We start from the raw sequence: 140710 nt of genomic DNA, 5'->3' as shown, positions 1-140710 counted from the left end.
CAGAAAGTAACATGTCTCCTGTGGAGCCTCAGTCCACGCTGCTTCCTCTAGAGTCTGGCATCCGTGCTCCAAACTGACATTTCTGGTTTCTCTCCACACTCCGATTTGGAGTCAATTCTCACACAACCCCATAAGCTGCCTGCGTACCTGTCTGTCTATCATCTATCTAATGAGAACTGATGCTGTCCTTGCCTGCTAGTCCTCAAAGCTGATTCTGGGTGACTTGGTTGAGGCTTCAGCAACTTCATCTACTCAGATGTGTGAACCTCTACCCTGGAACACCCAGAGAGCTAACAGGAGCCCCCAGCACTATGTCCAACGTGTGTTCAGCAATGCTCTGTTCTCTTCATTTCCATACAGGCCCCGCCCCCACTTCATGAAGTGCACAGCCGGCCATCAAATGAGAAATGGACTCTCATCATTTGAAAGAAAGAAGTCTCCCCTTGAAAAACAGGGGACCTGAGCTCAGGCTGTGCCCTGCTCTAAGTTCCTCCATTGTGCAAAATGTTAGCATTTTTTAGGTTGTCTCTTGCCCCGTTCTGAAGCAGCTTCTGGTTCCTTTTTTTTTTTTCTTCCAGGCAGGCTTTCATTATGTTACCCTGGCTGGTCTGGAACTTACTTTGTGGACCAGGCTAGCCTTGAACTCACGGAGAACCACTCTCTCTGCTTCCTAAGTGCTGGGGTTAAAGGTGTGAGCCACCACATCTGGCTTTGACTCTATTCTGAGAATGAGGGTGACTCCACAGGTCAGTGGACAGATGGACACCACCATGTGTCTGGCACCTCCCATACAGCACAAGCTGATAAAATCACTCTCCTAGGCTCCTGAAAGTCCGAATGGTGCTAGATTGAGACCGTAGGAGGACACCTATGTATTAAAATCAAGTAGAAATTCCAGACTTGAGAGTTTAGCAGACACACAGATTCCAGAAAGGTTACAACATACTCCTCTAGATCCCACGAAGAGGAGGGCACCTGACACCATAGGGGCCCCATCAACTTGCCAAATGACTACCTGGTATGTGTATCAAGTGACTTTCTGGCATAATCTCCACCATCTCAGGAGCTTCAGTTCAGCTTGGTCCTGCTGTAGACATGGCCGACATGAACAGTCATCTGCCTGTTTGCTCGTTCATCCATCTGAATCTGCTGTCCACCTGTCCATCTGCCAGTTTGTCTGAACCTGGTCTAACCCTTCGCCTCCACTGCCTCTACCACACCTTAGCTCTGTAGCTTACAAGCTGTGGCATCTTGTACACACAGAGCTCTGTCACGCCGCCTGGAAACCCTTCACGTTCTGCTGTGGCCTTTCAGCCATCTGTAGTCACTCTGTAACCTACGTACAAACAGGTGGTAGATAGATAGATAGATAGATAGATAGATAGATAGATAGATAGATAGACAGACAGACAGACAGATAGATAGATGATAGACAGACAGATGGATAGGTGGATGGAAGGATGATGGATGGATGGATGGATAGATGGATGGATGGGTATATTTATTTACTGTGTTATATAATATGTGGTTTGAGAGTTAATACTAATCATTGATATTGGAATGAAAGAACCTGTATTTGTCTTGGCCAGGTTACCAAGGAAAGCTGAACTGCTTGGCAAATGGCTGTCAATGAACAGAGTGTACCTTATGAGTTTATTGTTAATAAATGATCAATAAATCCTGACATGCTTATGACTGGGAGTGCCAACGAAGACTCTCCCCTTTGACCTAACAAAACTGACTCCACCAAATCTTCTACCTGATAAGTCAGTGTACCCCAGATCCCCGCCCTGGAAATATGATCACACTTCGCATCTGCATCTCTCAGAATCTCATCCACCTGGCCTGCCTTCAGCATTCTTATTGATTCGGTAGAGCGAGAATCCCCTTACCCTCCATGTCTCTTCTTAGTCATTTTATTTTTTGTTCAAATTGTGTGTGTGCGTGTGTATTCATGTGACTGTGGGTGCATGAGTGTACATGTTTGTAAATGCATGTGGAGGCCAGAGAACAATCTGGGTGTCATTCCTCAGGAGCCACTGGCCTCACTTTGAGGCAGGGACCCTATGTGGCTGGGAGCTCACTGAGCAGGCTGGACTGGCTGGTCACCGAGCCGCAGAGATCCATGTCTCTGCTTCCCCAGTGCTGGAGTGCAAACCTGCGCCACCACATCTGCCCTGTGGTAGTATTCCGTTTACTAATAGTGTGTGCTGGTAAGGGTGAGTGCCTTGCATGCATGTGGCATTCTAGTCATTCCTCTTCACCTTGGAGTAGAACCCAGGTCTCAGGTTTGTGTGGCTAATACCTTTGGCTGCTGAGCCATCTTGCTGACCCCACTTCCGGTTTTCTTACGTTTCTGGAGATTAAATTCAGGCCCTTGTGGTTGCAGAGCAAACACTGCAATGACTGATGTATCTTCCTAGTCTGCTCTCCTTTTCCCTCTTCCCTTCTTCCCCTCCTCTCTTCCTCTTCACCCTTCCCTATTTTCCTCTCCTCTTCTCTCTTTTTCTCCTCTACTCGTCCCTTCTTGGTTCCTCCCTTCACCTCTCTCTCAAAATTTGAGGCAGAGTCTCATGTATCCCAGGTTGTCTTTGAATTCAATATGTATCTAAAGATGACTCCCGATCTTCCTACCTCTCCCTCCCAAGAACTAGGATTCTAAGCATGAGCCACCAGGCCTGCTTTTTGCAGTGCTAAGGACCAAACCTGGGGCCTCCTGCATGCCAGGCAAGTGCTGTACCCACTGAGCGCTGCTCCTAGCTCCTGTTAGTAATTTTCCATCCTCTCACATCCACTTGACTCCTTTGCTGTAAATCCCCACTTGTTCTTGTTGTATTAAAAGTTCAGTCAAGTTTCTACTACACTACAAAATCCCATTGCAGGGTAACAAGACGATGCAATGGGGAAGGGATGTTGCTTGCACAGTGTTCTTGGGAGAACCATACATCTATGTGCAAAACAATAATGAGCCAAGCAATCTTCTTCCTGAATGTATACACAAAGGAAGTGAGACCACCACATCTTTTTTTTTTTTCGTTTTGTATGTTTTAAAACAGGGTTTCTTTACATAGCCCTGGCTTTCCTGGAACTCACTGTGTAGACTAGGCTGGATCCTACTGACTCAGCCTCCTGAGTGCTAGGATTAAAGAAATGCACCACCACTTCCCGTTTGAAACTACCACCTCTTAAAGATACTTGTACTAAAATATCCATAGCAGAACTGTCAAAATATCTGAGCTATGGAAACAAATCTCAATCAACAATTGAATGGATAAACAAAATATGCCAGTTATATCCAAGAACTATATATATATATATATATATATAACATAGATATAATATATCTAAACATATGACATATACCTATGCATTTCTATCTATGCACATATATATGATACACACACATACACATATACACAGTAGGCACATATGCATAATGGATATTTTTGAGACAGGGTTTCTCTGTATAATAGCCCTGACTGTCCTAGAACTCATTTTTCAGACCAGGCTGGTTTCAAACTCACAGAGATCTACCTGCCTCTGCCTCCAAGTGCTGTGATTACAGGCATGTGCCACCACCGCCCAACACACAATGGACTGTTAAACATGAAAGGGATAATATTGCCTGAGCTTAATTATTTGTGGAATGAATGTATTTTAAAATTTCATAAAGCTCAAATACTGGTGATAGTAAAATGACATAAGGGTCACCATGAGTGGGGCAAGGGGAAGGCAGAGAAGATGAGGAGATGTAGGTTAAAAGTTATATGACATTATATAATAGGGATAGTTAGGATGAGCAAGTTTAGAGATCTAACATACAGTATGAGGAACAAGTTCATGACATTGTAATAGGTATATTTTTGTTGAGTAGATTTAGCTGGTCATGTCACACATCACACAGGATAGAACGCATGTAGGATGGCAGATCAGGAATTTTACCATGTATGCATACCCCCAGAATGTTATGTTTGAGCCCCAAGTACACATAATAAATTTTATTTGTAATATGCTGAGCTGACAGGCACACTGTTCCATCTGGTGCATAGCGGCATAACAGCTATGGGGGTAACCAACTGCCTTCTGGTTGGGCTATGAGCCCTGCTCAACTGGAGGAATTTCATGCCTGGTACTGGTCAAACAGTCTATGATGGGGGAGATCATAGTGGGGAACCTACTATTGCTGTCATGTGAAGTGCTCACGCTTTTAAGCTTGCTTCTAAATCTTTATGTTTATACCATAGATTTGTGTTGTTTTCAACTTTGGTTAGACAATCTTCGTTCTGCAGTGGCTAGTAAATATGCAGAGATGCATGATTGGCCCAAGGGTCCAGGAGAAGTGACTGTGAATGCTAAATTGTGGACAGGTCATCTAGATCAACCTCTTTCCATCCTGGAGTCAGGGAACTTTGAGGAAGAGGAGGTGGAAAGAATCTAAGAGCTGGTGGATGGAGAGTTGTGAAATGTGAACTTCTGGACACGACATGGCTTTTGGAATCATCAACCCACAGCAGTTTTAGGTGCCTGTATAAGACCCGCGCAAGATCAAGCCAGTTGACATCTCAGCATGGCTCCTCGGTGGAGGAACTTTGGGCAGTGATGGTGCTGAGGGAGAGTCACTCTCCTTTAGGGATATGGGTGCAGGCACACTGCCTGTGCCATGGGCACACATCAACACACATATAGACTGCACTAACAGACTCGGGGTTATTAATAGCAATAACAAAAGGTGGACCTGTAGCTGGGTGGGAGCACTAAGAAGACAGAGGCACTGGAAGATGCAATACAGGGCATAGATCTATGAAATTTTGAACGAATAAATGAAAATTTTATATATATATATATATATATATTTATGTGTGTATACACACACACACACACACACTCACACACACATATATATATACTAAAACCATGATAAAATTTTCCTGAATTAGGTCTGCCTTGCAGTCTTTAACAAGGGTCATGAACAGTTCTTTTATTTAATAAGAGCCAGGCTCAGAATTAAGAAAGACAAGAGGCAGAGTATCCCCATTGCTGTTACCAGCATATCGACCACTAGGGGACAGCTCTGTGTGCAAGGGCAGAGAAGCCAGACCCCTGGGAAACCGAGCGACTGGAGGTGGAGAGCAGGCTCAGGCTCTAGCCCCCTTCCACCCAGCAGACCCTCTGCCGTGCCACCATCTTTCAGGAGACACCTCAAAACTGCTAGTCTTGCTAGAACCTCCTCTCCTTATGCAGCTTTGAGAAGGGAAAGGTCAGGTGCAAAGGTGGGGACAGAAGCATCCCTGCAGTCACATGAGGTCACCTGAGTACGCTTCCTGTAGGAGTTGAGGACACAGAGCCCAGGAGCTGGGTCACTGATGGTGGGAGGCAGAACTGAGGACCCATCCCCACCCAGTGGCAGAGTTGCCAGGTCCTGCTGAGCCACTGACGGACACGCCCTCTTGCACCATGCCTCTGCTTGCATCAGGATGAAAGCCTTGCCCTGGATGTCACACAGCGGCTTATACATTTGATCCGATCCCACCCTCTGCCCTGTTCTCCAAGCCTATTGGCAGACCTGGAAACCAGGGAAAAACCAAGGGAGCCCAGCTTTGTCAAGACCAGAGTCATGGGCTCATGATGGAGGAGCACAGAGGGCCATTTCCTGGTCCAGGACTCTGACCTCCACCCAACCTCCTCAACACTGACAACTTGCCCAAGCTCTGGCTCTGTGGACATGGATGCTACCAGCCCCAGGCAGGCTCCCAGGTATGTCCCTCTGCCTTCTTTCCCAGGATGGAAGACCCTGGAAATGTCCTCTCTTCCAGTTTTTCTGTCACTCTAGAAGGATGTTCTTGGCCCCTCTGACTGTGCCAGGTCCCTTTGTGCCCAGGTATAACATCCTAAGACCAGTTTCTTGGTAGCAAGCAGGCAGGATAACAAGACACAGGATAGTGAGGGTCCCTCTGAGGTGCACCCTTACGTCAATAACACAGGATGGACCCGTCTCTCCTTCTGCTATTTCATAGGTGTAAGATGGTCCAGAGTCACTCCAAGGAGGAGGGAGGGAGGAAGGGAGGGAGGAAAAGAGAGAGAGAGAGAGAGAGAGAGAGAGAGAGAGAGAGAGAGGAGAGAGAAAATTGTGTGTGCTTTCTGCAATGTGTTGTGTTATGTATGTGTGCTGTGTGTTATGCATATTGTATGTGGCATGTGTGTATTGCATGTTACATGTGACATGTTTGCCTTTTGTATGTGAGATCTGTGCTAATTGGGGCTGGAACTGAACAAGGAAGGGTGCGAGCTGTGTGTCCCCCCTATTCCAAGCTGTTTTGGAGGGAACTCTCCATTTTCCTGGCTTCCTGTTCTCTCTCCCTTCTCCCTTCTCTGCATACACTTTTCCCCACCCTGCCCCATCCATCATGATGCTTTTGAGCTTTCATTCTGTGCACGCAGTGCAGGGCCAGACTCCTGACCCACGTCACCTGTTGTGCCTTATCTGACTCTGACTCTGTCCAGAGTCAGAGCAGCGAGCAGTTCCCACAGGACTCTGCTCGGTCACAGTCTCCTTCTGTGTGCAGGGCACGGGTGATTCCCACATGGCCTGTGGAGTGGGTGCAGAGGCAGACACAGGAGGTGCAAAAAGAGAAAGGCATGCTGCAAGGGCAGGGGCCAGTGCAGAGCATCTACCCACAATTCCTTGTCCTGCTTTTGTGCTGTCTCCTGTGCTCTTACTGGTTCTACTCACAGTAAACAGACTCAAGCCTTGGGAATACAATGAGGACAGCTATCTCTCTCCTGCCCAGCATGGCAGAGGAATCCCTACCCTGGCTGTCAGACCCCCCAGTCAAAGAAAAACAGAAGTTGCACATGGTGAGACACCCCTGTAATCCTAGCACTGGGCAAGCAGGGACAAGAGGACCACCACAAATGTGAGGCTAGCCTGGTATGCATAGGGAATTCCAGGCCAGGTTACATAGACCAAGTTGTGTACTCTCTCTCTCTCTCTCTCTCTCTCTCTCTCTCTCTCTCTCTCTCTCTCAGAAAGGGGAAGGTTGTGGCTGGAGAGATGCTCAGAACTTACACTTACTGCCCTTTGTCATGACCCAGGTTTGGTTCCCAGTGCCCACGTAAGACAGCTCACAAATGCCTAGCTCCAGGTTGGACACCCTCTTCTGACCTCTGTGGGCACCCATACACACATAGCATACACTTAGACAGAGAGACAGATGGACCCTGAGACAGACCACAGGACAGACCTCAGGATAGACCCCAGGACAGACAACCCAGGATAGACCCTTAGGACAAATCTTGAAGCTAGACATTCAGGACACACCCTCAGGATTAACTCCCCCATCTGCAAGACAATATCTCCTGGGCAGGGATCCATGCCCTTCAGGAATCTTTTTGTTACTGGTGGTCAAAGTCTAGTCTAGGAGTTTCCAGGTTCTTGGCATCTTATTCAGAAAACTCAAATAAAGACACACACACAGGTTAGCAAAAGTGGAGAGGACTTTATTCAAAGCAAAGCGGTAGTGCAGGTCAGAAAGTGTCCTCAGAGAGCAGTGGGTCACGTGAGTGAGGGTACTCCAGGGCTCCGGGTACTGTTTGAGGCTTTCCTTTTAGGAAGTTCAGAAGGAGGAGTTTAGTTGCTAGGTGTCATGTGGGTGGGTCTTTGTTTTGATTGACAGGCTTGGGTTATGTAAGCCTTTGCTCACTATGTATATTCTTTCCCATAATGCATCTGATTTTAATCATATTTATGCCCAATTATGCCTAGGTATAAGATGGCAAATAGCTTACTCAGGAACACAGTCTGTCTTGTTGTGCATGCCACCCAAAACTGGTCTAGGATGACTCAGCCCATCTCTCTTGATTTCAGGATGTGTTCTAGGTTATGTCGGACTAGAAATGGGTCATTATGAAGGGGTGGCAAAGGAGAGGAACTTATTTCCATTACTTCAAGCAGGTATACATGCATCCTGGCACAGGTGGGGTCCTGGCTTGCTAGTTCCTCTTTGTGCCAACCTCATGTTGGCCAAACTCTGCATCCCCAGGGCAGCATACACATGGAGTAGAGGACAGAGGCCCCTAGGAGCCGCGATTTCCTTCATGGTGAAAGTGATAAGCAGACTGACAGCCCTGGCCAGAAGATAATCCCTTGCCTCAAAACACATCCCAGTTCACGCTAGAAGCATCCCAACGTCACCTGACATTCTATTCAATTACTATATTTCATTTTCTACTGTTGTCTCATTGTCTGTGCACACTCATGTACGTGTATGAGTCCATGCATGCTCATGTAATTCACACTTTATTTTTTTTGTTTGTTTATTCAAGTATCCGAAAACACTCTTTCCACTTCCTCCCCTCCTCCCAATACCCTCCAGCTCCCCCCACTCCCTCTCCTCCTCCCTCACCATTCGCAAGAGCAGTCAGGGTTTCCTGTCCTGTGGGGAATCCAAGTTCCTCCCTCACACTTTATTTTTTAAGAGCCAGAGTCTCATTTAGTGCAATCTATTCTTGAACTTGCCCTGTAGCTGAGGCTGGCCTTGAACTTCTGATTCACCTGCTTCCACCTTCTGTCTTAGTCAAGGTTTCTTTTCTTCCTTCCTTTTTTCCTTCCTTCCTTCCTTCCTTCCTTCCTTCCTTCCTTCCTTTCTTTCTTTCTTTTTGGTTTGTTTTTTGAGGTAGGGTTTCTCTGTGTAACAGCCCTAGCTGTCCCGGAACTAGCTCTTGTAGACCAGGTTGGCCTTGAACTCACAGAGATCTGCCTGCCTCTGCCTCCCGAGTGCTGGGATTAAAAGCATGCGCCACCACCACCCAGTTTAGTCAGGTTTCTATTGCTGTGATAAACACTATAACCAAAAGCAACTTGGGGAGGAAAGGGTTTATTTCTGCTTACAACTCTTAGGTCCATCAAAGAGGAAAGTGTTAGGTCCAAAGGAAATTCCAATTCCCCGAACTCTAAAAGGTAGTCCAAATACTTAGAAATGGGCTCAACCTGGACTATAGTAGGGTTTCTGGCAGTTAGATAAAAGTCAGCCTTCCTGGGGAACTTGTGAAACTGGTTCCCATCTACCAAAGGAGTTATTTCCTCTTACTTCTGGCAGAAGGAACATATGGCTACCTATTGTTGCCTTTTAGCACATCCAAGCACACGCTGGCCTCCAGGTGCCCTCTGTATCACATATACCTGTTACACATTCCGACATCCATGTAGGCATCCTAGCTCTTCCCAATTCCTGCTCTATCCTAACCCTCCTCCAGCTCATGGGCCTCCTTCCCCACAACTTCTCATTCTCCATAGACTCCTGCTATTCTTGCCCCGTGCCCCGTCCCGTCTCTGTTTTGCTCCTGCTCCTCTCACTATGAATTCTCTGTCTCCTACTATTTTTCCCTCTTTTGCAGAGAGCCCAGGCCAGGTCCAATCTACTGGCTGTGTTCTGGCTACTTCTTTCTCTTTCTGCTCTGGACTCTTCCAGATGCATCTGGCATCTTATATCTATATATTGTATCTATATATTATATCTATAATAGAAACCTTCTCCTTAACCATACTTTGGAGTGGTCATGTCATCAGTTTATACAGAAAGCCAAGGCAGGAACCTGGAGACAGGAATGAAGCAGAGACTATGGAGGAATACTGCTTACTGGCTTGCACCCAGTGGTTTTGCTCAGTCTGTTTTCTTATGCAACCCAGGACCACCTGCACATGGGTGGCAGCACCCACAGTGGGCTGGGCTCTCTTATAGCAATCATCAATCAAGAAAAGGCTCCCACAGTCCAGGTGGTGGCGGCACATGCCTTTAATCTCAACACTCAGGAGGCAGAGACAGGCAGATCTCTGTGAATTCGAGGCTAGCCTGGTCTACAGTGCGAGTTCCAGGACAGGTTCCAAAGCTACAGAGAAACACTGTCTCAAAAAATAAAAAAAGAAAAAAATTTAAAAAAGAAAAGAAGAAAAAAAGGAAGGAAGAAGGAAAGAAAAAGAATGCTCCACATAATGCTCCCACAGGCTTATCTACAGGCCAATCTGACCGAGACATTTTCTTAATTGAAGTTCCCTCTTCTAAGATGACCTTGGCTTGTATGAAGTTGACGTAAAAACTAGCCAGCACACTTCCCAAGTGCTAGGGTCAGCATCCTGAACCTTTTGAACCTAGGAAAAGCAGTGTGCATGTGTGTGCGCGCGTGTGTGCATGCGCGTGTGCGCACACGCACACATTCAGGTGTGAAGGCTGTTGGATATTCTGATCCCTCAAGCTCTGTTTTATTCCCTTGAGACAGTGTCTCTCACGGAACCTGAAACTAGAACCCAGCCAGCAAAGCCCCAGTGAGTCACCTCCTGTAATGCTGGGGTCACAGGTGCACACAGCCACATCTGGCTTTTCACGTGGGGGCTTTGGATTTGAACTCGGGTCCTTATGCTTACACAGCAAGTGTCACACACTGAGCTGTGGCCTCAGCCCCTGAGAGGAAAAAAAAATCAGCCAAGCGTATACATTTCTAATTGAGCACTTAGGAGGCAGAGGCAGGAGGCTTAGCCGTTGAAGGCCACCCTTTGCTACATAGTGGGCTTGGAGGCAGCCTGAGCTATATGAGACACTGTCTCAAAAATTTTCAGAAATGTGATTTTAAGGTTAGCTTTGGGTTTATTTTTAATGATTTAGAACTGGCTTTTGAGATTTTTATAGAGTATATACTGCCCTGTATACATATCTAACTTGGTGACACACTCATGTGACCACCACTCAGGTGACAGTGTAGAGTATTTCTCATAGGCCCAGGAAGGTCTCCTGTGTCTGATCTCAAGCAACACCTTCCAGAGATCAGCCCCGTGGTCACTTATGCTGTTGTTAGGGACTAGAGTCACCCTTCGTCCAACTGGTGTGGAACTCACCATGTAGCTCATGCTGACCTCAGAGTCATGGACAGCCTCCAGCCTCAGCCTCTGGAGCGCAGGGATGGCAGGTGTGAGCCCCCGACGGTCACTTCATCTCCATTCTCAGGTCTGTCCTTTTAAAACATCGTACAACTGTGGAATCCCTATAGATATCTCATCCGATTTCCTGATTCATGGTGTTCTGGGGGTCCTCTGGGGACACTCAGGTACCCTAGGAAGCAGCCTGCTGCGTCATCCTCTGACCAGCACTATGTCTGTCTCTGATGAACCCCTCCTGTTGTAAATCTGCTTGATTAATGAGCAGGAGAGGTAATTAGAGTACTAAGAGAGGGGATCGGAGGGCCTAAACCCAGAGTCTGGTGATGCTCTTGCTGGGTGGGGTCGAGCTTCAGGAGCCCTCCTGGCTCCAGATGTCAGAGGGCGGGAGCGAGGCTGTGCCGCAGCCAGGCTGCGCCGGAGCCGGGCTGCGCCGGAGCCGGGCTGCGCCGGAGCCGGGCTGCGCCGGAGCCGGGCTGCGCCGGAGCCGGGCTGCGCCGGAGCCGGGCTGTGCCGGGCAGCAGGAGCCTGTGCTTGTACTTGTCCTCTTCACCCTGCTTTCCACCAGGCCCAGGCTCGCTCCTTATGCGGGTGGGTCTACAGGTGCACCAACCTTTACGTGGACTCCACCACACCTCGACGGCTCTCCATCCCACAAGGGAGGGACCAGGAAGGGTGAGGGTTCTCAGAAGGGCTTCAGGAAAAACAGACTCAAATCCTGGAAGGGAGAGGTGTGTCCGAAGAACAGCACACACCAGGGATGCACCAAGCAGGAAACAAACACAACCCTGGAGTTTCTGTCCTCAGTGCCCTGGAGCCCTGCAGGAAGAAGGAAGTGGCTTTTTCCTTCTGAGTAAAACCTAAGAGAAGGGGAAGGATGATGGAGTCTGAGGTCAACTGGGACACAGTGAGCTCCAGGCTAACCTGGGCAACATGGTGAGATCCTGCCTTAAAAAAGGAAAAGAGAAGAAGAGAGGAAAGAGAGAGAGGAATGGATGAAAAAAGAGAGAAAGAGACACATGGCGGGGGAAGGCAGGCAGACTGACAGACATCATACAGCCCCTCGTCTAGGTGGTGGAAGTATTAGGGAACAGAAGTGAGGAAGGAGTAGACGCTGAGGTGAAAGGCCCTAAGCAAGCAGAGACTTGGGAGGGTTCGAATCTCTCTGAGGTTTCTGGCCAAGAACTGGTGGAAGGATTCGCTAACCCCCTAGTTAGTGACAAGGAGAACAGAGCTTAGCTTGTGTGTAGATGGTACCAGACTGGGCATGATCCCCCAGAATCTGGGCTCTCTTCTCCAGGGCTCCCCCATATGCCTCCCGTGGCAGTCGTGATTCTAGGGTCAAGATAGGGGAAGCTCTGAGGTGGGAGAGAGACATGCTCTGACTGTCCACCCTCAGACTGACTCACTGACTCAAGGACTGGAGTCAGCTGGCCACTGGAGACTGAGATGCATGCGGAGCTTCTGTGAGAACCCCAGGAGCCTGCAGGCCAGGGCTCTGGACCACCTTCAGTCTTCCCTTGTAACCCCCACTGGCCAGCTCTAGATCCAAGGTGATTATGGTTTCCAAACCAGTAACAGAAATGAAATTTTGAAAGGACAGAGTTTTAATTAATTTGTTATTTTGGTTTAGTTTTTTTTTTTGAGACAGGGTCTCATGCATCCCCTGCTGGGTTCAAATTGTAGCTGAGGACGTTGAACCCTTGATCCTCCTGCCTCCACCTCCCAAGTGCAGGAATTACAGGTGTTCGCCACCATGGCCAGCTGTATTTTTTCTTTTTAATTACACATAATGATCACATATATTCATGGAGCACAGTGTGATAATTTAGTACATAATACAGCGTGTAATCATAGGGCAGAGGCAGGGTTTTCATCAATTTACACAATTACTGTTGTTCAATATCTTTTCAAATTCCCCTTCTTGTTCTTTACAAAATATGCAAGGAAATCAGGCATGGTGGTAGGCGTCTGTGGTCCTAACACTTGGGAAGCTGGGGCAAGAGGATGGAGAGTTCAAAGCTAGTCCAGGCCACAGAGGAAGACCCTATCTCAAAACTGCACTAAAGCTGGGCGTGGTGGCTCAGGCCTGTAATCCCAGCACTTGGGAGGTAGAGGCAGGAGGATCAGGAACTCAAGGCCAGTTTTAGCCACCTGAGATCCTATATCAGTAAACAAACAGAAATATTAATTAGGTTGTTGGTTAGTTACCTTACTGTAAAACATTAGAACCTTTTCTTTCCCTCTTTCTTTTTTTTGGGGGGGGCAGGTTTTAATGTATATACACACATATACATATATGTATGTATATGAATGTTTTGCTTGCTTGTGTGTCATGTGTGTGCCTGATACCCATGCAGACCGGAAGAGGGCATTGGAGCCTCTGGAACTCTGGAGTTACAGATGGTGGTGAGACCCTTGTGGGTGCTGGGAACAGAACCTAGCCAGTGCTCTAACCGATGGGTCACTTCTCCAACTTCCTTGTCAGTAGATTTTTGCTGTTGTTTTTCTGAGACAGGGTTTCTCTGTGTAGTCCTGGCTGTCTTGGAATTCCCTCTGTAGACCAGGCTAGCCTCAAACTCTAAGATTTGTCTGACTCTGACTCCTGAGTGCTGGGATTAAGGTATTCGGTACCATGCTCTGTCTTTGTACACACACACACACACACACACACACACACACACACACACACACATTTTTTTTTTGAGGCAGGGTCTTATATAGTAACTTCTAGAACTCCCAGTCTGAGCTGCTGTGAGTGAGGCTTATCTCAAAGAAACAAACCGATTCAGGATGTGAGGTTTCTGTGTCCTGTTCCTCACTTGCAGATTTTATCCATTCCTCAACACACATGTCCACAGTATTTTCGTGACCACATAAGGTTTAGGGTTGATGCAGTGTGGCTAGGGCAAATATGGCTTCTGACTCCAGCAGACACCTGGGCTTCTCAGTGGTTACCCCACAACAGACACAGGGCACAGCACTCTTTAAAGCCAAGGGTGAGTGGAGGGACGCTAGGGCTGGTGTTGGCTTCACCTTGTATAGTAAATGCCTGTGGTTGCCTGGGCCACCACAGGTTTCCTGGCTCCGTTCTTTTTTTGTAGTTGGGGACTGTGGGTTGTTTTGATAGCTCCTGAAGCTCGAAGATGCTTTGCTCGCCTCTGCTCTGAAGTCACCCTGTCGGCATGGTTCTCCAGGGCAGGACAACTGACAGGAAGATGAGAGCAGCCCAGTGCAAACTTCCTCCACTCAGGGAAAACTCAAGGGAGTTGTGTTTCCCAGAGGGCCCACCCTTTTTAAAGGGATGGTTGCTGGGAATTTCGAGCACCATTTTCCAACAATACATGCAATTAAGATGATGGGCTCGTGTATCATACTGAATCACGTGCACATATACAGTGAATAAATGTAAATAAGTGTAGCACAAGGGAGCAAAGAGGGAAAACCAAGACTTCCGGTTTCAAAGTCAGAATCCACTTCCTTAGTCCTAGAGATGAGTGAGTCCAAGGGGTGGAAAGAAGCCTGGATGCTGGTCATGGTGACGTGTGAGAGTGTGTGTGTGCGCGCGTGTGTGTGTGTGTGTGTGTGTGTGTGTGAGAGAGAGAGAGAGAGTGTATATGTGAGTGTGCGTATGTGTGTGTGTGCATGTGTGTGAGTGTGTGAGAGTGTGTATATGTGAGTGTGTGTATGTGTGTGTAAGTGTGTGTATCTGTGTGTGAGAGTGTGTGTGAGTATGTGTGCATGTGTGTGAGTGTGTGTGCATGTGTGCATGTGTGTGAGTGTGTGTATGTGTACGCAAGTGTGTGTATGTGTGTGAGTTTGTGTGCGTGTGAGTGTGTGTGTGAGTTTGTGTGTGTGTATGTGTGCGCGCGCGCGTTTCAGTCCTCAGTAATAATTCGAAAGTCAGATGCCCAGTGCCCTGGTTCATAGAGGGAGTCTGGAATCAGGCAGGCCCTGAGGAAAGCAGACAGAAGTAGGTTGTAAAGCTGAGTCGAAGGGTGAGCAGCAACAAGTCCAGACGAAACCCCAGCCCCTGGCCCTGGCCCTGGCCGCATGTCTGGTGTCTGTGATGACTGCAGAGGACAACCGGTCCACGAGTCCTTCCCTCTGTCTACTCATCCACTCCTCTACCCACCACCTTCCCCTCTGTTCATTCCTCCCCGCTCATATCCCTCAGCTGCTCTGAGAACTCCTGGGAGCCAAGCTCTGAGCAGACAGAACTGACTTCTGATTCACGCCGGATAAGCCAGGTTGAGCAATTATCTAACGTACCGAGGATGAACAGGAACTCGGGATCATGGTGATGGGTGGAATGGGGTGAGAGAGCAATCAGTCACACACAGGTGGCAATCCCTCTGCCTCCATTTGCTGTGATGCGACTACGTGTTTCCGTGGTGAACTTTGTTCCTGGAGATCGCTTCTTCGCCAACATGGGGATAGACACAGAGGAGCAACCTGTATCAGTCAGTTCAAACCGTGTTAGAAAATACATAGAACATGGTATGTCTCATAGCGGATGGAGGTCTCAATGAAGGTGTTGAGGGTGGGCCTTGGTCTCTCAGTGTCTTCACGTCCTCATCAGTATTCCCTTTCCATTTGGCATCCCTGATGTTTCTCTTAGTGTTCGCATTCTTCTTCCTTTTTAAAAACACAATATTATTATTACTTTTTTTGAGAATTCCTTACAATGTGGTCACTTCTAACTCTTCCCCCTAAGTTCCCTGGTCCACCTTCTCCCTCCTCCTACTTTTCCTGCTTTTTTTTTTTTTGGGACTATCTCAAAGTAGATGTCCTGGTCCTTTGGCTCTTACCATCTTTCTGCTCCCTCTTTCTTGAGCCATAGCTGTAGGGATTGTGCTGTAGATGTATCTTTTGGGGCTGGGTACCCCACAATCAGTTGCTCTCTTCACTTTGACCAGTTGAGGCTTCCCATACTGGTCTCTGTGTGGGAAAAGAAGTTTCTTTGGTGAGGGACGAGAGCCACTGTTAGCTGTGGTCATAAGAATAAGTATTTAGGATGCAGTTAGAAATTACGCCGGTTTCGGAAGGAGGCAGTAGTAGTTCTCCTGTGGGCTCCACTTCTTAGGAGGACATCGTGGGAGGACCCACCCTCACACTTCATTTTAACTCAGTCATCTTTTCCAAGACCACCACCCCTAAATAGAGCTGTGTTCTGAGATCTTGTGTGCGAAAGCCTCAACATAGCAATTTTGGGGAAACACAATTTGTCCCAAAACACAGACAATAGTTTTGAAACCAAGAACTACCTACCACAAAATACACACCTTTGATGGGCTCCCAGAGGGAAGGCATGGTTTGCCTCACACAGCAGAGCCAGACCTGACAGAAACACATCAGAAGAGAAGCGTGAAAACACAGGCTCATCGTCCGGTAAATTTAACTTCAAGGAGTCAGGCCCATCACTGAGAGGCAACCCTGTTTGGATCCTTTGGGTCTTGGGAACTGGGTGACCTATCTCGCACTTCTTGGGGACTGCTGTTTTATTATACAAGGTTTCAGGCTCCCAATCTTCTGTCTTCCACTGTGGTACTGAGTTAAGGGTCTTCTCATTGCAGCAGAAAGTCTATTTACCTCAAGTGGTGGACAAGGGGAAATTCCATGTGGCGGGCAGGTCTACCTCACTCTGTGCACGGCGGTGCAGACACGTGTATGTGTCACTCTCTGAGTGAGAGACTTTGGTACCTGAAGGGCATTTTGTGGGCTAGCAGGAAGAGTGGCAGGTCCACTTGGGAGGACTCATGACTAAGGCTCTCTTGGGTTGGGGAGTGCCTGGGATGTTGCATCACGGGTCTAGTGATAAATCTTCTTCAGATCAAGGGTTATGGCCAGTCTGCCTTCATCCCTAGTCATTTGCCTAACCGCCACATCCACAGCTATGTTCCCAAGCTGGCTGGCTCTCACCCTCCTGTCTGTGCTGAGCTTGGATACCCAGGCCTTCAACAGCCAGCTCGTCAAGTGCTTTGAGGACCCGCAGTATGAGGAGCTGCTGCAGCTGGCTCGAAATGGACTGGGGCAGACAGCAGAGAGGAAGCAGGTGGTGGTGATTGGGGCAGGCATGGCTGGGCTCACCGCTGCCAAGATCTTGCAGGATGCTGGCCACCAGGTACGTGATGGGGCAGGGGAGAATCTCTTGTGGGAGGACTGGGTTCTAAGCAGGGAGGTAGAAGGTCAAGCTGTGGACATCCCTGGGGAGCTGGGGCCGAAAGGAAGCTCTAGGGCTATAGGGTAGCTGGGGTAGGAGGGCAGATAAGCTCACCCAGTAATCAAGAGTGGCTTCCAGAAAGAGGCAGAATGAAGCTAGGGCTGTAGCTCAGTGGTAGAGAGAGGAACACCCTGTAGTTTCCATCTGCAGCACTGCAAAGGAAAGAAGGAAGGACGGGTAGAAGGGAAGGAGGGAGGGAGGGAGGAAGGATAGAGAGAAGGAGGGAGGGAGGGAAGGAGGATAGGAGGGAAGGAGGGAGGGAGGAAGGATAGAATAGAAGGAGGGAGGGAGGGAGGATAGAAGGTAAGGAGAGAGGAAGAATAGAAGGGAAGGAAGGAGGAAGGGATGGAGGGAGGGAGGGAGGAAAAATAGAAGGGAAGGAGGGAGGGAGGATAGAAGGGAAGGAGAGAGGAAGAATAGAAAGGAAGGAGGGAGGAAGGGATGGAGGGAGGGAGGAAAAATAGAAGGGAAGGAGGGAGGGAGGATAGAAGGAAGGGAGAGAGGAAGAGTAGAAGGGAAGGAAGGAGGGAGGTATAGGAGGCACAGGGTGGGAAGTCTGAATCTGCCACAGGGGAGGAGAATGTTGTATGGAGGTATGTGACAAGGCTCACTGAGTTCATTAAAGAGCTGTCTACCTTTCCAGGTGACTGTCCTGGAGGCCTCAGGGCGCGTAGGTGGCAGAATCGAAACCCACAGAGTTCCTGGAGCACACTGGTACATAGAGCTGGGCGCCATGCGGATCCCAATCAACCACAGGTAAATAGGAGGAGGCCAGGATGAGAGCTGTCACACTGGGAGGACAGTGGATGGAGCTCTTTGCTGGAAGTCCAGGGGTTAGGGTCTGACTCAACTGATTTCCCAGCCCTAGGGAATCCCAGGAGCATCTCCCAGCCTCAAGGTTTAATCCACCTAACTAGGCTTGACTGCCAAGGAGCATGGGTTGAAGATCACAGAAGAAAGGTGGTCCAAGATAAGCCTGCTAGGAAATCAAAAGCAGCCTTCTGAGTTTGTAAATGAAAGGAAGCCTGGTATCCTTCCAGGAGACTCTTTCTGAACGGGTGAGAAGTGTGGAGAGGTTCAAGAGTAGTGAACGTAGCCTCCAGGAAGGCTGGCTCCACAGACACACTCGGCACACCACCCTCATTGGGCCCCCAGGAACTGGGATGTTCAGGAATGTTCACCCCTGAAAGTGTGAAGGCTGTGGGTTCCAACAAAGTGGCCGAGATCTCAGCCATCATAGAGGTCCACGGGCAGGAAGTCCAGCTCCCTCTTGGCCTTACGGCTTCTAGTCTAGTGTAATGCCCAGGGTGCCTGGCATCCCTCTCATGGAGAAAGGCCAGGGGTGGTCTTGGCGAATGCCAGCGAGGCAGGAAGTAGGCCCAGAGAGCAGGAAGGGCTGTTGGCTGGCTGCTCTCAGAGCCTGAAGTCTCTGACCCCCTTCACAGGCTTTCTCATGAGCTCATCAGGAAATTTGGGCTGATGCTAAAGGAATTCTGTCCCTGCAACAATCAGACCTGGGTGCTGGTGAATGGAGTCCGGCAGCGCTCGGGGGCAGTGCAGGCCGACCCTGGGCTGCTAGGTTACTCGCTGACAGCTGATGAGGTGGGGAAGACGGCAGAACAGCTCTTTGATAAGTCGCTGAGGAAGGTAAGGCAGAGTGGAGAGCAGCCCACCTCTTCCCTCGGGGCCACCCGGCACGAACACCCTCCAGGTCCTCTGATTCCCCAGGGAGGAGCTTTAGTGGACCCCAGATCCCTGAGGGCAGGAAGCCTGCACCAGACTGAGCATTATTGGCCTCCACTCTCTCTCATGGCTTTATCCTGTGTCAGGCACCGGCTCTGCAGTCAGTATATTCTCAGACCCCAGACGTCGGTGCCTGTACAGACATGTACAAAGTAGCTGCCGAGAAATCATCCTGCTGGGACCAGGTTCATTACAGAGAGAGCCCTGCAAGGTCTGGGTTTGAATGCACTGTGTGACTCCAGGCAAAATACTTGCCAGCTCCCTTCTTTCTTCTTCATTATTACCAGAGCCTTGTGTTCTTAGGTTGCTATGAGGCTTAGGTGACAGGACGCGTTAAGGTGACAAAATGGTGCTAGGTACAGAACCAGTGTTCGTTTACTGTGCAGTTGTAATGGCTGACAGTTTGTCAAGGACTCTACCTAGACTGTTTGCCCACCTTCTCTACTTGGCCAAGCAGTGACGATGCCATTGTCTTCTCTGATCCATGGCCTGGAAGGACCTCAGGATGACAACTGAGCTCAGTGGGAGGCCCCTGCCCGGGTGTCCCCCAGTGTTGCCCTGCTGTGGTTCACTTGGGGTCAGCATACCTAGCCTCTCTCAGCAGCTCCGTGGGGCCAGCCTCTGGTACCTACATGCTTCACAGTGACCTAGAAGTCCACAGAAGTGTCCCCAACACAGGGCAAGGAGGTAGACTAGAGGCAGAACCTCGAGGCTGATGGGGGAGCTTGGACACCTACCTTTGTATACCTGGTATCCATGTATACCTGGTATTTCATCCATGGGGTGAAATTCCCACCATCCCAGATTTAGGACACAGTTTTGGAAGACAGGATTCATTAAAGTGTGACACACACACACACACACACACACACACACACACACAGAGGCTGTTGAACAAATGTGTGTGGGGAAGGGGGAAGGACAGGGCGGGTTGGACAATCTCTGTGGGTCGACCCTCACTGCATGTCCTCCCTGTCTTCTTCCCTCCTGAGATTGTGGAAGAGCTGAAGAACAGCAGCTGCCGTGAGGTCCTGGAGAAGTATGACTCCTTCTCCACCAAGGTCAGTTCTGAGACCTTATGCCCTGACGCCACCCCAGCGGGACTGCTACCTGGGGCGTATTGCACTACACTGTACTTGTCTAGTTTAACTGTCTGCCCTGACAGAATGCAAGTCCATTAGGGGAGGAAGGGAGGGAGGGAGAGAAAGAGGGAGGGAAGAAAGGAACTAAACAGAGACCCTCCAAGGAGGGCATTCAAGGCTACTTAGTCACAGCTTGCTGTATCAAGGGGGTCATCCATAATACCCACAGAGCCAAGGCAGACAGAGGTAGGGGAAAACCTTATATAGGTGTGTGTTGCTTAACAATGTGCTAATGTCTCAGAATGTATCTTTAGATGATTATATAGTTGTGCAAAAATCACAATGTTTACTTGCATGAACCGAGATGGCTACAGTGTCGCCTGGTTACACATTCGCTGGGGACCACTGTTGTATGGAGGTTACCACTGATGAAAACATTTTTCGTAACACAGAACTATGGTGAAAATCAGGAAAGGCTGGACCTGCGGTGTAGCCCACAGGTGTAAGAGCTGGTCTGTCATGTGTCATGTGTGAGGCCCCGGGTTCAATCCCTGGCACTGCAGATAACAAAAACACAAGAGAGGTTCCAGATGTGGCCTGACTGGAGGCTGCTGGCTCCTGGATGCTGGAGCTAGCTCACCCATGGGCCTGGGGACGGGAGGGAGGGTGGTGGGTATTGTCCTGCTGATTCTGAGAGAGAAGCTGATAGTTACTTCCAGGTCCGGACTATTCTAAGTAGGCTGTGGTTTGCCTCTGTGGGCTGTTTGCTTCAGCTGTTGGGTGGGTCAAAGCCTGTGGCCATGTGTGGTCTGACCATTGCTTACTCAAGAGAGAGATTAGAGAAGAGACAAGTCAGAGATCTCCAGGACCCACACCCCAGTAAACATGCCCTCAGACGTGGGACAGAGATAACCTCTTTGAACCTAACAGATCCAGCGTGTCTTCAGGCACCCTGGTGTTGCTGTTCCTAGAATTTCATGGTCCTCTGGTTTAGCCTCTGGGTTATGCAATTATGTTGAATAGTGGCACTTTTCCCAGTCAGCAGTATCTGGACATCCTAGCAGGTCTCTGGCCCTGTGTGTGCTGGTGAGAGGGAGCAGGGCAGCCCCGGGCAAACCAGATGGTCACCCACTCTAACTGGTGAAGCCATTCCAGCCAGCTTTGTCACGGCCATACACTGGCTTTATCTAAGACACAAAGCCAAGAAAAAAGCATAGGGCACAATCAGGGCAGCAGGTGCAGCATGAGCCAGCTCTGAGGTCACTTGCTGATGGAGTGGCTGGGTCAGCAGGTGATAGGGCAGAGGTGGGAGGTCAGGGTAGGATGAGAACTTTTTGGTACTCAGATTCTTCCTAGCCTGGTCTTCTGTAGAAGCCACATGGGCAGACACAGAGACTGGGACTCAGTTTCTCCATTGGCAAAGCAGGAAGCCTTACCATTATTTGGAGGATATATGAATGAACGGCTGATAGTGTGTAGGCTGAAAACCATACCCAGTGTTAGCTTTTGTCCCTAAACAGGGACCAAGGGGATCGTGTCTGGACACACGTACAAGGCAGCCTTGGGGTCCAGGGGCTACATACTTGTCCTTCTGCCCCGTCCAGCTCCATTCCTTGCTGTCCTTGGATAGGAAGCACGGCTCACATATTAGCTCCTTATCCATTCTCATCTGCCTACCTCATTTCCTCAGGAGTACCTGATTAAGGTGGGGAAACTGAGCCGCGGGGCTGTGCAGATGATCGGTGACCTGCTGAACACAGACTCTGGCTACTACGAGGCCTTCACAGAGACCCTGCGTGGCATCATCTCCTTCTTCCAAGAACCCCGGTGAGGAACGGGGCAGGACGGGGGTCACTAGTTCCTCATGAGGATGGTAGTGAAAGGAGGAACTAAGAAACCAGGAGAAAAATTCCTCCAAAATGGGAAGCTAGGTGTGGTGCTGCGCAGTCCCAGTACTCAGAGGGCAGACGTGGGTGGATTTCTAAGTTTACGGCTAATCTCAAAAAGGAGTGGGGGAGGGACAGGAGGAAGGAGAGAATCCTGACTCTAAGAACTCTCAGAGTCACTGGAGCAGATGGGGGTGTTAAACACCTGGGGTAGAGCCCGGAGGCGAGCCTTCTAATATGCTGCCCACCTTGGGACTCCACTCTGAGAACCTCTTGATACACTAAGGGTCTATCAAGAGAGTGTGAGCCTCATCTGTCTGTGACAGGGACTATGGCCTCAGCTCTGCTTCAAGGGACACTTGTCATCTTTCAGCCCAGGAAGACTTAGCAGGGATGCAAAGCTGAGACTCCAGTCACCGTTGGTCACTGACCACGTGACCTGTAGCTATAAAGATAAAAGGGCGCCAGGCTCCTGTGATGGGTGTGTGGGGCGGGGGGAGGATCTGAAGTTCCAGACTCAACTTGTCTCAAACAGCAACAACAAAAAGATAAACTGGTTTTGTGAAAAACGAAAATAAAAAACAGGGTACAGGACAGCTGAACAGAAGGCCCGGATATTGATTTATTTAGACATTCTGGTCTTCTGGGAAGGACTCTTGCCCTTATCAATTTGAATACAAGCCAAGAACTGCTTTGAAGGAGCTTGGGAGGGGAGGAAGCCCTAGGCGGACTAAGTAAAACAGCTCAGTAGTGTTTAACTACTTTCCTTGAGTCCCCCTGAGGGCATTATGGAAGGGGCTCTAAGAACCTGGGGCCAGGGCTGGGGCTCTGACTCAGTTGCTAGACTGCTTGTCTAACGTGCCTGCGTGAAACCCTGGGTTCCTTCCTAAGCAACACTTAAAACTGGGAGGGGCAGCAAATGCCTATAACTTCAGAACCTGGGAGGTGAAGGCAGGAGGATCAGAAGTTCAATTCTGGGTGTTTGTCAGTTTCTGACCAGGCATCCTGGGTGGTGAGAGGAGGTAAGTGAGCAGAGGAGGGGGTTGTATGAGCTCAGGGTAGATGCATGTTTCCAATTTGGTCACCCCAATGCCTTTCTCTAGGTCCCAGGAGCTAATGGACACTCTGTTTGCCCTTGGTTCTTTGCCAACAGTTTGTCCCCCTAAAACATGGCTGGGACATGCATGTGAAGGGACCGAGTCATTGTCCAGTCCCAACGGCCTGTCCTCTGAAGGCCCTGTCTATCAACCCACTCATCTCCCTCTCTGCTGTTCACTCTCAGGTTCGATGAAATCGTTGGGGGCTTTGACCAGCTCCCCCAGGCCCTACACAATTCGCTCCTCCCGGGGACTGTCTGGTTCAACTCCCCAGCTGAGGAAGTGGAGATGTCTGGCGACTGTGTCCACGTGACCTACAGGACACCTGACCCTCTGCAGCCCAGGGCGCGGGTGACTGCAGATTTTGTGGTGGTAGCCAGCACTGCCAAGGCTGCCCGGCTCCTCCGATTCCAGCCCTCTCTTTCTCTCAGCAAGCAGGATGCTCTGCGCTCCGTCCACTACAACAGCGCCACCAAAGTGATCCTGGCCTGCACACAGCGTTTCTGGGAACACGATGGCATCTTCAGTGGGAAGTCTAGCACTGACCGGCCTTCCCGCTTCATCTACTATCCCAACCACATCTTCCCCAATGGTGCGGGCGTCATCCTAGCATCGTACACCCTGGATGATGACTCCTCATTCTTTTCAGCCCTGGACCACACCCGGGTAGTGGACATTGTTCTGGATGACATAGCTGCTATTCACAATCGCAACAAAGAAGAACTCCGTGCCCTCTGTCCCTACTCCACAGTCAAGAACTGGAGCCAGGACCCCTATTCCATGGGTGGCTTTGCCTTTTTCACCCCTTACCAATATGTGGACTACGCCCAGGAGCTCAGCCAGCCAGAAGGGCTGGTCTTTTTTGCAGGTGAGCACACAGATATGCCCCATGGCTGGATTGACACTGCTATCAAGTCAGGGCTTAGGGTGGCGAAGAACATTCAGGAGGCTGTGGACTTGGCTTTGACAAGGAACCCCAGAAACACAAAAGATCACTTCCCCAAAAGTGAACTCTAAACACCCATGTGGGCCTTGACTCCGATTCCATCGGAAGACGATGCAAAACCCACTCTGACCCATCTTTGCTTTTGCTCAGATTTGATCCAAGGCCCATGACTAGAGTCCCAAGGTAACAGACTGTCCATGACCCCTGGATCTATGACAGTAGATCAGGAAGAACTTGTGGCACAGAGATAAAACCAATAAAGCAATTATTGAATTCTACTCTTACTGTTTTATTTTTATTTAAAAATTTTAAACTTGAATTTTATTTATTTATAATCTCCCCCCTCCGTGTGTGTGTGTGCGTGTGTGTGTGTGTGTGTGTGTGTGTGTGTGTGTGTGTGTAAATGCCATGGTTTGAGGCTTGGAGGTAAGAGCATAACACTAGGGAGCCGGTTCTCTCCTTCTCCTTCTACTGTGTGGCTCCCAGGGATTAAGCTCAGACCGCTGGCTTGGTGGCAGGCATCTATAGCCTCTGAGTCATCTGGCCAACCCGAGTGTTTCCTGACATTCTAGAGTCACCTAAATAATTTTAGAGTTGTGTCCTGAGGACAGATGAGACCCTTGCCTTTCTTGGGCCTTGGCTTTTATCCTTTATGTGGTCCTAACTCTCTGGCTTACTTTTCTATGGCTATGGAGACACCATGACCAAGGCAGTTTACGAAGAAAAGGAGTCTATTGGTGGCTTACCATTTCAGAGGGTGAGTTCGTGGCCACTGTGCTGGGAATCATGGCTGCAGACAGGCAGGTGTGGTGCTGGAGCAGAAGCTAAGAGTTTGCATCCTTACCTGAAAGGAGAAGGGGGAGGGAAAGCTAACTGCAAGTGCTGTGGGCCACTCCAGTAACACACCTGCTCCAACAAGACCACACCCCCCAGTCCTTCCCACACAGTTCCACCAACTGGGACACCAAGTCTTCGAACATGTGAGCCTATGGGGGTTGTTCTCATTCCCACCACTACCCTGCCCTCCTCATCTCAGTTTTCTCCCTTCCATGACTGAATACTTTTAAGACAAGGTTTCTCTGTGTAGCCTTGACTGTCCTGGAATTCACTCTGTAGACCAGGTTGACCTTGAACTCACAGAAATTCACCTGCCTCTGTCTCCTGAGTGCTAGGATTAAAAGAGTGTGCCATCACTGCCCAGCGCCATGACCAAATTTTGAGGGAAGTTGAGATGCGGGTGACTTGAGGCCACTGTGGCCAGCAATACGTTTCATGCTTTCCTGATTTGTTCCAACGGCCTCAGTGGACACACTCTAATAGTGTTGTTTCTGGGATTTTCACAGTCAAGACTTGGGCCCTGGAAGCCCCAATAGATCAGGCTTGTCCACCCATTCTTAACAGACTGTTTAAGGAGACAAACAATGTGGCCAGCAAGATACCTCAGCAGGTAAAGGCACTTACCACAAAGCCTGCTGACTTGAGTTCAGTCACCAGGTTCCAAGTGGTTGAAGAGAACTGATTCACAAGTTGCCCTCTGACCTCTGCACACGACCCTAGAACTTGCCCCCGCCCCCAACACACACCCCCGTAACTCCAGGTTCAGAGCATCCAATCCACTCTTTTGTCCTCCACAAGCACTGCACACATATAGTACATGTACACACACACACACACACACACACACACACACACACACTCACTCACGGGCAAATACTCAAATACATTAAAAATGTCTTTGGATAGGGACATCTTTAACTCCAGCACTCAGAGCAGGCAGGGACAGAGGAAGGCTTCCAAGGCTACATAGTGAGAGCCCGTGGAAGGGGAGGATAAGAATAGCGGAAAGCAGAGAAAGCAGATGTATCCGGTGCAGCCACACGGGGAAGAATAAAGTCAGTCTATCTTCAGGGCTGCTGACCCAGTGTCAATAGAATCCTGTCAAGGTGTGGCCCTGCCCACACTGCCCCATCAATGTCTCAGTTCTTCCGGGGAGACAAGCTCCATCTCTGCCTGGCGCCGGGCTTTGGCTTTTCCCCTCTCGCTGTAGGAGACTTCCGGAGGCATTCCAATTCCTGGGGGTCCATTGTCTCAATAATGGTCAAAGACAGGACCCAAGGGTCTCTCTGCATAACACCTTCATTCTCACTAAAACCGTCTAGCTGTCATTCCAAGTCCTCGGCTCTGTCTTCTTCTCCTCTGTGCTCATATAACTAGTGATTCACACTGGGGACCTGTCAGAATGAGTAGGTTAAGGGTTTGATGAATACAATGTCTTGGAAGGCCCAGGACTGCATTCTGACTTGTGTGCCCTACTCCTCCCTGTCCTGGCAGACCCAAGAGGAGGAGTGGAGAGATGGCAGAGTTGATGCTGGCGATGCCTTCTAATCAGAGAGATAACAAGATGAAGGGTGTAGAGATGGATGGATGTGTTCTAGACGAGCCTGTCATTTGGCAGTGACTTGGTCTGAATTTTGCCCTGAAGGGAACTCTTGGGGTTTTGAGTTAGTCACCCTGAGGGTCACAGGAAGAGACCAGGTGGCTGCATAGTGAGGTGATAGTTCAAAACCAAAGACAACTAGGCACTGTCAAGAGTCTGCTGAGACCCCAGCACTTGGGAGGCAGAGGCAAGTGGATCTCTGAGTTTGAGACCAGCCTAGTCTACAGAGCGAGTTCCATGATATAATTTTCTTTGGGCAGGGTAGGCATTATTTTATCTTCTGGGGTTGTTCACCAAACCACAACCATGACAAACAGCCCTGGCCCAAACCAGCCAAGATCTCACCTCCGCAGCACACCCAGAAGGCATGTGGAGAGACACTCAGGTTACAGGTTGTTTCTCCCAGGATTGACTCAACCGCTTCCTTAGTCTCTCCCTGCAGAGAGCAGCGAGTTGTGTACTCCCGCTTCGGTCAAAAGCAGCTTAGGGAAGAAAGGGGTCCAACATTGCAGGGGAGTCTAGGCATGGACTCAAGCAGCTGGTCACAGTCAAGAGCAGAGACATGGCCTGGACAGATTGGTCAGTGGTGAGGAGCACTTGTTGCTAGCTCATGAGGACCAGAGTTTGCTTGCCAGGAACCATGTAAGGTGGCTCACAAACACCTGTGACTCCAGCTCTGAGGCTCAGTGCTCTTCTAGCTTCTTTGGGCACCTGCACACACATGCGTGCATACGTTCAAGAACATACACCCCCAAACAAAACAATGTGAAGCTGGAGACATGGCCCAGTGGTTGCTCTTGCAGAGGACCCATGTGCTGTTCCAAGCACCCACATAGTGGATCACAACTATCTTGTAACTCCAGCTCCAGAAATGCCTTCTTTTGACCCCGAGGGCACCAGGCGTGCACATGGTGGACATATATCTACCTACCTACCTACATACATATGTCCATACATACACGGAGACAAAACACTCATACAAATAAAATAATTCTAAAAATTTAAAAATAAATAAATAAAAATTTAAAATTCTTTTTAAAAAGAGCAAAAAGAGAATAGATGGATGCATGCTTTGTGCTTAATAACTTTCTTTAGTCTTATAGAGGTCAGGGCACCAAACCAGGGAGTGGGGTTGCTGCTCTTCCAGACTGGGTGTTTCCAGGTGGTCTTTCCAGTTGAAGCAAACAAGACGCTCTCCAACAGACACCACACATGAGCTGCTGTTCGGGGAGGCCTTGGAGCCTCTTACAATCCAGCTTCTCGTTCTTCCTCTTGGGGTGTCCACCAGAACTAGTTGGCAAGACCCTGTTGCTGAAGACATCACATGCTCTCAAGGCGAGTTACAGAGAAACCAAATCTGCCGGCCAGTTGCCAGAGTGCAGGAAGGCGCAATGCAGGCGGCGGGGAGAGAAAAAGCATCAGTAGTCTCACCCCGCCGAGAATCCAGCCAGCTAAACCACCAGCCTTCCGGTAAGAGGTGCCTACTAAGGCCATACTGGCACGACGATTGCGAGGCAAACCAAACGCTCTCTGATAGGTTTTGAGGCCTGCTCCACAAAAGGGAACTCATGCTTGGCACAGCAAACTCGGTTAAAAACCTATGGCCAAGGAGGCTTAATGTCCTAGGAGGAACTTACTACTACTGTTTAGCTAAATCAACATAATGCCAAGCTGCCTTCTTTGTGTTGCCACTCACATTCACCGACAAATGCTACTCTCCGTCTGAGGGAATCTTTACAACGAACGGCGGTGAAGGCAGAGACACGTGGCTGCTCGCGGTGCCGAGAACAGGTGATGGCGGACAGCTCTCTTCTAAAAAGAACATTGATACTGCCCCCTCTCACGGTGCAAAGGAAGCAATGCAGAAGAGGGAGCGAGAAGAATGTGAGGCCAGAAGACAGGGAGAAGGGCTGTGAAATTCCCTCTCCTGAGCATGACCATCGCAAGCATGGTCAAAGCGGCAGGGCCAACTGCGTAAGGCCAGGCCTGGATAAGATGTCAGCCATGGGTAGGGGAGGGGCTACGCAGCTTTACCTCTTCCTGTTGAACTATGGGGCTACCGATGGATTCTGGGGGTGGGGCAGATTTGTCTTCAGTTGTGCACCTACTGGTAAACCCACCAGGCTCCAGTGAACACTCTGAAATTCATGGTCACTCAGGCCTAGTTAAACTCAGGGGTAACAACAAAACAGGCATGAATGGGAAAGAGACTTGAGGGCAGCAATACGGTGGAAAAGAGGGACGAAAGGGCTAGGGAATAGCCAGAATGCACTACGGAATTATCAGAGAACTAAATGAATAGACTCCTTACGGGGGAAATAAAGAATTTACAGTCTCAGGACAGGGAGCTGCCTTCCTAAAGTTCACTCAAATGACCCAAGGAGGCCAGGCGAGGGGACTTCACTCAATTGCTGCTTAAAAACAAAACAAAACAAAACAAAACAACAACAACAACAACAACAACAAAAAACCAGCCCCTCTCAAGGGAGCAACTACTTATTAGAACTTTTATATCAGTTCTCATCTGGTAAATTCTTTTGCCCCAATGCCCTGCGTCACTCCACCTACAACAGTCTCCTTGGATTCAGCAACAGCAGGGCCTCCCAGGCAGATCCCTGTGTGCTGAGGTTTCCCCCGAGCAGCAGAAGTCATCGGCAGGGAACCAGCTTCTTCCCTCAAGCAATAAGGACTTCTCTGAGCTGTCTTGCAGAGCCAGAGCGCAACAAGGACCAACCAGACTACACTTTGACCAAGAGCAGCTATGCAGGCTTCTCCCCTATTTAACCCTAAAGCTCACCCCAGTGCCACAGGGCTGGGTCAGAATGCTCACCTTCCACCTTCTTCAATTGCACTAAAATTTGTATTTTGTTATTTAAAATTATTTTAGATTATTTTTATATGTAGTGTGTGTGTGTGTGTACAGAGAACAGAAATAAATATGGCTGAGCAAGTATCTCTATTGTAGGATGTAGAGTCCTTTAGGAACATATCCAAGAGTGAAGAGGCTGGGACATGTGGAAGTATTTTGGGAAATCTCCACACTAACTCCCATAGTGGTTTAGCCCCCCACTAGCAGTGAGTGATGGCTCATTTCCCCACCCTTGCCATCATCTGCCGTCAGCCATTTTCCTGATAGCCATTCTGACTGGGTGAGGTGGGATCTCAAAGTTGTAATTTGCATTTCCCTGATAGCTAGTGATGTTGAACACTTTTCAAAACATTTATTGGATGTTTGTATTTCTCTTTTTGAGAACTCTCTGTTCAGGTCGTTAGCTCTTTTTGAAAATTGAGTTGTGAGGGCTGGAGAGATGGCTCAGGGGTTAAGAGCATTGCCCGCTCTTCCAAGGGTCCTGGTAACCACATGGTGGCTCACAACTATCTGTAATGAGGTCTGGTGCCCTCTTCTGGCCTGCAGGCATACACGCAGACAGAATATTATATACATAATAAATAAATAAATAAATATTTTTTTAAAAAAATTGAGTTGTTTGTTTTCTTGTTTAGCTTTTTAATCTTTGTATATTCTAGATATTGATCCTTTATCAGATGAATAGCTGGCAAAGGTTCTCTCACATTCTGTAAGCTGATGGACTGACTGTAGAGAAGCTTTTCAATTTCATGAGGCTGGTTCCATTTGTCAGTTGCTGGCCTTATTACCTGAGCAACTGGAGTCCTGTTTAGAAATTCCTTATTTCTATCTAAGTCTTGAGATGTTTACCCTACCTTTTCCTCTTTTATTTTCAGAATTTGAGGTCTTAAATTAAGCTCTTTGGTTCATTTTAAGCTAATTTTTGTGTAGGGCGAGAGGTGAGGGTCTAGTTTCGTTTACAGGTAACACCCACTTTTCCCAGGAGAATTCATTAAAGAGACCGTCTTTCTCCAACACAGACTCTTGGCATCTCTGTAAAAAATCAGGTGTATGGGTTTGTACCTAGGTCTTCTATTCTGTTCTTTATATAAAGATCTGGTTTTTGTTTGTTTCAGAACATGCTGTTTTGTTACTATGGCTCTGTATATTATATTAAATCAAATTTGAAATCAGGGTTAGGAACGCCTCCAGCATTGCTGTTTTTGCTTAGGTTTGCTTTGGCTAGCAAAGATTGTTTGTGTTTTCAGATAAAATTTAGATTCCTCTTCTATTTCTGTGATTTTTATGATTTTGATGGGATTACACTGAATCTGTAGAGGGCCTTTGGAAAAATTGCCAGTTTTGCAATATAGACTCTTTTGATCCATGAGCATGGGAAGCCTTCCCAGCTTCCAGAGTCCTCTTGGACTTCTTCCTTGACTGTCTTTAACATTGTTGTTATAGAAGTCTTTCACTTCGTTGGTTAGGTTTATTCCAAGGTATTTAAAAAAAAAAATTGAGTCAATCTTGAGTAATATCGTTCCCCAGGTTTCTTTCTCAGTATGCGTGTCATTGGTTTGTTGGAAGAGTACTGGTTTTTGCGTTAATGTTACATACTGTCACTTTGTTGAAAGTGTTATCAGCTCTAAGAGTGTCCTGGAGGAGCCTCCTGCTTATAGAATCAGATCACCTTCAAGTAAGATACTTTGTTTCTTTCTTTCCCTTCCGAATCCTTCTTATTTGTTCTCCTCTTTCTGCTTTGGGACCTCCAGCTTTCAACTGAATAGGAGTGGAGAAACTGAACACTGATTCAGTGGAAAAGTTTCATGGGTTTTTCTCCATTTAGTACAAAGGTGGCTGCAGGTTTGTCACGTGTAGCCTTTCCTATGTTGAGATATGCTTGTGCTACTCAGTGTTTTCTTAAAGCTTTATCCTGAGGCCATGTTGGATTTTGTCAAAAGCCTTTTCTACATCTTACTGAGATGATCACATAGTTTCTGTTCTTGTCCATTTATATGATGTTTTATATTTCGTATTTGCTTATGTTGAAAGCATCTCTGCATCTCTGGAATAAAGCCAACTTGGTCAGTGCGAATGACCGTTTTGATGTGGTTTGGAGCTTGATGTGCAAGTACTTTTCTGAGAACTCTTGCATCTATCCCCATCAGAGAGGTTGTGGTCTATAATATTTGTGTGCGTGTTTGTCTGGCTTTAGCATCAGGGCAATAGCGTGTGTGTTTGTCTGGCTTTAGCATCAGGGCAATAGTGGCCTATCCAAAAGAGCTTGGAGGTGGTACTTCCTTTCTGTTTTGTGCAATAGTTTGAGAAGCATTGAGGCTAGTTCTTTGAAGGTCTGATAAGATGCAGCAATGAGCCATTAGGACCTGGACTTTATTTAGTGAGCAATTTTTTTTTTTTTTGAGATGGGGTCTCACTGTGTAACCCTGGCTGGCCTGAAACTCCCTATGTAGACCAGGTTGGTCTTGAACAGAAATCTAGCTGTCTCCACCTCCTGAGCACTGTGTACCATGTTATCCAGCAGATTTTCTGTTTTCAGTCTTGCTCTTTTCTGGGCTAGTCAGGCTGATCTCCTAAAGGCCTCTGTGTCTGAATTGCCACACTCCCTAATTTGGGAAAAATTTCCACCATATTTTTATTTGAATGTTATGAAAAATGCTGTCGGAATGAAATCCTGCTCCTTCTATGGCCACGATTCTCAGATTTGTCTCTTCAGTGTCCATCCATTTAGGAAGCGCTGCTTATCATTCCAGTTCTTCTTCCTCACCTTCCAGGTGCCCTGTCCTTGGTCTGTCCTACTGGTGAGGCTTCTTCAAAGCATCTTATTTGATTTACTGAGTTTCATTTCCAGTATTTCAGTTTGTCTTTTCTTCAGTATTGCTATCTCTTTGATGAATTCCTCTTTTTTCTATATATTGCATTGATTTAATTTTTTTTTACTTAGTTGTTTGTGTTCTCTTGAAATTTGTTCAGGAACTTATTTATGTCTTATTTCATTTCTTCAAACATATTTATAATCTTTTTTTTTTAAATTGGGACTTCATCTACTTCATTCTACCTGCAAATCAGAAGCACAGCTGCCCTGTGCCGTGTGCCACACGAGGCAGGGCTGCTCGCAAGGTACAGGACACAAGACAGAACAGACAAACTCTAGGCCAGTAGGTGAACTCACTATGTAGCCCGGACTGGTCTGGAACTCAAGAGGTGGACCAGGTTGGCCTCAAACTCAGAGAAATCTCCTTGCTTCTGCCTCCCAAATGCTGGGATTAAAGATGTGTGCCGCCACCACACCTGTTCCTGGGAAAGTCAGGTTTAAGACCTGTTAGTAATAGGTTGGGGATGTTGGGTGGTGGTGATGCACACCTTTGATCCCAGCACTCTGGAGGCAGAGGCAGACAGATCTCTGAGTTCAAAATCAGCCTGTCTACAGAGCTAGTTCTAGGACAATCAAAGCTACACAAACCCTCTCTCAACTGCCCTAGTTCCCCCATCCCCCCCCCCAAAAAAAAAAGAAAGAAAAAGATATGGGTTTGGAGGTATCTTGGCAAGGTAAAGGTTTTACTGTTGCAGAAGGGTGCACAGCTATGTCAAAGCAAGCAAGCAAGCTCACTCTGGATCCCCACGGGATTTTTACTACTAACACTAGGGGCAGAGCTGAGCCTCAAAATCTTGTACAACTGGCTAACTTAAAGCAGTGCAGTTGATAAGCACACTGTGACCTTGATCACAGAAAGCTTTTCATTTCAGGACAGCGGTTGACTCAGGAGGGACTAGTGACAAATGGCGTTTTCTTCCCCATTTTAAAAAATGGTGTTTCGGGGCTGGAAAAGATGGTTCAGAAGTTGCTGAGTTAATTTGCTAGCACAACACCCATGCATGCCAGGTGCCTCACAACAGCTCCAGGGTACACACCCATACATGTGCACATGCACACACATAGTTAAAAATATTTTAAAAATGTAATGGCATTTCCCTTGCCATATTTAACCCTGGTAGAAAAAACAGCACAGGTCTTTCATAGTTCACACAGTCCTAGGCATACAGAGCACACAAAATAGATCTGGAGAGCTAGAAAAGGGGCCTAGGGAGAAATGAATGTTTTGATTGACAGCAATAGAAATTATGCTACAGATGCACAATCTTATGGAGATGCTGAAGATGTTAAGAAGGCAACAGGTGAGCCTGGAGACACAGCTCACACAGAAACACATCCCCACTTGGGGACTGAACTCCAGCACTGGGGTGGGGGGTGGCGGTGGGGTGGAAGGGGAAGGAGCCTGATATTTTGAATGTAAATGTCATCTAAATGCTTTCACTTGTTAATACAAATTATTTTCCACAGGCAATGGAAATTTCTAGAATGAAAAGCATGAACACTGTGGCCAGGAGGGGCTTGAATGTGGCCGAGTTTCGACTGAAGTTTTGCATTAAAATCGCGAAGAATATAGGAGGACATGCAAGCGACAATGTTCTTAGGTGTCTGTGTGGAGTAACGGTATGCAACTTTCAAAAGTAGGACGGGAAATGGACACCCGTGGGTATTTATCTATCATCTGTCTATATCTCTATCTATCTATCTATCTATCTATCTATCTCCTACCTACCATTTGTCTATTAATCATCTATCAGTTATTTATCAATAATCTATCATTCTATGATTAACAATTAATCTATAATTTATATAATATAGAATAATAGATTAACAAATAATATTTTTAATTATTTGTTAATAATCTAACATTCTATCTTTTTATTATTGGTCAATCACCTATCATTTAAATATCATTCATTTATCATTTTATTTGTTTGTTTGTTTGAGACAGGGTTTCTTTGTGTAACTTACACTGTAGACCATCCTGGAACTTACACTGTAGACCAGGCTGGCATCGAAATCAGAGATCCACCTCCCTCTGCTTCCCAAGTGCTGGGATTAAAGGCGTGTACCACTACCGCTCGGCTCCTTTTATTTATTTTATTATTCATTTATCATTTAACTATCATTCATTTGCTAATTGATCTGTTCATCTATCTGTCTGTCTGTCTATCTATCTATCTATCTATCTATCTATCTATCTATCTATATCTGTTGTCTATTATCTATCTATGAATAATCTAAATCTAACTGTCTACCTATCATTTATCTGTTTGTCTATCTTCAATAATCTATCTTCAGAGTAGCAAAGAATGTGACAAAATATTGACCAGCGTTGACTCTAGGTAAAGAGAACACTAGTATTTGCAGCACTGTTTGATTATTTCTACATATTTTCTAACTAGAAAGGCAAGCGCTGGCGGAGGAGCAGCACGGTTCTGAGCAGGAGCCAGGCGTGGCTGGCGAGGAGTACAGCTTTGGGTTGTATTTCAGCGTCAATGCCTGACTGACTTGTTTGCTCAGTACGGTTCTCTGTTAAGACAGCAAGTTACCGAACTCGAACTCACTTTTATTTCTTAAGCCAGGTATTTAGTCTGAATTTCACTAAATAAAACTTTTGGAAAATAAAGAAAACAGCCACTTCCCTGACCGGGAATCGAACCCGGGCCGCGGCGGTGAGAGCGCCGAATCCTAACCACTAGACCACCAGGGAGGACATGCTAGCTTTCCTTTCTAGCGGCACTAGACTAGGTGACGACAGGGTTGCCGGGCAACTGCAGTGGCCAGGGAGTGGGTGACTAGGCATCTAGCAACTTGCTGCCCTGGAGCACCTGACAACGCCGGCAGCTGAGAGAAGTCTTGCACGGAAGGATCGGCTCCTGAGCGGAGGAAAATTAAAAAAAAAAAAAAAAGGAGATGTGTCAGAAGTGGGATTCGAACCCACGCCTCCATTCGGAGACCAGAACACCCGTAGGGAAGGCTCTCGCCTTGAGTCTGGCGCCTTAGACCACTCGGCCATCCTGACACCTGAAAACTTGAGCCTTCCTGCTCATCCTGGAGCTTGTGCTATGCGCGCTGCTACACGCGCGGCCGCCCTACACCAGCGTCGTCGCCGCCTGTAAACCCTGAAAAGCGAAGCCGTGAGGGACGCAGGCAGCAACGGAGCCGCAGCTGCGGACCGCACCGTCACCCTTGTTCCCTTGCAAACGCACATAGCGTTCGGGGTATAACCGACTGGGAACCAGACTAGGAGCTCCAGGCTTCCCTCTCTGGGCGACCTGACTAAGGCGAGGGTGGCTCCAGCAGCCGCGACACGACTCTGAGTGCTTTAGCTAGCAAAGGGGAAGGCCCAGGACCTCCCTGCAGAACAGTCCTGGACCGGCTGGTGGATGGATGGCCTAGTGTCTTTCTCCCGGACATTCCTCCCCCCCCCCCCCGCCCCGCCCCCCGCGCCGCCACTTTTTCAAACTTCCCTTTGCCCTGGTGAGCTGCTGAGGGAGATAATAGGTACAGCTATTCAACCCGCGAGAAAAAAACCAAAATCAATCACCACCAACAAAACCACACAAGACTTTGATAGGTAGAGGGGTCAGAACTGCTGGGGGAGGCCTCATTAGAGCAATATCCTTTTGAAAAATATTCCTCAATAACTAATACACACGGGCAGAGCCATTGGTTCAAGGTTATTATCCTCAGCTGCACAGTGAGCTCTGGAAGCGCGAGAGCTTGTCTCAACGGAAGGAAGCAGAAGACTAGCACTCGACCCATCCAATCATGAGTGTTATGTATGTCGGGATTTTATTTAATTAATGAATGATGCTAAGGAAAAGTACCCTGCCCTTGTTCAACGAGAGGAAGTCTATTCTATTGAGACTATGGCAGAAGCAGAGAGAAAGAACGCCCTCTCTCTTCAGGGCCAGCAAAGACAGCTGGCGGCGGGGTGGGGGCGGGGGTATGTAGCCAGGGAAATGGTGGCCAGGGTGGATGGAAAGTTCTTAAGAGCAGATGTCAAGGACAAGAGCATTCCCATTAAACAGGTCCTATGGAATTCTTCCAAAAGCCAAGCCAAGCCAAGCCAAGCCAAAGACTTAGACAGCAAAGGTGAGGGACGGTGATAAAAGGTTGATATAAAAAGGTGAGGACAGTGATAAAAGGCTATCTCTTGGAGCAGGGATAGGGAGCTCTTCGTGGACTATTCCAGCAGGGTAGCTAATGCTGGAGACAAGTGGGGATCAAGGCTCAGGCCTAGTCAAAAGAAGGGTCCGAGGATCGTAACTGAAAGTTGGTTAACGATGATTTGTAGGACGTTGAAACCACAGAGGAGAGTTTGAGATTTAAAAAAACAATCCACTCTTTTGGGGTCCTCACGGACTGGGTTTAACAGTGCCCAAAGTGGTGAATGAATTAATGAATAAGTACACGGAGTAAAGAGATAGCTGATAGACTCTGGTGAGTTTGTGTCCCCACTGCAATCAGTGATGCTTGACTGCTTGATTTTAACAGCTTCTTTGAAGCTGTCTTTTCTTTTTTGGTTTTGGTTTTTAGAGACAGGGTTTCTCTGTATAGTCTTGGCAGTCCTGCAACTTGCTTCTCTAACAAGGCTGGCCAGGAACTCACAGAGATCCTCCTGCCTTTGCCTCCATAGTGCTGGGATTAAAGGCATGCCCCACTACTGCCAGGCAAAACTGTCTTTTTAAATGCCAGAGCAAAGATTCTTTCTTTTAATAAATAAATAAACAAACAAATAAATAAATTAGAGACAGGGTCTCTCTACATAGCCCTGGATGTCCTGGAACTCACTATGTAGATGAGGCTGGCCTCAAACACACAGAGACCCTCTTGCCTCTGCCTCCCAAGTTCTGGGATTAAAGGTGCACATTATCCTGTCTGGTTACCATGTCTAGCTGAAGGGGAAAATATTTTTAATTAAAAAAAAATTATATGGGGATGTGTCAGGGTGTAGGTTTGTGGACAGAAGAGCGGGTGCCCTCAGAGACCAAAAGAGGGTGTTGGGTCTCCTGGAGTTAGAGTTACAAGTTTTAGTGGTCTGTCTTGATGTGAGCACTGGGAACAAACTCTGCATTTTGCAAGAGCAGAAAGCACTTTTAACTACGAAGCTATTCTTCCAGACCCACGAAGACAGTCTTTAAAATTTTTTTTTTGGAGATAGGGTCTCACTCTATAGCTCTGGTTGGCCTAGAATTCAGTGTGTAGATCAGGTTGATTTGCAAAACTCACAGAGATCTGTGTACCTCTGCCTCCTAGGTGCTGGGAATAAGGTGTGCACCGCACCACCACATCTGGTGATCATCTTTAAAAATAAGAATTAGTACGTATGAAACACGTGCGGGCATGTGTGCCATGGTTCATGTTTGTGGAGGCCTGAGGACAACTTTGTGGAGTCCATATTTCTCTTCTTCCACCATTATGTAGGTGCTAGGAATTAAACTAAGGCCGCCAGACTTGCTCAGCAAGTCACGATCATTGCTGAGATACCTCACAGTCTATGGGGAGGGTCTCGGACACTGAAACATAGTTTCCTCAAACATCCGCTCCCGGAATCTGTGAAAACTGCTCTCTGGAGCAAACACGGTGCAGATAATTGTTTGAAGCATTGAGATGGGAGATTGTCTGAATTACCTAAACTGATTCTGTGTTTGAAATAGGCAAAGGAAGGCTTACCCTCAAAGGAGGCCATGTGACCATGGAGTCAAAAGCTGATGTGGCATAGTCAGAAGGCAGGGGATGCTGGGCACCACTGGAAGGCAGAAAAGGCAAGGAGAAAGTTCTCTCCTGGAGCTCTCACTTGACATGTGACCCTGTCAGCACTTTGGCGCTGAACTTCTGACCTCTAAAACTGCCAGGGAATGAATTTCTGCCATCTCCAGCTGTCAGTTTTGTAGTGATTTGCCACAGAAAAGTGACGTATAATAGTGCAGGTGGCTGGGAGTGAGGTTTGAGCTCATTCCTGCAGCTGTTCATTGTTGATACCCTTGGGCCGGGCACTGCCCTAAATTCTTTTTTTTTTAAAGATTTTATTATTATTATTATTATGTGATGTGGGATTTCCCCCTGTATGCTGTGAATACCATTGGTTAATAAAGAAACTGCTTTGAGCCTATAGCAGAGCAGGGCAGAACAGAGCTAGATGGGGAAAACTAAACTGAATGCTGGGAAAAAGAAGGCAGAGTCAGAGAGAAGTCATGTAGCCCCTTGGAGACAGACGCTGGAACTTTACCCAGTAAGCCACAGCCTTCTGGCGACACATAGATTAAAGGAGATGGGTTAATTTAAAATATGAGTTAGCCAGGAGTACACTTAAGCTATTGGTCAAACAGTATTGCAAATAATATGGTTTCTGTGTGATTATTTCGAGGCTGAGCAGCTGCAAACAAACGGCCTTCCTGCAACAATTATGTTATACAGTGTTCTGCCTGCCTGTGTGCCTGCAGGCCAGAAGAGGGCACCAGATCTTACTACAGTTGACTGCGAGCCACCACCATGTGGTTCTTGGGAATTGAACTCAAGACCTCTGGAAGAGCAGTCAGTGCTCTTAACTGCTGAGCCATCTACTCTCTCCAGATCCCTAAATTCTTTATATGCAAGAAGTGTATTAACTCAATTAACTATGAAGGGCCAACTAGGCAGTCAAAGGAGTCTGGAATCCAAAGAGGGAAGTCAGAAACATAAACCTCGTGGGCCATCAATGGGTGACCTATATAGATCACCCCCAAAGAAAGCATCTAAAAGAGTGGCTTGCCAGGGTCTGAACCTGGCGCACTTTATCCTTTGATAATAGTTGATTCTGAGAAGAAAAGCCAGCAAGGAGGGAGGAAACCAGGAGTAGGTGAAGTCAGAGAGTGAAGCTGAGAAGAAAGTGGGAGGAATGCAGTTGCAGAGGAGGAGAGAGCTAAACTCTCCTGCAACACAGAGGTGCAGCCCTGTAATCCCAGTACTTCCGAGGTGGAGGCAGTGCAAAGTCACCTTGGCTTCATAGTGAGTTGGAGATGGGTCTGAACAACAGGAGACCTTGTCTTTGGCAAAACAAAAAACAAAAACGTGACCTCGAAAAGCCTCGTTGCGGTTGCTTGATGGAAATAGTTCCGTCAGAGCCATTTGTAGATAGATAATGCGAAATGAATCTAGGCAACTTCTTGAAGGAATGTTGATAGTAACAGGTTATGGGCTGCAGCTGGAAGGTGGTCTAGCAGTTCAGAAAGAGCTCCAGTTGACTTCAGGATGGGGATGCTGCAGCTAGCGTTTGCTTGGTGGCAACTGAGAGGCAGAGATGCTAGCAGAGAAAAGAGCAGTTGACTACATCAGGCTCCCCCGACAGTCATTCAGGACCAGGGCTAACTACAATTCCCGGTAGGCTTTGCGTGGGGTGCACGGCGCGCAAGCGCAGGCCTTTGGCCTCCCGCTGTAAGTCCGTCTGCAACCTCCGACGCCGAAGGGGACTGTTTCTTCTTAATTTCTTCTTAAAGGAGAAATAGCGGCGGCGCGCGCGGTGGGCCCCGGTCCTCCCGCGGCTCGCGGAGGGAGCACGCGGGACCGGGAGGCGCACGCGCAGTCTAGGCGAAGGCGGGTTGGGGCGCGCAGGTAAGACTCTGGCGTGGGCCGGCCCGGTGCCTAAGCAGTGCGGAGCGGGCCTCTCCTTGCATGGGCAGCTGTGAAGAGGCCGAGGCACGGCTGCACGCAGACCCCACAACCCCGGGACAAGGAGAACAAATTTCCCAGTGGAGGTCTCTTGTCCCTGCCTGCGACCCCTGTACCCCAAGTCCCACCCTGGCTCTAAGAATGGGTGGCTGGATCCGAGAGTCGCGAGTGCTTTGGAAGCAGTGTGCTCGGGTCCCCATTCAGTGCAGAAGGAACTAGGGCTGTGTTTTCCCGGCACTCCCCGACGGCACCACGTCCTCCCGCAGATCCGGGCGCGCATGGCCTCTCCGGTGGCAGATGCATCCCGCCGCCGGCGGGAGAAGCGTAGGCTGCTGGACGCGCGCCGCAGCAAGTGCCGCATCCGTCTGGGCGGCCACATGGAGCAGTGGTGCCTCCTCAAGGAGCGGCTGGGCTTCTCCCTGCACTCACAGCTCGCCAAGTTCCTGCTGGACAGGTTAGGGGCCGTGAGGGACTGGGGTGGGCACAGAGGCAGAGCGCCCAATCTGTTCCTACAGCCTCGGTTTTCTCGCATAGTCAGGGCAGGCTGCTCCTCCCCTCACAGCCCCAGCGAATGGGAGGTCTGTAGGGTTGGCTCCTTAAGTGTCTGAGTGTCTAGGTGCGGGTGATTAGCTTCCTAGGTTCTGAGCTGACCCCAAGCTCTTCTCTGGCAGGTATACTTCTTCAGGCTGTGTCCTCTGTGCAGGTAAGTAAAAGATGGCAACAGGTAGTGGCAGCTCCCAGAATCTTGTGCCCAAAGAGAATTGGATCAGAAGCCCTTAATGAGTTTGGGAAGGGGACGAGCCCGAAATAGCATGGTGCAGCAGCCTTTGGGAAGAGAGCTTTGTCTTAGGACCTTGGGGTGGGTGTGTCTAGGCTTAAAACCACAGAACAGCAAGAGCAAAACAAACAACCACAAGTAAAACTCTCCAGGGACTGGAGAGACGAGGTTAAGAGCGGATGCTGCGCTGGCAGAAGACCCAAGTACATTCCCTAGCACTCATGGCAGGGGCTCCCAACTGCCTGAAGCTGCAGGGGGACCTAACACCTCTGGCCTCCAGGAGCATCTGCATTCATGTGCACATAAAGCTAATTAAAATTAAGATATTTTAAAAAAGAGTACTTTAAAAAACGATAAACCAGATTTGAACTGAGGTTGCTGATGGATTTAGAGGGATTAGGATGCTTTGAGTGGTTTTCTGGATGAGAGAGATTTCCAACCTTGCATGACTGCATCATCTTACCTCCAGGTCCAGAACCTCTGCCCCAAAAGGGTCTGCAGTACCTGGTGCTCCTGTCTCATAGGCACAGCCGGGAGTGCAGCTTAGTGCCTGGGCTTCGGGGGCCTGGAGGTGGAGATGGGGAGCTTGTGTGGGAGTGCTCAGCAGGCCACACATTCTCCTGGGAACCTTCTTTGAGCCCTACACCTTCAGAGGTGCCTAAGCAGCACCCCCTTACACAAACTACTGAGAGAACCTGGTGCTCAGAGGCCAGGAGGAAGCAGGAGCCTGAAGGTAAGGAAAGAAGGGTTGTGGAGAAAGAAAAAATTTTTTCCTATCTTCTCTAGCTGAGAACTGGTTTATAAAAATGATCTTGTTATTTAATTAATATATTGATTGAGACAGGGTCTCATATAGTCAAGGGCTTTGAAGTCCTGGTCTTACCTCCATCTCCTGAGTGCTGGAGTTACTAATAATGATCCTTTTGTGCTAGCAAGGAAATATATCCTCACATGCATTGTTAGGTATAGGAAGCAAAACCATAGTGATGGTATACTGCCTTTGACAGAAACTAGAAATAAGGTTTAAAAGAGAATGCATTTGTAAAAAGTGCCACCTAGCAAACCAGGTTGCCATTGGGCAGAAACCGTCCTCAGTCTTTTGAGCACAGGCCTCCTTCTCTTATGACCTGCTTGTGCCGACAGGTTTGGACCATGAGCAGCATGAAAGGACTCCAGAAACCAGGCTGTCCAGGTGAGGATGGGAGGTGAGGGACAGGCTAGACCTGCACAGGTAGTCGGGGTGAGGTGGCAGTTTCTCAGGATTGCCTTTCTTGAGCTTGCAGGGGACTAGAATCCCCACTGGAGACCTTCCCACCCCCGGGAGAGGAACAGGATGCAGATGCGGATGAGGATGAAGAGCTGCTCAGTGATGCCAGCCCATGGACCTACAGCTCCTCCCCAGATGAGCCAGTTGGGATTGAGGGAGGATGCTGAACAGATTGAGAGAGGAAGGGGGCAGCTGGCTCCTTATAATTCGGAGATGTGTCAGCTGGAGGGATGGACTTGTTGCAGGGTGGGCAGGGCAGATGCTGGGGAAAGTGAACTGTAGGCTTTGAGTTGGGAATGTGGGAAAGGGATGAAGTCTAGGGGAGGCTGAGAGCATGAGAACCCGCTGTGGGAGCTGGGAATTTAGGGGCTAGGACTTGGTTAGGGCTGACTGATTGCCCAGAGGGATAATGTCCTCCTCCTCCTTCTTTCCAGTAGTGAACCAGATGTCCCTAAGCCGCCTCCATCCCCTGTTACCCATACACCTAAGGAGGGAGAGACACCACCAGTACCTGCAACTCTCCCCGCTCCTTGTGCTGTTCTTTCCTCTCTGGGTTCTACAGCTGCTCTGACATCAGATGCTGAGGTACAGCTGGAACTCAGCAGGACCCCTCAGGGCTCTGTAGAGCTGCAGATGACCGAGTCTCTGGACAGGTAACCTGATGGCTGAGACAGGGAGGGCAGGGGTGCCCTGGGATGTGTCACTCTTGAGGTGCTTGGCTGCTTCTTTGCTACCCATAGGCCTGGGAGTTGGGCCCAGTCTGATCCGAACCCGACCTGGGATGAGGACACTGCCCAGATTGGGCTCAGGAGAATTAGGTAGGACTGGGGAGATCGGAATGTGGTATGGGGGAGGTCAGGAGTGAGGCAGAGCAGGCAGGAGTCCTGCTCCCATTCTCCCCACAGAAAAGCTGCTAAAAGAGAGCTGATGCCCTGCGACTTCCCTGGCTGTGGAAGGATCTTCTCCAACCGGCAGTATTTGAATGTGAGGGACACAAGCCGAGGCCTGCGTGACCACTGGGGTTGGGGATGGGGTGGAGAAAAGATACTCCTGGGCTGAGGTCTAGATATAACTTAGTTGTAGTGCAGTTGTCTAGCATGTGCCAGGTAGCACACACAGCTTTTGGTGTAGAGGGAAAGGCCCATGCTCCACAGTTAGTAAGGGCTTCTGGCCCCAAGTATAGGGAGGGCCAGAGAGATGGTGAGGTGTAGGTGGACAGGGTGTACCTGAGAAGGGCACCTGCAGGTCAGACTTGAGCCTCTTATGTGGGGGACTGCAGCAGCTGCTGCCATTAACAATGGGGACAAAGGACTAGAATGTGGAAGGCATCCAGGACTGCATAAGCTAGGATGAGACTAGATCACATAAGGACTTGCTCATTGGGAAGTTCAGTTCAAAGCACCATCTGCCAGGTTGGGATGTAGCTCAGTGGTAGAGCACCAACCTGTCATATGCCAGGTCCTGGATCGGAACCCCAAACTGAAAAAAGAAAGTAGAAAACAAGAACTCCCTCCCCCAAACCCAAAAGAACCCTTTTCCCTCAACAGTGCTCTACTTTGAGAGCCTATGAAGCCTGTGTATTTTCAAAGCAGGTTTAGGAGAAAACCTCACATTGGTATGTATAAATAGCAGTAGCCAGAGACTGCAGCACATATCAATGTGGGTCATCATATTCCCTGACAGACAAGGTAAGACAGATAAACCATGAGTGTCACTCAGAATTTCATTTTGTGCAGGCAACTCTGTGGACATTGCAATAATGATGTGTAAGGAAGTGAGTGGGTGGGCATCCCGAGGGAGCAGGTGAGGGCAGTTAGTGGTCAGGGTGGAAGGATAGTTGCTACTTAGGGCATCGGTAAGGTGGTGGCCCAGACAATGACAGAACTGTGATAGGGAAACAAGGGTGGAAGAGGAGCCTGCCTGCCCACCCAGCTCAAGTCAGTCTCCCTGTGGAGGCAGCCATCCTTTTGCCTCGTCTCGTCACCCATTCTTAGCACCACAAGAAGTACCAGCACATCCACCAGAAGTCGTTCTGTTGCCCCGAGCCAGCTTGTGGCAAGTCCTTCAACTTTAAAAAGCACCTGAAGGAGCATGTGAAGCTGCACAGTGGTGAGTGCTGGACCCCTTCAGCTCCCTGGGGAGGATGGCATTCCTTAGTCCCTGTGTGCCATTGGCCCTTGCCTGCTTGAGACTGTTGTGAAATGTCTACTCTAGTCATGTAGGACCATGAAGACATAAGAAAGAAGGGGAAAATGGAGAGCAGGAAGGGCAAGTTGTTTCTGTGGTCAAAGCTTTGCAGCAAGACCTGAATGAAGTGAGGAAGAGAGGGCAGCACATGTGGGAAGCATCCATGTGTTCCAGGAATGGAGAGGAGGCCTTGTGGCTTCTACTTTGGGATGAGTCCATTGTGAGTTCTCCCAAGGTAGGGAGATAGCTGACTTTCAGAGAAGACTGTAGCAGCTATGTGGAGAATCCAGGATTGTAGATGAGTAGAGATGGGTGCACACTGATGGTGATGGCTTGGGTTTGTCCATTATAGTTGGTGAGCAATTCCTGAGGCTCTCACAGGAGTGCAAAAGGGCTGTGTGAGAAAGATGGGTGAGCCTGGTGGGACTGGCAGGGGAGAGGGTGACTAAGAAGATTCTGGCCTGGGCAGCTGGGTAAAAGGTGATGATGAATCCCTGAAAGCAAACAAGGGACTGGTGGGTAGCAATCTGGGTTAATATATGTTAATTAGATGTCAAGATGTAAGCATGAGATGTGCAGAATGAGCAGAAATCTGTTATGAGTATGTGGGTAGCGTTTGGAGCCATGGGGCTGGAGTGTGCCTGTATAGGGAGGGAGGGAAGTCTGACATGGTACATCTGCCTTCGGAGCGTAGAGGGGGAAGGTGGCAAAGAAAGTGGCAGAGCAGAAACTGCTCAAGGAAGGAGGGAGAACAGGATGACAAAAGCTGCAGGCCAAGGAGGGAGTGGGGCCTAGATAACAAGACAGTGCAACAAGAGCTCTGCTCTGGGGATGACACTAGAAGTGGTGGAGAGAGCAGTTGCCTTTGATGAGTTCTACAATGGACAGAAGCCATTGTAGAACTCATCAATAAAAGGAAAGGCCATGGGGAGGGTTGAGTATTTATGCCCAGTCTTACACAGGACAAGGGTTAGGTTTGGACTGAGTAGGACTTTCACCAAACAAGTACCGCTGAGGGACAGGACAGATTGGTAATGTGAAAGAAGGCTACAAAGACAGCTGTGAAAACAGCAGAGAGGGGCAGGGGCTGTGAGAAGGTAGGAGGGATGATGGTGACCTGGAATCATCAGATTGTCACACTGGACAAGGCGGGAGGACCTGGTTGGCGCTAGGATGCTTGAAATGTTTGAGGTGGCACGGTACTTAAGAGTGACGTCTGAGCAGAGCGGAGGATAGACAAGGGTTCAGTACTGCTGTATGACAGCAGATGAAGGAGAGGATTTGAAGCCAGAGCTTGTGTTGGGAGGCGCAGCGATGGAGGAAAGAGTCTGCAGGTGATGGCCAGGTCTTCAGAGAGCTGTGAGACAGCCATAAGATGCAAGGTGTTTCTGCTGTAGGCATTTAGGTTTAGTGGCAGAGGAGAGGAACTACAGCAGCCTGAGAGGTGTCGGTCAGTAACAATGGTGACACCAAGTGCTGCTGGAATTAGCAAGTTCAGTAAAAGGAAGACTGATCACTTGTAGACATGGCACTGGGGATGGCAGGTACAACATGCCTCTGGAAGATTTCCAGTCCTGGGTATGTGCCTGCTACTTGGCACTTCCTATACACAGGCCTCCAGCTCTCCAGTAATTACTCCTTTGACAAAGATGCAGCCCAAGGCCCCAGATAGGGGAGGTATGCCTGTGCCTAGGAGACAGTTGGAGCTAGGACTTAAAAAAGTGACAGTGCAGTTTTAGATGCTCCATTGTCTGTCTCACTTAGTTTTTAGGACCCGTCAGGTATAGGGTGCCCAGATGCTTATTAGGACCCAAGACTCCTGAGCCCCGGTACTCACCTTCTGTTGGGGATGGTGATTAAGATAGATGACTGAGTGTCTCTTGTGTGCCTGCAGACACCCGGGACTACATCTGTGAATTCTGTGCTCGCTCTTTCCGCACTAGCAGCAACCTTGTCATCCACAGAAGAATCCACACAGGAGAGAAGCCCCTGCAGTGAGTGCCAGGGGCCATGGAGGGAGCTGGTATCTGGCAGCCAGGAAGTGGGCAGCAGAACCTCCAGGGAGGTGAAGGTGGACAAGGCTTCTGTCTCTGGCTGCAGGTGTGAGATATGTGGGTTCACTTGCCGTCAGAAGGCCTCTCTAAACTGGCACCGACGCAAGCATGCAGAAACTGCAGCTGCCCTGCGCTTCCCCTGTGAGTTCTGTGGCAAACGCTTTGAGAAGCCAGACAGTGTGGCAGCTCACTGCAGCAAAAGCCACCCAACCCTGCTCTCTGCACAGGAGTCACCTGGCTCTTTGGAGTCTAGTCCCAGCATCTCTGTGGCTGAACCCCTGCAATCTCCTGAGGGCACTAGCCTCTCTTCCTCTTTGGACTCTAATTCTGCCCTCTCAGCAGCCAGCTCTTCACAACCTGGGCTGCCAGATCTCAGGGATGCAGAGAAAAGTCAGATGGTGGTACCTAGGAGCTAGGTATTAAGAGTTAAGTTGAGAGTAGGGCACGACTGGGCTTCAGATACCTTGCTTTAGCATTCCTCAAGGAACAATAAATGGTATTTTATACAAATGTGGACAGAACAAATGCTTTGGTGTCACAGTTAAGAATCTGAGAATCTTTTGAAAATAGGATGTTAACTGTGCCAGAATGCAGCAGAAACTGATCCGCTCACATGCCCAATTTCTTTTGAGACCTTTCCTGTACAGTGTATCATCATCTGCCCTGGTCTCGGGGCAGGCTGCACCAGAAGGCATTTGCCTCTGGTTGGGCCCTGCAGTCTGACCTGGTATGCAGTACCAAGCCCTACAGAGAAACAGCTGTTCACAGTTAGAGTTAAGTTCATAGCTGAAGGTCTGCTAGTGAGGCCACAGTCCCTGGGGATTACCTGTGAAGGGTAATCTTGTTCCTGTATGCTTGCCCTGAAGTAGGTAGCTTCCCATGCCTTTTGGCTTTGCTTCAGGCTCACAGAATTGGAACCAGTTGACAATGGAATGACACTACTGAAACCACGAGCCAAAATAAATCTTTAAGTTGATTTTCTCAGGCATTTTGTCACAGCAATGAAGAAACCACCACCAAAAGGGATGAGAACTTGGAACTCATTTTGACAGAGGGGTTCTTGGTGTCACAAACCCAAACAAGTAACAATTTCACCACCTATAAGCAGTCATTGACCAATTCCAGGCTTTACATCCTGCCCGTGCCCAGGACTCCAGGAAACTTGTTTCCCCGTGCCTTGAAGCTTCATCTGTAAATATTTTCTTTCACATGGTGTCACTGAGCTTTATGGACCCACACAGTCAGTCCTGGGCTGCATCCCAAGGCAAACAATTCTTACCTGGCTAGAGAAAACTGTCCTAAGAGCCATTTACTGGGAGAGGGGGAAATTACTTCTTTGTGTGTGCACATGTGCCATGGATGGTACATATGTGGGTTCAAGAGATCAAACTCAGCTTGTCAACTGGTGTTGAAACATTTTGTTGGGCCCTAAGAAGCATCTTGTAGAAGGACATATGGCTAGCCAGGCTGATGACTCTGCCTACTTTTACCTCTTCAAGGGAGTAACTTGTCACAAATTTTGGTCCTTAATGAAGGGAGCCATTTCAGTCCTCCATACTGCCTGTGTTTCACCTCTGCAACTACATGTCTCAAGCAAGAGAAAGCAGTAGAGATAACAGATCGATAAGAAGCAAGAAATGTTCCCTGAAGACCCACACCAACAAGAGAGAGAGAATGGCAGCAACAGAGCACAAACACCTAGTCTATCTTGCATAGGGATGTGGTGTTGGTTCCCTGACTCCTAGCACTCAGAGTTGGGGAACAGAAGGATGGATGATGGAAGAGCTGGTGGGGATCTCAGTATAGAGACAAGGCAAGCTAGGTGAATACCTAGCAACAATGCAACAGCAGTAGGTCTGGCTTCCAACCATCTGAGCTGCCCTGTTCCTTGGGGCTCAATGTGTGTCCACCCATACCCGTCATGGGGTCCTCTTAGCAAGTTTCCTGAAATGGAGACACCAAGAGCCCTGGTTTTTCCTGTTGCATTGGCCCTGAGAGGGCAAGGGGAGGACTTACTGTCACCTCAGTGACTACAGTGGTAGTGGCCGTGGCTGCCATTGCAGCTGCTCGAGCACGTCTGTGGGACCGCTGGTGCTGTGACAGTGACCGGCCATGGCTAAAGAATTTGCCACATTCCGTGCACTCTGCTGTCCGCTCACCTAGGTGTGTCTTTCTGTGCAGTGCAAGTTTGGAGGCAACACTGAAGGACTTGCCACACTCTGGGCACTTGTGTGGTTTATGGCCAGCATGATTGCGCAAATGCACATTGAGGTTGGAGATGCAGGTGAATCGCTTGCCACACAGCTCACAGTGGTAAGGTTTTTCCCCCGTGTGTGTGCGCAGGTGTTTGGTGAGGTCTGAGCGGTCTGTGAAGCCCCGGCCGCACTCTGGGCACGGGAAGGGCCTCTCGCCAGTGTGGCTGCGCTGGTGCACCACAAGGTCATAGCGCTGTCCAAAGCCCTTGCCACAAGTGGGGCACACATGTGGCCGTTCACCCTGATGGCTGCGCTGGTGACGCAGTAGTGTGGAGCTCTCGCTAAAGCAGCGTCCACAGTCGTTACACGCATATGGCTTTTCCCCAGTGTGTGTTCGCTGGTGCCGTACCAGCGTGGCACTCTCCAAGAAGCCCTTGCCACACTCGGGGCACTTGAAAGGCTTCTCCCCTGAGTGCCTCTGGAGATGTCGTGTAAGCGTGGAACTCTTGCTGAAGTTCTTTCCACACACACCACACTGGTGGGCCTCAGCGCCAGGGTCGCTGAGACTGAGGACCACGTGGATACGGGAGTGATTCCGTAGCCCAGCACTGCTACGGAAGGCCCGTGGGCACTGTGTACAGTGGTGGAGCGTGCTAGGGGAAGGGGCGGTGGCAGTGGTGGTCTCCGGGGGGTGTGCCCGTGCCAGGTGAAAAGGAAGAGCACTCTGCCGAAAGGAGCGGGCACACAGTGGGCAGCGGTGTGGCTTCTCCGGTGGGTGCTGACGGACCCGATGCAGCAGCAGTGCAGGGACGTGAGGGAAGCGGCGGCTACAGAGGCGGCAACGGCAGGTGTGGCTGCGCCTCCGGTGCGTCCCCAAGTGCAGGTCCAGCAGGCTGTTGTGACTGAAGCTCTGGCCGCACTCACTGCAGACGTAGAGGGTCTGGCCAGCATGGGTCCGCCTGTGCGCACGCAGATCTGAGGCTCGAGCACAACGTTCACCACACTCTAGACAGCGGAAACGCTTGTCACCACCATGGGCACGTTCGTGCCGCAGCAGCACTGCACTGTACCGAAAACTCTTGCCACATTCACTGCAGGAATAAGGTCTTCCCCCAACCGCTGCCATGCCAGGTGCTGTGAACATGATGCCTGCCTTTTCCAGTCAACAATCTGTGGTTTTAATACCTGGAAAGAACCAGAGGAAAAAGGCTGTGACTTTGAAAACTGGTCTGCAGATTCCTCGGTTTCTTCTCTAAAGAGCTGATGTCCCCTCTGTTCCAAAGGTAGGCAGGAACTGGACTCATCATTGTGATCCCTGCAGGGAGGTCACCCTAAGTCCAGCACTGGCAGCAACAACTCTGGCTGGGGACACAGAAAAGGCACCTTGAACTCTTTAGACCTGTAACATATTAGCTGGCCTAGCTCTCAAGAGAAGGAAGTTACTCTGAGTCCTAGAAATTCAGAGGGGTGTCTCTGTAGGGACTAGTAAGGCAAGAGTGGCAAATGACACTTGTCCAGTAAATAAGCATGTGTGGATTCCAAGGAGTATGGTGTGTGTGCTAGAACTAGAAACACACAACATTGCTGGGGAGGCCAAGAGGGAAGTAAGTACTCAACCTATTTTCCAGTGTGACTGAAGCCCCTGGGGATTTCTCATTGCCTGGCATTCCTCCTTGGTCATTTTCTAATGCATCCCAGTGGGGATTCCCTAGCTACCAGAAAATAGGTCTGACACACTTGCTGATCCAGTGGGTGACATGGCTACACTGACCATACATCATACTGGTGTCGGGAATAGTGACAGATCCCAGGCCCCGAGGGAGAAGTCACTAGTAAAGTCAACCAGGTGAGAGACCAGTCAGCCTTTGTTTTTATAGGCACGGGACATCACACAACCTCTAGTAAGGTGTGCTCTTAGATCATTGAGAAAAAGCAAACAAAATGGCCAATAGTTATTCTCTTGTGGGAAATAGAAATATATCCTCAATACGCAGCATTGTTGGCTTGGCTGACTGGGCCTCTACTTCTGTAGGTTAAGTGGAGTCAAGTGGATGAAATGCTTGGCCAACAAGAAGCCAGGGTGAATTCTACATCTGCTGCTCCTCCATGCTGGGTGGAGGATCACCATAGATATGTTCCTCTTGTGCGTTTTTTTTTCCCTGAAGGAAGGACTTTTTTCCTTCTTCAATTTTTGAGGCAGGGTCAATCTATGTAGTTCTGGCTGTCCTGATATGTAGAACAGGCTGGCCTCAGACTTAAGAGATGCACCTGCCTGTTTCCCCAGTGCTGGGATTAAAAGGGCACATCACCACATCCAGCAGGAGGAAGGTATTTCTTAAATAGTTATTTTCAAATATCAAAACTGGGGTTGGAGAGATGGCTCAGAGGTTAAGAGCAGTGACTACTTTTCCAGAGGTTCTGAGTTCAATTCCCAGCAACCACATGGTGGCTCACAACCATCTTCAGGCCTGTAGGGACACATGCAGGAAGAACACTGTATACATAATAAATAAATCTTTTTTTTTTTTTTTTAAAAAAGAACAATTCCCAGCACCCACATGGTGACTCACAACTAACTGTAGTGAGATCTGGTGCCCTCTTCTGGCATGCAGGTAGAGCACTGTATAAATAAATCTTAAAAAACAAAACCAAAACTGAGGAATAGTGCCATAGGTTATCATTTACTACTCATCTTACCTGTGATACACTTCACTTTTTATGTGTGTCTCCCCCGTCCTACCCCAATCTGGACTATTATAAACCCTAGATACCTTATTCAAAGATGACTTTTAAGTTCTGCAAAGCAGGGGCACCTTTGTAGCCACAAAGCAGACTTCAGAGTAGTTAACTCTGAATCCTCCAGGAAAAGCTTTGCTTCTATTTTTAATTTAAATATTTATCTTATTTTTACTTATGTCTATGCGTCTCTGTGTAAGGATATGTGCATGAGAATACAGGTACCCACAGACTACAGGACATCAGATCTTGTGGAAATGGAGTGACAGGTAGTTCTAAGTGGGTGCTAGAAACTGAACTTGGATCCCATGAAAAGAGCAGTATGTACTCTTAACTGCTGAGCCACCTCTCCAGCCCCTAATTTTATTTTTGATCCAGGGTCTCATGATGCCTTGGCTGGCCTTGAACTCACAGAGAACTGCCGGCTTCTACCTCCCAAATGCTGGTCATTTAAAGGAATAGTTGCCTTCATGAAACTAAAATCCAGTGACTGGTTTCAAATGTTCAAGAGCAACACTGACTCTGAGAGGCTGGCATCTCAGCCCATGCTTCTGCGAGCTCATCCTTTCCTGGGCCAGTGCTTCCCAGGGAACATGCCCAAGGAAAGTAACCCAAATGCACAACACATATAAATATATAAAAGGCAAATAAAAAATAGTCCATCTCTTCAGTATAACAGACAGGAATGTAGGGTGAAAGCTGTTGCTTGGCCTCTTTACATCTCTTCCTTACCTCATCCCATTACATGAGCAAAGGTCTGTTCCTGGGGTAGAAATCTGTAAAAAAACATATTATAATGCTTAGAACTTAGAAATCATCCTAAATATCATTCATCTGAGAGTAAGTCTTACTTATTTACTTATTCAAATTTAGCTTCTTTATTGACTCTTTGGGAGTTTCACATTATGTACCCCAATTCTGCTCACCCCTCATATCCTTTCCTCGCCCCTGCCAGGCCCCCACAAAACAAAGCAAGCAAGCAAACAAACAAAAGCAAAACCAAAATTCTCCCCCAAAACCAAATCTCTTTGCTTCTCCTCCTTTTCAACATCTCTTCATTTGTCCCGGTGGCATTGGGGCTTCAGTGTGTCATCTATATACCCCTTTGTCCCATCAGTTTTACTACAAATGTTCACTGCAATGAGTCACTGGTCTGGTTCAAGACCTTTGGCTTCTGGTACACTGTCACCACTGGATCCTCAACAAAACCCCACTGGGATATCCATAGAGAAACAGGGTTGGGGCTGCAACCTGAGGCCTTGGTGGTGTCTGGTGGCCGTGTTGCTGCCCAAACCATTCCCACCTGAGTGGCCATTCCTTCTACCCAGAGCCAGGATGTTGTTCAGGCCCAGGCTACAGCTAGGAACTGTGTTGATGTCTGACCTGTGTCACCTCAGGAGACCTCAGGAACCATGCAAGATGAAATCAAAGGGCCATGCTGAGCCAGGCCCGCCCTCTGCTGGCCTTCCCTCTCACTGGTCACTACAGCAAGAGAGATGGCCCCTACCCCTCACCACAGGAAAAGCTGCCTTTCACATGTTGGATCCTTGGTTCCTTTTCCCCATGGGCTGTGGGCTTCTCCTGGACTCCCTCCTCAGGCTACTGCCACACTAGGTTAGCTGCTCTGGCACCAGCTCTGGCTTCTATTGTGGCAACTGCCACATACTCTCAGCTCACAATTACACACCAGCAGCTACAGCTGCCCTCAGTCAGGCTATGCACCGCTTGTGTTCTCCACCCAGGCATGCTACACACCTTCAGCCATCCTCACACTTCACTGCCATCATCATCAGATCTGATGAGACATCTGGGAATTCTTAAAGGGTGGAATTAAGATTTGAAAAAAAAAAAAAAAGGAAGCCGAGCAGTGGTGGCGCATGCCTCTAATCCTAGCACTTGGGAGGCAGAGGCAAGTGGATCTCTGTGAGTTTGAGGCCAGCCTGGTCTACAAGAGCTAGTTCCAGGACAGGCTCTAAAACTACAGCAAAACCCTGTCTTGAAAAACAAAACAAAACAAAACAAAACAAAAAACAAAAAAAGAAGGGGGGAGAGAAGAGTTTAAAGAGCTTTTTTTCCCTACATGTTAAAAATGGGAAACATGATGCAGGTCTCTGTATAGTTCTATAATGAATGGTTTGAAAATTGAACAATTAAATGGATAAATCAACTTAGTTATAATTGACATAATGCCAATTATCAATTTGGTAATTCTTATTTTACCTCTAAAAAGTTATTTGATATTAGTGATAAATGCAAAAAAATTGACTGATGATAACATTCTTAGACAGACATACTAATAGAACTAAGAAAAATATTACACACAGAGGAGTTTACAGCAGAAGTTACCACACCATGGCATTATGAAACTGAAGGGGAGCAGCACAAGGCTATTAGACAACCAGACTTAATTTATCCAGTTAATTATTCAAGAGCAACCAGTGATAGGCATCCCCAAGGCTATTCACAAGTTAACTGGGAACCTATAGAAATGTTAGATTTGAAGAGAGTTAAGAAACCAATAGTTTCATATGGTATGCATTCACTTTTTGTGAAGCAGATGTTAAACTCATGGTCCATTTGAAACAGAATCATTCCACAAGACTGGAAAGATTTAGTTACAACAGTATTGGAAGCTGGTCCTCAGTTACAGTGAAGAACCTGGTGGAGAGATGAAGCTGGGGCCATTGGAGAGCAAGGTAGAGATAGAAGTTATGAGATTTCCCAAGATCAAAGTTTTGGTGAGGGCTGTTATTCTGATGTGGAAAGACAGGTTATAGTTGATGATCACACCTTGTTCCTATGCTGTACAGCAGCTTTGAATGCTTAGGACAAGATTGAAGAATCAGGAAAGAGAACTGAGCCATTTACTAAAAGAATACAAGGCCCAAAAGAACCTTCACTGATTTTTTTTTTAACAAAGATTTACTTTATCTGTAAACAGAATGATATCAGATATAGAAGTTAGAAGAATATTAATTGAAAATGCTAATTCAGAACATAAAAGGATGATCAGGCCTTTGAAAGCAAGATCAGCACCCACAGAGGAATGGATTTAAAAACAGCTGATTTTGATATTAGATCTCACACTTGTGGTGATACTTGGATAGAAATGACTTCTAAAAATAAAGAAAAATCAAAAGGGTTCGATGTTTTAACTGTGGTAAACCAGGTCATCTGAAAAGAGATTACAGACAAGATGTTCCTAGGAACAATGTTTTGGTTTTTTTAAAAGAGAGAATCCAAACAGAAGGCTCCAGCCTTCTGGAATACACAGAAAGTGCGACAAAGGCTGACACTGGCCTAATGAATGCAGACCAACATGGGACAGGCAAGGTAACCCTTTGCCATTGGGAAACACCAGGAGGGGGGGCTCTCGCAAGTCCCATATTAAATTTAGTTCAGTCATTCCCTGTTAGTATTGGTGAAACTCCTCCACAGAGCAACTAAAAGACTTAATGCCTTTTATGGAAAACCATACTGCTCTGGATGACAGAATAGCTTTAGAAGATAAAACAAAATTTTCAAGGAGAAACCATAAAGCATATATTTTGGCAAACTTCTATAAATGATCAAAGACCAAAGTTAAAAATATGAATAAATGGCAGTGTAGCTGAGCGTTTGATAGACACAGGGGAGATGTAACAATAATTGCACCAAGGTCTTGGCATCAGAATTGGCCTCTTTAGGAAGTAAACGTTCAGCTTTTAGAGATTAGAACTTTATTTTAAGTAAAACAAAGTATAAAATGGGCTGAATGTATAGGGCTGGAAGGACAGAGAGGAAAATAAAAGCCATATGGGGCTTACATGGCAATGAATTTATGTGAACATGACTTATTACAGGAATGAAATGCCCAGATTAACATTCTAATCTTAGGAACAAACCAAAAACTAACGTATGTTTCTGAGAAAAATATTAAAAGGCATTATAAAGAACAGGTTGTACATAAAAAGGGCACAACAGCTGCTGACCTTTCAAAGGGACAAACAACCCTACCTTAAAAATGGTTAACTGACAACCCTGTTTGGGTGGAACAATGGCTTTTAATATCAGAAAAATTACAGGTCTCAGAATAGCTGGTACAGGAACAGCTAAATGCTCAACATACTGAGGAATCAACCAGTCCTTGAAATTCTCCTGTATTGTTATTAAAAAGAAATCTGGAAAATGGTACTAGATCTAAGAGTTATTATAAGGTGTTCAGCTAATGGGGCTAGAATTTCTTTGCCTTCTCTATTACCTAAAGGATTGTCTATTTATACTGATTGATTTAAAAGACTGTGGGTGTGTGTTTTTAACTATACCTTTGGAAGAACAGGATTGCCTTCACAGTGCCTACTTATAGTTCCTAGCATGTTAAAAGATATCAGTGAAAGATTCTTCCACAAGGAATGTTAAATAGCCCTACCTTGTATCAATATTTTGTACAGCAGCCATTGGAAATAATTCATAATCAGTTTCTTCAATCTATAATTTACCATTTTATGGATGATATCTTACTAGTTGATTCAGATGCAGATACCTTAGAGAAAATGTTCGAAGAAGTAAAAAAAAAAAAAACTTGCCTTATTGGGAATTATAAATTATTCTGAAAAACCACAAGGAGATTCTATCAATTCTATCAAGGATATAGTATGGGTTTACAAAAAAGTTCAATCACAGAAAGTACAAATCAGGAGAGCTCAATTATGAACTTTCAATGATTTTCAAAAAATTCTGGGAGATATTAACTGGCTATGTCCCATAATTGGATTGACAACCCAAGAACTACATATTTATTTCTAAACTACAAAGCAATAAGGCCTTAAATAGTACAAGAAAATTATCAGCTGAGGCTGAGAGAACTGGCTTTGGAAGAAAAAAATTTGCAGAATGTACATGTGGATTGCCTGAATCCACTGCTTGATTGTATTCTGTTTATTTTACCTTCTATGCATTCTCCTACTGAGTTTCTAGTGAAGAAGATAATATATAAGAAAGGATATTTTTACCACACAGTAAAAAATTAAAGAACTACATAGAAAAAGTTTCTGAGTTAATTCTGAAAGGAAAATTGAGACTTCATCAATTGGTAGGAATAGACCCAACAGAAATTGTGGGACCTTTTACTAATGCTGGAATTTCCTCATATTGAACAGAAAATGGACACTGGCAAAGAGTTTACAGGAATTTTTTGGGAAAGAGTAGTAATAAATATCCCAAAATCAAGAGACTTCCGTTTATAAAGACAACTCATTGGATCTTTCCTCACACTGTACAGAGAACACCAATTTCTGGAGCCCCTACATTCTGATGCAAACAAATCAGGAAAGTCAGGTTATAAGTCAGGAAATTTAAGTATCTGAAAGCCCTTATAATTCTGTTCAAAAGTCAGAATTATATGATCTTTTCATGGTATTAATTTTCCAGAACCTCTTAATATAATTACTGACTCAATATGTAAAAAGAGTTGTTTCACATACTCTTGTTTAAGATATTTTTGTATATTGATACAAATTTAAAGTTATTTTTGTTAGAAACTATTGTACCTATGTAAAACTCTATAAAGTTTTATACATATACAGCTCATTCAACAATGTAAATTTCTAGTCTTTGAAAATTATTATTACAAGCTATTCACTTATTACAAACTTGCAGTGATGTTAGGTATGTTTTCAAGGTCAAACAGATATATTTTAGGTAGATGGGTGGTCTTCAAACACTTCAGAGATCTACAGAATATGGCATTCAAGATGTTTTAATAACATGGTTCTTTAAATGACAGTAAGACACATCTGCTTCTGGCAACACCAATCTACTTCAGAGAAAATGATGGGGATCGAAAAAAACTCCAGATGGAGTTTATTTTCTTTGTGGCAAAAATTAGTCACTGGGCAAACAACTACCCTTGTTTTAACTGCTAGCAGTATGGTGTTCAAATTGAACAAGCAGGGCACAAAAGAAAGTGACTGCCGAATTTTGCCGAGACAAAGTAGGACAGTCCTTAAAAATTCCCGCATCACAGAAAACTCTGTCAGATGTCCTAGGTCTATAGGCTGAAGATGGATGCCCAAAGCTATAGAGGAACCTTGGGTGACTCTCCAGATATCCAACTGTTTCTGTCATTTCTTAGTTTTGGAAGTTGCTTGCTTGGCACTTTCTGTTTACTTCAGTAGTACTAAACCTCAGGTCTCTGATGGGAGTTGGAGATTAGATAGTTATAGCTATTGTTCTCCTTGTTACCAAGGAAAAGAAAAGAAACTCACAAAAGTGTGTAAAGATGAGAGCCATTAAAAGACAGTTTTTGTAATGCAAGTTAGAATAGAAAGTGAATTAGGTACAACCTTTTGGACTCATCAAAAGAGGACAGATAATGGAGGATTTTCTCTGAATTTGTCAAATGCAAATGGACTGGACATTGTTAATGTAATTTTCACATGTACATATTTGTATATAGTTATTATACGTATTGTATATACTTTTACTATGTTAGTTATAATTTTTCTTCTTTTTTTAGCAAAAAGGGGGAAATGTGTGATATTCTGATCACGTTCTGACAAAGCTTGTTGGGAGTCAGAGGCCTGAGCTAGTCACAGATGACCAAAAACAGAAGTTTTGGAGGACTGTAGAAAGATTGGATAGAAAAGTACTAAGGTGGGATAGAGAGGGATCTCAGCCCTTTTGAAGGAAGGAGTGGAGCAGGTAGGAGAGGACTAGCAGCGTCTCTGCTTCTCTGATCCTTCAGGTTCTTACCCAGTATCTGACTCCTGAATTCTTATTTATAAAGAATAATTAAGATAATGTTTCACCTAAGATTCAGTTACAATAATCTTAAGGCCCTGCCCAGGAAATGAAGCTCAAATGAGGGGACAGGAACTAGGAGAGGGAATGTGGACTGTGGTTCTCTCCAGGGAAAGTGACTCTTCTCTTGGATTCTTCCTACTTCTAGGAAGCTGAGAGACACTGTTGTCCTGCAGTGTCTGTGACCTTGACCTCTGAAATCAATTATCCATTTCTCACTGGATGGTTTATGGCCAGTGTGACATATTCAAGGAGCTGGCAGAAACAGGAGTGACAACTGCTGCCATCTCAAGAACCAAGTCTGATCATGATCCAAATACAAATCAAAAATTTTGCTTTTACAAAGATTGTGAATTCTGAGAAGGTTGGAAATTAGTATGTAAGTAGTTAAAAAACAGACACCAAGAGCTTATCCTCTGTCTCTCTAACAAATGGGCAAAATGAAGGCCAGATATCTCAGAACAGGGAGAACATGGCAGAAGCAATGAGCAGTCTCTTGCATCTTCTCTGGGACAACCAATGAATTGGACACAAATAACACACTCTAGGCTGTAAATAAAAAAAAAAAGATAAAGATGTATAAACATGTGCCAATTAACAATGGGATGAGTCCAAAAAATGTGAGCCTGTCATTATGAATATCATAGAATTTACTTATACAAACTCAATGATGACATTACCAGGCGATCAAATCTTAAGGGATCATCAACATACAGGCTAAAATGCTATTTTGTGTCAAGTGGCTGTATTAGCCTAGTATCCAGCTCTTTCAAATCTGTTCTCTATAGTCCCACCCACCATACATATTATATATACTTTGCCTTAGACTGAGTTAGGATTGCAACCTGTAAAGTTCCCTGGCAAAGCCACACATATGTGGAGTGATTATGAAGACTTGGAATGTTGCAGATGGAGAGCCCAAATCATCTTGTGTTATATTTAGTCCTCTTAATAGTCATTTATCACCCACCTGACCTAAGATCCTTTATAATGCATCAATTTAGGAAACTATTATCTTTTACTAACTTAGAAGCAAAGTATGTCACCAGAGAGGAAGTAAAACCTATACCATGGGGGTGGAAAGATGGTTCAGTGATTTTAAGAATGCCTGCTCTTCTTGTAAAGGACCAAACTTTGGTTTCTTCTGAGCACCCACATAGGGTAGCTCACATGCCTTTAACTGCAGTTCCAGGGGACCCGATGCTTTCTTTTGACCTCCATGGGTGAGTTCATGCACATGCACACACACATACCCAAACATATAAAGTAAATCTTAAACCAAACCAAAATCAGTCTTCCCATACCTTTTGTTTGCAGATTTTTCTCACCGGCTACCTTTACTTTAGGTCATACTTTTTTTTTTTTTTTTAGACAAGGTCTCACGTCAAGCTGTCCTCAAACTTGGTACCTGGATCATGGTGGCTAATAACATGACACAGGAACTCGTTTCTTAAGTTTTTTTTTTTTTTTTTAAAAAAAACCAACTGTTACTCTGAGGCTGACTGGTAGGGGTGATAAATTTATCTTGGCTTCCCGCCCTCCCCACAAGACAGGGTTTCTCTGTGTAGCCCTGGCTGTCCTGAAACTCACTCTGTAGCCCAGACTGGCCTGTGACTCAAGAGATCCAGAGCGCTGGGATTAAAGGCATGTACCACCATCGCCCCGCCATCTTAATAGCCATTTATCTCTCACTTCTGTATCTAATGGCCTTTAAATCATCAGGTAAAGCCTTTGGAAGACATTAACGTATACCATTAGCTTCCACGAACCCGAAAGCTAAGACTATAATCACACAGCATCTAAGCCTTCCCGCAGGTATCTCCCCAACTCTGCTGTAGCCTGCTTACATCTCACATTACCTTTGGGGAGTTTCGTTTTTATGTTGACACACCTGCTCAGAGGGAAGAGAAAGGCAAGCATCCAAATTCTGGCTCTTCCGTGACTGATTGTGCGACCTTGAGCAGAGGACTTAGGCTACCTGTACCCGCAGCCTGGGCTAACTCAATACAGGAAACCGGGATCGTTTTCTATGAAAAGGGCAAGGTCAAAGCAGCCATAAACCTGAGATATGAAGTTGTGCGGCACTCGAGATTTACTCTCCAGAACCGCCCTTACTTAGGCGGACCCTGAATTCGGGGCTTAACTTACTGGCCGACAGCCTGCCAGGTCTTTCTGGCTTTCTCGCTCGGCCGCAAGAATCCTTTCCCACCGCGGAGGCGCATGCGGGCCTGTCTGAGCCACAGGCGGGTGCCGGCGCCCCCGAGAGACGCGAAAGTGCGGGGCGCGCGGCCCCCGCTTTCTCGGGTCCCCTGGGGCCGTCACCACAGGCCGGAGGCTGTCGTCTCCCCGTGACTCGCTCCGTCGGGCGCACGACTTTGCGGACGCGCGGCCGGACAGCACGGCCGTCCCGAAGCGGCCTGCGCAGGCGCACTGTCCCACCACGCCTGCGCCGCTTGTCGCCCTCCGGTCCGGGCCGCTCGATCCCGGGTCGAGAGGAGACGGCAGACGTCGAGGGTCGCGGCCCCGCCCGCCCTGCCTTGAGGCCCTCAGCCCCCTCACCAGTCGCCAGGGGCAGCTCCGAGCCGCGTTCACCTGAACGCGCTGCAGACGGTGCAGGGCTCAGCATGCGGAGGAAGGGGCGGGTGCAGCGCGGGGCGGGGCCGGAAGACAGCGTGCTGATTGGCCTGCTCTGCCTGCAGGGTCACCACAACGCTGATGCTGGTTGCTGAGGCATCGATCCCGCGCAAGCGCACTATTGACCTGATCTGGAGGAGGGCGAAGTTAACATAGGACGCCGACCTGTTGACCGCGCCACCTGCTAACCTGCCTCCCTTTTCGGGTGTCTGCACGTGGGTCCCTTCCTGCCACTCAGAAGAAAGGATGCCGAGCCCAGGGCCACCTGGAGACGGGTCAGGGCCGTAGCAGGTTACCGAGGGTGGCCGGTCGCCCTAATCTGTCACCAAGTTCGTATCTTCCTACACAGCGAGGCCAAACCGGATGTTCACTATCTTGATTAATTTTTTCTATAGATTAATGACTTGCCCAAGAGCACCGCCAGGAACAGCGGCACTCCTGTTTTGCTGGCCAGCTGCCTCAGGCTGAGACCAGTGCGAGTGGAGACGGCTCCCAGCACTGCAGAGCACCAGGGTCCAACTCGCGGATGCATGCAGCCTAGAACGCCTAGCAACGCGGATCAACCTCAGTCGGGAAGCCTGCTGGGAATTAGCTCAGGTGGCAGACTGTTGGATTAGCCAAGGCCCGGCATTTCTTTATCAGTACCACATAAAACGGATTGGTCGTACGCAGGCTTGAAAATTCAAGCATACCAAAAGCAAACGCAGGAGGATTAGAATCCAGTCATCCCTTGCCTCTCCAATTCCTCGCCAGTATAGGCTACCCGAGACGCTGTGATGGTTAGTTTTGTCAATTCGATAGGACATAACGTCACCTGAGAGACAGTCTCAACGAGGTCTTATATGGATTGAGTTGACCCGTGGGCAAACCAGTGAGACATTTTCACGGAGGTTGGGTTCTGCACTGTGCAGGTTTTGAGAGTCGATTAAGAGAAAGCTTGATGCATCCTTTCGCTTTGGTCATGGCTATACGTGTGGGGCAATCAGCTGCCTTAAGTTCCTGCTGCTCTGCCTCCTCCGCAGTAATGGCACTATATATAACCTAGAGTTGTCCGCTAAAATAAAGTCTTGCTCCATTTAGTTGCTCTTTGCCAGGGTGTATTACTACAGCATCAGATGTGAAACGAGGAGAGACTCTGTGTTGAAATAAGTGTAGCTTAAAAGTTGTTTTTGTGTGTGTGACTTCTTTTGTAGCGACTTCAGTTTACTTTTTAGACAACAGATTGAAATGTCGCACAACATAAAAATATGGCTTTGTTTGTATGTACGTGTGGGCTCCGTTTTATGGTGGTTTCCAGGGTGTTATCTTCTAGGTGCAGACAGTAAAACTGGCACCACCAGGTGTTACATATGCTTGTGGTGACTTGAGTGAAAGGCAGCGATTATTGAGGTTTGAACTCTTATTGCAGAACAGGTAGACTTTGGTTTGGGATGGTCTCACTAAGTAACTCTGGCTGATCTGGAACTTGATATGTAGACTAGAGTGACTCCAAACTCACAGAAACCTACCTGCCTCCGCCACAACAAAATAAATAAAAATTAACCAGAACTCCAGAGACAAACTACATATGAAGGATGCCTGTTCAGCAAAAAATGGACAGATGGCTATGTTTTTGTTGAGGCACTCTGCTTAATTTGCAGGGAATTCGTGTAAGTTTTCTAAGACTATGACTTGAAAGGCATTACATACAGACAAACTGCCCAATTAGGTGCTTATCAAGGGTCGTATTGTAAGGAAAAACAGAACTGGAAAACTTCATTTTGGTACACCTTCCTTGTCTCTTTTCAGTTACTACATTACCTACCACTTTTCAAATGGAATGCAGAGTTGCAATCTGACATCCAAGTTAAAGGAAAATCTGACTGTGTCTGATGTTTATAGGTTTATCTTTGTAGACACACCCACCACTCACCTTATTCATGTCAGCAGCTACATATGAGCAACTATTTTCAAGAATGAAGCACAAGTAAGAGTGAAGTTAGAACAAAAATCTGATGAACGCCTATGAACTGAAACTACTTCCTTCCACTGAACCAGATATTTATGTATTAGGTCTTCAAATATCCCACTAAGCTTTAGTTATCAGTGACTGCAAATCGGGGACCTGCCCAGAGATTTTAAGACTCTCTGAATGGAGTGCTGCATAATTAGAATCAGTATGCAAAACATTTTGTTTATATATGCTAGTAGAGATTATCAAAATTGTACATGGACACCCCCATTTTGCTAGTGTTGTGTATTTTCTGGGTGGCCCCAAATGATAGCTCTTGTCTAATGTAGGCCAGAGCAGACAAAATGTTAGATCTCAGCTGTAAAGCTTGCTGAGTGGAGCAGGGCAAGAATTCTAGGAAGTGGAGTGGGTAAAGATTTTGGGAGAGTTAACAAATGATGTGACCCCTCTTTTTCTGTAGGCTGAGATGTGAACCCAGACCCTTAAATATGCTTGTCAAATGCTCTACCACAGAGCTACATGCTCAACTACTCACAAGCTTTTCCTGGTGCCAGGGTGTCTGCACATGGCTGGCTAATGGAATATAAATAGAATATCACATGCCCTATCCATACCCAAGAGTAAGAGTATCCCTCAGTGGGAATGTCAGAACCAGCTGTATCATGTGAGACCTGTGAATGTAGAAGGCTTGCTGTAACTACTGTGTAAAGGTGGCGTTCAGTTGTATCCATCATGTTAGTATATCACTAAATATGTTTTTCATTATGTGTTTCAATTTCGGTTCCACATGCAAAACATGTCTGCTCCTGCTTCAAATTCTTTTCCAAGTAACTTCATAGTGATCAGCTGAGTTTCCAGAGATGGAGAGAACCGAGTACAGCAAAGTGAAATATAGTAATTTAGAACTAGAACAGAAAGACTGCGTTAACTGAGTCCTGAATCACAGAATGAAGGTTTTAATTAATCTCATTATTAATGGGAAAGTACATCAAAATAGATTTCAGGAAATTGAAGAAGATAAGCAAAAACTTACAAATGACATTAACAATACAAGTGTTTCTAATGCCTTGACAATTATCTTTTAAATTAAGCTAGACAGTAATCTTTTTTAAGAAAGGTTTTTATTTTTAACTATGTCTATGTGTGTGGGTATGTGTATGTGCACTGACTCCCCCAGGGCTATAATTGTGAGCTTCCTGACATGGGTTGCTAAGAACTGAATTCATTCTGAAAGAACAGCATGCTACTCTTAATTACTGAGCCATCTCTCTAGCTCTTATTAGTAATAAACTTAAAAAATGATTGGGGTTCCTGCTGCTTATCAAGTTTGGTTAACTTCAAGGTGTCAAACACTTATTCCTACAGAAAAACTAATGTTTCTTTTTACACTTTTGTAAGTAAACTGACTACGAAGAATGATCAATAAATTAGACACAAAAGCACCATGGATTGGTACAGAGCAAGGATGTAACATTGATAAGGTGTTTAAAGATCAGCCCCTTTGAAAACAAAACTCACAAGTTCATGATGTCTTAGTCTTTAAGGATGAAATTAGGCAAATAGTAAACTTAAGGGAAAAATTATGTTCCAAACTAATGCCAGCTTACAGAGCTGAGGCAGAGGGTCATGGCACTTCCAGGCCTGGAATACAATGAAACCATTTGAAAAAAATTCTCCACAACCTGTTGCTACTGCTGCTAGCCCTCTATGGCCCTTTTTCTGCCTCTGGCCTAACAAAAATAACCTCTCTTTCTCTCTTTTTAAGGCTTTCAGAATATATGTTTTTTAAAAATTTAAAAATTTATGTATATATGCGTGTGCACCATGCCCAGAGAACAGAAAAGGATGTTGGATCCCCTAGAATTGGAGTTACAGATAGTTGTGAGCCACCACCATGTGGGTTCTGGGAACTGAAGTTGAGTCCTCCCAAGAAAGACATCAAGTTCTCAGGCGTGCACAGCAATGCCTTTACCTGCTGGGCCTCTCACCAGCCCAGACCTTCATTGCTGTTTTTTTATTTCCCTCACAACATATCCTAAACTCTCTTCATTAAAAACTAGTTTTTCGCCAGTTGTGGTACTTCATGCCTTTAATCCCAGCACTTGGGGAGGGGCAGAGGCAAGTGGATCTCTGTGAGTTCCAGGACCGCCAGAGCTACAAAGTGAGACCCTGTCTCAAAAAACAAATACAATAGTAATAATAACAACAACAATTTTTTCTGAGTTGGGGAAATGGCACAGTGGTTAAGAGCACTGGCTCTTGCAGAGGACCTGGATTCAGCATCCAGCACCCACGTGACGGCTCGCAGCAACCAGAACTCTGGTTCTAGGCGATTCAATGTCCTCTTTTGATCTCTGGGAGCACCAGGCACGCATGTGGAGTTCGCATACATAAAGGCAGGCAAAACATTCATACAGAGGATAAACAAAATCTAAATAGAAAATTTTTGTTTTGTTTTTTGCTTTTTTGAGACAGGGTTTCTCTGTAGTTTTAAAGCCTGTCCTGGAACTAGCTCTTGTAGACCGGGCTGGCCTCTAACTCAGAGATCCACCTGCCTCAGCCTCCAGAGTGCTGGGATTAAAGGCGCGTGCTACCACCGCCCGGCTTAAGAATTTTTAAAACTAAAACTTTCAACTTGTGCAGTGCTAGGGACTGAACTCAGAACCTAGACAAGGGCTGTATTGCTGAGCTGTATTCCCACACTCCAGTTTTACTTTTTTTGGAGACAGTTCTGTCCCTAGGATGACCCAGTCTCTTATGTTCCATTGAAATTCCTGTTTGAGAAAGCTCAATTTTGTCAGGAGAATGTACTGTTTATTTTGGGCAACACCTGGTTGTTAATAATAATGGGTCCCAGACTTACTTTTCTTAGAGCACTTACTAAAAAGGGCCTACAATTTTGAATCCTTCCTTTTTTCCCTTTATGGTAGTGTACATATTTCTTACAGTTTAGAATTATCCTTCACAAAGAGCCAACAGTCATACATATCTTTGCAATGTAGTCATTAGGAAAGACAGGGCCTCTATCTCCTGGTCTTGGAGACACGAAAACGATCCTTTGGTCTAACTTTAGTTGGGTCTCTGACCCCTTCTCTAGGCCCACCTGCACACTATCTTGTCAAACCTGGTTTCAATAAGGAATTTTGTGTAGTAAGTTTACCAAGACCACTCCTCTACCCATCCTGCACGTCAGGATTCTCAGTATAAACACAAACCTTCCAAGACTATCTTCAGCAAGAGTCCAGTTTGGCTTAACCAGTCCCCCTTTACCCTACTTTTTCCTCTTATCAACATTCCATCCACTGACCCCAACACCGATCTTTGGCTATAAATTTCCTTTTGTTCACGCTGTAGTTGGAGTCCAATTTCTCCCCGACTGCACTGCCCCCTGCATCTCGTTCTACAATCCTTACACAGTCTTCCTGATCGTTCTTTAACAAACCACGGAATAATACTTTTTAACACGGAGAAGAATCCTACCGTTTAACTGTCAACTGGCTTATAGCATCTACAGTGAGCAGCTCTGTAATTCCTTTCCCTTCTCATTCACGTTCCTTTTAAAACACCTAAAGACCCCTACGCAATTAGGAATGCAGTTCTTGACTAGTCAAAATCTTGTAACCGCTTTACCAAACACGGGCTGTGTTGGACAGAATCCCATGGGACGAGAATTCCGCCCAGGTGCGTGCTTCATCTCCAGGGAAAAGCCTGACCCGGCTGAGGCAGTCAGCACCATGCAAACACCCCACCTTGCAGCTCTTAGCCGCTGTCCTTCTTGCCTAAGTAGCAGGGGCATCCAGACCACTCATTTATGGAGTAGGGAGTGATACACTGGGCTTAGTTTGAGCCTCGTCCTCCTCCTCAAGGCGAGCAACGCTGAGATCCCCCCCCCCCCCAATTCACGGCGTAGCTGGCGGCCAGTGAGGCCAGCCACTTAGCAGGAGCGACGGCGCCGGCGGCAGGGAGGGAGCGGGAGTTTCGCTCACTTTTCCTGACACAAAGTCCGCCGGTTTCATTGAAGTGAGAGAAATCACCTTTGGACAACGACTTTTTTAATAGCAATCCCCAGATAAGAGAGAGTCGAAGCCACCGAAACCGGAAGCAAACAACACCACTTCCTGTTTACGCTTGGAAGGGACCATCTGCAGCCACCGCCTCTATGCCGTAAAGCAAGATGTCCGCTCTCTTACGACATTATTGCTAGCACTTCCGTGGTCGGGAGGGACTCTAGGTCTCCATCACCCGCTGTAGTTTTTCTCAGAATCTCATATTCAGGCGTTCATTTCACTTAGACTCGGTGGGGATGAACCGGAAGCCAGGAAAGGCGATGTTGGACAAAGAGCGGCGCCATCTTGTACGGACGCTGAAGGCCAGCATTCCGGACGTTGAGCCCGCACAGGGCTATGCTTGTCAGTGAGGAAGGGAGGGATAGCGTTGTTACGCGATGGCATATTTCCGTTTCCTCTCCGCCGGGGCGTTTTTGGTTGGACAGTCTTGTTGCGGGGAGGGCGGGGGAAGATTGTTTGCTCCCTAGACGCTCCCTGGACAGCAAGGTAAACTGAGGTAAAGCCAGGACGGGATTTTTTGCTCTTGGTCATTAGAGATGACTAGGTCTCAGGCCTTGGGACTACGGAAGAGTGTGGGGTAGAAGCCTCGAGGCTCAGATAATCCGCAGGACTGGTGAGGCGAGGTTGAGAGGCTTAGGTGAATTGCTAAGCGGGATTGGGTGGTGGGGGACCGACTGGATCAAAGGAGGGAGTGGATTAGAGGGTGGGGGCTCAGAGGGGAGTCTGGAAGATGCTGACTAGGGAGGGGCTGGAGTGAGAGGAACAGGGACAGGGGCAGAGTCGGACCTCAAGTCCTTGAGGCCTGAGGAAAGAAGTTGAGGTGGGGACTGGTTGGACCACACAAGTGTGTGTTTGGGATACAGTGGTGTCTTTGGGAGACCCAGGACTTGGAAGAAGCTGCTGGCCAAGGTTCTGATGCTGACATCATCTATAACTTGGCCTTTGTTTCTCCTGCAGCTCCCCAGAGGCTCGTCTCTTAGCCTCTGCTCGGACTTAGCCTTCTCTCCATCTGTCACCGCAGCCTGGAGGCGCTTGCCTCCACCCTCCCGAATGGTGCTCCTCTTCGTAGGCCTCGGCCCAGGATCCAGGCCCCCTTTGCTCCTTGAGTTGGAGCTGTTGCTGCTGGGGTCTCTCGGTGGACTCCCTGTGGTGGGGTGTGAAGAACTTTCACACAGACAAGGCTTTAGTTATAGGGACCTCGCCAACACTTTGAATCTCGGCCTCTAACCGAGCGCGAGGCTGGTCCTGTACCCCTTTCCCCCCCTGCCTTTGAGAAGAGAAGCCCTTCTCTTTGACATCCAAAGCCCAGGAAGCCTCAAGCTGGGGCCCTGGTCCCAGCATGTCAGCCCTCTCTTGTGCATAGGGCTCTGCCCTCTTCCAGCCAGCATGGCTGATTTCAAAAAGGCTCCAGGAGGCCGAGAGACTCCTCAGGGGGAACTGCGGCCAGAGGTGGTAGAGGATGAAGTCCCTAGGAGCCCGGTCGCAGAGGAGCCTGGAGGAGGTGGAAGCAGCAGCAGTGAGACCAAGTTGTCCCCTAGAGAGGAGGAAGAACTGGATCCTAGGATACAGGTGAGAAGGCCAAGTGGATGGAGGGTAGGGAAGCGCAGGTTCCAGACTTGCTGAAGAGATGTCCGAGGAGGGGGGCCTTAGACTTACTCTCCCACAGTGCACTGGGGTGGGGAAGGAAAACAGGTCTGCTCACCAAGCATTGCCGTTTATCGTGACAAGTGCCAACGGAAGTGCTGATGGCGAACCAGAGCCCTGCCTGAGTGCTCGGGGTATGCTGGGTGATGGTACACTTCAGGGCAGAGAACCATTGTTCTTCTTTCTGGCTAAGCAGAGGGGCTGGGAGCCCAGATGTCTTGCATGTACTGGAGGCAAGAAGAGGTGACAGATTGGGAGGCAGTTTTGAGGTTAAGTGAGAGAATCTTTCCATTTTTCTGCCTTCTCAGCAGTGTCTCAGAATGTAGTTGTGAGATCTTTTGAGTATTTGAAAGGCACTATAAAAATTTCTGTCTGTATTTTTTTTTTAAGACAGGGTTATTTTAGACCATGGTGGCCAAGAACTCAGAGATCTGCCTGACTCTGCCTCCCAAGTGCTGGGATTAAAAGTGTGACCTTCATGCCCAGCAAAAAGCCTCTATATTGCAAGGATTTAGACCAGTTGAGATCAGTCCTTATTATACATTCCTGACTCTTGGAATTGTGGATTTACCAAAAGAATGGTAGAACGGTGTCTTGCCATGGAATGTGTCCAGTCTAGTTGGTAAGGCAGTTGTGTCAGAGACAGCAGGGAAGTGGGTATGAAGAGACTGAGCGTTGTGGCGGAGATGGCTGGCTAGGTGAAGCTGAGCTATCTGTAGTGTTTCAGGGTGCTGTCTAAGGAGGACTCTAAGGGAAGTTTCTTGGGAAAATAATGGCCTGCATGTGCCTGTGTTTGGGGTCCAACTATGCCATTTGGGTAGGTTGCATCTCTGAGGTGCTGTTATTTGGAGTAGTGATTTATTTGCTTCTAGGTAGCCAGAGCATCCTACAGTTTGGCTTCTTGGGCTTGTCTGTCAGCAAACCTTAACTGGGTAACACCAATGAATTGCAAAGAAAGCAAAGCTGGTTTTGGTGTGTGTGTGTGTGTGTGTGTGTGTGTGTGTGTGTGTGTATGAGGCTTCTCTTGGGCTGTTTGTGTGCTTGTAATGAAGGATTGGGTGAGCTAGTCTTTTCTGGCATGAGTCAGTATTTTATTTCTGCCCTACTTCATGGTGCTGAGTTGAAAACAGCTCAGCTTCTCGTGCTCATTCTAAAGACTTATCCTCCGCTGAGAAAACATAAAAAAAGTCTTGAGCCTCTGCCTCCGCCCCATGATTTGTGATTGTTGAGAAAGTTAACTTTTTTGGGGGTTAATTTGTCTATAAAGTGGGGGATTTGATTTGTCTGGTTTGCATAGCTCCCATTCACTGTGCACAGAAGTATAGAATTCTTCTTCTTCTTCTTCTTCTTTTACAAATACTTTTGCTTGTTTCTTTGGTAGCATTTATAGATCGTTAAGGAGCTCTCTCTGTTCCTCGAGGAGAAGGGCGTATAATGCACTTCTTATACCTTCCTGAAACATTGCCTGCTCTGCTCTGGAGAAGCCTTCTCTCCTGCCTTCTTCCATCTTCTTCTTGCCTCTTGTCCTGTGTACTTTCCCAGTAATCATGGAGGCAAAGGAAGTAGAACGGAGAGGCACACTTGTGCTGCACTGCCCAAAAGGTAACCACCAGAGTCCCTGTGGAAATGTAATCAGGTAGACTAAGACCCGCAGTTCTTACTGTGGTGCCGGTGCTGATGGGACATTTCTGCCACCGCAGTTCTGACAGATGAGCTCTGGGAGTGTTGGACGCCCTGAGGATGCGTAAGGTCAGCTTTGCCTCCAGGGAGCTTGCAGTGAGGGACTTGTCTCTCCTGCTAAGCCGTACAACACTTAGTGGAGCTAGTGGAGCGTGGTAGGCTGCTTGGGGAGGGAAGGCCCCACATTCTGCCTCACTTAATGACACAGGCACAGGTCAGTTCTTCAGCCTCACCAGGGGTGTAGACTTTGCCGTAGGAAAAAGCAGCCTGGCGGGAGGAATACCGCAGTTTTGAGGTGGTGGCCACAACATTTTGTCCTTCTGCATTTGTATTCTCTGGTGCCAAGGAGGTGAGTTAGCAAGTGTTCCGTGTTTGTTTTAGTGTTGACAGTGCTTGCCTGGAAAATGTGCTTCAGCTCTTTCAGGGAGTGTCCGATTTTCGGAATTCTCAACACATTTAATGTGTTTCCATTAACAGATCCATCAAAACCCACTAGGGAGTTTTCAAAAACATTTCATTTACTCTACCGAACAGGATAAGATGTGAAATTAAAGCACAGCCAGGGCCGAGTCCACTAGGCTAGGGGTGGCCCAGAGGCAGGGCCTATTTTGGAATTTTTTGAATTTCTCGGAAATGCTTATCCTCAGGGTGAGGCTCCCTAATGTGGGACTGGGTTTCCATGGCTGACAGGCAGGTAGCTATTGTCTGTCATCTGGTGGGATGTCTCTGGAAGTAGACTGGAGACTAGCCTGTACCTGCCTGTAGTATGTGTTTACCCCTTCAGAAAAGGTCGTGTCTTCATCAAGGTTTCACTGGATCATTGGAGTTCCTCAAGTCCTCCAGCTTTTGGAAAGAGGGTTAGTGGATGGAGTGGGGTGTGTTGGTCAGAGGGATTGGTGGTACTATGTTCGGCTCTACTTTCTTTTTGATGGATACCTTTTTTTTTTAAAGGATACGTGGATACCCTTGCTTTACTCCAATTCTTCAGGGTTACTTTGCAACCTTAGCATCCTCATTTTCATCTGTTAGTTTAACTCTCAAAGTACAGTCATCATCACCCTGGCCCTGCTTACTCATCTTCTGCTTGGGCTTTTGGTGGTTTGTGGAAGAGGACCAGGGGCATCCAAGGGTGGGGCAGAAACATTGTAGTCAAGCATCCATGCTTTGACTCAGTGGCCTGGCCTTCTGGGAATGCACCCAGAGTGCCCCAAGAAGGTCATCTTCCTGCTGGCTGCTGGCTTTCTGACAGATGATGCATGCTGACTCAGACCCTGTCCTCCCTGAATTCCATTTTCGCTGTGTGCCAGGAGTTCCTGGTGGAACAGGCCAAATGGAATGTGTTGCTGACTGTCCACAACAGCACTTTGGGTGCTCAGCGGCTACCACTTTACCATGATGCTTCAGTGTGACTGTTCCTCCCTGCTTACCATGCCCATCCGTCTGTGGGGGGCTTCTCTTGGTTCTATTTGAGCTTTGTGGGCACTAGTTATACCTATCAGCAGGCTTTGTCTTTTCTTTCTTTCTTTTTTATTTTTTTGAGACAGGGTTTCTCTGTATAGCCCTGGCTGTCTTGGAACTTATTGGACACATGGGAGCAGTTTCCTGAACTTTTAGTTTTTCAGTGTCTTTTCAAAATGTGCACTTGTGTGTCTGTTTATGAAATAAGTGGGCTCTTTCATTCCAACCCAACCCCCCTCACTGGGTTGCTGGAAGGACCAAGTCAGGCGAATGGCAGCCAACATCACATCTATGCAGAGGGGGCAAGATGGTTGAGTTGCTGTCTAATGGCTGTCATGGATGAACATCAGGCAGACTGCATGGACTGGTGGAGGTAGCGCCTGGAGCTGAGCGCCTGCAGCTGAGCACCTGCCCTGTGGAGCCTGTGACTAAGTACCTGGCATTTCCCAATACAGAGCCCTTGGCACAGCCCAGCTCTCTAACGGGTATCCTCAGATTCCCAGGATCTGTAATTGAATGAATATGTTCTCTTAGGCAAGGGAGAATGATTTGTAGCCAGCACATTTCTTAGCTCCCTGTGCCATCACTGAGAGATCTAGGGTGATTCCATGCTCTTCTCTCAGGCCCAGGGACCAGTGAGACTTTCCAACAAGTAGGTCTAGTGATTTTTCCCCTAAGATTCCTCCTTGCCACTACCAGATCATTGCATGGGGTGCGGGGCAGGGATGTGTGTGTGTGTGTGTGGCTTCTGAGATGACTTAGTGGTTAAGGGCATGTACTGCTCTTACAGGGACCTGAGTTAAGTTCGCAGCACCCATGTTGGGCAGCCCATAACCAGCTGTAACTCCAGGGGAATTTGATGCCTTGGCCTCTACAGGCACCTGCACTCACATGCACACCCCTCATCCTATACTCATAATTAGTAAAATGAATAGATAAGAAAAGTTGTACTACATTGGATGGGATCTGGTCAGAAAACCTCTTGGAACCCTTCCCTTCCCTGGTCTTTGGTCTTCATCTTGATCATCCAACAAGCCTTTGTGTTTCTGTGTCCTACATTTCCTTGGGGTCTTTCCCCTCTTCTTCCTCTTGGAACACAGTAAATAGCTTTCACTTCTGTTCCTGTGATCCCTCCAGCTTTCCTTCCATTGCTCAGATTTGTCATCTTACATCACAGACTGAGCGGCCCCAGGCTCTAGGGGCTCACTTTGCCAACTGGGTCTCTATTTTCTGCTCTTCCTATGGTGTCTGTCTCACTGGTCTTTCTTTGTGCCCTCAACTTGTCTCCCTGGAGCACTTGCTCTCCTTTGCCTTCTTGCTGGGAAGAGGGGCTCCAGGCATCTTGCTCCGGCTTTTTCTTGCCCAGGTAGGTGATCTTGCGGTCTAGGGGCCCCTTGTACCTGTCTTCACATAGGTTTACTGCTGCCAAGAACCTTCTGCTCACTGATGGGAGTCACCACCTCTGTGTGTACTGTGTTCTAAATTCTTCTTCCCTCCCTTCCTCTCTTCTTCCCTCCCTCCCTCCCTCCCTCCCTCCCTCCCTCCCTCCCTCCCTCCTTCCCTCCCTCCCTCCTCTTTCCTTCTTTCCTTCCTTCCTCTGGTGCTCTTAACCTCTGAGCCATCTCTCCAGCTCCACTCTTTTTTTCTCTACATTCTTTTAAAAGATTTATTTATTTTATGTATGTGTCTTGCTTGCATATATATATGTGGACCATGTTCATGCAATGCCCTTGGAGGCTAGAAGAGAACCCTAGATCCCCTGGAGCTGGACTTGCAGGTGCTTGTGACCTACCATGTGGGTGCTGGGACCTGAACCTGGTACCTCTGTTAGAGCAACACGTAGTCTTAAACCCTGAGCCATCTCTCCAGGCTCTGTGCTCACATTTTTCTCAAAGTACTGAGCAGTAAGTATCTAGTAAGCATGTGCTAAGTGTGTGACCCTCCTGGCCCAGTAAGGAGAATCCTTTATCTTCTAGAAAACTTCCCCCATCAAGAGGAAGTAGTGCGTTCTGGTGGAGAGTGAGGCTCACTGCTGCTGCTCTGTGTGTGGTAGGACCGCATTCCCTGAACTGGGGTTTCCTCATCCTTGCAATGGGGGTCTGCCTACTCAGTTAAGTGGAACTGTGAAGATTACATGAGACTGTCCTCTGGCCCAGACAGGGTGCCACTGGAACAGTTCCTCCAGCATTTCTTAGCCCTTTTTCAAGTGACTCACTTTGCTCCCCAGTCTGCTGGGACTTTCCCTCTGTTTTTCCTCCCTGCCTAGTGTAGTTCACCTGAGGTTCCCCACGCCTGTTCTAACTCACACCCTTCTTTGGCAGGAGGAGCTGGAACATCTGAACCAGGCTAGCGAGGAGATCAACCAGGTGGAGCTACAGCTAGATGTGAGTGTCTCATTCCTCACACCCCTGGGTTGGCCTCTGGGGATTTCTCTATTTGTGTTTTCCTAGGTGGAGACAGTGGTGTGTCTGAGAAATGAGATTCTGAGACCTGTATGCTTGCTTTGCCCTTCTAGGAGGCCAGGACCACTTATCGGAGGATCCTGCAGGAGTCTGCAAGAAAGCTTAACACACAGGGCTCTCACCTGGGGAGCTGTATTGAGAAGGCCCGGCCCTACTATGAGGCTCGGCGACTGGCTAAGGAGGTATGCCTGTGTTTTTGCTACTGTGACAAACACTAAGACCTTGGGGGAGTTAAGGGTTTCTTAAATTTCCATCACTGATGGAAGTCAGGGCAACAACCCAAGCAAGAACTGGGACAGGACCATGAGGAACCTGCTTGCTGGCTCACTTGAGGGCTTATACTCAGCTAGCATTCCTAGGACCACCTGCTCAGGGAATGTGCCACCCATAGTGGGCTGGACCTTTTACATCAATTAGCAATCAAGACAATGCCCTATAAACATGCCCACAGGCTGGTCTGATCTGGACAATTCCCCAGCTGAGATTCCCTTTCAGGTGACTCTAGGTTGTGTCTACTTGACAGAACTAAGCAGCTGGGCAGTTGGACCTACAATCAGGGAGGGCTTCCTGCAGGGTCTGTTTCTGGACTCAATCTCTATATGGAGTTGAGAATAAGGCACCTTACTTAAGGGTATGGGCATGCTCTGAACGGCCTGTGAGTTGAGGTTCTTACAGTTGTAGGAAATGGGCTCAGTGGGCCAGTGAGATGGCTCAGTGGATAAAGGCACCTCCTCTCCGGGGCCTGATAGAGGGGCCTGATGACGTGCGTTCATTCACTGGAGTCCACATGGTGAAAGGAGAGAGCTGACTCCTGTGTATTGTCTTCTGACCACATGCATTATGTGGCATTTGTGCGCACTTTCTCTCTCTCTCTCTCTCTCTCTCTCTCTCACTCGCACGCACGCACGCACGCACACACATGTAAATACATAAAATGTAAGAAATTGAACTCATGGTCAAGAAATGGTTGTGTGGAGGTATTGGGTCTTGTCCAGAAAGTTTCGTTCAGTCTTACTAATGGCTTCATTCTTTCTATCCTTCCTTCTCCCTTCTCCTCTTCACTCCTCTCTCCTGTCCCCCCGCCACCCCATTTCCCTGGGCTTCATCAAACCCGGGGTCTTGGGAATATCAGACAAGGACACTCCTGTGGTGTTCCACCCATAGGCCCCACCTGCTAATGTTTATATGTCTTCTGTGTTTAAATAGTTAGGATTCAGGGTATATCTAGGATATCCACTCTGACATCCTACTGTTTTCTCTTTCTTTGTTTCTTACTCTCTTCCCTCCACCTCCCTTTCCCTTCCATCCTTTCCTCCTTCTCTCCCTTCCTTCTTTCTCCTTTTCGAGACAGTGTCTCTCTAAGTAGCTCTGGCTGTTCTGGAACTCTATATAGAACAGGCTGGCCTTAAACTCAGAGAGATTTGCTTACTTCTGCCTCGTCTCCTGAGTGCTGAGATTAAAAGCTTGGGCCATTAAAAGCATCTCTGAGTGCTTGAGATTAAAATTACACCTGGCTCGATTAATGATACTGTTTATTTATTTTTTTGTCATTTGTTATTATTATTATTTTTTGAGGCAGGGTTTCTCTGTGTAACAGTCCTGGTGTCCTAAAACTTGCTTTGTAGACCAGGCTGTCCTCAAACTCACTGAGATTTTCCTGCCTTTGCCTCCCAATTGTTGGGATTAAAAACATGCGCCACCACTGCCTTGGAATATTTATTATTATTAATGGGAATAGGTTTTTGTTTATCTCAAAATATATAAGCAATATGGTTTCTACACTGAATTCTTCATTTAGGTATATATTATCACTGTACTTCAAATCACCTGTAATTCAAATTTCATTACAAAATTGTGTCCAACGTAGGCATTTTACATATGAGAACCACTTCTTAGTAACTTGCATTTTTTCAGAGTTTTCATTTTGAACCAAATTTGCATTTAATAACAAAAAAGAATTTCTAATTATATATGAATTAAAATATAGAAATAGTAGTAAGAGGGAAAAGTTGGTGTTCTCCTACTCCTCAGCAGCCTATTTTTTTGTTTTCCAGATATTTCTTAAATTTGCACATACGATAGATTTAGCTTTAAATATAATTTGATAATTAGCAGTCATTCAAAACCAAACACATGAACAAACTCGTTGCTTAGGAACATTTACAATTATTTCTTCTTGAGTTTTTACAATTTTATTGACACTGCCAAATTTGGTAGAGTTGCCTTTTTACAGTAATTCTGTTTATAAATCTCATTATGCTACAACCTGTAACAAAAAGTTTGACTTGGTAATTTATGCCATTTACTTTGTCAAATGTGAACCTATTACTGCTTTAGAGAAGTGCAGGAGATTGATTAGGTTGTGTGAGAAGTCTGATCTGTTAAAAAGTAAGTACATGCCAAATTTGAGCAGCTGAAATCCTTGAACTGATTCCTGATTCATGTGGCTGCTTAACCCTGTTTGTGCTCAGTATATGTATGTCATGCCAACTCTAAAAGCCAGTATGTTATTGCTATGAATCTGTTTCTTTGGATGCTATAAGCAGCTGAGCATGCGTTCTTCTCTTTACTATTATTTCTAGATTTCGCTTTTTTTGTTTTAAAAACTACTTGGGTGTATATTTTACAAAAGTAGAGTCATATAATATGTTACTATCTTTGTTCCTTCATTTTACCTGTGTTACTGTGTTATAACATAATACCAAAGCTATAGACAGCCACCTTCTAGTGATGAAGTGCTTTCTGGGGCTGAGAAATGGTTCAGTTGTGAAGAAGTGTTTTGGTACTGAGTCACAGCTCCACCCTGTGTCATACTTTGTAAGCTCAACAGCTATTTCCTTCCTTCCTTCCTTCCTTCCTTCCTTCCTTCCTTCCTTCCTTCCTTCCTCCTTCCCTCCCTCACTCCCTATCTATCTCTATCTATCTATCTATCTATCTATCTATCTATCTATCTATCTATCTATCTATCTATCTATCTATCTATCTATCTAGAGACAGGGTCTCTCCATGAGTCCTGGTTGTTCTGGAGCTTATTATGTGAACCAGGCTGGCCTCAATCTTGAACTCACAGAGTTCTGCCTGTCTTTGCCTTCTTAGTATTGGGATTAAAGGTGTGTACCATCATGCCCAGCTGTGCTGTTTCCATTTGTAAGACATACTCTTTTCTGTTTTCTGTCAACCTGGAAGTGTGGGTTTGCTTCCAGGTTTTTGCTTGCCTATTACTGGTTGAATATCTCTTATCTTAATTTTGGATGGAGGATGTATCAGATGTTAAACTGGTAGCGGATGCTATGCTTGATCTTAGCCAGTGAGCCGAGAAGTAGTCTTTATCTTAATTTTGGGCTAAGAAGTATTTTGGGCTTTTTTCCCAGATTTTGGGATATATGCCTATATATAATGACCTACCTTGAAGATGACAATCAAACCAAAACAGGGAATTCATGCAAATTTCATAAACATCCTATACATATAACCTGATATACACAAATATTTTTATTTAAAAATAGTTGTTTAATTATGTGCGCTTGCGAGCGTACACACACACACACACACACACACACACAGAGTCTGGCTAGATTTCATGGGGCTACAATACCCTGGCAGCAGTATCTTCTTCATGTTTCTACATTTCGTTTTCGAATCTGTAGAGCATTGCTTTGATGGCATCTATTCTTAGTGTGGTTTGGGAACTGGAGCTGACAGTATAAGTAGGCCCTCCTCTTTGTCTTTCCTTACCCCTTTGAGGGATCTTATGGGTGACTGGGGTCCTTCAGGACTCTCCATCCTGATGGCCCTCTCCCCACAGGCCCAGCAGGAGACACAGAAAGCAGCATTGCGCTACGAGCGGGCTGTGAGCATGCACAATGCCGCCCGGGAGATGGTCTTCGTGGCTGAGCAGGGTGTCATGGCTGACAAAAATCGACTGGACCCTACCTGGCAGGAGATGCTCAACCATGCTACCTGTAAGGTAAGGGGTTGCTCCCTTTTATGTTGCTTCGTCTTACCTCCTCACCCCTTCTGCTCTCTCTCCCCCTCCAGCCTTCCCTTAGCTTTGGTTTCATTTAGGGCGGAATCTGTCCTACCGCTGCCCAGTGCTTCCATTCTAACATTTCCCTCTTAGGAGGCCTCCTCTACTCTCCTCTGTCCTCTGGGTGGGGCTGACCCATGAGCTGCTTCCAGGCAGTGGCTTTGGATTCAGTACCTACGTGTTAGGTTCAGCCGTGTAAGTCCCTGTTCCTGTTCCAGGAAGTTTCCCTTCACTGTCTTGCACTCTGCCAGTGTATCTTTTTGTGCCATTCCCAGGCTCCTAAAAGTAGACTGGGAAAGGGGGCACCCTGGCATGGGCTCACTGTGCCTCCTTCAGCTTGTTCGTGGCATGTGTCAGCTCCTGGGTAGTGACTGTGTCTTTCAGTTTTGGATGCCTAGAGAAGACACTTTATCCTATTGTGAGCTTCATGAATGGGTGTGGGTGTGTTGGGTAACCGTAGGGATGGGGACACCCGCGAGCTTGTCTGGTTCTCTACTTCTGGAAATCTCCTGGTTCCATGCTGTTCTGGGCTACACACAGATAGGGAGCGTGTGGAAACTAGGAGAAGCCAGCATGCCTCCATGGCTTTCCATAGGCAGCGCCTCCTGTCCTGCACTTCTAGCCACTGGCACTGAGGGGTCCCTCAGGATTATTTGGTTGCTCACTTGCAGTGTGCTTGAGGGAATTCAGCCACTCTTAGGGAATGAGCTGGCTGTATCACCCTTCCATGGTATCAGCAAAGCTGAGTGGCATGTCATACAGGCGATGACAGGCAAGACTGTGGGGAAGAAGTGTTTACAGAGGCAAGTGCTTGAGATCTGTGTCTGAAAGAGATGGTAAGAAGCTCTTGCTGTCCCCAATCCCTGTCTGTCTCACTTTGTAGACAGTGCAGGTGTGGGGGGGTGGACTTTGTGGACATTCCTTTTCAGGTTCCCCCAGGGCAATGTGCATTTTGGCAGCCTAGGGAGTCCTGGGGATGTATGTATACCAGCTCATTAATGTGTGTCCTGCTTCTTATCTGGGCCAGGTGAATGAGGCAGAGGAAGAGCGGCTTCGAGGTGAGCGGGAGCATCAGCGTGTGACTCGACTGTGCCAGCAGGCTGAAGCTCGGGTCCAGGCCCTGCAGAAGACCCTCCGGCGAGCCATTGGCAAGAGCCGCCCCTACTTTGAGCTCAAGGCCCAGTTCAGCCAAATCCTGGAGGTAGCTAAGCTTGAAGAATGGGCCGGTAGAGGAAGTGCTGGTGTGCTTCTTTGGGCAGTGCTGGGGACTGATGAGGGTAAAACCTTGCCAGATCAGCCAGTGCTCTAGCAAGCTCAAAAGGACCCTGCAGGAGTGGGAGGCCCGAGTGAGCGGTTTGAGCTGGTAGAGAACATTGATCAAGAAGCAAAGGTAAATGAGGAAAGTGAGAATTGGTGGAAGCTGGGAATGGGGGCAAACCAGCCAGATGCAGAGGAAGAATGGAGAGAAGGGAAGAAAGGAGGAGGAGGAGCCAATGGGAGGAAGGCTGGGTGGGGCTCAGGTGAGGAGGGACATTCAGAGGGTGTAGCAGGGCTGGAAAAGGCATTGCAGCTCAGTGTTGTTGAGGGTATCTAGGGGCTCTGGGGTAGGAGGCTGACCTTAGGGAAGAGTGCTGAGTGGGTACAGAAGACATCTTATGGGTAACCACCTGTCTCCCCCTGCAGGAGCACAAGGCCAAGGTGACAGAACTGGAGCAGCAGGTGGCACAGGCCAAGACCCGCTACTCAGTGGCTCTGCGTAACTTGGAGCAGATCAGCGAGCAAATTCATGCCCGGCGCCGGGGCTTGCCTCCTCACCCCTTGGGTCCACGACGATCCTCCCCTGTGGGGGCTGAAGCTGGTCCTGAGGGCATTGAGGATGGAGACAGTGGGATTGAAGGGGCAGAGGGCGGGGGCCTGGAAGAGGGCAGCAGCCTTGGGCCTGGTCCAGGCCCAGATACGGACACACTGAGCCTGTTAAGCCTGCGCACCGTGGCCTCTGACCTGCAGAAGTGTGATTCAGTGGAGCACCTGCGTGGCCTCTCAGACCATGCCAGTCTAGATGGCCAGGAGCTGGGACCCCAGAGTCGGGGACGCCGGGGAAGTGATGGTGGAGCCCGAGGGGGCCGGCACCAGCGCAGTGTCAGCCTGTAGCTTTGTGCGGTGTGCTGGCTTGACTTCAATATGGGCAATCAGGGCCCCGCAGGCCTTTTTCTCCTCGAGTCCTGTCTGCCCCAGGTCTGGTCTGCAGCCTTCCCTGGGCAAGGTCAACTGTGTCTCAGTCCTGTGTCCCTGGCTTTCTCACTGTTCCTTCTCAGGAGGCAGCTCTCTCTTTGCCTTACCCACCCAGAAGGCTTGCGCTCTGGCCCTGTCTCCTCTTCCTCTCCTGGCACTTGAGTTTCTCTGATGCTCTCTGATGTCCTCTTCCGACCTGACTTCTATCTGTCTGACTTTTCCCCTCAGGGAACTTGGTCGAAAAGACGCAGGAAGGTCATGTGAGAACACGTGTCCTAGCCCAAGTGGTTGGACAGGTCCTCACCTGTTGCTTCCTGGCATCGTCTTCCCAGAAGGCAGCTCCCCAGGGTGCCCTAGATATGCTGCTGAGTCCCGGCAGCCTGTGCTCTTGTCCTTCTGTCCTAGCCTGCCTGTGAGCAATGTGTAAGCTGTCCGTGTGCCTCTGGAAGACACTACCTTCTGTCAGTGCGCCCCTGTGACCTTCGCTGCTGTGCTGTGTGTCCCTAATTCAGTGTCAGGTGGAGGAGCCCAACCTTGTTACCAATGTGGCGATTAGGACCAACTCAAATGGCCCCTGTCTGTGTGGTTCGTCTACAGCTGGGCTGGGCCCTTCTCATTGCCAAGGTGCTAGTAGGTCCCTGATGGGGTCTATGCTGGAGGGTAGAGATGTGAGATTCTCAAGGCTGAGACCTTGCCATCCCCACCTGCCTCCTCATGTGTGGCTCTGGGCTTGCTTTTTTGGGGGTAGAGGTTGAACTGGAGCTTGGCACCCTCCTACAGGGTGGCATTAGGGAATTTGGTGCTCAATTGTTCTCTATTGCTCTTCCTCACGCCAGATAGTACCTACTCCAGGAACCTTTGGGAGCGCTTTAAGCACAGATGCAAAGCCTCCTGTGTGTGGGAGGAGTCGACCTGAAGTGAGGGGTCCCAGCCTCAAAGAGCAGCTCTGGGTGCTGGTGCTCCTGGGTTGTGTGAAGGGAAACCACACCAGATCTGGGTGCCTTGGAAGAGCTGACCTCCTGCCCCATCAGGAGGATGGGGAGGGGGCTTGCCCAGGACTGGGGGAAGAGCACCCATGTCTCGCATGGCAGCTCCCAATTTTCAGGTTTGAGGATGGTCACGATGAGAACCGTGGGGTTTGAGGTGGCTGTTCAGGAAGACGAGAAATGAGGACACGCGTGTGCGAGTGCATGTGCTGGTGTGTGTGGGAAAGGGTCAGTCCTGGTTATTTAATAAAATAGTTTATGTAACAGCCTTGAGTACTGTCTGGTCACACACAGGCTATGTGGACAAGGCTGGGTAACCAGAAGACTGTGTGTAATGAGTGCCGGGGTTGCTGCAGAGGGCCTAAGGGTTGGCGTGACCATTGTTGGGACTAAGACTCCAGAGTGCTGGCACGGCACATAGTGTCCTGGGTGTGTCCGCACATAAGCATTAAGGAAGGGAAGGGATCAAATTAGGGATGCTTGATTATTAAGTATGTCGTGGCATTGAATCTGCAACATCATGACATTCACATAGGTAGTGACTCTCGAGTTGGAGCATGTCTGACGTGTTCACATAGTGACTCCTGAGTTGGAGCATGTCTGACATGGTCACATAGGTAGTGACTCCTGAGTTGGAGCATGTCTGACGTGTTCACATAGGTAGTGACTCCTGAGTTGGAGCATGTCTGACGTGTTCACACAGGTAGTGGTGACTCCTGAGTTGGAGCATGTCTGACATTCACATAGTGACTCTTGAGTTGGAGCATGTCTGACATGGTCACATAGGTAGTGACTCCTGACTTGGAGCATGTCTGGCTATAGGTAGGAGAGGTCTGAGTGTATTTAGACAAGGATGGGAGAGACCTGTGAAAAATCCAGTAAATCGGGTCCACAAGGAGCCTTGGAGGTGAAGATTGGACTGGAGCTGAGCCTTGCCACTTCCCAGTGCCTTCTAAACAGATGTGACCCACATCTGTAATCCTATCATTCAGGAGAAGGAAGAATGATCAGAAGTTTGAAGTCACCTTCAGCTACTTAAAGTTTGAGGCCAGCCTGTGCTACATGAGACCCTGTCTCAAAAACAAAGCCATGATCAAAAGACTTTGGTCTCCATTACAGCTGGGGCATGCTGCTAGCCTTTAGAGCTGAATTGAGGTAGTGGGTCAGTCCAGGAGAGAAAGAGAATTACCGGTGTGGTGGGGCTTTAGGTGGCAGGGAAGGGCAGGGTGGAGGCCTAAGGTTAGAGGTATAAGCAGAGTGGTGATCCTGTGGGCACTGGCTCCCCAGGGCCATCGGGAGCCAGTACAACAGCATTCACTTTTGACAGGCACTGTCCAGGTCTTCTGTTGAGGCCACCTTCCCTGATCTATCAGGAGTTCCGTGAATTTGTGGCTTACATCTTTGGGTGGATAGACTTAAAAATTAGTTGTCTGCAGTCAAGATGTGGAATGGGGCGTTCTGCTGGATATAGTGAGGTAGTTACTATAATTAGGCTTAGTGGAGTATTTTATGTTTAAAAAAAAATCCCACCTAAAATGACTCTTGGCAAACTTAGTATAATATAGTTCTCAGGAGTGAGTTTTTGAGGTGGTGCTGGCCAATCTCTGGGAGCAGGCAGAGTCCTTCAAACTCCTGGTGCAGTGGAGCCTCAGAGAATGCTTGGGCTGTTTTCATGTGCTTTGTCCTTGGCCTAGTCACCTGTCAAATAAGGTAAGTCAACAGAAACTAGGAAGGTCAGAAAATGTCATGAAAAGACTAGCCTCTCCGGAGGTTCTCCCCCACAGCAAACCCCCATAAAGGTGCAGTCCCACCTTGCTAACAAGGGTGCTTTTTACGTAACCAGTATCTCTGACCACACACACATTTGTGATGTCTCATTCTCTTGTCCACACTATCATTCCACATGCCACCTGGGGTGAGTTCTAGATGATGTCATTTCTGTTGAAGGGCTGGAGCTTCAGGCTCCCCTACGCTCAGCACACACCTTGTACCCGATAATCTGTAAAGGTGTTTTTGCTGTTTGTCCCCCTTGCAACCCAAACCTGCATCAGTAGACTCGGTTAGGAGATCAGTATTGAGCGGTACAAAGCCCCAGGATCAAGTCTTCAGTCTTTTGGGGAGAGCTCACAGTTTTATCGCAGTGCAGCTGTGTGTAGCCTGGATGCTACAGTGACTGTTACTCATGACTCTTGTTGATAACTCCGCAGCTTCAGATGTTAAACCCAAGCCCCTGCTCTTGCACACGACTAGAAAATGTTTACAGAGATTGCATTTTCTTCTCATGTGTGTATTTGACAGCTTAACGACTGTAACTTGGAGCAGGAGGGTGCTTCTCTGGCTGTCACTCATGCTCGATCTGCAGCAATCAGAAGCCAGCTGAAATCGGCAATTCCCTTGCATCCTGAACGTGACTCTGCCCTGATGGTCTGTGCGCACATGGACGAGTCACTCTGCTCCCAGTCCCTGTTCCTGTGTGCTCGGAGGGGCTGGATTAGGTAGCGAACCTCAGGTAGTTGAAGGCACTGGAGTGGCAGTGAAGACTGTCCTGTGGGGCATTTGGTGCATGATGTAAGATGATGTGGTCATACAGAGTATGGGGTGGAGGTGGGGCAAACTGGGAAGATGAAGAAAGTCCAGTCGTAGTGGAGTAGTAGCCACTGCTGCTGAAGATTCTGCTTTCTGTGTGAGGCGGTGCCTGCTGGCGTTGAGTGTCTCCTCCTCTGGGGTAGACAGGTGTGCTCATCACACAGTACGAAAACAAACAAGCAAACAGTTGATATATTGATGTATAACGTGGAGGAAGGGGTCATCAAGAAGAATTTCTTTTCTAAGTAGGAAAGAACATTCAAGACCTAGGATACAGTGAAGGAGCAGGGCCCTGGAGTTGAGAGAAGGGAGACTCACCTGCTGCCTCATTGTGAATGCTCTGTCTAGGTCACATTTCATCCATAAAGCATGAAAAACATTCAAATTGCATATTGCTCCTAAAAGTATTAACTTCTGGCTACTTAGATTAAAAATATAGTTGCCAGAAAAATAGTTTTTCAGGCATTTGAACATTCTTTTTTAATACTACTGGGGACTTGTAACATGAGGGCCGGCTTGTTGGGGTATCTGTCCCGCCCAGTACCCCACAACCGGCAAGCCACAAGAAAATCACACACAAGACTCCATAAGATTATAAACTGATTGGCCCATTAGGTCAGGCTTCTTATTAGTCCTTGTAACTTATATTAATCCATTATCATTATCTATGTTAGCCACACGGCTCAGTACCTTTCTCAGCGTGGCAGCTCACATGTTGCCTCTTCGGTGATCTGGGCAGGAGTGTGGAGGGAGCTTCCTGCTTTTCAGAATACTCCCAGTCTCTTTGCTCCACCTCTACTTCCTGTCTGACTTTCCCGCCTATACTGCCTGCCTGGCCAATCAGCGTTTTATTAAAATATGATTGACAGAATTCAGACAATTCTCCCACACCAGGGACTGAACCTACTGAATTCAGGATCTGCTACTCCCCACCACTGATGTCCACCCCATGCCCCGTCATTGAGCTACACCCTCATTCTGCCTAAGCCTTTATGTTAGTAAAATACTAGGAATTCAGATTACAAAAGTAACAACTACTTATAAAAAATTCAAACAGGACAAAATGAAGTAGAGTGAAGGACTGGTGAGTCTCCTCTCATCCCATCTCATCCTCACAAGAAACCACATCTTTTCATTGTTTATTAGGGTCCTGTCTTCCCAAATCTTCTCTTCTGTACAGATGCAACACTCACCTGGACTTGGCTCATATCACACTGTGTTGTAACCTGCAGGTGCACTTCACGTGTCTTCGACATCTTTGCATATTGGCAGGACAGTAGTGTATTCTTAGACATCCCTTTAAGGCTGAGTGTGGGATCTCAGCACTGAAGCTGAAGCAGGAGGATCAGAGCTCAATGTCAGCTTGGGCTATATAGTGAGTGAGAGGTCTACCTGAGCTGCAGGAGAACTTGTCTTAAAAAACTAAAGCCGGAGGCTGGAGAGATGGCTCAGCAGTTAAGAGCACTGTGTGTGTGTGTGTGTGTGTGTACGCGCGCGTGCGCGTGTATGTGTGTGTGTGTTGGGGGCTGAGGAAGCAGCGTACACACTACAGCCTGTGTGGGCATCAGAGGGCAATCTGTGGGAGTGGGCTGTCTCCTACCACGTGGATCCAGTATATTGAACACAAGTCTCAAGGTTTGCCGGCAAGGGTCTAACAGCTGAGCCATCTCACTGGCTCTCCTGATAGGATGCTAATATACCTATACGCATCTACAGTCTCAGTCATCCTGATAAATTTATAGGTGGTACCCCCTTTGCTCCCAGAAAAGTCATTTATCAGCCCATGTCATGTGGAGCTGGATAGATGGCTACATTGCTTATCCCCCCAGGTGCACAGTGCATCCTAAAATGAACTCAAAAGCTACCTACCCTCCCAGGGCAAGGCACAACCTGAAAAAAGTTTTACACTGCGTGGAGTGACCTAGAGCAGGACACAGCCTGAGGTTAACACAGAATAGTTTTTGTGAGATCGTCTGGGAGTGGTGAGAGCTGCCTGACTTGAGATTGTATTTATTCTGGCCTTAAGTTAACTGTTCTTTAGCGTTCTTACTTGCAAGTACTTTCATATAAGAGAAATATCAACTCTACGCCTTCAAGTTCACAGTAAATGCTAATTGTGCTACTGTCTTAGGCTTCAATCAGGTTCTAGAGTGAAGGGCTCTTCTTTTACTTCCCCATATCTTTATAAATGTCCCCATATTTCTATCCTGTCTTAGTCAGGGTTACTATTGTTGCAATGAAACACCATGACCAATGATAGTTGGGGAAGAGAGGCTTCATTCAGCCTGTGCTTCCACATCAGAGGACATCGTCAGAGGAAGTCAGGACAGCAGCCTTCCTTCCTTGAGGGAGGGGCCTCAAGGCTCCAGCTGAGGTAGAAGCCATGGATCAGTGATGCTTACTGACTTGTAACTCATGTCTTGCTCAGTCTGCATTCTTAGAGAACCTGGGATCACCAGTCCAGGGATGGCCCCATCTACAATGGGCTGGCCCATCCCCGCTCAATCGCTAATTAAGAAAAGGCCCTACAGCTCCATCTTATGGAGGCATTTCTTAATTGAGCTTCCCTCCTCTCGGGATTATAGCTTGTGTCAAATTGACATAAGCTTATCTGAATTTTATTTTTATGTGTATGTTTCTGTGTGTGCCTGAGGAGGGCCAGAAGAGGGCACCAGATTCCCTGGAACTGAGGTTCCAGATAATGGTTGTTAGTCTTCTGCTGTCACTTTAAGAACTAACCACGCCCACCCAGCCACTTCTGACCTCCCCCTTCACCATCTTTCTCTCTCTCTTGTGTGGTTGTCTCCTGTTGTGTGCACACGTTTCTCTCTGTCTCTGTGTCTTTATGTCTTTATATTTGTCTATCTCTGTCTCTCTGCTTTTCTATTTCTTTTTAAGTATGTCTATCTCTGTCTCTCTGCTTTTCTATTTCTTTTTAAGTAATAAATGTTTACCCTTATGTTTATTTACTATGTCTTGTGAGCCTTTTATCCACTGTAACCGCCCGCCTGACTCCCCTGGCCGCATGGCGTTGCAGGGACTCACAGCCATCCTTGCCGGACTCCGCGAGCCGCCCGGGACATCCCATCATCATATTCTTTTTAAAAGAACAATAATGGTGAGCTGTCCTGTGTGGGTGCTGGGACCCAAACTCACATCCCCTGGAAGAGCAGCACACACTCAACTGCGGAGCCACCTCTTTACCCACGTTTGTCTTTTTAATTGACATGTTGAGTTTGGGTGGCAGAGCCAAGCTTGTTGAAGCTCCCAGGCTCAGGCTTGACTGAACTCTAAAACAAACATAGAAGTCCGAAACAATCTAAGAAAATACAAAGTATATACAGCATCAGAGAGGGAGTGAGCCCCAAGATACGTATGATTGGCTGGGAGAAGTGGGAGAAGGTTCCTTAGGGAAATGCCCAGTGTCTTGTAGCATAAACGTTGGCAGAGGCGCCAGAATTGTACACAGCCACACTGGCTTTATGACCCTCGCTTATCTTGACTTGCCTTAGGTTCCTAGGTGTGGGGCTGTTCCTGGGGCTCACTGAATTCTTCAGCTGTTGACAGATAAGAGCTTTATAGACCTGATGTCAGGGAAATCACCAATAAATGGAGTTTTAGACAGGCCGCACCCTCTGCTGGCTCCAGTGGAGGTTGTTATCTAACACTCTCACAGGAAGTCAGACCCCGTGAGGGAAAGAGAGTGCACAGGACGGAGAAGGCACGGGGAGAGGAGTCACATTCCTGGAACGTTTTTAAAATTTTCTCTGGAGGGGCTGAAGAGATGAGTTAAGAATGCTGCTGGCGGGGCTGGAGAGATGGCTCAGCGGTTAAGAGCACTGCCTGCTCTTCTAGAGGTCCTTAGTTCAATTCCCAGCAACCACATGGTAGCTCACAGTCAACTGTAGTAAGATCTGGCGCCCTCTTCTGGCCTGCAGGCACACAGGCAGTACAGAACACTGTATACATAATGAATAAACAAATCTTTAAAACACCAATGTACATAAAATAAAGTTAAATCATTAAAAAAGAAATACGAGGTTTTGTTTATACTCTTAGGGCTTTTATAAAAAAGATTGCTCAAATTAAAAAAATTCCCTGGAAAGAACTCAATTAGGAAGAGGACTGGGAGAAGGCGCCTGAGGATTTGCCTGTGAATTCCACAAATCACATGCCTGGAACTCAGTGGGCTTGAAACATGCCATTTGCTAGTCAAAATGCAGTTGCTCAGCATAGAGCTTTTATGTTTCATGGGATTTTTATTTTATTATTTTATGTATCTTTTGTCTGCATATGTGAGCTGTGCTTGTGAGACCAGGCCTGAAGAAGGTGTTGGAGCCCCTGGAACTGGAGTTATAGACAGTTGTTCCCATGCAGGTAATGGGGGCTGAACCTAGGTCCTCTGCAAAGGCAGCTGGTGCTCTTAACTGATGAGCTACCTCTTCTTCAAGTATTTTTTTGTTTGTTTAATTAAGAAAGAGATGTGTGTGTGTGTGTGTGTGTGTGTGTGTGTAGATGTATGTGTGTGTGTGTGTGTGTCTGTGTTGGGTATTTGTACGTGATGTGGGTGCTTTCAGAGGCCAGAAGAAGGCATTGGATGTCCTGGAGCTGGAGCAGAGGGAGTTGTGAGGTGTCTGAAGACCCAAGCAGGGTCCTCTGCAAGAGCAGGGAATACTCTTAACAACGGAACCGTTTCTCTAGTCACTTACTGCTTGTTTTAATGGAATGTGTTGGGTGTCTCCACAGTTCTGATTAGGTGACTGCAGAGCGGGGAAACTGTTGCTGCTATTGATGCAGAACACCCTAATATTATTGGTACATGAACACACACATATACACACATATATGTTTTGAAGTTTTGGAAATTTAGTTGTGTGGTCAAATTTAGTTTAAAGAAAAAAGGAGTCTCCCATCTTACTGTGTTGGGTTGGCATTATAGAGAAATTAACAGCTGTATTGGTCTAGACACATTAAACTTACCACCCCCCTTGTACAGAGCTAACTCAAGGCACTAAATGTGTAAGTTCTTATCTATGTGGGTTTGACTACAGACTAACATTCCATTCTCTAATGAAGAAAACATTGTTGCACTCCTGAAGACTCTCAGGCTGTGAGACCTCTGTGCTGCGTGGGATGTGCCTGTTCAGGTTTGAACATCTAACGCCCACGGTGCAGTGAACACAGGAAAAGGCCTATTTACCTCCCAAATCTTAAACATGGTTCAGAGCCTGCAGCCTAGAGAAGGAATTGAAATTTCCCTGAGAATCTCATGGGAGAAGGAGAAGGCTGAAGCCTGGTGCTAGCCAGAGGGGGAGCTTGTCTTCTGCGCAATTCCACACACTTCGGAGGACTTGTCAGATCACCTTGCAGGAGACTGGAGCTGAGATGGACAGGACCACACTTGATCAGGACAGACCTCTGGCCATCTAAACATAACCTCATATTAGGACACCAAAGATGGACTGGGTGGGGAGATGGGGTTGCTAAATTTTTCTTTCTTTCTTTCTTTCTTTTTTTTTTTTTTGTTAATTAGCCTTATTTATTTATTTATTTATTTTTATTGAAGGTCCCTTACTGATCCTGCTTTCATGAGTGACTGAGAACAAGGGAAAGGGGAGGGCAACCAGCTGGCAAAGGAGGGTCACTTCCACATTTCATTTACACACAGAACTAAACAGACAAGTACATGGTCACTATTGTGGTTAGAAGTTGGCAGCATGGAATGGGGGGGATGAGGAATAGGGGTGTCGTAAAAAAAGTCAGGCTCCCCCAAACTGGGTGCCTGGGAAGGGACTTGGTCTGCTTCAACCCAAGAGGAATCAGAAGATCAAAAGCAGTTTGGAAGGCCAGAACCGTCAGGGTGGAGGGGGAGGGAGAAGGACGGTCCAGGGGGTGGGGAGGACATTTGGCAACTGGGGTAAAGGGATTACCCTCCCCCTGCTGGGATCCCCCCAGCCCCTCAGGTCTGGCAGGAAAGGGGCAGCCTGTAACACCCATGAGCAGGTCTGGGGCTGCTAGATGCTCCATGCAGGGGGCTGGAGGCGGCTCACAAAGGCTTGCCCTCCAGGGAGATGACGGCACTACTACCTAGTTTTTCTGTCCTTGACCTCCTCGTAGCAGTTTGCTTGTAATTCATGCTTGATTCCTGTCAGCTTCTTCTTGATGGCATCCTTGGAGCTGGCGTAGATCATTTTGCTCTTAAGGGATGCACTCTCAGGGGCCCAGAAGATGAACATCAGGTCCTCCTTCTTGCTCTCCTTGGTCTCGTAGGTGGCATCGTAGAGAGCGTAGCAGCAGTCCTTGTCTGGCAACATCTTGACAAAGGTGGTGTAAGGGTCGTCCACAGTCTGCCCCACATCTCCTACCAGGATCTCCTTGCCCTCCTCCAGGATGATGTTCTTCTTGTCCTCACTCAGGCAGAAGAGCACCGCCTTCTTGGGTTTCTTCACTTCTTCTGGCATCGAAGACTTGCGCACTTTCATGTCATTGAACATTTTGATGACACCGTCAGAGACAGCCACACCAGAGGCCATGTTTTCAGAAGCGAAAGGGAGACGGGGAGAGCTACAGAAGAATTGAGCCGCCGCAGCTGCTACCAGGATCCGACTCCTAAATTTTTTTTGAATAAATACCTGTTCATCTTCACAATGTACAAGTTCTGAGATGGCTTGTTGGCTGTTGCTGACTCAGCTGACCTCCCCTGGGAAGTGTGTGCACAGACTCCTGGCACGGTCACCACACACACATGGAGCCCACCTTTGCAAACAGGGGCTTTATTGACCATGGAACACTTGTGCTGGGTACTTCAAATTCCTTTCATCCTGTGAGTGTTTTTGAGGACGTTTGAACCACAAGATAATTTTGGAAAAGCCTTCTGTGACAGTCTGCTCATGCTCTGCATAAGCCAGATGAACATATTTGAGATAAGAAAAAAAAATACTTGAATTGGGTTGGAATTGTGCACCTGAAGCCAGGCTGAACTCTGGACATATCAGCGGTTTTCTGCTTCTGGATCTAAGTGACAAAAATCAGATATGCTGCCCAGGTCACTAGCATCACATGTTGGTAATTCACACGTAGTTCCTAAAACAGCACCATAGTTCAGAGGAAGTTATCCCAGTGCTTCAGAAGGCACGGGAAGCCTGGGGAGCAGGCACAGGAGAATCCCTTTGTGCTTTCTGCCCTCATTGGTTCTTCTGTTTATTTTTTCCTTCAGACCTGCTACTCCCCGACAATTCTCCATTCTAGCCATTGCTTATGACAAACCAAATAAAACAAAATTGCAACATTTGTGGTCCCCAGAAAAATAAAATTGTTGAACTGTCGTAAAGTTTCTAAATTTATTTTCTTCCATCCTTCTTCTTCCTTTCTTTTTCTTGGTTTTCTTTTTCCTTTCTTTCGTTCTTCCTTCCTCCTTCTTTCCCTTCCCTCCCTCCCCCCTCCTTCCTTCCCTCCCTCCTTCTTTCCTTCATTTATTTATTTATATTTATTTATATATTTTTTTGAGACAGAGTTTCTCTGTGTAACAGCCTTTGCTGTCCTGAAACTTTCTCTGTAGATCAGACTGTCTAGAACTCAGATCCTCCAGCCTTTGCCTTCTCAGTGCTGGGATCAAAGGCCACCACACTTGGCTTTGGTTCTCTCTCTCTCTCTCTCTCTCTCTCTCTCTCTCGTGCATGTGCTGTGTGCATGTGCGCATGCATGAGTGAATGGGAAATACTCAAGTCACAGCACATTTGCAGTGGTCAGATTACTTGCTGCTGTGTTGTGTACTCCAGGCAAGCTAACCTACAAGCTCCTGGGAGCTTCTCCTGCCTCTGCCTCCCACCTTGCCCTAGGCATTCTGGGAATACAGCTGCATGGCACACATCCAGCTTTGTATGCGGGTTCTTAGGAATAAACTCAGGTTGTCAGGCCTGCACGACTAACATTTTTACCCCCTAAACTAGGCTCTTTTTTTCTACATTTCTCATGTAGACCAGGCTGCCTCAGATTTGTTATTGGGAGAGGCTAGCCTTGAACTCCTTACCCTCTAACATCTATTTTCCAGTGCTGAGATCCCCAGCATTCCAGCTCCCGTCCTTTCCTACTCCTTGTCTTCCTCCTCTTCTTCTCTCACAGAATTTCTATGTAGCCCAGGGCTAGACTCAATTTTACAATCCTCCTACCGCTGCCACTGAGAGATGGAATTACAGGCATGGGCCACCATACTCAGATCTAAATTTCTTTTTTTAAAATAAATTGCTTATTTTATTTATTGTGTGTGTATTTGTGTGGGTGTGTACTTGAATACTACAGTACATGTGTGGTGGTTAATGACACCTTACAAGAGTCTATCCTCTCCTTTTACCATTTGGGGGCTAGGGATTGAACCCAGGTCATCAGGGTTGGCAGCAAGCACCTTTGTCTGCTAAGCTATCTTGAGGGTCAGTTCTTTTTTTTTTTTAATATACTCTCCTCTCATGTATTACATCCAGACTGCAATTTCCCCTCCTTTCCCTCCCCCTAGTCTCTCTCCCTACTCCTCTCCTCCAAATTCACCCTCCTTTCATCTCCCCTCAGAAAAGAGCAGGCCTCACAGGATCATCAACCAAATACAGCATAATATGCTAGTATAAGGCCAGGCATATACTATCATATCAAGGTTGAATAAGGCAATATAATAGGAGAAAAAGTGTCCCGTAAGTAGACAAAAAGTCAGCAACTGCCCCCACTCCCGCTGTTAGGAATCCACAAGAACACTAAGTTACTCAGACACAACATATATGCAGAGGACCTAGGTCAGACCCCTATAGGTTCCCTGAACTCTGCAAGCCCTCGTGAGTTCCAGCTGATGTGGGATTCCCCTCTGTATACTGTGAATATATTTTATTGCCCTTATTAAAGAAACTGCTTTGGCCTATGGCAGGGCAGAATATAACAAGGCAGGAAATCCAAGCAGAAATAGAGCAGGAAAGAAGGCAGAGTCAGAGAGACACCATGTATCTGCCCAATAAGCGAGAGGTAACAAACAAATTTCCTGCTTCATGGGAAAGTCTGCCAGTTATTATGGGCCAATAGGCTGAAGATAGATGCCCCAATGTTACAGAAGATCTTTGGGTGAATGTCTAGGCAACGAGATGTCTCTGTCAATTCTAGAGTTTTGGAAGTTGCTTACAATGTACTTCATGATTACTTAGGTAATATTATACCTTCTGGGGTCCTTTATGGAGTTGAAGACAGATAGTTATAGTTTTCCTTAGTTATGATAAGAGATAAATTAGATATGAAACTTTCCAGATACAAATAGACTAAATACTATAAGTGTGATTATTGTTTGATACCTGTTTTGCGATATATAATTTTATTATGTTTAAGTTAAAACCTTCCTTTATATTTAGTCAGAAAAGGGGAGATGATGTGGGATTCCCCTCTGTATGCTGCGAATATAGTTTATTACCATTGGTTAATAAAGAAACTGCTTTGGCCTATGGCAGGGTAGAATACAACAAAGCAGGAAATCCAAGCAAAGATAGAAGAGGAAAGAAGGTGGAATCAGAGAGACGCCATGTAGCCACCAAAGAAGCAAGAGATAAAAAACTATGAGCCTTGTGGCAAAATATAAAAGAATAGAAATGGGTTAATTAAAGATGTAAGAGCTAGTTAGAAATATGCCTGAGCCATCGGCCAAACTGTTGTAATTAATATAGTTTCTGTGTGATTATTCAGGCCTGGGTGGCTGGGCGACAAAGCACAGACTCCATTTATACCCAGTCAGTTGATTCTGTGGGCAAAATTCTCATGGTGTCCCTGACTCTTCTGGTTCCTCTGATCCTTCGTCCCCCTCCTCTGCAAGGCTCCCTGAGTTCTGTCTAATGTTTGACTATGGGACTCTGAATCTGCTCCCAGCAGTTGCTGGATGAAGCATCTCTGGTCTCTTTGATGATGATGTTTCTGCTAGGCTAGGCTCTGGTCCTAGAACAGTACATAGGCAGGACAAACTACAGGTTGAAAGTTTTGTGGTTGGGTTGGCATCCCAATCTTTCTGCTTGAGGACTTGACAGGTCACAGAAAATGGCTGGTTCAGGCTCTGTGTCCTCCATTACTAGACATCTTTGCTGGGGTTACTCTTATAGATACTTTGGAGTTTCCCTTGCACTAGGTTTCCACCTTGTCCCTGACATGCCCCTCTATTCCATTCGTTTCTCTCAGTATTTACTCCCCACTACTATTTGATCGCTCCTGTTTCCACCTTCACCTATCCCTAGTCCACCCACAAAATCTGTTCTATTTCTCCTTCCCAAGGAGATCCTCGCACCTGCCCTTATGCCAGATGAATCTCTGAGTTTGAGTCCAGTCTGGTCTGCAGAGAAAGTTCCAGGACAGCCAGGACTATAGAGAGAAACCCTGACTTGTGGTGAAGGGCAAGGGGGAAAGTCTATTTGAGGGCCAATTCTAAACTTCTTTTAAAGAAGAACTGTTAAAGACGACATAAGTCAAAACAGCAATGCCACCTGCCATACCACTGAAGCACTAGGAAGGTAGGGTATCATTTGGAGACAGACCAGGCTCATCCACCTGCCTTTGATTGGTGCCGACGTGGCCTCCCACACTGGGTGGCACAGGGGTGACAGGAGGAGAAGGGGAGCTCACCTTCTGCATCTCCTTGCTCCTCCCTAGCTCCCACCCCCACCCCACCTCCCTCTTTGAAGTCTTATTCCTTCTTCTCACCTTCCAGGGAACCTCTGGCATGCCGAGGGACAGTGCCCCACCATTTGCTTCCTTCTGGAGTTTCTGATGCCTTGACCCTGGGCTCTGGCCAGATGCAAATGCGGTTGTTGCCTGTCTATGCCTTCCAGCTTTGGAGGGTGGGTCTGGGTTGGGCTCCTCAGCAGTGGAGCGCACACTTCCGGGTAAGGAGAACTGAGTGTTATGGTCTTCTCAGCATGTTGTTTAGCCTCATATGAGGACAGCAAACTCTTCCTGTCCTCTGACTTTAACTGGGCCCTACATGAGGAGATCGCCCTGAACAGAACCGTGAGAGGACACTGGACTTCCTCCTGGGCTTGGCTCACAAATCTCTTTTGTTAGGTATGTGGGGTCAATGGCAAATTGTTTCCTGGACTATTTCATAAACGAGTGGGGTGAGGCACATCTTATTTTCCCCCAGGTAGGTATAACTCACCATTTTAACAGATTAGGAAGGCGCGGCCCATAGAGAAGGGATCACATAGCTCATAAGCTTCCACACTGGATTCCAAACAAGCCACAGCTCTTTGCACATCATCTTAACTGCTTGTTAAAAGAAAGAAGCAACACAGAGCATTAACCAGGGCTCAGCGGCTATGAGTATGGGCCCTATGACATCCCAGCAAGATAGGTCTCCCTTCTCAGTGCCCTGGGCAGAAGCCCTCTTCACCAGTGGGACTTTTTAACGTCTGGTTTTCTGTGTGTTCCCGAGAGTATGTATGTGCAACACAGGTGCGCAGGTGTCTCCGGAGGCCAGAAGATGGCATCAGAGCTCCTAGAGCCGGAGTATGCATTGATCACATCCACCCACAGCTCACTCTTCCTTCCCCACAGACATCCCCCTGCCTCCTTTATGTCCTCTTATTATTTGTTTAACCCATAATCCAGTTAGAACTTATCGACTGACGCTGTTGATCTGGTGCAGGCCTTGGGTTTTAACCACATCCCCAGTGAGTTCATGAGCGTGACAGCTGTGTCATCTCTGGAAGCCAGCATTTCACAGAGCTTCTCCCCACCATTATTTTCATTTTTTAAAGATTTGATTACTTTTATTTTGTGTGTACGAGTGTTTTGTGTACACGTATGTATGTATGTGTACTGTGTGTGCGCCTGGTGCCCTTTGAGGCCAGAAGAGGGCATCGGAGCTCCTGGAAGTGGAGCTATGGTTGTGAGCCACTGTGTAAGTGGCTGGGAACTGTAGCCAGGTCCTTTGCGAAAGCAGCAGGTGCTGTTGCCTGCTGAGCCACCTCTCCAGCCCCCTTTCCACCTTGTTTTTATTTTCAATTGACACAAAACAATAGTTAGTAATTTGTGTCCTGTGGCCACCCTTTAGTACTTTATGCAATGTGTAATGATCCACATAGGGTAGCTACAATGTATCATTTTAGAGATTTATCATCTTTTTGTGTTGGAACAATCAAGATCCTGCCTACACCAGCTCTTGCTGTTGCTCACAAATTCCAGTACTCAGGAGGCTGAGGCAGGAGAATTCTGAGTTTTGAGCTAGCCTGAGCTACATAGCAAGATGAGACACTGTGTCAAAACAATGACAATTAAAAAATAAATCCTCTCTATTGTTCACTTAGTTGTAGATATAGCTACACTCGGTGTTATATACTTTTGGTAACCATAGTTACACTCTGTACTATAGACTGTTGGTAACCATAGTTACACTCTATACTATATCCTATTAGAAGTCATTCCTCCTAGGTTTTTTTTTTATTGTGCCTAAAGGTGTAATTGATAATGAAAGTACAAAACCCTATGGGAAGCTCCATGGCTTCAGAATGGTCATTCTGACCAAAGAGAAAATGTTCACTAAGATGCATGGAGTTTGGGACTGGACAAGTGACTGTTTGAGAATCTGCCTTAATCCAGTGCTGTGATCCTTTTATTTGTGAAGAGATTTATTCTGATAGAAGTTATCCTGAACCTATAGGTGGAGATAGTTGTCTTTCCTGTCCAGAAAAACCTTCCTGGAAACACCTTCATAGTCACAGCTAGAGGTGAGCCTCCTGGGTGATCGTAGGTCCTGTCAAGTCGACAGTGAAGGCTGACCATACCCACAGGAAGACAAACAATGGGAGTTTATTTCTCACAGTCTGGGAGGCTGGAAACCGGAGAGAAAGATGTTAGCATGGACGGTCTATGGTGAGGCCTCTTCCAGATTGTGAACCATCCACTCCCTGTTGCGTAGCTACCCAGGGGATGTGCACTCATCTGGGGCTGCTTTTGTAATGGTTCCAGCTTCAGGACCTAATTACCTTCCAAGGACACCCCCCCAATACTATCACATTGGGGGTTGGGGTTTCAGTATATAAATTTGGAATAATTATTTGCCATGAATCTATCTACCAGTTTGTTTCCCAATGACTTCTCTACAGCCTTCCCTGTTCACCCGCCTGACTCTAGAGCATCCTTCAGCTTAATAATCTCCCATTTCTGTACGTAAGAGAAGTCTGTACTTTAGAGGAACACACCCCTTTAGTTCCAAGAGTTTCTGACTCTTGCTGATGGCTGGAGTCTTCCTCACACCATCTACTGTCTCTAGGACACATGAATGAAATTTCAAAGTGGTAGAGGTCAATGAGTACTCCTTTTCACACAGTCTGTTTGTTTGTTTATTTATTTATTTATTTATTTATTTATGAGTTAATGTGTGGGCACTCGAGTGTGTGTGTGTATGTGTGTGTGTGTGCCACACGTGTGCTGGTGTCCTTGGAGTCCAGAAAAGGGACTGGATCTCCTAGGGCTGAAGGAATAGGTGTTTGTGAGCTGCCGCCTGGGTGCTGGGAACTGAACTTTGGTCCTCTTTGAGCCATCCCTCAAGCCCTGCTACCTTTTATTTAAGTTTTTATTTGCAGGCTCATCCTCTGTGTCTGGAAACATCCACATTTCCCCCACTCCCCTGGCTTCTTCTTCTTACACTGGCTTACAAAAGGTCATTTGCATGTAAGTATGTAGTAGACTTAGAACATATTCTCCACGCACCTCAGTGTCCTTCCCCTTCTCATTCCACCCTACCTTTTTATTTTTTGAGGTACAGTTGAGTTCCTCACCTGACCCCAACCTGACCCAACTCATCATGTGTGTGCTCATGTGTGAACCTGGGAAGCTCTTTCCGGAAATATGCATCAGCGAGTGGAAAACTCAGTTTTGAGACAAGAAATGAGGCAACCGGGCTAACCTCTCCTCCAGCCCTTCCCTTCAAGTCCCTGTGACACCTACATTTCTCCAGGGTTTCCTTGATGGGTCACCTCAAGGAAGCAGCCTGGTGTTGCCATCCTGTCATGGCCTGGAACCATGGTCTCCCCAGGTCACCTTCAGTGACGTCCTGCATGCCACCACCAGGCTGCCTGCCACCACCTCCCGATCTGACGCCCCACTTTTTGGTTAGCAACTGCAGGCCTTCTGATGCACTTTGGTCCAGAACCTCCATGCTGTGGCACTCTCTGAGGCTCAGGTTTAGGCTCTCCAGACTTATTTTGGTGACTTCCCTCACCCAACAACCATCTCTTCGTTTGTCAGGCTCTTGAAAATGAGACTTCCACAGTGGTTTGTGGGCTCAGCTGAGTCTTGAGCCTGAGGGACCCAGCCTCAGGCTGAGGCCAGCCCTGATGGGTCAATTAGAAGCTCTAGATGGGGACAGTGCTGGGACAGAAGAACATATCCAGAATGAGTCATGCCAGGTACCAGGCCCTCCCACTAGGCCTTCTAGAATCAGAGTTCATGTAAGAAAATCATACACTTTTATCTTCCCCTATGTCTGGGCTCTTATAAGTAGCTGCATGGATCTGGGAAGTTCTGGGGGCTTCTGAAGCCAGAAGAAAGCCACACAGTTGTTGCTTGTTCTCTGGTGGGCGACACCAGGGTATGGCCTCCTGTCCAGCTCAGCTCTCCCACCTCCAGGCCTCACACTTTGGCTCACTTTTTTCCCCCAGCCATTACACACGCCCAGGAAGAACATATCCAGATGACTTGGTTGACTGCCAGGCATATGACTGGTGTCATAAAGAGGGACAGAATGTTTGCAGAGTCTTATTTCCTCTTCTACCTTTGCACGGCACAGGCCTGTCCTTGAGAGATGCAAATGCCACCTGTCTTTTTTCCTTGTGAGACCTTAGACATCCCAGAAGATCTTGCTCTGCTGGGTGTCAGGCTACTATGAGTTGTAAAAGTGGTGAGTGATTCCAGGCCAGTGTGACATCAGCCCAGCTCCGTATTTCATTGGCCTGTGTCTATGTGCATAGTATCAAGAGTGAGTACCAATAATGTTCCTAACTCAGGAGGATGATAATTAAGACTTCCAACCAATTTTTCTTCCTCTGTCCACTTCTCTTAAGGATGAGGAAATTGGTTGCGACTCACTTCACCAGGCTAACCTAAGTCAAAAAGTCTCCCTCATGAAGAGGAGCCTTCCTTCATAGCCCAGGGCAGCAGGCCCTTGGCCTATGCACCACACTGGTGAGTTCATCTGTGCAGCTGTTTTCTGCCTCTTCTCTTTAGCTCCTCCCATTGCAGGTCTGCATCCTGCATCTTGAGGTTTTAGGATACAGAAACTCATCTATGGAATCCTCATGGCTGTTGCCAGTCATGTAGATATCAAGGGAGAGACAATAGCCATGTTATTCTGTGTATCAGTCACCATAGGTTATGTGAAGCTGCGGAAACAAGTCATCCCAAGGTACTAGACGTTACAACATCACATATTTGTTCCTTGTGTATGTTATCTCAGCTAGTTCCGTTTCTGTTCCATGTCATCTCAACTTAGATTAAGGGAAAGGGTTCTAGACTGGGGATAGTGGTGTATGCCTCTAATCCTGGCATATGAGAGTCAGAGACAGGAGGATTGCTGCAAGTTCAAGGCCAGTATGGTCTACACAGTGAATTCCTTGCTAACCAGTATAGTAAGAACCTGTTTCAAAACATCAACCAACCAAAATGAAACAAACAAAACAAAATAAAAACAAAACAAAAACAAAAAGGGAGAAGGAAGGGATGGCGGAAAGGAAGAAAGAAGGAAGGAAGAAAATATTATACGTGAATTATTGGATGCTGGACATGGTGGCGCTTGCCTTTAACCCCAGCACTCTAAGAGGTAGTAGAAGCAGGCAGATCACTGAGTTCTAGACCAACCTGGTTTACATAGTGAGTTCCAGGACAGAGAGGTCTTAGTTTGTCTCAAAAACAAACAAACAAACAAATGACAAAACTAAACAAACAAAAAGACTACCAAACAACATCAACAAAAAAGAACTGTTGATTGCCATGGAGAGAAAAAAAAGAGCATTGTAACAGGCATGGCAGAAGTGAAGATATTCTGAAGATATTCTTGTGTCCCTCAGTCTAGGAGACTATTGAAACAATGGGCCCTGCAGGAATAGGGATCACTCCAGGAATGTCATGGGAGAAACACAAGGTGCCAGTGTGGAACCTCATCTCCCAGAAGAATATTTCACATGTTCTACCCACTCATCGGACCACCTTACAGCCGAAGACTGCAACCCAGATGATGGGGTGGGGGTGGTCAGTGGTGGGCAGAACTCACTTTGACAGGGACTGTTTAGGTGTGCGCATCCTTGGTTGTCTACTTAAATTTTAATTTTACTTCAGGACACAAGAAGTCATATTTGAGGGGTTCCTTAGATCCCTTTGTCCCTCTTTCCAGTGGGGTCACATTGAATACATCTATTTCTGCTTTTCACTTTAATTGGGCTCTTTTCATTCACTTATTGAAGACAGGCAGCCTGACCTGACTTGGAGCACAGGTTGTGACCCCCAGGTTCAATAATGCATGAGAATCTGTCACTAGTGCTCTTACAAACTGTGGCATAACTTCTGCTAAGACTTCATAGGCCAAAGCAGGCCTTAGACCAAGTGTGACATCAGTGAGGCAGGACTGTACAACGTGCCCCAGGGAGGGTGGCTGACTCTGGAAGCATGGTCCCACACTCTCAGCCCCTGCTTGGCTCTGAGAGTGTGGTAGTCCTTTCAGAAACGGAAGGGGATCTGGAGCAAGGGTTGCACCAGACCTTTTTGGGATCTTCTATGTTGACAGCAGCTGGTGGAGAAAATGGGCATTTGAGAGAATCAGAACACCAGGGGTGTCAGGGTCAGAGTCTGGGCCCTATAGGCCTAATGAGTGAGAACTGATCATCCATCCTTAATAGATCATTAAAGAGACAAATCATAGTGACAAGGAGAGAAAGGGTATTTAATGTGGCCTTGTGGGAAAGAATAGAGAAGTCAGGATATCATATTCTGATATGAGGCTTAAGTTTAAATAGAGGACAAAAAGTGTGCTGTTGTCAGAAGCTGTTAGTTCGTTCCTGGCTGCCCAGACCACGAAATAATCACTCAGAAACTATATTATTTGGAATACTGTTTAGCCAATAGCTTAGTGTATTGCTAGCTAGCTATTACATCCTAAACTAATCCATCTCCGTTCATCTGTGTATCATTATGAGGTCGTGGTCTACCAGTGGTGGCGACATGGCTTCTCTCTGACTCTGCCTACTCTCTCTCTCTATTTCTTTCAGCCTGGCTTCACTCTGTTAAGCCATTGGCTGAAAGCATCTTCTTTATTAACGAATGACAATAAAACATTCACAAGTCAGAACTGTGTGAAATCTCTTTCTGGGAGACAGGTCCCGCTCTGGCTGGTAGCAGGATTCAATTTTTTCTTTCTTCTAACATGAGACTCCTGGAGACCTTCTAATTTCTTGGGTCCATGGTTTCAATAGCCTGATAGCCAAAAAGAGGGAGGGTATTCGCAACACTTAGGCACTGTCTTCACGTCTGCAAGGATGGTTACAGGTAGCATCTCATATTGCTTCAGTCAATTTTTGCATCTTCTCTGAACCTCTGACTCCTCATCCTCAAAGAGGGGCCTGAACTCTACAAAGGATGAGGTTGGCCCTGGCTGGAGATGATGCTCGCTCCATGGACACCCTTGACCTGTAAGGGAAGTGAGTCATGCACGTGTCCCAAGACCAGAACGTAGACACGACTTGGAGACCCCATCCCCAGACTCTGCAATTTCAATTTCAATTTCCTTTTAATTTTTTAAATTTGGCTGTGGCTCCTCCACCCCATTGTTGTCCCCTTGTTCTCTGCTTCCTGGAAACCTGATTTTGTTTTCACCAGCGTTCCCACATGAGGAGTTCTTATAGTTCAATCTTGAGTTCATTGCCGGTGCCTTCCTGAAAGTTGTGTCTACATTTTCAACTTGCTTTTCTGAGCTATCTACCCTGCTTCTTCCCACCTCCTACCCCACGCCTTTCATAAAATCTAGCTCAATTGCAGTTTGTAAGTAAAAAGGGCTACTTAAAAGTACCTTATCTCATTAAATTACCTTAAGGTAGATACTTTATCTCCCAAGATAACCTCTGCTTCATCGGGCTCCTGCCAATCCAGTAGAACATGAAATGTTTAGTATGGGCATGGAATGATCAATGAGCATTGACATCCTACCTCAAGTGGCAAATCCAATTCCACACTTGATCTCTGAGGGGTCAGTGTTCAGGAATCTCTGTTTCATGCAGAATTATGAAAAAATGTGGAATGATGTCTAAGTGGATCTAATGTACCCACCTAACTGTACAAGATGGGAATGAGACATAAATGAATTTTGTGTTCAGAACCAGGCCCCATTTCCAAGGTGTCTCATTTTCTCTCTCTCTCTCTCTCTCTCTCTCTCTCTCTCTCTCTCTCTCTATATATATATATATATATATATATATATATATATATATATATATGTCTTCAAAAAAGGAAGAAATCCAAAATCCAAAGCCCCCTTGGTCTGAGAATTCCCCAAAAAGACTTTAGGGGTTGAGAAACGTGTTTCAAAGTCTCTACAAGCATCAACAGTGGCAGTGGTGGACTGTGGCATTCTGTAGACAGGACAGGAACGCTGAACACTCTGTGTTCATCAGCTTTCTGACACTCTGACAAAATACCCGGGAGAAGTAATCTACCGAAAGCAGAAAAGCTGTGCTTTGGCTCAAGGTTTCAGAGATGCAGTCCCTTGGTTCTATTGTTTGGGTCCGTGGTAGGGGAGCACCGGGGTGAAAGCCGTGAATGAGCAAATCTCACCTCACCAAGGACGTAATCAGAAGGACTGCAAGAACGGGGGGGCTAGGGACAAAGCGTACCCTTCAAAAGCATGTCCTAGGGACCCACTAGCTCCAGGAAGTTCCCAACACCTAATGATTGATCTGTTCAGCTATGAATTTATGAATGTTTAGCGCATAGGTGAGGTTAGAGCCCTCACGATCCAGGATCCACCTTTTCAACTTGTTTCTTGAGCTAACTTCCCTGTTTCTTCCCACCTCCTACCGTGCCGTTCAGAAAGTCTAGCTCAATTGCAGTTTGAAAGCAACAACCATTACTTAAGTACCTTATCTCATTAAATTGCCATAAAGTAGATACTTTATCTCCCAAGATATACATAGTATCAAGGAATGTGACAAGGAGCTACCTCTGAACTCAGATGTACTGAGTAGCAACATGAGAATCCTTAGGTGCCCGTTTGATATTCTATTTGAGCACTGGCTTCAGAGAGTCTAAGCTGGAGATCTGGGGACAGCATGCTTGGCTCTACCACCAATTCCTCCTGGTCAAGTCTGTTCTCAGAACAGATACATGTGACTGATGCACTCCTTAGACCGCAGTCAGAGTTCACCCCAACAGGTCTTTGCCCTGATCCTCCAGACTGGGCTCTGAGATGGGCTGCATTGACTCACAACACACCGTGAGAGTGATTAGAGGGGATGGAGTCGTCAACATGTATGTGGAGGTCTGACACAGAGGCATAGACAGTAGGAAGGGATGACTTTGAAAATCCGTCAGTGGGAGAATTCTTCAGTTTTGTCCTTAGCTATTTTTTTTTATTGTTTATCTCAACATGCTTCTTAGTTTATTGGAAATGTGTAGCAAGCTGGTTGAGACGCTGCCCTAGAGAGCTCAGTGAACAAACTGCATCCTGTTTGAGTGATGTTTTATTGCAGGACACAGACAACAAAACCCACTCGAGAACAACCTATGCCACGAGAGCTGGCACTCTCTTCCCTACCTCCACCCATCACCACACCCTTCCATGATGAAGCTCCATTTCACCAAGGGCGTCATAACTAGATCGCAGGGCTCTTGCAGGGACTTTCCAAAGGTGGCTGTCCATGTGCTGGGGCCCCTTGTTACTATAGTAACTACATTGTAAATCTAGAGAGAAATGCAGTTAGCGATTAACCTCCTATGTCAGTTCTTGGAATTGGTTGTAAGCAAGTACCACTCATAGAAATTAGGGGTGGAAGGGCTGGGGAAGCAGGGTATGTTTCTTCTTCTTTTCTTTTCCTTTCTTATTTTTTCTTTTACTTTCTTTCTTTTTTTTGATTTATTGAGACAGGGTTTCTCTGTAGCTTTAGAACTTGCCCTGGAACTTGCTCTGTAGACCAGGCTAGCCTCGAACTCACAGAGTTCTGCCTGCCTCTGCCTCTTGAGTGCTAAGATTAAAGGCATTCACTGTCACCCCCTGGTCATGGTATACTTATTAAGCTTTCCATAGGAGCCTGTAGACTATACTATGAGTTCTTGGCACATATGTTGGGGCCACTGTAGAACATTTTGAGGACCCAAACTGTGTCTCTCCATTGTGTAGTAGCATTGATGGGTGTTGGGACCAGGGTTGTGGTGTGCAAGGTCATGGTGTGCAGGCTGTGGTGTGCAGGACTGTAGTGTGTAGGCTGTGGTGTGCAGGGTTGTGGTGTTCAGGCTGTGGTGTTCAGAGCTGTGGTGTGCAGGATTGTAGTGTGCAGGCTGTGGTGTGCAGGGTTGTGGTGTGCAGGGTTGTAGTGTGCAGGCTGTGGTGCAGGCTGTGGTGTGCAGAGCTGTGATGTACAGGGCTGTAGTGTACAGTCTGTGGTGTGCAGTTTGTGATGTGCAGGGCTGTGGCATGCAGGTTGTGGTGTGCAGAGCATGTTGGCTTGAGTCAGGATCCTTGACTGATTTTTGAAGTTCTTACTCTTATTTTTGATGTGAGGAGACTAGCATGACCTCTTTCATTGGGTAGATGGTCTGGAATAAACCATTCAAGGAAGGTTTCTCAGTGCAACTTGATGACATCTATGTCCTTCCTGTACTCATGGAAAAGCTGCCTGCACCAGCCCAGCCTGTATTTCCAGGTCAGGCCATGGAGGTTTGAGCAGACATGGCCAGAGTGAGAACCCTGCCTGGACTTCTGCAGGTAACCCCAGCAGAGCTGCTGGTGACCCACCTTGCCCTTAGGTAGTCAAAGAGGGAAAAGGAAAACCATTAACATTTTAAGATTAGTTTATTCTTTTTTTTTCCAAGATAGAATTTCTCTGTGTAGTTCTGGCTGTCCTAGATCTTGCTCTGTAGACCAGGCTGCCCTCAAGCTCACCGATATCCACCTGCCGCTGACTCCCAAGTGCTGGGGCTAAAAGTACACCCCACCAAAGGAGTAGGTGCTACATTCTGGTCATATTCATATCTTCCCTTATCTTCTTCCCACACACCCGCCTCCTTCTTTCTCCTCCTCTCACCAAGTCCTTTCCCACTTTCATGTTTTTGTTTCTGTTTTTATTTTTATTTTTTATAAGCCCATAAGTTGAGCTGGGCAACTCATGTGGGTACGAGTGTGACACCGTCCCTTGGAATGTGAGAAACTCGCCAGTGGCTATGTCCCTGAAGACAATGACCTCCTCTCCCCATCAGCCCTCTACTGCTATTAGCTCCCCTAGGTGGGATTGGGCCTCACAAGACTCTTCCCCAATCTATGATCTGATGAAAAACCTTGGTTTTGAGATCTAACTTTTCTCCTCCACATCTTTGAGGTTCTGGAGGCCTGGGCTGGGGTCTCTCTTCTTCCGAACTGTTACCTGCATACCTTTGTCGAAATACAAGGTAGTGTCGTATTGTTCCCAGAGCCCCAGTGACATGAACAGGGAAGGAGGTGATTGGACACCATGTGTTTGCTCCGAGTTGTTTCCATAGCCAGAGGAAGCAGAGAGGCAAGGACTGACAGTGGAAGATGCTGTGGTCAGGGCAGAGGAGGGAGGAACCTGGCTTTTGGATCATCCACCTCTGTCACCTACCAGAGCCTCCTTTTGGCTAAACTAGACTGAAAGTAGCAGAAAAAGGAACCTGGGAAGTGTTTTTTTGGGAGATTCCCCTTTGGAACTGGAGAATCATGAGGCTCCATCAGCAAGCAGGCTATAGATGAAGGAATAGTCTCCAAATAGTATTTCAGGACGAGTACTGGGATAACCACATGATGACCTCCCATGGACATGGGGAGGGTTCTTCTGAGGATGAGCTTGGACTTGTGAAACCAAGAGATTTGGTCAACATCTATGACATCATGAAGGCTCCCCACCATGGGGAGGGGATGGTGGGTCCCAGGACACAGCATCTTCCCTTCTTCAGATTCCTGCTGGAGCACAATGGTTGGGGGACAAATGAAAGGAACTGAGTGTCCACATATGTTGTGATAACTTTTGTAATTAAAGACTTTACTTTTAAATGTTTATGTGTGTGCCCGTCTGTCTCTGTCTGTCTCTGTATCTCTGTCTCTCTGCCTTTCTCTGTCTCTCTGTGTGTACGTGCACAGGTTCTCACAGAGGCCAGAAGAAGGTGTCAGATGTCCTGGTGCTGGAGCTACAGGTAGTTTTGATTCACCTGACATATTTAGCCACTGAGCCAATTCTCTATTCCCAGAAGTTGGTGCACGAAAAAAAAAAAATCAAGCAAAGGGCGTATGCAGAGGCTGCTTGCTCACTTCCCAGCCGCCCAGACCAGAAATAATTACACAGAAACTATATTAATTACAAAACTGCTTGACCAATATCTTTGGCTTCTTATTAACTAACTCTTACGTCTTAAATTAACCCATTCCTATTATTTTATATTTTACTACGAGGCTCGTAGTTTACCAGTAAGGTTCATGGGTGGGCATCTTTCTCCTTTGGCAGCTACATGGCATCTCTCCAACTCTGTCTTCTTTTCTCTTCTATCTCTGCTTGGAATTCCCACCCTGCTCTATTCTGCACTGCCATAGGCCCAAAGCAGCTTCTTTATTAACCAATGGTAGTAAAACATATTCACAGTATACAGAGGGGAATCCCACATCAAAAGGTTGCAAGGTTTCCTATATGCCTTGACCTACTAATAACCTCCCTTCAGAGAAGAGTCATCACAAGTGAGGAGTCCACACTGATTTGTACATCATGTCAGATGACAGTCATAGTACTGATTCAGGTGCTGCAATACAGTCAGTGTATACGATGTCTCCAGACTTTTTGTCACACTGACGGTCCCCCAAGAATGAAAGGCTGTGATTCTTTGCTCTGGGCATCTCTGAAGGAGGAGTAGAATTTTAGAACTTGAGCACATCCTTCCTCAAAACAGAAAGGGTTGTTGGGAATCTCGGGGGCAATTATTTCAGCTTTCAGATGAAGAGTCTGAGGTCCAGAGAGCCAGTGGTGTTTCCAAGACCACGTAGCCAACCAGAGCCTGAGTCTGGAGAGGGGGTGGGATGGGGCTGGGGGTTGGTTTTCTTTGCATTTTCTTGAGTTCAGGGTGAGCACTGTGGTCACCTGCTGAGTGATGTCTAGAGGGTGAGACAGGAGGATGGCACAATGGAGAACAGCTAGGTGTTTTTTTTTTTTTTTGGGGTGGGGAGATGGAGGACTGCTCACCTCACACCAGCGAGGGAGTTGGGTGTGTGTGGGCTATCCTCACATTCACTAACGCCAACCCTAGAGAGATACAAGGGGATTTCCGGAAATGAAACTTATGGCTGGTAGGTCTGAAAATCAGGCCGGCTTTCAAGAACCACTGCTCCCCCATTCCGCACTGCCCAGACTTCCATTCCCCTTGCCCTTTGATCTCCGACAATGGCTGTCCTTTCCTTGTTCCAGGAAGAACCTACTTTTGAGGAGTTGCCAAGGGTCAGTTAAAGTCGGTGGCAGGGTGGAGGAGCGCCTTATTGTTTCTTGAGAGAGAAACGAAACCGGTTTTCTTTCAGTTTCTCCTTCCATGCCCCAGAGACCGTCCCCACTGTCTCTTCTCAGGACTCTAGAATCTTCCAACCTCCTTATCTTTCAGGGAGAAGGGAAAATATAACACTGTGTGTCACAGGGGCATTCTGCCATGCATGAAATTTCATCCATGCTTCATGACATCTGTTTCACTAACATATCAAAGACTGATCTGGTACGGCATCAAGGATCCTCCAGGTACCTGTGTGTGCATTGAATAAATGACTGACCCCCAAATACGTGAGCATAAGTTGTAAAATTAACGAGACACCTCTAACTATCTCACAAGAATTCCCAGACAAACCGAAAAATCTCGACTAAATACTGAACCCACCCCCTCTACACACAGTGTACAGGGAAGGAAGGGCTCAAGCCTGTTAGCAGAGCCTGGTAGTGCGTGGGCGGAGACATTTTCACCAGATCTCAGGTCCCAGGTTCTACACAGATGATCATTTCCTGTTTTGTCTTTGCCATAGTCTTACCATTTCTTAGGGGTTGCCTGTCTTGGGCCTTAGAATTTCACTCTTCTCTGTGCTTCTGTAAAGTTTCCCATGTAGCAACAGCACCCTGCCATCCATGGTCCTGCATCCTGGTGACCTAGCAATAGCACCCTGCCATCCATGGTCCTGCATCCTGGTGACCTAGCAACAGCACCCTGCCATCCATGGTCCTGCATCCTGGTGACCTAGCAATAGCACCCTGCCATCCATGGTCCTGCATCCTGGTGACCTAGCAACAGCACCCTGCCATCCATGGTCCTGCATCCTGGTGACCTAGCAATAGCACCCTGCCATCCATGGTCCTGCATCCTGGTGACCTAGCAATAGCACCCTGCCATCCATGGTCCTGCATCCTGGTGACTTAGCAACAACACCCTGCCATTCATGGTCCTGTATGCTGGTGACCGGCTTTTATTGGGTCCTGATATAAGTGTATGGTCCCTGGTGGCTCACAACTACCCCATTTCTCCTTTCTTTAGGTGACCACTAACTAGACAGGTTAGTGGGACTTGATAATCCACACATCTCATCAAATCTGTGAACTTCTGTTTTCCCTAATTGTGTTATTTGGTGTCTGAGTAGATCAGCACGGTGTCCCCTAAACCTGGAGGCCCCACCTGTCAGTGTATAAATGCTCCAGGTCCTCTTCAGCTGTTTGTTACAATCGGTAGGGACTGTGCGGGTATTGTTGGCAGGAAGTGGGGTGCAAGGGATGAAAAACAGTGGTACAATGAAGTTGCAGGGGCAGATTTTAATCTGTGATACACTGTGGCAACAGTGATGTGTAGGAGCTGAATCAACCTCAGTGTACACAGATGCTTACGTTTTAATCAAATACATTTCTTCTTTAGCAGGTATGTGGTTGGATTATGTGGTGTTTCAATAAGAGTAGCTCCCATAGGCTCATATATTTGAATGCTTAGTCATCAGGGAGTGGCCCTATTTGAGGAGGATTAGAAGGATTAGGAGGAATGGCCTTGTCTGAGTAGGTGTGGTCTTGTTGGAGGGAGGGTCTAGCTGGGGGTAGGCTTTGAGGTTTCAAAAGTCACACTGGCCTCAGCATCTCTGCCTCTCGGCCTGTGGATGAGGATGTAGCTTTCAGCTATTTCTCCAGCACCATGGTGATAGTGGACTACACCTTTGCAGCTGTAAGCAAGCGCCCAGTTAAATGGTTTTTAAAATTAGAGTTGCCTTGCTCATGGTGTCTTTTCATAGCAACGGAAACATGACTAACACAGAAGTATTTTTAGGTGTAGGAGTCATATTGTTACCACTCCCTCTCAAATTCATGACCTCTTCTTTATTACTGTTATTCTCAAGTTCCGCCCACAGGCGCACACATGTGCACACCTACACACACACCCACACCCACATCATGGTACATGTATGGAGGTCAGAGGACAATAGCTTGCAGGAACTGAATTTTTCTTTTTGCCATGTGGGTCCCAGGGACTGAACTCAGATGGCCAGGTTTGACAGTAAGAGCCTTTACTGACTGAGCCACCTTAAAGATTTATTTTTATTTTAAGTGTATATTTTTCAATGCATGTATGCATGTATACCATGTGTGTGTCTGGAGGGCAGGAGAGGGTGTTGGATGCAGCTGTTGTGAGTCACCCAAGATGAGTACTGGGAACCAAAACCAGATCCTCGGCAAGTGTAGCAAGTGCTGTTAATTCCTGAGTTATCTCTCCAGGTCCTCCCTGAGCCATCTTGCTGGCCCTAGTCTGTGCCTCTTGATTGGCGTGTTTAATTCATTCATCCATACATCCTGGACACAGGTGGTATGCACATAGAAGAAGGGAGTGTCTTGTTTGAGCTTCTCTGGAATTCAGCTTCTGCAGTGTGAGACGTACTATATCTTGCCAGTTCACTACTAGGTTGGACCGAGGAAAGCAAACAGTCGTCTTGGCTATGCTTGCCTGGAGTCAGGCTTCTAGCATGCACAGAGTGAGGAGGAGCCAGGGTGGGGTGGGGGCAGAGTGGGGGTGGGGCAAAGGGCAGTGGACTTAGGGCTGCAGGCACTGCTGCTCTTACAATGTTTTGTCAGACCTTCTTGAATAAATATCGTTTGAAACAATTAATTGATTTATTGTGTATGTGTGTGTGCTTGTGTGTATGCATATGTCCTATCTGCATGCAGGAGCCTGCAGTGGTGGGAAGAGGTGTCAGATCCCTTTGGAACTGAAGTTAAGGGTGCTGGGAACCGAATCCCAGTCCTCTACAAGAGCAATACGTACTCTTAATCACTGAGCCATCTCACCATCCCTGAATAAATACTTGTTCACGACAGAATTTTGCTTGACTGGTTGTCAAGATGGTTTTCAGCAGTTTGCTTGTTCTGCAGGGGGTTTGTGCGTTGATTCCTAAGACTGCTGCTTCAGAAAGGGAGACCACCTTCTAAAATATTGGCTTCATTTGGAAATTAAATGTTTAGTTTTATTTTACTGTACTGGGCTGCATAAGGTGTGTTAGTCCCAGTTATCTAAAGGAACAGAACTGATAGATCGAATACATATATTTTAAAAGGGGATTTATTAGATTGGCTACATGATGTGGCCCAGGTAGCCCAATAATGGCTGTCTCATGGTGGAGAGACTGAGACCCAGCAATTGATCAATCTATGAGGCTGGATGTCTCCACATTTCTGGTCTGATACTGAATCTGGAGGATTCCTGGAGAGTTGCTGAGCTTCAGTCTACTTTGGAGCTGAAGAGAATGCTTCTAATACTGGTGGAGGAATGCAGCAGCAACAGGGTAGATGAATTTGCTAGCAAGAGTGAGGACAAGCAGGCAACAAGCAAAACTTCCATGCCTCTTAATCTGGGCTGCGCAAGAAGCCCTAAATTAGTGTGGGTCTTTCTGCTTGAAATAATCTGATCAAGAAAATTCCCCATGGGAGAGCTCAGAGGGTTGAATTTTAGTTGATTCCAGATCCAGTCAAACTGACAACCATGATTAGTCCACACATAGGCCATTTTCACAAAAGTATATGAAGTGCTTTGAGCATACGACATGCTTGGCACTACCTCCCTCTCTCGTTTCTCTCCCCTCTCCTTAGTCCCGCTCTCTTCCCTAGACATCTCCTTTCCACTTGGGTGTGAAGTGCACACACATGGTTTTATGTATCTATGTAAAATCTAGGATCCACGAATGAGGTAATGTATGTGACACTCATCTTATTGAGACAGACTTAATCCAATCAGTATGGGAATCAGTATAGAAGTTCTTCAAATGACTGAAAGTAGATGTATATGACCCATCTACAGCCCTGCTGCGTATGCACTGTAAGGACCCCGAGTCAGCGTCACAGGTACATACACATCAGTGTTTCCTGCAGCTCTATCTACAACAGCTTTGTTACAGAACCAACCTCGGTGTCCAGAGCAGAGGAGTGGGTAGGTAAGATGTGGCTTAGGCACACAACGGAAGCTTTTCCAGCCATAAAGAAAAATGAGTTATGTTGCTTGTAGGAAAACAGACACAACTGAAGATGATCAAATTAAATATTATCTATCTCTCTATCTCTATCTATCTATCTATCTATCTATCTATCTATCTATCTATCTATCTATCTATCTATCTATCTATCTCTATCTATCTCCATCTATCTATCGATCTATTGATCTATCTATCTATCTATCTATCTATCTATCTATCTATCTATCTATCATCTATCTATCTATCTATCTATCTCCATCTATCTATCTATCTATCTATCTATCTATCTATCTATCTATCTATCTATCTCCATATCTATCTATCTCCATATCTATCTATCTATCTATCTATCTATCTATCTATCTATCTATCTATCTATCTATCTATCTATCTATCTATCTCTATCTATCTCCATCTATCTATCTATCTATCTATCTATCTATCTATCTATCTATCTATCTATCTATCTATCTATTTAACCTTTGTTCTTTCTCTGTGACTATTTCAAGAACCTCTAAACTCACTAAACAACTCTGAAAGGCTTTAAATGCTGGTGTGAGGCATAGATGGTCTACACAAAGTCAGTATCCAAATTCGGTGGCCATTTTTTTGGATCTGAAGAGAGATGAATGAAAGATTGAAATGTCCAAGGAGCTGCTCACTGTGTTGGAATAACGTACCCAAAACCAGATAAATAAAACCAGCAGCACCATTGGTCATCACACTCAGAGAGGCTGGAGGCAGTTCTTGCTCTGAGATAGACCAGACTGTGCACCAGTCTCTATGTGGTACCCATGTGGTTCCCACCCTGTGTGGCATGGAAGTGGTGTGTGTTGGGGAGGGCTCCGAGCCACCCTTTTTTCTCCTCATCCTCTGTCTCTCCTCACTCGTTTCCAGTTTTCTTGCCTCCATCTTGTCCTACAATGCCTTCATTCTTCTTTCCCTTCTTCTTGCTTCCCTAGGAACCCATATGCCACCCCAAGGCACCCAGAACTCCATCTCTCACTCCCTTTTGGAGTCTCCTATACCTTGGCACTGGGGTATGGCCAGTTTCCAATGCAGTCTGTCATCTGTTCTCTGTCCTCTGTCTGTGGCTTCTGAGTCTGGAGGGTGGAGGGGTGAGTTAGAGGACAGCTGGATGCAGGCCAGTCTCCTTGGCAGTGGGGAGTTCCTCACTTGGAACTCCCTCACCTGTGTTCTCGCCACACCATGAAAGGATGTTAAACTCCTGGGCCTGGCTCACATGTCCCATTGGTTAGGTTTAGTGGAGTCTATGACTAATTGATAATTTTCCAATCCTCTTCGTAAATAAGGGGTGATGAGACACTACTTGTTTTCTCTCAGGTAGATACATTTTTTTACTTTATTTTTTCTGTTTCTTTTTAATTGTTGCCAATTGGCACATAATAACTATACATATTTATTGGTACAAATTGAGATTTTGCTGTATGTATATAAAGTGTAACAGTGAAAGGAAGGCAATTATTATGCCCATCAACTCAAACACTTATTATTTATTTAATTTTGTTATTTAACTTATGTGCTTGTGTGTATCTGTCTGCCATGTGTGCAGTACTCTCAGGGGTCAGATGTCCCAGAGATGGAGTTACAAGTGGTTGTGAGTTATCGTGCCACTGCCAGGACCCGAACCCAGGTCTTCTGGAAGAGCAGCAAGTGCTCTTAACCACTGAAGCTATCTCTTCAGTTCTGATAATTTCTTTATTTTGGGAACCTTTAAAGACCATTTGTTTAGCTATTTTGAGATACACAGCAATCATGAACTCCACTATTCCCAAATGCCAGCCTGCTCCAAGACTCATCCTGTACCTCACTGGAGCTTTGTAGCTACAAACTGATCTTTCTAGTCTCACCTCCTTAGTCCCCCTTCTAACCTCAGAAACCCATATTCTACTCTGTATTTCCTTTGTTTTTTTCCTAAAGAGCCAATATTTATTTATTCATTCCCAACATAATATTTTTATTGATTATTTGGGAGTTTCACACAATGCACCCTGATCACATGTGCTTCCCAGTCCTCCCAGGTCCACCCTCCCACCATTTGCCCTCCCTTCAAAAAGAAAAAAAATTGCCAAGTCCAATTTGTACTGTCTGTTGCCATATACTCATTGGGGTATGGACAAATTCCCAGTGGTCAGCCCTTAAAGATGACTGAGTCCTTCAGTCCCCCTCTCACCAGAAGCTGTCCACTGTGAAGAGCTACACTTCAGCATCCCTATCATGATTTTCAAGGACTCTTTTCAGTGGCTTCCCATCTAGACTCTTTCTTTCTGGGGGTGGGGAGAGAGCGTCACAGATGTCCTCAAGGTCTCTCATTCTCAACGATGAGCCTGCAGCCATTGATACCACCATAAAAGAAGCTTCTTTACCCACAACAGCCAGCAGCAAAGACTGTAGACTTCCACATGGTTTCCAATAGCGGCATAGACTACGGACACTCACATGGCCTCTGGCTGCAGCATGGACCATGGACCTCAGCATGGTCTTCAGTGGCAAACCAAATCATGGATATCAACATGGTCTCCAGTGGCAGCCCTGATCATGGACATCAGCACGGCCTTGGGCTACTCTGTATTTCTATGAAACCAATGTGGTAAGCTTCCATGCATGAATGAGAACATGAAGCGCTTCTTTTATTTAATACAGTGTCCTTTATCTAGGTAGCCATAAAGGTCAGAATTTTATTCTTTTTCATGACTGACTATCATTCCATTGTATATATACACTACTGCTTCCTAACCCATCCATCCAGGAATGGCCACTGTTGGGGACTCTGTATACTGATTGAGCAGTGCTGCAATGAGTATGGATGACCTGGCATTTTGTCCCCTTGGCGGATGTACCTAGGGGCAAGACAGTTGGGTTACATGGCGGTTTTATTTTCAGTTTTCTGGAGCCTCCATGGAGTTTTCCACACTAACCGCATTATGTGTGAGTTTTCCATTCTCCTCATGGTGGGCGGCATTTATTGTTTATTATTTATATGTTTTGTTATTTGTTACCAGAATTTGTTGTCTTTCTATCCCGTGACAACTAGGGTGAGAAGATGCCTCATTGCGGTTTTGATTTGCATTTCCTTGGTTAGTCATCAGGATGGTGGTTTACTATAAACACGTCATGGCTGTTTATACAGCCTTTTTATGAAGTGTGTGCTCAGGTCATTTGTCATTTGGCTGGACTACTTTTAAAGCTGCTGAATATCTTAGTCCCCATATATTCTGGACCCCACTTCTTTCTCAGAAAGAACAAATTGCGCATCTTTCCCATTGTGTAAGCTGTCTTCTCATTCTTTGTTTTCTTTGCTGAGCAGACACTTTTCAGTTTGAAATGATTCCATTAGTCAATTTTTTTATTTTCTTCTTTTACTTTTATTTATTTCTTTTCTTTTTTTCTACATCAGACTGGTATCGTTACAATGTGATAACAAGGTGTTGTGGGAGACACATGCCACTCAATGGTGTCAGCATTCAAGCACCGTGCTTATGAACCCAAAAAAAGGAACTCACTTGTCATTTTTTTTTGCTTTTGTTTCCTGTGCTTTTGGAGTTTGTCATTCATTGCCTTGGGTAGGTTGTTTCCCATGTTTCATTCTTGGGACCCACATGACAGAGGGAGAGAACTGACAGTTGTCCTCCGACACACACACACACACACACACACACACACACACACACACACACACACGATAAACAGATGCAATAAGAATCAGTCTTTGCCAACATCCTGGAGCTGACATTGGTAGCTCTGAGGTGAGTGGAGACAAGGCTCTGCTTTCATTGTTCATATGGACATCCAGTTTTCCTATCACTACTTATTGAAGAGACCATCTTTCCCCCAACACATATTTTGGCAGTTGTATTGAAGACCAGTTGTCAGAGGAAGGCACACGAATGATTTCTAAGTTTTCAAATATGTCCTATTGATATATGTGCTGATGTTCATGCTAGTGGTGTTTTGGTTTTTTATAGCTTTGCCCTATGTTTTAAAATCAAATGCTCCGATTCTTCTAGACTTTGTTTCAACCCAAGACTGATTTGGCTATTTCGCGTCTGTTATGCCTTTGTATGAATGCTAGTATTATCTTCTATAGCTCTGAGAAGAGTTATTGGTATTTTGATGGGCATTGCATTTTGCATTGAATCTGGACTTGTTTTGAATAATGGCATTTTACCACGATCAGTCCCTCCAATTCAGGATCATTTATTCCTTTTGCTTTCTTTTAGTTTCTTTCGTTGGTATTTCATAATTCTATCATAGGGTCTGGATTAGTTACTTTCTTCACTACTGTGACCAAATACCTGACAAAAGCAACATAGGAAGTAAAGGTTTTCTTTTTGGGCTCACTGTTCAAGGGTACGGTCTATTATAATGGGGCAGTTGTGTTGGCAGGAACTTAAATGTCTCAGAAGAAAATTTAGGACTGTATGTAAGACATGAAGCTTCTAGAAGGAAATATAGGGGGGACTCCTTCAAGCATCAACAGGGGTGGTCAGGAAGCAGAGAGAGAGAAAGAGAGACAGAGACAGAGAGAGATACACACACATGTATATATACAGATTCTGATCTTCAGTTTATTCTCTCCCTTTTTTATTGTGAGACTCCAGCCCCTGCAATGGTGCCACCCACGTTAGGATTGACTTTCCCAGCTCAATTAACCCACTCTATAAATGCCCTCATTGACATGCCCAGCGGTCTGTCTCTTAGGTGATTCTGGAACCTGCCCAATTGGCAGCCAGTATCAACCACCACAGAGTTCTTTACTCACTTGGTAAACTTTATCCTAAGTGTCTTATGGTTTTTCTTTTCTTTTTCTTTTTTGGGTGAGAGTATGAATGTAACTTCTTAATTTTTCTCCTATGTATGTTTATTATTGGTGTGTAAAGATGCTAATTCTGTAACGCACCATTTTATGGAGAAGGAAATCGTAACCTTGGAAGGAACATTGACTCACAAGCCATAAATTGCTCTGTCATGTTGCAAGCAGCTCAGGCACTCTTTGCCCAGAACCTAAGCTGTTTATGAGGAGAACGAGCACAGAATATGAAAATGAGCTCAGGAGAAGGGTGTGAGCACAGTCCTGTGGATTCTCCACAAATTAGTTTCTTTTGTGAACTGGTAATTCTGCAGCAAACTTGGTTCAGTTCCCCAAGCAAGCTACTCTGTTCCAAAGCTGAGGAGACTGTTGGGGCCATCTTGCCTTTCTAATTCCAAGTCTGGTTTCTTCTCAGTTCTCAGAAGGGTCATCTTTGCTGGAATTCTGTGTGTCTGTGGAGTCAGCCCTGTTACTTCCTGTGTCCACTCCATTTTGATTCTATGACAACAGTGTAACTTGCATTCGTCTGTACATTAGATTTTCATTAGATTTTCTAAAATGTTAGGGAAGGCAGGGAATTGATTTGTCTTCTTCAGCGTTCTTCTCTTAGTACCTTGTTGAGTAAGTGAGTAAGTTTAAAACCTGGTGGTGAGGGCATGTGGAAAAAAAATGAAGGCCAATGGTTAGAAAAAGGGCAAGGAGTGAGGGGGATACCATCTTGAAAATACACTTTTATTTATGTGCATATGTGTGTCTGGGTGGGTGTATGGCATCTGTGTGCAGGTGCCCAAAGAGGTCAGAAGAGGCTGTCAAATCCCTGGGGCTGGAGGTGGCTCTGAGCTAACCTGACATGGGCCTGGGTCTGATCTGGGTCTTCTGAAAGAACAGCGAGTGCTTATAATAGCTGAGCCATCAGTCCAGTCTTGGTCACAGGTTTTGTAGAACCGATTATATGGAAAGTGTCCTGTGATGGTTAGCTGATAATACACGCTCACCAGAAAGGGCCTTGTGGGTGGTTTGCCCACGTCACTGACAGCACTGTGAAAATTTCCTGAGCCAGACTTCCAGTCTTCTGCATTGTGCAAAGACCATCGTATATTTCTCTGTTAATCTTTTGTTCATTTATTTTGCTTTTGATACTACTTTGCTCTATTTGAAGGGTCGGCGCAAAGTACAAAACCTAGGTGAGCACTTTGGCACAGCTTATAGAAATGATACAGATAACTCCCAAATCTCTTGATCTTTACAGCCGGTCGGTATTGCAGCTTCCGTTTTTCTCCCAGGTGAAGAACCAGAGATTCAAATGGTGTGTAAATTTCTAAGCTCGCTTGACTGGTAGATGACAAAGTGCACTCTGAGGCTGGGCTTCCCCCAGATCACTATGCCGTGTGGCCTTGTGTGTCCCTCTAGGCTGAGGGTCTCTGGTGTGAGCTTGTGGCTCCAGAGCTGGCCATTGTGCCTGTGGCTCCTATGATCTGTATGTATGTATGCATTCCAAATCTCTCCCCTATGAGCTCTTTCTTTTAAAATAAAGATTTACTTTTTTTTTCTTTAGTTTTTTGAGACAAGATTTCTCAAAAACAGCCTTGGCTGTTCTGGCACTCACTCTGTAGACCAGACTGGCTTCAGCCTCAAACTCACAGATCTGACTACCTCTGCCTCCTGAATACTGGAATTAAAGGTGTGAGTCATGCCACCTGGCTTAAAAATAGTTTTTATGTGGGCAAGTATTAATGTATCACATGCATGCAATGTGCTTAGAGGCCAGAGGACAGCCCTGAATTCACCAGAATTGGAGTTACAGATGGTTTTGAGCCATCATGAGGGTACTGGGAACTGAACTGGGGTCCTCTGCAAGAGCAGCCAATGCTCTTAACCTCTGATCATTTCCCCATGTTTCTATTTTCTCCTTTAATTCTTTGAGTAACATAGGAAGTGAGTGATGGATGATGTTTTCCTCATTTGGAAGACATGAACAGAGGACCGTTTATCTCCAAGAGAAGCAAGGACCATGGGGGAAGCTTATGTTTCAGGACACAACTGGGTCCTCCGTGAAGTGACTGGGGGTGGGAAGATTGAGGGCAGTGATTTTGATGAATTTTTAGCCTGTTCTAATATTGCAACTATAGGAATAAGGTAACCAGAGAGAGTTCCCAGAAGAAAGAGAGAACAGGTGGGGCAAGGGTGATCATTCTTGACGGACTCCTCTGTTGAGCTCTTGTCTTACTCCAGCCTGTCTTCCTTGATTACTCTGCACACTTTACTACAATGGGACTCTTTGGGGAACTCACATCCATGTTGGAGGCTGAGAAAAACCCTGGGAGGAAACCACTTCCCATAGTTGCTTCAGGTTTACATACTGGTATGACTTTCTGGGACTTAGCTAGGCTTTCCTCAGTCGAACTTGGTATAAAAATGGCTAACTTCCTCCTCTTTCTCAGAAATGATGGAACCAGTGTGTCTGAGCCACTCTCAGGGATTCTCAGTTCAAATCCCAGCACTTGGGAGGCAGAGGCAGGCGAATCTCTATGAGTTCCAAGTCAGCCTGGTCTACAGAGTGAGTTCCAGGATAGCTAGGACTGTTACACAGAGAAATCCTGTCTTTAAAAACCAAAACAAACAAACAAAAAGAGTGAAAGTTGGGTTGATCACTGGGACTGGCTTCTCCTGGGCTGATCACTGGAATTGGCTTTCCCTGGGCCCTTGGGCTTCTTAGCTAGTTAGCCTGAGGGTCTACTTTTGGAAAGTGGCTTCTCCTACCGTCTGGTGACTGATGACAGAGATATTACCCCTGGGATCTTAGTATGTAGAATCAGCGTTTCCGACCCTCTGGGTAGAGAGGCTCGGTACTACCTGAGCTATGTTGGGATGCGCGGAAAACTTCTTATGACTGAAAGTCAAGAGGGGAGACATCTTTGGGCCTCAGTTTCCTTGCCTGTCAAAGGACATGTGATACACATTTGTACTATTCAGGACATCAAGGGCACTAAACCCAGGGCTGTGAGGGGTGGTCATACAGAGCTGCCCATCTGGACCCAGGGCTTGTTGTTGCAGTCAGTCTTGGCCCCGATGAGGGAGCTTGAATGAGATCATCTGTGTAACCCCAAAGGCTCAACACCCCTCCCACATTCCTGATAGACGGTCTTGGAAAACATGGCGGAGTGACAAGAAGCTTTCAGGAGCAAATGACCAGCAGCCGTTTTATTAGGGCAATTCTTGGGATTTCACACAGGGAGCTTGGATGGGGAAGAAGGTTAATAAGTAACTTATGTGACAAAAGGGGCAAAGTCTGGATTCAGCCCATATCTTTTGGGTTGCTTTTGTCTCTCTAGCCTGGGTATCTGAGCCTCTTGAGGAGACTTCGCTTTGGTTAGTGGAGTTTTCCTGTGCCCATCTTCATTCTAACATTGGATGGGGCTTCCCAGGGCTGTCAAACAAATTCACAGGAACTTCGAGTCCTCCATGTGCAGCTGGGGCAGCTAACGCTTGGGACCCCTCATCCCTGTTCATTCTCCTGTATCCACCACCCCATCCTGCTCCATGCTAGTTGATTTTGTTTCACTAGTGGGTGTGCAGATGGAAACAACAGTATTCTGTGAGACAGGGGACTGCTCTCCTTCAGGGAACCCCACCCCCCCCATCAAATAGCCTGAGGGAGGATGGGCCAGAGAGAATAAGAACTGACCAGAGTCTCTGCTTAGAAACCCGACTCAGGTTGTGTCATCTCTACCAGATGATTCTGATGTTTCTACTTAAAATTCAGTCTTGTACCCCCATTTGGTTGACGAATCGACCCTGATTTTTTGTCTATTTTGCATGTTTATCAAATTTATTTGCTCTGTCTTCCTTTCTAGAGAACCCTTCAGGAGAGTAAAGGCCACAGGCACTCCCAAATGCGTAGAGCCAACTTGACATATGGAGGGTGTTTCAGGAATGTATAGGGAAGTGTGTGTGTGTGTGTGTGTGTGTGTGTGTGTGTGTGTGTGTGTGTATACATTGTATTGGTAGGAAAACAGAAAGATGAGGAGAGCCACAGTATCACATGAGGGGGTGGGAGGGTGTCTCAGTGTACCTGACCTGGGCTCTAGTCAATGCTGGCTGCCCAGATATCGATCACAGGAACCTGCCCTGGCTGTCAGAGAAGGCAGTAATCCCTGTTGTGGGCCCTGACCCATGTATAGCCTACTGTGGGCAGGTTTCCCTTCATGGCCCACCCATCATCCCATGCAGCTGCACAGTGGGTTTAGCTTTATCTTGGCTGGAAGACTCCAAAACTTAACCAGGTGAAGTCATTTGCCAGAGAGACTTGAGCCTCTTTTCTGAGTGGTGTGGCCCTCCTGTGATCTGTCTGGCTCTGCCCAGTGACCTGCCATGGGCAAGCCTCTTACATTTTTCTTCTGTAGTTGGGGTCCTCATCTATAAATAGGGATTTTGCCAGAACCAGGAGTGGACTGTTTTTAACAAGTGGCTATTCTGGAATGCTATTCCCAGGCCATGGAAGTAGTGCACCATGGGGGACACTGGAAGGTGCCAGGATCACACTGTGTCCCCTCATACACTGTGGGAAAGGCAGGTGCTTCCAATTCCTGAAGGTCTCAGAGGGAACACCACCTACACAGGGGCCAAGGGTTAAGTATCCTGATCACTATGGTTGGGCAGGGCACCATCTAACAACCCTACGCTGGGGCCTGGATAACAAAGAAGCCCCTCCCTAGAAGGCAGCTGGGCTTGTAGGGCATACAGCCATCTGTTATATAAGGGCTCTCCCCACACCTGCTCCAACATACTGCCAGGATCCACCTTTCTCAGGACAGTGTCCCTGACTGGACCCAGAAGGTGAGGGGACTCTGAGTCTGGAGCCTGACGTTGGGAGAAGCTGAATCCTTGGGCAGGCGTGGCATTGAGGGAACTTAGGCTTGCTCTGGCTAGTGTTCAGGGTGTTCTCGAGGTTCTTTACTGCCAGTGCTGCCCACTGCTGCCCTGTTCTCATGGTGGGCAGGCCGGAGTAGAGATTGGGGTTTGCGGGTGTGTTTGCTTGGCATTCTGTTGTCCGTATGGCTGGTGTCTCTGAGCTCCGGCTTCCCTGGCAGATGTGAGCAATGTGGCAGTATGGCAGCATGCTGTCAGCGCGCTGGAAGATTTAATAACAGATTGTTGCAAAGCAGGGAAGGGACTGGAGATGCAGCTCAGTTGGTAGAGTGCTTGTCTAAGAAGCAGGAAGTTCTGGGTTCGATCCCTAGCACTTCATTATGTGGGTATGGTGGCACATGTCTGTCATCCCAGCACTCAGGAAGCAGAGGCAGGAGGATTAGAAGTTAAAGATCATCCTTGATTATGTAGCCAGTTTGAGGCTAGCCTGGGCTACATGAGACCTTGTTCTTCTGGCAAAAGGAAGTGATTAACAGGCCTCATGTCCCACCACAGGATTGTCTCTGCCTCTCTGCTGTCTGCTAGCCAGGTCCTGACTTCTCTGGGTTTGAAATAAGACTCGCCATCAGGCTGGCAGGAACCGAGGTGATCTGTGCAGTGAATGTCCTTTTGTGGTTGCTTCTCCCCCAACTTCTGTCTCCCTCCCCCTCCTCCTGCACAGTGACAATGCTCTAGAGGTCTTTCCCCAGCAGCTGGGGTTCCAGGCCTGGAGGGCTGTCTTGGTATACGGAGGAATATGTATCTGAGTGCAGAGCTGTGTGCCACATACTCTACATAAGACAAACTCGATTTGCCCTCTGGGTTTCTAAACCGTGTGGTCACTGGGAATGCATACGGGTTTTTGTCTCTTGACTGGGCTAGCTTCCCTTATTTTTTACTAGTCCCTAGTCAGTCAACAAGAAGGCCACGCTGCTGTGCGTTCTGTGTGGTGGGATGTGTGTTTGATCTGTGGTACGGGATGGAGCAGGAAGAGGGGTATCCTGAGACAAGGTCAGCTTTGCGTCAGTCTGTGGCAGCTGTCATGGGGCAGTCAAGCTTCAGAGTGGGCCCACTGGTGAGCCTGGCTGCTTCCACTTCTGCCAGAGGTTGTACGTCTGTTGGGTGGAGACACCAACCTGTCTTCAGGCAGAACTATTCACTGGGGCTCCACGGGATACAAGTGTTCTGTCCGCCATGGTTAGTGGCAGCTGCTCGGCACATGTGACCGCTGACCATCGGAACAGAAGAGCGGTTCCTGTGCAGAGGGACAGGTGCATCGTTGCCTACCTTGAGTGAGTTAACCTAAGGAGCCACATTGGCTATGGCTGCCATTTACAGGGTAATAAGATTATGATCAAGGAGAGTTCCGTGCAAATGTTTGCTTCCCATGTCGCATTGCTTCTCAGACAAAGAGAAATTCCTTGAGCTGAGAATTAGGATCCTAACAAATGTGGCAAAAACCTAGCAAGCCCCAAAGATCTAATTCAGATGATTGGCAGGTAAGGAAGGCCAGGTACTGAGAAATTGGTGCGCATTAATCTAACTCAGGAGTTTCGATGTGTTCAGGCCCTGGCTTTTGAGGTGTGCCACATGAGTTGGATGCAGAACGGAGTGGGAGTGAAGGGTCTGTATTGTATCCCAGTTCTGACACCTCCCAGGGGTAAGAGTTTGGTTCTGAGAGCATCATTTCTCTCTTCTAGGGCTCAGTCTTGTCCAGGTGCTAAGAAATTACTCAGATTAGTGCATGCACAGGGCTTGGAGCAGAGCAAGGGCCCACAAGCATCTGCATAGGTAGTGGCAGCAAAGACCCTGGGCATCAAAGTGAATGCAGGAGACCCCTGCAGGGAGAAGAGACAGTGTACTCTGGAGGGGTGGGAGGACTCAGATCCTGTGGCAGGGGAGATAAGAGGACTACAGAACCAGAGGGAGGTGAGGAGGACACAAAACCCAGGGCCACTGTTTTTATCTGGGACCCTGTTAGGATTTGGATCTCAAATATACCACAAAAACCTGGTCATTAGCTGCGGCTCTATAGTGAGATGCTGGAACCTTTAGGAGGGTGGCCTGGGAGGAGGAAGTTAGCTCATTGAGTGGGACCCTGGGACACACTCCTCCTTCCTGGTCACTCCCTGGCTGCATTAGGTGAACAGACCTCCTTCGTCATGAACTTCCACTAAGGCCCGCGTGATGGGGCAAAATGACTGACACCTCTGGAGCCATGAGCCTTATAAATCAATTATCTCAGGGATTTTGTAATAGTGACAGGAATCTGACAGACATGTAACTCGGCTGCAGCAGACCTGGAAATTGCTCTGTCTGCCCATTTGCAGCTGAAACTCAACCTTGTGTCAGGACAGGACAGATGAGAGACACAGTTCTGTGCACCCATACAGAACTGAGTTTTCTGCCCCAGAAACAAGGACAGACCACGTACTAAGCTTGTTTCAGTGTCTTTCAAACACTTTTGATGGTAGACATTCCATCAAGATCCTGGACTGTCCTCTTTTGTCTTCCCAGGTTTGAGGCTCCGTGGCCCCATCCTTGGGAGAAGCCAGCCCCGCCATCATGAAAGGCATCCTCATTGCTGGTGTCTTTGTGGCATTTGCCATCACAGTTATAGGTGAGAGAAGTCCCCCTCCTGGATGAAGTCTTCTTTCCCACCACATCAGAGTATTCTTGCTCTTGGCATCCTGGTACCCACCACCTGTCCTACTGTGTTGTTTGAGACCCATGTATCCTCTGTCCTCAGAAAGACCACTCTGGTGGTGGTCCTGGTTGGATCTTCCTGTTGACGATTGGTGAATAATGGGGAGAAACTAGTGGGCATTGCTCTATCTCATAGCATCAGTTTGGGGATCTTCAGAGGACAATTGGGTATCCCATCTGGATCTTTCTTCCTGTGGTGGGTGTGGTGCTCTGGGAATGTTTACTGGTTGTTGACGTCTGTGAATGCTTTCTCCCCTCAGACTCCCTGAGTTGCATACAGTGCCCCCCATCCACTGAGCAATGCCCCACTGAGAAAACTGACTGTGGCAGCGTGGAGTTCATCAGTTGTGTGGAGTCCTCGGTCAACTCCACTCTAGGTGAGTGCCTCTATCTCTGGAACTTGTGGGATGTGAGAGCTAAAGAGAGTAGGTACAAGGAAGGACACCTGAGCTGGACTGTGTTGTGTTTCTCCTGGGACATGTATGTTTTTCAGCCATCTCTTCTCTCAGCTTCCTGACTCCTTTCTCTTCTAGATCAAATATATTTTTCTTGCTGAACTCCTCCCCAGGCATTCTGACTGATGGGAACCTCTTGAGGCACTTAGAGTTCTTCCATGCACAAAATCTGGACAGGCAACAAATTGACATCTAAACCTTGTAAGGCCTTAGTCAACAATGGGGCTCAGGAGAAGGGTCAGTCAATAAGGTGCTTGCCACACAAACATGAGGCCCGGAACTTGTCCCTCAGCATCTATTTAAAAAGGCCAGGCATGGCAGGGCATGCCTGTAATCTCAGCAGTGGGGCAGCCAAGACAAGATGATTCCTGGAGCTTGCCATCTAAAACTGGTGGGGTCCAGACTGGCTCACGAGCCTTTACCAAAAAATAAGTCAGAGGGTCATTGAAAAAGTCAGTGTTGATCTCTGCCTCTTGAATGCTAGAATTGCGATGATATGCCAACATGGCCAACTAACTTTTCTTAATATTTTTTTGGTTTTTTTTTGTGGTGCTGGACATTAAATCCAGGGCTTTGCATATGCCAGACAAACACTCTACCATAGAGCTACACTCCTAGTTCCTTAATTTATTTTGGCCAATCCACATTTGACATAACAGCCACATATAGCTAATGTTCTGTACTGGGTAGCTCTGACTACGCTGTCATGCAGTTTCTAGGAAGGAGCCATAGTTGGTACTGTGATGCTGTATCATATACCAAATCCCACTGTGCCTGCTTTATTATTTTTTGAGCTGTTAAGACAAATTAGTGGCTTGAGAGGGCTGTATATGTGTTAGACTAAACCACCATCTTCTGTTGTCACTCCTGAGTAGCATTTGTATCCACACTTTTGATGTGGTAATGCATTGTCATCCACAAAGTTCATGTTCAAGAACTGAGAGAGGTGGTTAACAGAAAAACATCATGAAAACTTTCAATCATGTGTTAAGTAAGTTTACAACTTTGTGCTGGGTCTCATTTACTTCTCTCCTGGCTGCATGCCCACATGAGGCTTGCAAGGTGTAGGTTAGCTAAGGGCAGAGTTTAACCCACTCCTCTGCTAATATGATGAAGGAAGGAGTTTTCTCTGATGGGAAAAAAGCTTTCTTTTTGCTCTCCCCTCACTCCCTGCCCAAGATAAGGTATCACTATGTAGCCCTGACTGTACTGGAACTCATGATGTAGATCAGGCTGACCTCAAACTCATAGAGATCCACCTGCCTCTGTCCCAAGTGCTGGGGTTAAAGTGTGTGTCACCCTACCCGACTGGATTCTTCACATTTTAAGAAACATTCTGCAGTCTCTCCTAAGATGTGCTGAGCAGAGGTTCAAGTTAACTGCCCCTGCATGAAGCACTGTCTCCTCCAGATGCTAACAGTCTGTGTTTGCCTAGGTGTAGGAGAGTCCCCGTATCTGTATGTGAACAAGTTCTGCTCAAAAGATAATTGCATCATCGTCAACAACAATCCTGAAGTGTCCTTCACGGTGCGTGTGTCTGATGATCAACAATTCACTTTTGTAAGCCAGTGCTGCCAAGGAGATGCATGCAATGATGACGAGGAAGGTTTGTACTGGGCCCAGCAGCCTGTCCTGTGTCACACCTACATGCTCCACCCTTGATTTTCTGACTGCTTTGCTTGGCTGGTGATGGGTGTGTCAAGTTCAGGCACTTTAGCACACAGGTGGATGACATCAACATCTGACTTATTGCAATCACAAAAAACAAAACAAAACAAAACAAAAAACATGGGAGGTACTCAACCAGCCCAAATACCATGTTTTCCCCTTCTTCAGTGAAGATGTGGATCTCATTTGTGTGGCAAGTGAAGCAAGTGCTCATTAGTCATTCTTTTTTTTCCTTATTTATTTATTTAAAGAATTTCCACTTCCTCCCCTCCTCCCAATACCCTCCTGCTCCCCCCACTCCCTCTTCTCCTCCCTCACCATTCCCAAGAGCAGTCAGGGTTTCCTGCCCTGTAGGAAATCCAAGTTCCTCCCTCTCCCTCCAGGTCAAGGAAGGTGAGCATCCAAATAGATCAGGATCAAACTTTGTGATCTCAGGGCCTCAACCACCTGTAGTCTAGGCTCCTGTAGTCTAGGCTCCTGTAGTCTAGGTTCACCTCAAACTTGCAATGGAGCCAAGGATGACCTTCACCCAGTCCTCCTGCCTCTGCCTCCAGAGTGCTGGGATTATAGGTATGTGCCTATTATATGTGTGTATATATATATATACATATATATATATGTATATATATATATATATATCAGTGACAAGAGAAACTCCCAAGTCTTTTATTTATATGGTCTACCTGCTGACATTTACTAGGTTAGAAATTAAAGTGAAACAAATTTACAAATCTTAATTCATTTACTCAAAAGTAAAACTATTTAGCAAGACACGGTGGCACATGCCTGTAATCCTAGCACTCTGTGATAGAAGAAGAGACAGGTGGATCTCTATTAATTCAACACCAACCTGAGTACATAGTGAGACCCTGTCTCAAAAAACAAATAACAAGTTATACATATTAATACTAATAGAGTTTTACAAAAAATAGCTTCCAAAAAGCATTTAATGAGATGAATGGCATTGTTCCATATATGCATATATGTACATATATGTATATAAATTAAACATTTATTTATTTTAATTTTACATGTATGAGGTTGTACATATGTGTACCATGCATGTGAAAAGCCCACAGAAGCCAGAAGAGGGTATCAGATCCTCTGGAGCTGCCATGTGGTGACTGGAAACTGAACCTGGGAATTGAGCCTGTGCTTCTTCTAATTGCTGAGACATCTCTCTAGCACTTCACCCTCAAATATATATTTTGAAAGAATGTTTTAACTTATAACTTAGAAGGAAGATGGGATCTCATGTTTGCTTGTATATTTAGTCTTATTTAATCTCATGAATAATGTGGGGCTTCTGGAAAATTCTGCTGCATGCACACAAGGCAAAAGGAGTAAAAGGAACAGATAACACCTCGGTGTTGTATAAAATCGGTTTTAACGTTTTGTGATCCTTGCAGCGCCGCAGGGATCCAGGAGCTCCTGGACTGCAATTTGAGAAGTGGTCATCTATGTCAAAGTCTTCATTTAGAACCATTGTTCTTAATCTGTGGGGCATGACCACCAGGAAAAAACATATTTCTGATGGTCTTAGGAACCCCCGACTATAAATTAATTTTTGTTGCTACTTGATAATTGTAATTTTGCTACTGAGTGGTGTCCCAGTTCCTAAGACCGTTGGAAATATGTTGAGAATTGCTGATTTAGAAGAAGAAAAATATGTGGGCAGAGATGGTGAAGTTCATTATCACAAGCACAGACAGTTAGGTGCAAGGCTGGTTCTCAATGTGATTTTTTTTATTTTTATTTTTTGTTTTCTTCTCTATTACAATATGAAAATAGACCTTGTTCATATGCTCAGGACAAGTCTTAGTGCCAATCAGATACCTGTTGGCTAATGCTTCAAACATCTGGCTGACACTGACATTGGCTACAGCTTGGATTCTTTCCTTTCTTGCTCATGTCAACCCCAGAGCACTGTGGACCACAGTTCTTGCAGACTGGCTGCCCCATAAGGGTGGGCCTCAGGGGTTGTGCATAGGAAACATTTGGACAAAACATGTATCTTTAGGGATAGATCTGAGCTTCCCAGTGGCAGACCCTCTGGCAGCTTCTCTGCCTGCCTTTCTCCTCCTCCCTAGGGCAGTGTGATGGCATGATTCTAAGTAATGGCTTTCCTTTATCCAGGCCCTGAAGGAGGGAGTGAACCTGATGCTCGCGCCAACACCCAAATCCAGTGCCCTTCTTGCTATAGCAACGGCACAACAGATTGCAAAGAGACCATCCAGTCGTGTTCCCAAGGAGAGCGATGTGTCCACATCATTGCTGTCAATGGTAAGTCTGGGGCTTCAATTCCTTAACAGGGCTGGAGCTGAAACACATCAGGCCTTGATTCAGGTGCTGAGATAAAAAAGCAAAAGGACTGGGAAGGATAGAAACAGAGCAGGGATTAGCTCAGGATGTCTTTCAGCTAGAGACTGCCATGTGTAAACTGAGACTGCTCTATTTCCTGCCCTCCCAGATCTGAATAATCACACAGAAACTATATTAAATACAACACCGTTTGGCCAATGACTCAGGCGTATTTCTAGCTAACTCTTACATCTTAAAGTAACCCATGTCTATTAATCTGTTTATTGTCATGAGGCTGTGGCTTACTGGTAAGGATCTGGTGTCTTTATCCTTCTGCAGCTACATGGTGTCTCCCTGACTTCATCTTCTTTCCTCCTCTGTCTCTGTTTTGATTTTCCATCTTGCTATATTCTGCCCTGCCATAGGCCAAAGCATCTTCTTTATTAACCAGTGCTAATAAAACATATTCACAGCATACAGAGGGGAATCCCACATCAGCCAGAAAGCCTTCTGCTGGTCACCACTTCTGCTCTTAGTCCAGTACTACTTCTGGTTGCCTTTCTCCTGCTTTCCTGTGATTAAACCCCAGGCTCACTTATCTGACTTCATGACCCTCTGGCACATGGTTTGGTACTAGGATGCCATTGCTCAGTAAGAGTGAATAGGTGTGATTTTAATTTGTGTGTGTGTGTGTGTGTGTGTGCGTGTACGTGCGCTCGCGTGTGTGTATATGTATATATGTTTCTTCTATTTCTTGAGAGGTGTTGGCTTGGGGCAGCTAGGGCCATCTGGTTATTTCGTTTTTTTTTTTTCTACAAAAGTAATCTGACAGTGCTACCATTTTGTCAGAGTATCCACCCTATCTGGTGGCAGCATGCAATGCACATTTGCTTTTTGCTAGTGGAACAGTCCTGGGGCCACTACTACCCTGTAGCTGTGTCCTTATTTTCTGAGGACAGAGTAGATCTCTATTTTGCTACTGGTTGTTTGTGATGGGTATAGGGGGTTAGGGGCAGAAGGTGGGGGAGGGGGAAGAAGGCAGGGGCGTAAGGCTACTCAGAAGTTAGGTCTGGAAGTGAATGTGTAGTGTCCTTCTATAGTACATTGGGTGGAACCAATGTGTCCATCCTGGCTAGTGGAACTCTTGGGAATGTGATCTAGTGACTTCCAAGAGGGAAAAAAGTGGTACAAACCAAAAATGAATAACTAGCCTGTCTCACCTAAAACACAGCTCAGACTAAAAGGGTTTAAGGCTTGCACCCAAACACAAATTTCATTTCAATTTTTGCTTGTCAACTTCAAAGCCTACCTATAACCATGGAGTTTCCAGTGGATCCAAGCCTCTATAGATTATCTTATTCCAGAATGTCTGTTCTCTCCCTCTCACTTTCTCAGTATCTCTGTGTTTAAATGTCTCTCTTTCTTCTCTATCCCCTGGGCCCTCAAACATGCAAAACATACATTGTACCTCTGAGTTAAACCACAGCAAAAAGTCACTTTCCTTGAAATGGTTGAAGTGCCCACACTGCCCTGGTTTTTAATTCTAAAGTTGTGCCTAAAGGCAGCAAAAGATCTCTGTTCATCTCATGCCCGAGTCTCCTGGTGGTGTCATCTCATTGACACTAAAAGTCAGAAGGTCACAAATTTTCTTTATTGTTTTGTTCAACATCACATTCAAATTCCTATCAAGATGTGTGTAGCACCGCACTTCCTGACTCAGGTTAGCTCAACTCTCAGCACTGATACTTGGGATGAAACAACAACAAACTTTTCTTTCTGAGGTCTGGAGATCTCTTTCACACATTTTGTTCCAACAGAACCAACTTCCTTCATGCCTCTGGGAGCTCCCTGATTCCCAGGGATGCTTGAGTTGCAACTGACAGACCCATTGAGGCACAGCCACTCAGAAGTAGCTGCCATTGTGACTACATCTTTGAAAGTGTTTTTTATCATTTTTTAAAATTATACAAACCAACCACAGTTTCTCCTCCCTCCTCTCCCTCAATTCCCTCATCCCACTTCCCATCTACCCCTCCCCCATCTACTCTTCTTCTGTCTCCATTCAGAAGGTGCAAGGCCTCCCATGAGAATCAATAGAGCATGACATATCAAGTTGAGGCAGAATCAAGCTCCTCCCTCACTGCATCAAGGCTGAACAAGGCTTCCCACCATAGGGAATAGGTTCCAAAGAGTCAGTTCATATACCAGGGACAGGTCCTGGTACCACTACTAGGGCCTCATAAAAGACCAGCTACACAACTGTCAACCAGAAGGCCTAGGTCAGCCCCACGCAGGCTTTCAAGCTGTCTGTTCAGAGTTCATGAGCTCCCCCAAGCTCAGATCAGCTGGATGGAGACCTTTTTCTACAATAAGAAACTGTGTAAGCAGGCAGAACTAAGAGGTAAGATAGAGACGCTGAGCATTTCCTGTACACTTTCTGTTGACTTTCCTTTTTCTCAAGGAAAACTCAAGCAAAAAAAAAATCAGATCCAGAGGAATGAGAACTGAGGGAAATACTGGAATCAGGGCTGGAGCCCAGGGTGCCCACTGATTCATTCCCTTCTGAATGGAGAGTTGAAAGAACTGCCCCTGAGCCTGTTACTCAGGCTTGCCTTTTTTTCTTCCCCCCCTCATCTTCCTCTCCCTCTTCCTTTTTCTTTCATTCCCCCTCCTCTGTGTTTTTCTTGATTGAGTCTTGCTACACAGCTGAGGTTAGCCTTGAACTCATGATCTTCCTGATACAGTCTCCCAAGCACTGGGCTTGCAGGTATGTACCACCATACCCTGTTTGTTCTTGGCTTTTTCATCTGACAGCTCCACAGGAACACAAGACAAGGGGCATCCAAGATCCAGCTCCCATCCTTTCTTTAAGCCTGGATTAGCAACCCACATCTCACAGTCTCAGTTGCTTTTGGGGTTGGGTGGGGAGGGGTCTGACTTCTGACCTTCATAGTTCTTGTACTGCTACTGTTTGGTATTCTTAACTCTGGACTTCTTCCTTGAAGTTGGCTGTCAGAAGAGGAGCTCAACGGCTTGCAGATAAATAACTCTGCATGGGCTGGGGTTTTGGTGGTAGGGTTGTATAGAGTTATAGAGTTCTGACTTCTCATTTGCATCTTCAGGCGACGTTCATACCGAAGTGGAACTGAAAGGGTGTTCTAATATCAGTGAAGCTACCTGCGACATCCTGACTCCTGGGAATGTAACAGTTGGAGAATTCACTTTCCAGACGGTTAACTGCACAAATGAGATTACAACCACGACCCCAACCACAGTCACCACGACCCCAACCACAGTCACCACGACCCCTGATAGCAGCACAAGCATCAAAGCTTCCATCATCTCCTCTGTCTTCGGCAGCCTCCTTCTTCTGAAGCTGCTATTCTGAGGTCCCTGGGCTCTGCCCCACCCAGTGTCCCATGGGCGTCAATGCCCTTTCTGTTCACATAGCTTCCAGTTTAGTTGCTCAGTGGGTTGGAAGTCACAGGACTCCAGGCAATGCTAGCAGCCACATTATGTCCTTTATTAAAGTGTTGTTTGACTTCTAGACAGTCTGTCCTGATATGTTCGGTGCTGGGTGTCATTCAAGACCCTGCCCACCTCTTCTCGTCTTGCCTGGAGGTAGGGTCTTTGCTCTGGAGATAGAAGCTTCTTTGCCTAGGACTCAATGATATCCCTGCTCCTGGTCCATATTGCTGCTGAGAAGCTGAACCTGGGGCCTTGCTGGCACCTTCTGTTAGCATCCCTGTACTCCAGCATTCTACTTGCTACTTCTTGTGTAGGCACATGCAGGAGGTGCCCCAGCTGAGCCTTGTTGTGCCCTGTGCTGCTCCTAGTACCAACACAGAAGTTCAGCAGCCTTTCAGTCTGGTACGGCATCATGACATCTGCTTATTCAGCAGTTGTCCAGAGACCCACAGCAGATGAAGAAAAATGTCATCCCAGAGGCCTGTCACTATGAAGGCCCAAGAAGGGCAAGCCAAAGGCCTGCAGAAGACCAGACTGCTCCCGCTGGCTGCATGATCAAATCTCCAGGAAGATAGAGGAGAGAGGAGCTCAGAACCTGGGATTAGGAGTTCTCCTGCAGTACTGTGCAGGATGGAGTGGGTTGCAGAGTCCTGGTCCCTTCAAACAGAGAGTTAAACCTGATCCTCCATTCCACATCAGACACCCAGGGGACCAGACAGCCACTCAGACCCAGGCTTGCAGGGTTCAGGTTTAATAGTAAGGTGGGCGTTGAGCTAATTTTGGATAAATGGGGTTTTCTGCAATAAAGAAATCAAAAGGTGTAAGCCAGCAAGGGTCTTTATTGTAAAGAGTATTTGACAATGACACAAGAGCAAACCACCATGAGGGTTATGATGGTACATATCGCTGCATCCACTCTGGTTTACCTTAGCTCTTAAAAAAACTATTTATTTCTACTATTTCTGTGCACGTGGTGTGTGCTCACAAGTGTACAGTGCTCTCAGAGGCCGGAAGGGGGTGCTGGATCCTCCGAAGCTGGAGTTATAGGTGATGTTACAGCCTGATGTGACTGCTGGGAAGAAAATCCAGGTCCCCCACAAGAGCAGCAAGTACCCCCTCTTATGCAGTGAGCAGTCTCTCCAACCCACCTTAGCTCTTTATTTTCAGTTTCATGTTTACCTAAAAGTTACAAAACCAGGAAGGCTTGAGAATGCCTTCACCTGGTGCTCCAGTTTTCTGTCTGTTGCTGAAATAACATAATCTCACAAAAAGAGCTTAGGAGACGAAGGGCTTAGTTCAGCTCACAGTTCCAGGCTACAGTTCGTCACTCAGGAGAAGCCACAGCCTCAGGAGTCACACGGTGTCCACAGTTAAGGGCAGAGAGCATTCCTTGCTGACCTTGATTTCCTCTCAGACAGTTTAGGACCCTGTGCCCATGGGGCACCACCCACAGTGGGATGAATTTTCCCATATACTTAATGAAGACAATCTCCCCTACTACAGGACATGCCTCCAGGTCAACCTAATGTAGACAAACCCTAACTGAGACTCTCTTTCCAGGTGGTCCTAAGTCAAATTGATGGTTAAAGCCAATCATCCTACTCCACCTCTTGACAACTGGTCATACAACACAACTCTTTTAAACCATAATCTTCCACTTTTAAAGATTTTTATTTTTATGTTTTGCCCACAAGCATGCCTGTGCACCATGTGAATGTCCCCAGAGCCTCCTGAAGCCAGGAAAAGACACTGGATTCTCTGGACTTACAGACAGCTGTGTACTATCACAGGAGCAGCAGCTACTCTGACCCCAGGATAGCTCATTTCGTCTTCCATTTTAGATCTGTTTCTCCAACCAACAGAAGTGACAGAAACGCACAGAGGGAAACACAGAGAGACACATAGTAAGGATAACCCAGGGTGGCCACCACACAGTCTTGAGCCAGGGAACTCTGGTGGCTTCTCGTGCAGAGCCCAGACACTAGGGCTGGGCCCACCCTATGCAGAAGGTACCATAAACACATACCTCCAGAAAGGACAGATCTGGTGACTGTTTAGGGTGGAGGCATCTGGAGCAGAGGTGGGAGAAGTTCCTGGGGTCCTGGAATGTCTCAGGGTGCACACTCCCTAGGAACTGTCAGTTCCTGTGCAATGGGTCTAGAGGTTCTGAGGCCTTAGAGTCTCTGGGAATTTCACCAGGATCTCTAGAATGTTGCTGTCTTTTAAAAAATGCAGACTCTTTTTTAAAAAAATTTATTTTATTTAAACAGTTATTCATTTAATTTGCATACCGACCGCAGTTTCCCTTCCTTCCTCTCCTCCCATTCCCTCCATCTGACTCTCCCTCCCCACTCCCTCCCTCTGACTCCCCTTCCCCATCATCCACCCCTCCTCAGTCTCTGTTCAGAGAGGGGCAGGCCTCCCATGGGCTTGAACATATCACAGCACATGAAGTTGAGATAGGACCAATCTCCTCCCCAAGCATCAAGGATGGGTGAAGCAATCCAGCATGGGGAACAGGTTCCTCAATGCCAGCTAAGTGCCAGAGACAGGTCCTGATCTCACTAGGAGACTTACAAACACACCAAGCTATACAACTGTCACACACATGCAGAGGTCCTAGATCGGTTCCATGCAGGCTCTCTAATTGTTGGTCCAGAGTTCATGTGCTTTCACAAGATCAGGTCAGCTGTCTCTGAGAACACGAACTCTTAAAGCCAATAGGAAGTCTTTATTTGCTGACTGGAGAGCTACAGGGTAGCTTTCCCACATTGTGTAACTCTAAGCCTCACCATTCTTTATCTTTTATGCCCCAAAGCTACATCCTGTTTGACACACTTTGGTTAGCAAAAACAGTTAGCAAGAAGTAAAACTACAGAAGCCAAAAATCAAGTTTAGTACATTTGGGGACTTCTCTAGACCTGGGACTATGGACAAGGTCTTTGATGGATTAGGTCTTTGTTCCTATTTTGGCAGGTGTTGGGGCCTGCATGCTGGGCTCTAAGATTAGAATGGTGCCTATAACATGACATCAGTTTTGCTAAGGTCTTGAGGGTCTACTGAGTCCTCTTACCCAATCAGATCAAAATAACCCCAAATTCCAGAAGGTACATACCAAATTTTGTGATTCCTATGTACAGTATCTGAAGCTCCTAATAGATTTTTTGCTCCAAATGACTTAAGAAGCCTCACCCCTCCAGGTCTGCCACCTGCAACACATACAGCTTCTCTCTTGGGTTTAGTGTGGCTCCACTCCAGACCTGCAGATTTACATGGTCTTAACATCTTCATTACCCTGGGGTCTATGGCAACTGAGACCACCTTCACAGTTCCACAGAGGGACTGATCATGTCACACAATGTCAGTCCTCAGATCCTCTCCATGACCCCCTAAATCTTGCATCTTTTATGCGTTCCGAACTAGTACCATGTGGATAGCACTTACATCCCTAAGCTCTGCTGCCCATTTAAAATGTGGCCTGCCTCTCTTGGACCACAGCTGTATCAGGATCTGAGTGCTGACTTGAGGAGATGCTTCTATTTTATCTCATCGAAGCTTAGAACTTCATTTCAGCGGTGTTGATTTCTCTGACAGTCACAGCTGCGTCTTCAGTCCCAGCCCAATCAGCACACAGAGATTCTCAGCCAAAAACACCACACAGAATGACCAGTCCGCATTCCTAATAAAGTCTTTGATATTCTCTAAAGCCCAATGTGTTTATTCTCAATTGTCTACATTTTTTTTTACAGAATTTTTAATCTTCCAAGCTCCCATTGAAATGTCCCACCCCTCCATTTCCGAAATACAGTGGCTTTTCTAGCCCAGTGTGTCAAATGCTCTCTCATCCTCCCTAGAATATAGCCCAAAGTGTAAAAGTCATATGGTCAGGTCTACCACAGCAACAATAGCATTTCCTCAGTACCAACTTTTCTTCTGGTTTAATTTCTGTTTCTGTGATAAAGTATCCTGACAAAGAGCCACTTGGGAGAAAAGATTTGTTTTAGATCACAACACTAGGTTACGGTCTATCACTGCAGGTCAGGAGCTCGAGACAGCTGGTCACACCATGTCCACAATCAAGAGCAGAGAGAAATGTATACATACATTTCACTTTCTTGTTTGCAGGATCTCTATGGTGGCTTGAATAGGTATGGCTCCCATAGACTCACGTTTGAATGCTTGGGCCGTGGGGAGTGGCACTATTAGGAGGTGTGGCCTTTTTGGAGTAGGTATGGTGCTATTTGGGGAAGTATGTCACTGTGGGGGTGGGCTTTGAGGTCCCATATGCTCAAGCTACCCTCAGTGTGGTATACAGCTTCCTTCTGCTGATTGTGTATCAAGATGTAGAACTCTCAACTCCTTCTCCAGCACCCTGTCTGCTTGCATGTGGCTGTGCTTCTTGCCATGATGAAACAGACTAAACCTCTGAAAATTTAAGCCAGCCCAATGAAATGTTTTCCTTTATAAGAGTTGCTGTGGTCATAGTGTCTCTCCACAGCAGTAGAAACCCTAACTAAGGCAACCACTAGCGTCTGAAAGTATGGTTCCCAATTCCAAGCCTGGATTTAGGCGAGCGCCTCTTCATGTCTTAGTTTTGCTACCTGTGCAGTGGGGACAATGATCTTGCCTGCTGCGCTGGGCTAGGAGAGATGTAGGTGGTTTTTGTGACATGTTGTACCCAGGGTATGGCAAATAATCAATGCTAGTGGTTAGCAGAGGATGCAGCTTGGAAGCTGGCCCTCTCAGGGACTTCCTTAGCATTCATGATTGTAAAATCAAAATATCAGCTCTGAAAAATGTTGAAGATGATTTGTGTCCTTCAGTACCAATACTCAGCCAAAATTTAATTCTTTATGTGAAAATTCTCAAGCACGTTCACTTTCTTAGCATGCAATCCTGCTTTCCTCACTGAGAGACAGCGAACATTGCTTGGTGTTTTGACAGCACAGGGTGTCTTTGCCGTTAATAAGGGAGAGTGCCGTGTGTGTACATCTGACAACTTAGGGATGTGTCATCTGTTCTAGACTTTTACACCCAGGTTAAATCTGCCAGATTTTCACTTCAGTGGTGATTCATAAGTATCATCTGCAGGTCTTCATGGAAGAAAAAAGTCCCATTTTTAATGTTAATCTTGTATTAAGCATGAAAATCTGCTTTACAGCTTCTGTGATTTGATGTCTCACTGATAAAATGCAAATTCTCATGTAGTTATCACGGCCCTTCACTCTCTAAGCTCAGGCCTTCTTGTGTCTCTTGACAAGATGGACTTTCAGTCTCTGCATAGGCAGGATCCATGTCTCTGTCAGGCCTGAAGAAGCCTTGGTGGGCTGAATAGATGGCACAGCAGTTAAGAGCGCTTGCTGCTCTTGTAGACGACCGGAGGAGGTTCCTGGTACCCCCGTGTGGGGGCTCACAACTGTTTGTGACTCCAGTTCCAGGAGATCTGATACCTTCTCCTGGACTCTGTGGGTACCTGCATAAATGTGACACACACACACAAACACATGCATATACACACAAACTTACAAACACACTCATATATGCACATACACTTACATATACACACATCCACGCATGAAGATACACACATTCACACACCTGCACACATACATACACACATACATACTTGGATACACACATACATACATGCATACACATTTATGCACGTACACTACACAGGTAAATTTTTTTTTGTGGCTTTTCGAGACAGGGTTTCTCTGTGTAACAGCTCTGGCTGCCCTAGACCTATCTCTTGTAGACAAGGCTGACCTTGAACTCATAGAGATTCTCCTGCCTCTGCCTCCTAAGTGCTGGGATTTGTGGCATGCGCCACCACCATCCGACAAGGTAAATCTTTTTTAGAAAGACTCAGAACAAGGGAGTTTCTGTTATCACCAACCCTTAAGATTAAGGGATCCATGTCCCAGAAGGAGAAACTGAGGCAGGATAGAAACACAGGAAAAACTAAAATTAGATACAAACCATGCTTCTCATGAAGACATGTATCTTCACTTCCCTGTGACCCGTGCACAGTAACAATGCTGTTGTTGACCTATGTTTTTATATCACCAGTCTATAAACCCACAGAATGCACCTCATAAATGTTATGAGCTCTTATGAGCTCATTTACTAATGAAATGCTCCACAGCTAAGAACAAGCCTAGCAACCCATTTAACACTCTGAGTCCTACCAACAGTGTACTTAAGAACTCACTATGTCATATGTGTATAACTATTATTACGGTGAGTCAATATGGCTTCCTTAGCACTCACATCTATTATAGAGTCACTGTCCTTAAGTGTCTCCATCTGGGTCCAAATGACCTCAAATCTACATTAAAACATTTTTTTTTTAAAAATAAACTCTTTGCTTCGAAAATCCAGGTAAGTGGGTGAGGAGTGTGTAAAAACCATTCTTGGTCCATTGGAGATGCTGAAGGTGAGTATTCCTCTCTCCCTCCCTTTCCCCATCCCTTCCTTTCTCTTTTTTCTCCCTTCATTCCTCCCTCCTTTTTCCCTCCTTTCTTCCTCTCTTCCCTCTCTCCCTTCCTCCCTTCCTCCCCCTACTCTTCCCTCCCGTCCTTCCTCTCTTCATTTCCCCCTTCCTCATTCTCTCTCCTTGCCTCTCTTCCCTCATACCCATTTTCTGGATTAAGTGTTTTTCAGAACACACCCAAAATTAGACCTATTATTTTTTTTAACCTTTCTTAGGCATCAAACCCTTCTCTCTGGTCACACTGAGTGAGACATCAGTATGAGATCCAACAGACCTACCTGGAGTCTGACCGTTTTCAGACTTAGGAATGACTTGGTCTTTTTTGGCGGTGGCTTCAGCTCAATCCCAGTCTCCTTTACGCCTGCCCCCACCGTGCCCAGTTTTGCCTGTCACAAAGCCCTGTCAGCGGGGAGTGACTCAGGGACAAGGCACTAGGAGATTGTCTTGAGATGTGATGGTTTTCTGTTTTAGTTTACAGTTGTCTGAAGCCCTGACTCCTTCTGCCTTTGAGTCATGCTGCTGTCATCACCCTGAAATGCCATTTTGCCTTGTTCTTACATTGGCATGAAAGAGTCACGGGGAGTTAAGCCTCTAGGGGGCGCTATTGAACTTATCAGTGCCATGACACAGTTTTGTTCTGTTTCCTTTTTTCTCCCATTTGTTTTTCAGTCAACATTAAAGCCATATTTTCCATACGAGAATTCAAACTATTCAATTCTTTGGGGGACTTTCTGGGGCAAGGTCTCATATAGCTCAGGCTAGCCTCAGACTTGCTATGTAGATCAGGAGGGTGAACTTGAACTCTTGATTCTCCCATCGTTACTTCTTGAGTGCTGGGATTACAGATGTGTTCAGTGAGGGTCTGAATTCCATATCAAGATGTAAAGTATCTCTGGACAGCCTAGATAATGTTTTCGTATTCCTTTCAGTGAATGAGCCACTAAGATAGTCTTGATTTTCTTGTGGAGACTGGCATTAGATTAGAGGACCCAGCCTTGTGCTATTGACACCGGAGGCCAGATGCATCCCTGAGGTGTACACTTCCTGGTGTGTCTCAGGACATGAGCAGCATCCCAGACCTTTTCTCCCTAGGTGCCAGACACTGCCCTGGATCTGACAACAAAAGGACAAAACCATTACCACAAGAAGAAGGATTACGTAAGGGTTATTGGCCGTTGTTCTAATTTGCTTTTTGTTGCTGTGAAGAATGCCATGGCCAACAGCAACCTGGGGAGAAAAGGGTTTATTTCCTCTCACAGGTTAGAGTCTCTTATTGAGGGGAGTCAGGCGGGAGCTACAGCAGCACATGACTTGCAGCAGATCTCACGGAGGAATTCTGCTCACTGGCTTACTCCTCATGGGTGACTCAAAGGCATTATGATCCCAAAGTTTGCTCTGCCTGCTTTTATATGTAATCCAGGACCACCTCCCCGGGTGGCATTGCTCACAGTGGCTGGGCCCTCCCATACAAATCGTGCATCAAGAAAATGCAACACTGTTGTGAATTCTCTGTTCAGTTCAGTACCCCATTTTTTAATTGGGTTAATTAGAGTTTTAGTGTCTAGTTTCTTGAGTTCTTTGTATATTTTGGAGATCAGACCTTTGTCTGATGAGGCGTTGGTGAAGATCTTCTCCCAGTCAGAAGGCAGCCTTTTTGTCTTACTGACAGTGTCCTTTGCTTTACAGAAGCTTCTCAGTTTCAGTAGATCCCATTTATTCATTGTTTCTCTTATTGTCTGTGCTACTGGGGTCCTACTTAGGAAGAGGCCTCCTGTGCCTATATCTTGTAGACTACTTCCCACTTTCTCTTCTATCAGGTTCAAAGTGGATGGATTAATGTTGATGTCTTTAATCCATTTGGACTTGATTTTTGTGCATGGCGATAGATATGGATCTACTTTCATTCTTTTACAGGTTGACATCCAGTTATGCCAGCACCATTTGTTAAAGATGCTTTCCTTCTTCCATTGTCGAATACTTTTAGCTCCCTTGTCGAAAATTAGGTGTTCATAGGTTTGTGGATTAATATCCGGGTCTTCTATTCGATTCCATAGGTCGACTTCTCTGTTCTTATGCCAATACCAAGCTGTTTTCAATACTGTAGCTCTGTAATAGAGTTTGAAGTCAGGGATGGTAATGCCTCCAGAAGTTCTTTTATTGTATAAGATTGTTTTGGCTATCCTGAGTTTTTTGTTTTTCCATATAAACGTGATTATTGTTCTCTCAAGGTCTGTGAAGAAGTTTGATGGGATTTTGATGGGGATTGCATTGAATCTATAGATTGCTTTTGGTAGAATTGCCATTTTTACTATGTTGATTCTCCCAATCCAAGAGCAGGGGAGGTCTTTCCATTTTCTGGTATCCTCCTCTATTTCTTTCTTCAAAGACTTAAAGTTCTTGTCAAATAGGTCTTTCACTTCCTTGGTTAGAGTAACCCTAAGATATTTTATGCTATTTGTGGCTATCATGAAAGGTGATGTTTCTCTGATTTCCCTCTCTGCTTCTTTATCCTTTGTGTATAGGAGGGCCACTGATTTTTTGAACTGAACAGAGAATTCACAACAGATGAACTTCGAATGGCCAGAAGACACTTAAGGTCATGCTCAACCTCCTTAGCGATCAGGGAAATGCAAATCAGAACCACTTTGAGATACCATCTTACACCTGTCAGAATAGCTAAAGTCAAAAACACCA

The 140710-nt window shown here is 46.7% G+C and overlaps 5 protein-coding genes, 3 non-coding genes and 1 pseudogene across 15 annotated transcripts; 4 read left to right on the top strand and 5 right to left on the bottom strand.

The window, feature by feature from the left end:
- Nucleotides 1–5551: 5551 nt before the first annotated feature.
- LOC125402807 (L-amino-acid oxidase-like) lies at nucleotides 5552–24179 on the top strand. 2 transcript variants are annotated; one of them, XM_048437779.3, is made up of 7 exons: nucleotides 5552–5754; nucleotides 16819–17048; nucleotides 17791–17903; nucleotides 18593–18794; nucleotides 19883–19951; nucleotides 21663–21799; nucleotides 23141–24179. In XM_048437779.3, the coding sequence occupies exons 1-7, from the start codon at nucleotides 5727–5729 to the stop codon at nucleotides 23970–23972; spliced, it is 1611 nt and encodes a 536-aa protein (XP_048293736.2). In that variant the 5' UTR covers nucleotides 5552–5726; the 3' UTR covers nucleotides 23973–24179. The 2 variants fall into 2 exon arrangements, with proteins under 2 accessions (XP_048293736.2, XP_048293735.3); XM_048437778.3 differs by lacking the exon at nucleotides 5552–5754 and having other exon boundaries at nucleotides 16752–17048.
- Nucleotides 24180–34717: 10538 nt separating this feature from the next.
- On the bottom strand, nucleotides 34718–34789 carry Trnae-cuc (transfer RNA glutamic acid (anticodon CUC)). The gene has a single exon. It is a non-coding gene; the product is annotated as a tRNA-Glu (tRNA).
- A 206-nt stretch (nucleotides 34790–34995) lies between these two features.
- Trnal-caa (transfer RNA leucine (anticodon CAA)) lies at nucleotides 34996–35101 on the bottom strand. The gene is made up of 2 exons: nucleotides 35064–35101; nucleotides 34996–35041 (listed from the first exon to the last, which is right to left on the bottom strand). It is a non-coding gene; the product is annotated as a tRNA-Leu (tRNA).
- Nucleotides 35102–39481: 4380 nt separating this feature from the next.
- On the top strand, nucleotides 39482–46528 carry Znf692 (zinc finger protein 692). The gene is made up of 12 exons (XM_048437780.3): nucleotides 39482–39675; nucleotides 39999–40186; nucleotides 40404–40435; nucleotides 40980–41243; nucleotides 41654–41702; nucleotides 41794–41916; nucleotides 42212–42430; nucleotides 42518–42595; nucleotides 42683–42761; nucleotides 43772–43886; nucleotides 45859–45958; nucleotides 46065–46528. Exons 2-12 carry the CDS (start codon nucleotides 40011–40013, stop codon nucleotides 46432–46434), a joined length of 1605 nt encoding a protein of 534 aa, XP_048293737.2. The 5' UTR covers nucleotides 39482–39675; nucleotides 39999–40010; the 3' UTR covers nucleotides 46435–46528.
- A 439-nt stretch (nucleotides 46529–46967) lies between these two features.
- Znf672 (zinc finger protein 672) lies at nucleotides 46968–60382 on the bottom strand. Of its 4 annotated transcripts, none has more exons than XM_048437781.3 (3): nucleotides 60289–60382; nucleotides 51682–51725; nucleotides 46968–49398 (listed from the first exon to the last, which is right to left on the bottom strand). In XM_048437781.3, the coding sequence occupies exon 3, from the start codon at nucleotides 49355–49357 to the stop codon at nucleotides 47951–47953; it is 1407 nt and encodes a 468-aa protein (XP_048293738.3). In that variant the 5' UTR covers nucleotides 49358–49398; nucleotides 51682–51725; nucleotides 60289–60382; the 3' UTR covers nucleotides 46968–47950. The 4 variants fall into 4 exon arrangements, with proteins under 4 accessions (XP_048293738.3, XP_087766723.1, XP_087766724.1 ...); XM_087910597.1 differs by lacking the exon at nucleotides 60289–60382 and adding an exon at nucleotides 59878–60017; XM_087910598.1 differs by lacking the exon at nucleotides 60289–60382 and adding an exon at nucleotides 59589–59803.
- Nucleotides 60383–66477: 6095 nt separating this feature from the next.
- On the top strand, nucleotides 66478–81136 carry Sh3bp5l (SH3 binding domain protein 5 like). Of its 2 annotated transcripts, none has more exons than XM_048437786.3 (7): nucleotides 66478–66867; nucleotides 67339–67950; nucleotides 73485–73547; nucleotides 73679–73807; nucleotides 77431–77592; nucleotides 78680–78853; nucleotides 79336–81136. In XM_048437786.3, exons 2-7 carry the CDS (start codon nucleotides 67768–67770, stop codon nucleotides 79801–79803), a joined length of 1179 nt encoding a protein of 392 aa, XP_048293743.1. In that variant the 5' UTR covers nucleotides 66478–66867; nucleotides 67339–67767; the 3' UTR covers nucleotides 79804–81136. The 2 variants fall into 2 exon arrangements, with proteins under 2 accessions (XP_048293743.1, XP_048293742.1); XM_048437785.3 differs by having other exon boundaries at nucleotides 66478–66877.
- Nucleotides 81137–82410: 1274 nt separating this feature from the next.
- On the bottom strand, nucleotides 82411–94367 carry LOC148120956 (cofilin-1 pseudogene; annotated as a pseudogene). The gene is made up of 2 exons (XR_015738865.1): nucleotides 94167–94367; nucleotides 82411–90351 (listed from the first exon to the last, which is right to left on the bottom strand). The product of XR_015738865.1 is annotated as a cofilin-1 pseudogene (transcript).
- Nucleotides 94368–114595: 20228 nt separating this feature from the next.
- Nucleotides 114596–114702, bottom strand: LOC125402823 (small nucleolar RNA U13). The gene has a single exon (XR_007232763.3). It is a non-coding gene; the product is annotated as a small nucleolar RNA U13 (small nucleolar RNA).
- A 5995-nt stretch (nucleotides 114703–120697) lies between these two features.
- On the top strand, nucleotides 120698–132344 carry LOC148120955 (ly6/PLAUR domain-containing protein 8-like). 2 transcript variants are annotated; one of them, XM_087910613.1, is made up of 7 exons: nucleotides 120792–120850; nucleotides 121439–121528; nucleotides 123440–123542; nucleotides 123889–124005; nucleotides 125519–125689; nucleotides 127888–128034; nucleotides 131175–132344. In XM_087910613.1, the coding sequence occupies exons 3-7, from the start codon at nucleotides 123488–123490 to the stop codon at nucleotides 131438–131440; spliced, it is 756 nt and encodes a 251-aa protein (XP_087766739.1). In that variant the 5' UTR covers nucleotides 120792–120850; nucleotides 121439–121528; nucleotides 123440–123487; the 3' UTR covers nucleotides 131441–132344. The 2 variants fall into 2 exon arrangements, with proteins under 2 accessions (XP_087766738.1, XP_087766739.1); XM_087910612.1 differs by lacking the exon at nucleotides 121439–121528 and having other exon boundaries at nucleotides 120698–120850.
- Nucleotides 132345–140710: the final 8366 nt, after the last annotated feature.

This window comes from Myodes glareolus, chromosome 9 (assembly GCF_982192425.1).
Source record: "Myodes glareolus chromosome 9, mMyoGla1.1, whole genome shotgun sequence".
Lineage (NCBI taxonomy): Eukaryota > Metazoa > Chordata > Mammalia > Rodentia > Cricetidae > Myodes > Myodes glareolus.
Note: the sequence above shows the minus strand (reverse complement) of the source record. Positions and strands in the feature narration are given on the sequence as shown.

What these genes read in the sequence shown, in the direction of transcription:
- LOC125402807 (XM_048437778.3), top strand. Translation starts at nt 16,767, where the DNA reads ATGGCCAGTCTGCCTTCATCCCTAGTCATTTGCCTAACCGCCACATCC. An exon ending in CGGATCCCAATCAACCACAG is followed by an intron (nt 17,904 to 18,592) that starts GTAAATAGGAGG and finishes CCCCCTTCACAG; the next exon opens with GCTTTCTCATGAGCTCATCA. An exon ending in TTGATAAGTCGCTGAGGAAG is followed by an intron (nt 18,795 to 19,882) that starts GTAAGGCAGAGT and finishes TTCCCTCCTGAG; the next exon opens with ATTGTGGAAGAGCTGAAGAA.
- Znf692 (XM_048437780.3), top strand. Translation starts at nt 40,011, where the DNA reads ATGGCCTCTCCGGTGGCAGATGCATCCCGCCGCCGGCGGGAGAAGCGT. An exon ending in AGGCTGTGTCCTCTGTGCAG is followed by an intron (nt 40,436 to 40,979) that starts GTAAGTAAAAGA and finishes TCTTACCTCCAG; the next exon opens with GTCCAGAACCTCTGCCCCAA. An exon ending in TACAGCTCCTCCCCAGATGA is followed by an intron (nt 41,917 to 42,211) that starts GCCAGTTGGGAT and finishes CCTTCTTTCCAG; the next exon opens with TAGTGAACCAGATGTCCCTA.
- Znf672 (XM_048437781.3), bottom strand. Translation starts at nt 49,357, where the DNA reads ATGTTCACAGCACCTGGCATGGCAGCGGTTGGGGGAAGACCTTATTCC.
- Sh3bp5l (XM_048437786.3), top strand. Translation starts at nt 67,768, where the DNA reads ATGGCTGATTTCAAAAAGGCTCCAGGAGGCCGAGAGACTCCTCAGGGG. An exon ending in AACTGGATCCTAGGATACAG is followed by an intron (nt 67,951 to 73,484) that starts GTGAGAAGGCCA and finishes CTTCTTTGGCAG; the next exon opens with GAGGAGCTGGAACATCTGAA. An exon ending in TCAACCATGCTACCTGTAAG is followed by an intron (nt 77,593 to 78,679) that starts GTAAGGGGTTGC and finishes TATCTGGGCCAG; the next exon opens with GTGAATGAGGCAGAGGAAGA.
- LOC148120955 (XM_087910612.1), top strand. Translation starts at nt 123,488, where the DNA reads ATGAAAGGCATCCTCATTGCTGGTGTCTTTGTGGCATTTGCCATCACA. An exon ending in CTCGGTCAACTCCACTCTAG is followed by an intron (nt 124,006 to 125,518) that starts GTGAGTGCCTCT and finishes GTGTTTGCCTAG; the next exon opens with GTGTAGGAGAGTCCCCGTAT. An exon ending in ATGCAATGATGACGAGGAAG is followed by an intron (nt 125,690 to 127,887) that starts GTTTGTACTGGG and finishes TCCTTTATCCAG; the next exon opens with GCCCTGAAGGAGGGAGTGAA.